Source organism: Citrus sinensis, chromosome 4, assembly GCF_022201045.2.
Source record: "Citrus sinensis cultivar Valencia sweet orange chromosome 4, DVS_A1.0, whole genome shotgun sequence".
In the NCBI taxonomy this organism is placed as follows: Eukaryota; Viridiplantae; Streptophyta; class Magnoliopsida; order Sapindales; family Rutaceae; genus Citrus; species Citrus sinensis.
Genome location: NC_068559.1, coordinates 19,461,767 through 19,605,945, shown reverse-complemented (window position 1 = coordinate 19,605,945; position 144,179 = coordinate 19,461,767). Strand labels below are relative to the sequence as shown.

Sequence of the window (144,179 nt, the reverse complement as noted above, 5' to 3'; positions counted from 1 at the left end):
GCAAAATTCGGCCTTCTTCTTAGATCGTATTTAGCACATGATGTTGTGTTGACTTGTCTTATTGTCTTCTTCATTCGAGTCGTGTAATGAGACTATTTCTTTTCATTTCTATGGAAAATCTATGTGGATCTTGGATTACCAGAATTGAAAGAATTAAAGAATTGTTATTGATCACTTTGCGAAGAGCCTTGAAGATTGTATATCAAGAGGGGTAGCAGTTATTCAAGAGAAATAGAATCAATCTGAGGTTGAGTAAGCTGTATGGTGATAATCTGTAAGTGAGAGTCTTAAATTTGGTAAATCCATAGGTTGTAACATCTTAATTTAATGAATTGCATTTTATCTAGGCTTGACCTTATAGATATAGGATTGATTAATCCAAATAACGTAAAAATCTTCGTATTATTTAATTTCTGCAATTCATTGTTTTTAGCATTAATGTTTTGGATGCGAATGAATAGTAGCATGAACAATATCGTAAACAATGATTGTGAACAGTATCGTAAACAGTAACTGTGAACAGTGTTTTTTGAAAATTATTTTAGTTTAATTAATTTTTTGAAAATTATCTAATTAGGTAATTATATTGAAGTCTTTTTGGGGCTTCACTTTGTTAAGGAATTTGATTAATTAAGTCATTAATTAATTAATTCTAGAGTTTTAAAATTGTCTACCTATATATATATATATATATAAAGTTGGGACTTGAGGAGGTGATGTGGCATTACCATTTCTCATCTTTATATATTCTCTATTATCTAATAAATAGAGAAATTTTCTTTTAGATTTGGCTTTTCATCTTCTCATAATTAATTTGATTGTTATTACACAATAACAATTATGTAAAATTTTTAATGAGGCATACTTTTTGTAATGAACATCCAAGGGGGAGTGTTATGAATTTATAAAAATAAATGTAGATGTTCATAACATATATCTCTTAGTCTCCCCACTATCTCCCATTAACAACTTTTAGCTTCCCTATAACTCCCACTATCTCACAATGAATTATGATCCATAATTTTTTATTAATTTCATGGAGTGATTATGTAACTATAAAAAGGAGAGCTCATCTTTTTGTTTTGTACACACATAATTAGAATGAATAAAATCACTCTATAATATATTCTCTCATTTTATTCTTTATCTTGCATTACTTCTTTATTTTTATTACTGGCTAATAGCTTTTTTTGTTTTTTATAAGGCTGATTCATCTTAAAAAAAAATCAATTCATATTTTTTATTAGTTTCATCAAGTGTAAAGTAAGAAAAAATGATAATACTAAATTCTTTTTTCAAAGCCGCATAAAGCACGGTTCTATTTTCTAGTTTGTTGTAAATTTAAATTCCTTTCAAGAATGATATATGTACTTCCATAGCTTTATCCTCTTCTTCCCGATGTTTATGTAGAGATATGCATAAATTATTAATGCATTTTGAGCTAGGAAAGGTCATAATTAATGAGTTGATGCAAAGATGTGCAAAGTATACATTAAAGTTTCTTTCAAGAGAATTCTTATGAACAGAACTCACTCATTAAATTATGTATTGAATTCGCATAAGAAAATTATTAAAAAAAACTAAAAGAATGATAGAAGGGAGGTAGAATGCACTATAATTAGTTTCTTTATGATTTGTCTTTTACAGTCGAATAATATTTTAGTTAATTCTACACACACATTGATGGGTGTCGAAGCCAACAAAAATAAATTCCTACTCTAAATAAATTGTGTATAGTGATTGAGTAGGGTCGTGTCCACAGAGATCGGTAATTATTTAAATCATTTTGAAACGTAAAACGTAAAATGGGGGAATTGTTGACAATAATAAAAATCAAATTGAAATAACAAGAATGCAAATTAAAGTTGTAATTCAAATTGGAGAAAGCTCTGGTTGAAGAAATTAACTCAGCTTGATTCGACTACTGATCATTGATTCAAATATAGATTATTATTGCTTATGAATAGACCGGTTATAGCTATTGAGACCCTCTAATAGCCAATCTCTCCTTAACTAGTCGATAACCAAGGTACGACCGTTGGTTATTTCCCTAATCAATTGACAACCCTAGATACGATCATAAGATTTAATCAATTGACAGCCTGAAAAACCAGAGAGACCCAAATCCTAATCAACACATATGATGATTCATTTAAATTAGATTGTTTATTCTCACAACACAACTCTCTGCTATGTTATTTGTCACAAACATTAAATTCTTCATACGATGAATCCTTTAATTGACAATAGATTAAGTTGATAATTAAATAGTGGCCAATTACCTAATTAACAAACATAATCATGAAAATAATTCAGAGAATAAACAAATACCCAAAAAGCAATAAAACAATTAAAGCACAAAAAAGATCTCACAGTAGTGATGAATCAAAGCTTCATTATCCTTCAACCAGAAAAATAGGTTTAGTTCTTCATAGAGAGAAGAGAAAAATTAAGATCTAGGGTTTCTTTCTTTTCTCCAATCCAAAATCCCCCCTTTTTCACAATAGATTCCTCCCTTAAATACTCTCTCTCTCTTCTCTTTTAGAATTCTATTTAAAATAAAATACTAATATCTGAAATATTAAATTCGTAATTACAAAAATAACCAAAAATACAAAACACGTTAAACTAAAAACTGCAGGTCCGCAGTTGACAGCACGCGCCCACGCCTTATCAACAAAGTTCTTCTGACGCTCATAATTTCTCCAAGAGAACAATCCTTCTTAAACATCATCTTTTAGCTCAATTTTATCATCAATCAATAGAATTGCACCTACAAAAGTAAAACACAAGTAAAACATTATTATTAAGTGCAAAACATCGATATTAAGGGAAGTAAACAATGCAAAACTAGTGCATAAATTGCACTCTAACAAATTCCCCCACACCAAGATGATGCTTGTCCTCAAGCATATAACTCAAGATTAATTCCAAATCTCCACTCAATTCTCATCTCAACTCATCCAAAAATAATTTTAAGCAAGCATACCTCAAGAAATTAAGTTGATCAACATTCGAGAGACAAGGATTTTAAAGCATAGAATCTCATAAGATAGAATAAGAACATTCAACCACCAAGAAGATCCATTCAAAATTCAAGTGCAACAAGATGTAATAGCCCTCTCAATAACTTCACTCCATGCACTCAAAGTGTTTAGGGTGTCATTTATCCACTCAAATGAAATCAAAGAATGCTATTACCATAAGCTTGCTCATATATCACATCTCAATCCACAAAACATGAATAAAATGCAAAAATCTAAGGGTCTTAAAAGGGTTGTAATGGGGTTAAATGGGTTAAATGAAAAAGAAAGGTTTACGAAAGAAAAAGAGATCAAAATGAGAAGAATGAACTCATTGAATGAACTTATGATATCAAAATGCTTATTTCTACTCAAGTCACCAAGAATGTAAACATTTTTTTTTTCTTTTTTTTCTTTTTCTTTTTCTTTTTTTTTCATTTTTTTTGTTTTTTTTTCGAATCAAACAAAAGAAACGAACCTTGCACAATTTAATTCAAGCATAATGCTTGTTGATCTAATTGAGAAACTTCAATACAAGGTAGAAAAAGCAACAAAATATATCCACACAATGAGTCCAAAAATCTCCTTAAATTGAGGCTCAAAAAGAAGAAAAATGGTTAAGTAGACGGAGAGAATTAGATGGGTAATGGTTAAGACTCAAACAAAGGTAGCAAATAAAGGTCTTCGGGTAGAGAAAAAGGAAAATGCGAGAATAGAAAAATGGTAAATGGTTTGCCCTTATCATTTTAATGCCTAAAATCCCGTAATATGACTTCAACATGCATAACAAAGCAAGTTCTAGAATAAACAAACTAGGATTGATATTCACATAACAAAAATAATTAGAGCAAAGTGGTTGCTCATAGGCTCAAATCCTCACAAAGTTGGTAAATTTGCCATCAAATCATGTACACTCTTCAAATGAATCAACCATCAATAGTGGTGTAGAATAAGAAGAAGGTATGAGTGATATATAAAAGAAAAGGTAAAAATGATAAGAAGTGAGAAAGATGTATGTAGTAATATGAAAAGTGAAAGATAAAATGTGAGTGATGAATGAGTATGGTAAAATAAAAATAGATATGAATAGTTTGAGATAGATGGGAAAAAAGTAGTGAGAAAGAAAAGAAAAGAAAAATAATAATATATGAAGCATACTAACTCCAAAATCATTTAAGGATGAGTAGAGTGAAAATGGATGAGTAGAGTGAAAACAATAATTCCAGGCATCAATAATGCAAAAATTCCTCCCCCACACCAAGAACTTACATTGTCCCCAATGTAAGATAATCAAAGCTCACATAAAAATTAAAGCGTAAGGATAAAAGATTAAGGGCAAAAAGAAACTTCCCTGAATTGTGAGCTTTGATCCACATAACGTCTATGGGCTTGGCGGAAATGGTGGGGTAAATCCCACACTCTCGAAGTATGCAGCCAAATTCTGCTCCATCTTGTTCAGCTTGTGCTCTATTTTCTCTAACTGAATGCTCAAAGGTGGTGCGGATGTAGAAGGAATAGTTGGCGGGGCAGCAGTGTCGTCGTCAAACTCGTCATCAGAGGCAGCACCACTCCTAGCATAAAGCTTCTTCGGAAGTTGAGTGGGTCCTGGTTCAGTAAACTGAAATCTCCTCTCCTTGAATTCGACCACACCTGTTCTTTCAAACACAGACATATCCAAAAATTCCTTTTTGCAAGCAGGATGCAAATCATTATTGTCGGGATCAAGCACACATAGGTTTATAGCTAACAGAGTAATGTATGGACCAAGAAATAAAGTCCTATACCGTTTAAGCACACTTTGAAATTGATCCGCTAACCAAAAACCTAAATTAGGCTTCACATCGTTTAACATGCACCAGATAAAATAAAATTCATTTTTAGAGAAAATTCCTGAGTGATCTTTCTTGCCTAAAAAATTATATGCTAAGAATCGATGCACACATTTCAAAACAGGATCACGTAAGAAAGAACTCTTTGATTTACTCGGGTCATAGGCATTGTGATCAGTAGATAAATTACGCCAAAGACCATAAGGCTCAAAATTTTCTCTAAAGTCACAAGTTGTTCCTAAATATTCATCACTAGTAGAATAATCGTCGTCAATGAATCCTAAAGCTAGGTTAAAATCCGTGATAGAGTGTGAAAAATTTCGTCCCATTAACCTAAACTTAATGACATCCGGGGTATACAAAGTAAAATCATTCGGCATAGTAAATTGAAAAGTAGCATAAAACTCCCTAATCAACTCAACATAACCCAAACAATCAACATCAACAAATTTACGCAACCCAATCTTATCTATCAAAGAATCAAAATTATCCTTAACATTCAATTTTTCAAGAGTCGGGTAATGAATATACTTAGCTGGAAGTATTTTGCGCGTGGAAATATCTTTGTACCTCTCTTTCTCTTGTTGAGTCGCGAACGCGAGGCACCCTCCGAGATTGGATTCCGCAAGTGGCAAAACACTCATGCCTTTTCCATGCTTCGATCTTTGTCTCACGGCTTTGCGTGAATATGAAATTGTGTTCCATGGAGCCGTTGTGGGAGCGGCAATTTTAGATTTCTTTGCGACGGGTTTCTTTTTTGATGACTTGGAAGTAGATGCTTTCCTCTTTGGCATTGTTACAATAATTGCACTCACGGATTTCTATTTACCCGGCTGGAATACAGGGCGTAGGCTGGTTGCGTTGCGTTACTGCTCGACTAGAGCTTGTTGCGCGGCTTGGGGCTGGTTGCGCACTGCTGGTTGCGTGCGGGATGCTGGTGCTGTGCGATAGTGATGGCTGAGGCTTGCTGTGTTGCGCGCGGCTACTTTTGCAGGGCTGTGTTGCGCGCGAGAGCTGGTTCGCGCTGTTGGTTTGCTGCTGCTCGGCTACGTTGCACACTGGTGCTGCTGCTCGGCTAGATTGATTTGCGCTGCGCGCGCGGGCTGGAGCTGAGGATCTGCGTTGCGGGGCGCGCGGCTACTGCTGCTGCGTGGGATGTGTTGCGCGCATGGTTGCTGCTGCTGCTGCGTGGTGGTGATGGCTTCGCGCTGCGCGCGCGGGCTGGGGCTAGTTGCGCACTCGTCTGCTGCTGCTGGTTGCGCGGTGAAGGCTGGAGCTGAGGCGCGCTGTTGGAAAACGATAATCAACAGTAATTTTTGAATTAGGGATTTGTGAACAGTGATTTTTTTTTCGTTTTTTTTTCAAATAAAAAAATATATATATAAAAGAAAGAAAAGAAAGGAAACAAAATTTTTTTTTTCGTTTTTTTTAATTTTCAAATAAATAAATAAATAATTTTTTTTATGATGAACCACTTTGAGACACAAAAAAAAAAATTTCAGAAGTACTTTTCTAATAAGCACGTGGGCACGCCTTAAAACCATTTCACGTTAAAAATCACAGAAGTACTTATTAGTTAAGACGTGGGCGCGCTTTATCAAAAATTTTCTTCTGACCAAAATAAGCAAACACATTTTTTTTAAAAAAAAATCTGAATCAAAATTAAAAGAAGATATAACAAAAACCAAAATAAATAAATCATTTGGGTTGCCTCCCAAAAAGCGCCTTTGTTTTATGTCTTTGGCTAGACACATTTATGCATCAATCTCCATAATTGGGACTCTCAAGAGCCACATCCTCCACAATATTCACCGAAAAACCTTCATAAAAAGGTTTTAAGCGATGACCATTAACCTTAAAAACTTTGTTAGAGGTCGGACTCCGAATCTCAACTGCACCATGAGGAAAAATATTAGTAACAATAAAAGGTCTAACCCAACAAGAACGTAATTTACCCGGAAAAAGTTTAAGCTTAGAATGAAAAAGAAGAATTTTTTGACCAACAGAGAACTCCTTTCTCAAAATCATTGTATCATGAAATATCTTCGTCTTTTCCTTGTAAAAAACTTCCTGCGCTATAGGGTTAATAACATCCACAGAAAATACCGAATGTTCATCACTAGGATATTTCATGGCATCATTCATATTGAATTCTATAACCTCTCCATCAAACTCCATAGTGAGAGTCCCTTTATGTACATCCATTTTAGTCCTAGCAGTCTTAAGAAAAGGTCTTCCTAGCAAAATTGGGACAGAATTAGAAGAGTTATCATCTTCCATATCAAGTACATAAAAATCAGCAGGAAAAACCAACTCATTAACTTATACTAAGACATCTTCTAATACCCCATCAGGATATGCATTAGACCTATTAGCTAGTTGAATTATCACGCAAGTTTCTTTTAATGGACCAATATTCAAAGATGAATAAATGGAACGAGGCATGACATTAATAGAAGCTCCTAGATCTAACAAAGCCTTTTCAATTCTAACACCACCAATTTTACAAGGGACAGTAAATATACCTGGATCCTTGCACTTAGGAGGTAGTTTCTTTTGGAGAACTGCTGAAACATTCTCCCCCATATGAACTTTTTCATCTCCTCTTAATTTTCTCTTGGAGGTGCACAGTTCCTTAAGGACTTTAGCATATCGAGGTATTTGTTTTATAGCATCTAATAAAGGAATATTTACCTCAACCTTGCGAAATGTCTCAAGGATGTCTTTCTCTTGTTCCTCCTTCTTGGATTTTGCAAACCGGCTGGGAAAAGGAGGAGGTATCACAATAAGCAGGGGTTTCGCTCTGGTGGGTTCCGCATCTTGAGATTTAGGCATCAATTCATTCTTCTCAAGCTCATCTTCTACATGCTTTGTCACTTTCTTACTAGGCTCTTGCAACTCCTTCCCACTTCTAAGGATGACAGCACTAACGTTTTGCTTTGGATTCACCTCAGATTGTGAAGGCAATCTCCCTAATACTTGAGACTCCAGACGGCTCACTGTAGTCGCCAATTGACTCATTTGGTTCTCTAAATTCTGAATGCTTGCTGTAGTTGCCTGCTGAAATTGTTGAGTGTTAGTCGCAAGTGATTTAACAATTTCTTCAAGAGATATACCTGACTTGGAGTTTGACTGTGGAGGTGCTGGTTGTCTTGGTGGATACTATTGTGGGAATCCTGACGGCCTAACTCCATAGCTGAAGTTGGGATGATCCTTCCACCCCGGATTGTATGTTTGTGCATAAGGATCATACCTCCTCTGAGGCATGCCTGGAAATCCTCCAACTGCATTGGCTTGTTCAACGAGTTCTTCTTGAAGTGTAGGACACATATCAGTTGAATGACCCATATTGTAACAAATGCCACAAGTCTTCACCTGTTGCACATTACCTACAACAAATTTTTCCACAAGAGAAGTAAGTTTATCTAAACGTTTTTCAACAGAAGAAATATTTATCTCATTCACCGTTCTTGAAGTGGCATCTTGTCTGCTGCCAAATTGTTGTGCATTGGCAGCCATATTTGAGATCAACTCCCTTGCTTGAGTAGGGGTCTTGTTCACCACCACGCCTCCACTAGCAGCATCTATCATACTCCTATCCATCAATAATAGTCCTTCGTAAAAATATTGAATAAGAAGTTAATCAGAAATCTGATGCTGAGGACAGCTAGCACACAATTGTTTGAATCGCTCCTAATACTCATACAAAGTCTCCCCAGAAAGTTGTCTGATCCCACAAATGTCTTTTCTGATGTTAGCAGCTCTTGAAGCAGGAAAGTACTTCTCGAGGAACTGCTTCTTTAAATCATTCCACGTTGTAATCGATCCAGGAGGCAAGTAGTACAACCAATCTTTAGCTAGCCCATCTACAGAGAACGGAAAAGCACGCAGTTTAATATGCTCTTCAGTCACGCCTTGTGGCCTCATACTTGAGCACACAACATGAAACTCCTTGAGATGTTTATGAGGATCTTCATCTGCAAAACCATGAAACTTGGGTAATAAATGAATAAGACCAGACTTTAATTCAAAATTTACCTCCAAGTCTACATCTTGAATGCAGAGTGGTTGTTGATTCAAGTCTGGTTCAGCTAACTCTCTAAGAGTTCTTTCTACAGGTGCAGGTCTATCCATCACTTGTTCTTCTGAATCGCTAGATGATTCGACTAAATCAGGCACTGTATCTGTTTCAAAAAGCAAAGACGACGAGGATCATTGCTTAGCTCGCTTCGTCTGCTGTCTCAGCTGGCGAGCTGTCTTCTCAATTTCAGGATCAAACGAAAGTGTACTTGTACGAGAAGAACGAACCATACACCAAGTAAAATGTAAAAGGATTAAATAAATGACACCAATCCCCGGCAACGGCGCCAAAATTTGATGGGTGTCGAAGCCAACAAAAATAAATTCCTACTCTAAATAAATTGTGTATAGTGATTGAGCAGGGTCGTGTCCACAGAGATCGGTAATTATTTAAATCCTTTTGAAACGTAAAACGTAAAATGGGGGAATTGTTGACAATAATAAAAATTAAATTGAAATAACAAGAATGCAAATTAAAGTTGTAATTCAAATTGGAGAAAGCTCTGGTTGAAGGAATTAACTCAGCTTGATTCGACTACTGATCATTGATTCAAATATAGATTATTATTACTTATGAATAGACCGGTTATAGCTATTGAGACCCTCTAATAGCCAATCTCTCCTTAACTAGTCGATAACCAAGGTACGACCGTTGGTTATTTCCCTAATCAATTGACAACCCTAGATACGATCATAAGATTTAATCAATTGACAGCCTGAAAAACCAGAGAGACCCAAATCCTAATCAACACATATGATGATTCATTTAAATTAGATTGTTTATTCTCACAACACAACTCTCTGCTATGTTATTTGTCACAAACATTAAATTCTTCATACGATGAATCCTTTAATTGACAATAGATTAAGTTGATAATTAAATAGTGGTCAATTACCTAATTAACAAACATAATCATGAAAATAATTCAGAGAATAAACAAATACCCAAAAAGCAATAAAACAATTAAAGCACAAGAAAGATCTCACAGTAGTGATGAATCAAAGCTTCATTATCCTTCAACCAGAAAAATAGGTTTAGTTCTTCATAGAGAGAAGAGAAAAATTAAGATCTAGGGTTTCTTTCTTTTCTCCAATCCAAAATCCTCCCTTTTTCACAATAGATTCCTCCCTTAAATACTCTCTCTCTCTTCTCTTTTAGAATTCTATTTAAAATAAAATACTAATATCTGAAATATTAAATTCGTAATTACAAAAATAACCAAAAATACAAAACACGTTAAACTAAAAACTGTAGGTCCGCAGTTGACAGCACGCGCCCACGCCTTATCAACAAAGTTCTTCTGACGCTCATAATTTCTCCAAGAGAACAATCCTTCTTAAACATCATCTTTTAGCTCAATTTTATCATCAATCAATAGAATTGCACCTACAAAAGTAAAACACAAGTAAAACATTATTATTAAGTACAAAACATCGATATTAAGGGAAGTAAACAATGCAAAATTAGTGCATAAATTGCACTCTAACACACATATATATTATATAATTTTTCTATTTGAAAATAGCATCTTTCATTGGAAAATAGAAACAAAAACGAGGAAACAACGTACTTATTATCCCGTGGTCTGCTCTCTTTTACATGTGAGTGCAAACACATTGGACAAGTAAAGATCACTTATTTGACTTCTCATACGTTTCAAGTATTCTAGACACGTAAAGAATCATTTGACTTTTCATAAACATCAAGTATTTTTTAATATTCTTTCTAGAGAATAATGATTTTGTGGCTGACATTTTATAGTGAGCTATAGTAGCATATAATTTTGTCTAATTAATTTATTACTTAAAATATTATTTTTGTCACAAAATTTTATCATGTATTTATATACTCACTATATAATAGACACTAATACTCACAAAAATCACCGTATAAAACGCACTTACATTCACAAGACATCTTCCTTGTAAAAAAACTAAACAATGCTTTGATGTCTGGCTGCTATCTCTGCACGTCCACACACATGAAATTTCATGCTCGAACACCCGGCTAGCTTGCACTGTTACAAACCGCATGCCATCCTTTCAAGAGAGAAGAATTGACGGATAATTTGAAAAAGACTTTCTGATTCATTTCTACCACTTAAACGCCCCAGAGCACACGTTTCCCCAGAACAACGTTTCATGGGCTCCTCTAACCGCCCCCGAAGACACGTTTTGTGGGCTACGCTAAACGCCCCCGAAGACACGCTTTATGGGCTACGGTAAACGGCCCCTAAGACACGTTTTGTGGGCTCCGCCGCTTAAATTTCCACAAAAATATTTATGACTTATGAACGAGTAGTTTATTCATTGTCTCCTCTTTCATTAACTTCGGCAACCTTCGATGCCCTCAGTTAATATGCGAACAACTCAGGGACCAATAGTCTAATGACTGATATTATTGTAACTTTGCATAATTTGTATGATTAATAAATTAATGATGACTGATCACATGCACGCCACAACACATGTTCAACCAACTAAATATTAACACGCATTCCATCGCGCATTATAAAGTATAAACTACTCGATGGCGCATATGTGATCACAATTCTAAATGATCTCAAATTTTAGATTTTTTTTTTTAATAAGGAAAAAGCAAATATCTTGTGATTCTTATTTAGGATAGACTTTTGGTGACGAGCTAATGGACCGGCTTAAAGCAACGGGTCGCCATAAAATTATTGTACCTTTTAACTTCCTTTTTGATAGCAGCATCTTACAAATCTATTATAAATACTCGGTAGCACTCATGAGTGTTCTTGCATTTCCAACAATCCAAGAACACACTTACAATCTAAAGACTCTAATGGAAAGAATTCCTTCCCTGATCAGCATGATGATCAGACTTCTCTTTATCCATTGTTTAATTCATTCCTTAATTATTGCAGCATCAGCCAACACTAGTATTGACATAGACCAAGATGCGCTTCTTGCCCTGAAAGATCATATAACTTATGATCCAACCAATTTCTTTGCCAAAAATTGGCTCACAAATAGCACTATGGTCTGTAATTGGACGGGCGTCACCTGTGATATCAATCAACGTAGAGTCACAGCTCTGAATATTTCTTACTTAAGTCTTACAGGCAACATTCCTCGTCAACTTGGCAATCTATCTTCTCTGGAAATACTTGATCTTAACTTTAACCGACTTTCGGGTACCATTCACTCCATCTTCAGTATAAGCATTGAATTACTTAAAGAGTTAATTGTGCTTGTGATACTCTTCTTCAGATAATTTTTTTTTATATTTTAAAAATGGTAAGATCTGAGTGATAAAATTAATTGTTTATGTATATGTTTCTTAATTTGCAGGAGAAATTCCATGGGAGTTAGGGAATCTTGCAAAATTGGAGAAGTTATTGCTACATAATAATTTCTTGACTGGAACCATTCCTTTTTCTATCTTCAAACTTTCTTCTCTCCTGGATTTGAAATTGTCAGATAATAACCTAACAGGTAACTTCTCTAACGGGACGTGCATATGTGACATCTTCCTCTTCTTAAAAGATTTTACACCTTTCTACCACTATCCAATATTATCTGCTATTTATGTCGTAAAATCTGTGAGATTATGCAAATTTTTTAAACAATAATGTTAAGATTCCCATATTTAAATCCTAATACTATGTGCAGGGGCGGAGACAGCATAGTGATTCACTGGGGGCTTTAGAAAAAATCATAGTGATACACTGGGGGCTTTAGAAAAAATTATAGGCTTGATTATAAATTAGTGAGGGCTTTAGAAAAAATTATTGAGAATTTTAAGAAAACTAAATTAATTATTAAAAAAAAAAATTTCCAGTAGGGGCTTAAGTCCCCACTGGTCCTAAGGTGAATCCGCCCCTAACTATGTGTCTATCATACATTAGATGATATGTGTCTGTCATACATTAGATGATATATTTTTTAGTTTATAAATTTATTTAATCAGTATCCATTGAATGGATGGTACAGCATATGACCAAAAAAAAAAAAAAAAAATTGAAAACACTTGGAAATTTTGTATGTTATTCCGTAGAAAAGTTAACTAATAAATAATTTCTTAACAGGCACCATTCCTTCTCATAACCTTGGAAATCTATCTTCACTGCAACTACTTGATCTCAGTGATAACCAGCTCTCCGGTTCTATCCCTTCTTTCATCTTCAAGATTTCTTCTTTACAGGCTCTTCATTTCGGCAACAATAGATTATCTGGTGAACTTCCCGCAAATATTTGCGATAATCTTCCATTTCTAAATTTCTTTTCTGTGTACAAGAACATGTTTTATGGCGGAATATCGTCCACTCTTTCAAATTGCAAGCATTTGAGAATCTTAGATTTGTCGTTCAATGATTTATGGGGAGACATACCAAAAGAAATCGGTAACCTGACCAAGCTTAAGGAGTTATTTCTTGACTTTAACATACTCCAAGGTGCGCATGATCTTAGTTTATTATATATTTATATTAATTTTTTATCATCACTTGCATGGTATTTTACCTTAACCAATGACGCCCAATCTTAGAGTAAGGTCAGTAGGAAAATTAGAATTCGTTGAGTCGCTCAAAAATTAAATTAATTATTGTTTAAGGATTTCTATTGAAAAACTTGAAATAAATGTTGAGAATTTGGAATTAATCTCCTTGCTAGTAATTTAGAGGATAAATGTGAAAAATATGTTAAAACAAATTTCTTTAAGGATAACATAGCGTACACTGGAGTTGATAAATAGTTGTTGGGTGTAATTGGAAATAATAGTTGAAAATATGGATGGCAAAACGGGCGAGTTTGGGGTGGGGATCATGATTCTGGCTGTATCCTCAAACTTGTAGTGATCCTCGAACCTGCCTCGTACCCGAAATTTATTATTTTGGGATGAATTGGAGATATTCCTAAAAATCTCCAAAGGGGGCAGGTGATGAAACGAGGGCCTGATCTCTAATCCTGTGAATATGCAAAATACATAAAAAGAAATTATTTTTAAATGCTTTCCCAACATCCAAACATACAACAAATACATTCCAAAAAACACAAAATCCTCACCCCCCCCCCCCCCCCCCCCCCCCCCCCCAAAAAAAACTAGTAACAGAACATACATTTCTAAGATTCACAATAGTCAAAGAATTATCAAAACAGCCAAAGAATCGCCAAAACTCCACTCAATCATATTTGCAGATGTATTTACATAGTGTGTCTTGCAAAGTTTTGATGTTTTCTTCGCTTCAAAACCAAAAGAAAAATGAAAAAAAGGCAACAAACACAAGATCAAAGCTCATATTTTTATCTTCTTTATCCAATACTGAAGCAAAGATCCAAGCTCCCCAGAGAGATGTGAGTGAACCTGGGCTACGGAGAGATCGGAGAAGAGATCGAATAAAGTTATATAACAAAGAGCGCACTAAAAGATTGCATTGTTTTGACAATTTTTTCGTTTGTTCTTTAGTCTTTTTTTCAAAGAGGTGAGATAATGAGAGCAAAAAGTAGAAATTAAGGTTTGTTCTTTTTTTTTTTTTTTTTAGGTTTTAAACTGTCGATATAAAATCGTGGCAGCTCCCGGACCTCAGTAAATCCCCAAGCCCGACCCAATTTTTTTGCGAGCTTTAGACCTAGTTCCCAACTCAAACCTGATTAGCATTTGGGACCTCTTGGGGACCATAACTGTTAAATTGTATACCGTACGGATGATTTTTTTTTTTTTATCAACAATAGTTTGTTTTTATTTGTTATTTACGTTATTTTTGGATTAACGACTTATGAAATGATAATCTCCAAATTACCTCTAAATTATTGTAAATCTCAACTTACTCTCATTACCAATGAGAAAACAAAAAATTTTCATCAAGCGTCTTAATTTTTTGCTTATCTTTTGAATGATAATGAGAGATAAGTTGAGGTTTAAAGTAGTTTGAAAGTATTTTGAAAATAATCCAAAATCAAATTTTTTATTATCTAAAATAAATTTAAATGTATTTCTTTCAAAATGCAGGTGAGATACCGCATACTGTGGGTAATCTCCATAATTTGGAGTATCTATCGCTTGTTAATAATGAATTAGTTGGTACTGTTCCAGCTACAATCTTCAATGTTTCAACACTCAAATTAATTGAGCTTTCAAATAATACTTTTTTCGGAAGTCTTCCATCAAGCACAGATGTCCAACTTCCAAATCTTGAGGAGCTTTATTTGTGGGGTAATAATTTCAGTGGCACATTACCTAGTTTCATCTTTAATGCTTCTAATCTTTCTAAACTAAGCTTGGGAGATAACTCCTTCTCTGGTTTAATTCCCAACACATTTGGCAACTTAAGAAACCTTAAGCGGCTTCGTTTATATAATAATTATTTGACATCACCCGAGTTGAGCTTTCTATCCTCTTTGTCAAATTGCAAGTATTTAGAAATAATTGCATTATCAGGAAATCCACTAAATGGCATTATTCCGATGTCTGCGGGTAATCTTTCTCATTCTTTAGAAGAACTTTTCATGCCTGATTGCAATGTTAGTGGCAGAATTCCCAAAGAGATCGGCAACTTGGCCAACTTGGTTACTCTTGATTTAGGAGGCAATAAGTTTAATGGATCGATTCCGATTGCTCTCGGAAAATTGCAGAAGCTTCAACTTTTGAATTTGGATGATAATAAATTGGAAGGTTCAATCCCAGATGATATTTGTGGATTGGTTGAACTTTATAAGCTTGCTTTGGGTGATAACAAACTTTCTGGACAAATCCCTGCATGCTTTGGTAATCTAGCTTCTTTAAGGGAACTTTGGTTGGGTCCCAATGAGTTAATTTCTTTCATACCGTCCACTTTTTGGAACATTAAGGACATCATGTATGTTAACTTTTCATCAAATTTTTTGACTGGACCTCTCCCATTAGAGATTGAAAATTTGAAGGCTTTGACTACTTTAGATTTTTCAATGAATAATTTGTCAGGTGTGATCCCAACTACAATTGGAGGCCTAAAAGGTCTCCAATATCTCTTCTTAGGACACAATAGATTGCAAGGCTCAATTCCTGATTCAGTTGGTGATTTAATAAGTTTGAAATCCTTGAATTTGTCTAATAATAATCTCTCTGGGCCTATTCCTACATCTTTAGAGAAACTCTCAGATCTCAAGGAACTAAATCTTTCTTTCAACAAGCTAGAAGGAGAGATTCCTAGGGGTGGACCTTTTGTAAACTTCTCAGCTAAGTCATTTATGGGAAATAATTTATTGTGTGGTTCTCCCAATTTACAAGTCCCACCATGCAGAGCTAGCATCGATCATATATCAAAGAAAAATGCTCTTCTCCTAGGGATTATCTTGCCATTTAGTACTATCTTTGTAATAGTGATCATTTTGTTGATCTCTAGATATCAAACAAGAGGGGAAAATGTGCCAAATGAAGTTAACGTGCCACTTGAAGCAACTTGGAGAAGGTTTTCATATTTAGAACTCTTTCAGGCGACAAATGGATTTAGTGAAAACAATCTAATTGGAAGAGGAAGTTTTGGCTCTGTATACATAGCGAGACTTCAGAATGGGATTGAGGTTGCAGTGAAGACTTTTGACCTACAGCATGAAAGAGCATTTAAGAGTTTTGATACTGAGTGTGAAGTGATGAAAAGTATTCGCCATCGAAACCTTACCAAAATCATCAGTTCTTGTTCAAATGAAGATTTTAAGGCCTTAATATTAGAATACATGCGTAATGGAAGTCTGGAGAAGTGTTTGTATTCAGGAAACTACATTTTGGATATTTTTCAAAGATTAAACATAATGATAGATGTTGCATCAGCTTTGGAATATCTGCACTTTGGTTATTCAGCTCCTGTAATTCACTGTGACTTGAAGCCTAGCAATGTGTTGTTGGACGATAACATGGTTGCTCATTTGAGTGATTTTGGCATCGCAAAACTTTTAATTGGAGAAGATCAATCAATGACTCAAACACAAACACTTGCCACACTAGGCTATATGGCACCAGGTTCGTTTCATTTCATTTATATTTTACTTCTTTTAAACTTCTTATGTCATTCATTTCTTGTGAACTTCATTTGAGCGAATTATTATCAATGGTTTATTTAGAAATGTGCTGTTGTGATATAGAGTATGGAAGAGAAGGACGAGTATCAACAAAAGGGGATGTTTACAGCTTTGGGATTCTATTGATGGAAACATTTACAAGAAGGAAACCAACTGATGAAATTTTTTCTGGAGAAATGACCTTGAAGCATTGGGTCAATGATTTTCTACCCATTTCAATGATGAAAATTATTGATGCAAATCTACTAATTACGGAGGATAAGCATTTTGCTGCCAAGGAGCAATGTGCATCATCTGTTTTCAATTTGGCTATGGAGTGTACTGTTGAATCACCGGATGAAAGAATTACAGCAAAAGAAATTGTTAGGAGACTCTTAAAAATTAGAGACTTCTTACTTAGAAATGTTGAAAGCTGATGTATGAGACAATTAAATTTAAATTGATTTTCTTTTCTTTCTCTAATAATGAGCAGTCTGGTTCTAATAACTCCATGAAAAGTTCGGTTGCTGTCTCCATTCAGGGTTGTAAGTGTTTGAATATGGATTGTCCTGGTTTTGTCTAATGAAGCTGCCCACATAATTGACTGAAGCTGGATTCCTAGGACAATTATCAAATAAGTGTCCCTCTCCACAATAAACACAAGAAACCTCGGCAACTAGGCTGACACTTGCTGGAGCACTGGTCATACCTTTCACCATATTTGTTAATGAGGTTATTTGGGCTGACAATGCTGTCAAAACATCTACGTTATGAACTCTTGCTGTTCCTCTTGCTGCAGCTTGTCTAGTTGATGGCCACTAATAATTGTTGTTAGCAATCCTCTTCAAAATTTCATAAGCCTCATTGTAAGACTTAGATAACAAAGTCCCATTTGCTGAAGCGTCCACCATCAATCTAGTGCTTGGGTTGAGACCATTATAGAAAGTTTCCAACTGTATGCAACAAGGAATACCATGATAAGGATATCTTTTGAGTAACTCCTTAAATCTCTCTCATGCATCACACAAGCTCTCATCTTCAAGTTGATGGAAAGATGTGATCTCATTCCTCAACTTTGCATTCTTGGTTGGCGGGAAGTATTTCATTAAAAATTTGTCAGCCAAATCATTCCATGTAGTGATAGAATCTGGTGGTAAAGAATTTAACCATGCTCTTGCTCGGTCTTTCAAAGAAAACGGGAAAAATCTTAGTCTCAATGCTTCCTACGATGCTCCAGCAATCTTAAAAGCATCACTCACTTCCAAAAATAACTTAAGGTGTAAATGAGGATCTTCGGATGGCAAACCATTAAATTGCTCCACTGTTTGAAGCATCTGAAACATCACGGGTTTGAGTTCAAAATTATCAACTTGAACGTCAGGTCTAACTATTCCCGAATGTATGGCTTGAGGAGTCAACACTGCATAGTCTCGAATGGCTCTATCTCTATCGTTCGCCGTGTGAATAATGTTGTTGTTCCTTGGTTGCCTTTGAACACATTGTCCATTCAGACGTTCATATACATTGACTGGTGGTATCTCCTCTCTACGATTCAAGTTTCTCAAATCTTGCAAATCATCAATTACTATAGCAACTTGTAATTCCCGATGCTTTCTTCTCAATCTCCTTGTAGTTTTTTCAATTTATGGATCAAATTGGAATTCAACAGATTTATATTTGCGCATGCAAGGGTTGCTAGATCACATATGTCAACAAAATAAACAAATCAAAATAAAATTAAAACTTAGCATTGTTAAAACTAATTTCACAAATCATAATGAACAATTAATCCCCGGCAACGAAGCCAAAAACTTGTTGGGTATAAATACTAATGCTATTGGTGTCAATGTGCAAGTGTACACAATAAGTAATAAAGTGATGAGTATTCAAGATCGTTTCCACAGAGATTGATGTCATCAGATTTGCTATAACAATCTTAACAATGCAGATTTTGTGCTAAAATAAAATAAAACAATTAATGAAACTAATATACTAATTAAAATAAAAACGTAATAAATAAAATGCAACAAAGTAAATGATCACATCAATCTCAAGGATAAAATCAATGGGAATATAAAGTAGTTGAGTGAATAAACTCGCCTAATGGTCTTGACTATTTTCTAATGGTTGGCTCGGTTGCTGCAGTATCTGCTATAGCAATGGGCAGAATCTTTATGCATACTTAGTCGTCGCATGTCGGATATCTTATATATATATGTAACCTAACAGTGATAAATTGTTATGCCAACATAAGATATAGCATTACACGCTTAGGTTCTATTTACCCTACAAGGTGAATTCCTATGTCTAGTTCATCACTAATTTTAGATTAAGCATGACCCTTTTGGGATAAGTTAAACTCATTCTAGAAAACCCAATCTAAAACCAAGTATTGCTCTGATATGTTCCACTAAGATAGGCCCTTTTGCGGCTCTCTCATAACTTGTATCATTAAATGGGTGATCAACCAAAATAATGAATAAAAATAAATACTATCAAAACAAACTGCTACAGCAAACATGCAGTAACACATATATTCAGTCAATAAACCATCAAGATTATTTATCACTCAACCACAAATAAATTTAGTTCATGGTTTGCAAAAGAAAAATAAAGAACAAAGTTTCAGCCATGAAACACATCTCCATGAATAAATAGAAAACATGAAAACAAGAGAAGGATAAGAAAGATTGAGCTCCCAATTGATCTCTGTAATTTTTCCTCTTGTGTAGCCTTCAATCTCTCTCTTGAATCTTGTTTTTCTTTTGTTTCTTTGTGTTTTTCTCCTTGAGTGGCGGCTCCCTCCTCTTCCTTATGATGTGTGCTTCTTTTATAGTTGAAAATTAGGGTAAACAGAAGTCTAGGGCGCGCATAAGTCAGATTAGGAAATTACATATCACAATTCTGCAAGTATCCCGCCTAGAATTTTCTTTGTCATTGTTCCAGGATTGCTAGAGTAACGGTTACAGCAATTGCACTGTTCTAAATTTGTTTCAATTCTTTTGTAGCTAAGTTCTTCCTCATTTTTGCAAGCCTATTGCATTAACATTCCTTCCATGAATTATAAGCTTATGGAAACCTACAACTATGCATACAATTTAAACTAAAATGAATATTTATGCAAATGTAACAAAAATGCAATAGAATCACATCATGTACTCTCTAAGTAATATTAATTTAAGTCTAAAAGTGCTATAATAACTCTCATTTCATAGAGTTATCACTAACCTTGAACCATTTAGTGAGAACAGTTAAGCCAAATTTGTTTTGCAAGTCTCTGGAACTTAACGGTTAACTGATAGTGACAAACGGTTAGCCATTTATTTGAAATTCAGCCCAACGGTAACTTGGAACAGTCAAAACAGTTAACCGATAATGATTAATGGCGAACCGTTTTTGTGCAGAAAGTCAATAACAGTTAGTTTTCAGCTCTAATTATAAATAAGCTCAATCCAATTCAAACAAAGATAGATCCAAGAGTTATCATTGAGCTTGCTATTGAGCATAAAACTATTATTGAGCTTTGAACTTTTTTTTGTTTCTTTGATTCACACATTGAGCATTCATTTGTAATCAAACACATTGTCTGAGAGAAAATTCATTAGTAATCTTTATCCTTGAGAGGTTGTAAGTGTTGGGATACACTTGGGTTAAAAGATTGGGGATAATCTCTTGTTGTAAAGGTCCATTGACACCTTGGAAGTCAATTGTAAGCGTTTGAAGCCTTGGAAGGCTTGGATAGTGAAATCTTCAAGCTCGGTGTGCTTGGAGGCATGGACGTAGGCGGGGATTGCCAAACCACGTAAAAATCATTGTGTTCGTTTTTTCTTCCCTTACTCTTTTATTATTATGCTTTGATTGATTTATTATTTTTTATTCTTTTAAGGCATTAGATTAAATTGTTGTGTGGTTTGGTTAGCTTAATTTTTAATAACCCAATTCACCCCTCTCTTGGGTTGCTTAGATAGTATTTCATTTGGTATCAGAGCAAGGTGCTCTTGTGTAGACTTAACCATCTAGAGTTAAAGATCCATAGTAACCCAAATTAGCTCAACCTTCATGGAAGGCCAATCAACCATTAGACCTCCATTTTTTTATAGTAATGACTATCCTTATTGGAAAACTAGGATGAGAGTATTTTTAGAAGCCTTACACTATGAAATTTGAGAAATTGTTATTGATGGTACTTTCATGCCTACTACTAAAAGTGAAGAAGGGGAAGAAATTCGAAAACCTTCTAGTCAATGGAGTGGAATAGAAAAGAAAAAGATGTCCTTAAACTCCAAAGCAATGAATGTTTTATTTTGTGCTATAGATAAGAAAGAATTTCATAGAGTTTCTTGTTGTGAAAGTGCTTATGAATTTGAAAGAAACTTAAAGTTGTATATGAATGAACAAATCAAGTCAAGGAGTGTAAAATTAGTAGATTCACTAGGCAATATGAGATATTTCAAATGGAATCATATGAGTGTGTTCATGATATGTACACTAGATTCACCGATATTGTAAATTCTCTTGAAGCACTAGGAAAGACATTTAGTAATTGTGAAAAAATGAAGAAAATTGTTAGATTATTGCCAAAAGAGTGGAGACCAAAGAGAACAACCATAAAAGAAGTAAAAAATCTTAATACTTTATCTCTTAATAATCTTATTAGTTCACTTATTTCATATGAAGAAGATATAGCTAATGAAAGAATTGATGAAGATAAAAAGAAGAAGAGTTTTGCTTTTAAATCTTCTATAGTTGAAAGTGATGATGATGGAAGTGACTTTGAAGATGAAGGCATTGAAATGATTGCTAGAAAGTTTAGACGGATCTTTAAGAAGCAAATCAAGAGAAGAAACTTTAAAGATCTAATGAGAGAAAACCTTAAGGTGGAGAAAGGGAAAAAAGAGGCAATTGTTTGTTTTAAATGCAAAAAGCGTGGCCATATAAGACCGGAGTGTCCACTTCTCAACAAACTTAAGAAGAAAGCCATGGTGGCTATAGCGATGAAGAATCGAGTGATGAAGAAGATTCGCAAGAAGTGTCAAACCTAGCACTTATGGTAATAGGAGATGATGAACTTGATGAGGTAAATGATCTTCCTACTTATGATGAGTTATATGATGTTTTTAAAGAATTGTATGATAAATTGATGAAAGTTGATAAAAAGAATGCATGTCTTAAAAAGAAAACGATAGAGCTCACAAATGAAAATGAATCTCTAAATGCAAAGAGTAGTTGCCTAGAATTAGAAAATAAAACATTGCATGATAGAGTTGCATTATCAAATGAGAAATCTAGCACTTCGTATAAACATCTAGAATCACATGTAGATGACTTGAAAAATGAAAAAGATGCCTTGCAAAAATACAATGTTTCATTAGATGAAAAGATCAGAGAATTGGAATTAGATAATAAAATGTTACATGATAGGATTGTATCATTTACATGTAAACAAAGTACTTCATATGAGCATGAGAAATCACATGTTGATGAATTAATAAAAGAAAATGAAGTGCTTAAGAAAAAGATTAATAAGTTAAATGAGATTGTCTTAAAATTTACAAATGGACAAAAGATGTTGGATAACTTACTTAATTCACAAAAATGTGTATTTCACAAAGGAGGTATTGTCTATAAGCCAAATTTGAAACAAAAGTATTATAAGAATTACTTTGTGAAGAGTACCTCGATTAATGATCAAATTGTATGTCATTATTGCAATCAAAATGGTCATATGAGTTTTAGATGTCCAATTAAGAGAAATGTGTATTATGGAGCAAAATGTATTTGGATTCTAAAAGGAATCATTGCTAACACTCAAGGACCCAATAGTATTTGGGTACCAAAGGGCACAACGTGAATGTTTTCTTTGTAGGTACCACAATCAAGGATTTGCGGAAAATTCTTTGATAAAAGCTTATGAGGATAATCATTTGATCATGATCTAAGAGAAAATGATGAGTAAGATGATTTAATTGCTTTGGTTACAATTCTTGCCATATTGATTTTGTTGAATAGATCATGATGGATGGATAATAGCTTGAATTTGCGAAAGTGTGCTTGTATGTTTACATGATGGAATTATCATTGTGTATAACATTGAGTGATTTATCATGATGCCTTTGTTTGATTTTGATAATTGTATGAACTTTTGATTTAATCTTTTTAATTGTCTATCATCATGTTCCATGTCATTTATTCATCTTCCTTATTTGTTCATCACTTATGTATGTGTGAATTCATATGTTATTTATTGTATTATATCATCATTCATTAAATTGGCCATATATTTAGGGGGAACACACAATATGATTTTGGATAATATGCATTTTGAATTTATTTTTTTTTGTCCAAAGGGGGAGACAAAGTACTATATTATTTCGATGTTGTCAAAAGAAGGAGAATAATATGCACTTTGAGTATTGTTTTGATGATTGATATGTGATTATGGTGATGATTTTGATGAATTTGAGGTATAATGATGATTTGATTACATGGTTGTTTTATATGATGATTTTATGTTATAAGTTGCTAATTTGGTAATTGATAAAATGATGGTTCTGATCTTTTTATGGTTGATGAATTATGTGATGATTTGTGCATGGAGTTAGTTTGTATGATGATTTATGATATTTTGAAAGTGATATTACTAAACTTGTATTTGAGGTGATGCTTGTTGTTAGGGGGAGATTCTATTGAAATTTCTATCCAGACAACATGGGTAACAAATTTGCTACTCTTATTCTTTTCCTTTAAGTTTTTTTTTTTATGAAGGGGGAGAAGAATACATGTTTTTAAATTTATAAAAATTTGCTATTTTTTTTTGCCAATTAAGTTTTCTTTTTGATGATGAAGGGGGAGAAGAATGCATGTATTTAAATTTGTTATTTTAGTTAATTGGCAAATTGTAAGAGAAGCTTACATTTAGGGAGAGTAATTTGTGGAATCATTCTTTAAATATATGTAAGGTTTGTCATCATAAAAAAAAAAGAGATTATTAGCATATATGCATTCATAATGTTGATTTTGATGATAACAAACAATGTTAAGAATGATTAAGGTTTTAAAAGCTCAAATTATTTTTCATACATTTTAAACAAATCATTATTTTGATAATATAAGGTTTTATACTTAAAGGAAAAATGATTTTATAGAATTGGTTAGTTTTCAAGCTCATGGTCAAATTGAAAAAGTTTTAAAACTATGGAAATGGACTGATTTGTAAAGTTTTATGATGATTTGGGGCATATTATAATTATAGACAGTTTTAGGGTAAAAATATAATTTTAGAAAATAATTTCACTGTAGCAGTCACTATAGCAAATGGCTAACCATTTGTGAAAAACGAAAAACGGATAATTAAAGCAACATTGTTCTGCAAAGGATTGTTAAAATGATGATTATGGAAAATAACGGTGAACCAATAATTTTCAGATTGCTAACCTTGAATCGTTTAGTGAGAATGGTTAAGCCAAATTTGTTTTGCAGGTCTCTGGAAATTAACAGTTAACCAATAGTGACAAACAGTGAGTCGTTTATTTGAAATTCAGCCCAACGGTAACTTGGACCAGTCAAAATGGTTAACCGATAACGATTAATGGCGAACTGTTTTCGTACAAAAAGTCAATAACGAATAGTTTTCAGCTCCAACTATAAATAAATTCAATCAAATTCAAACAAAGATAGATCCAAGAGTTATTATTGAGCTTGCTATTGAGTATAAAACTATTATTGAGCTTTGAACTTGTTTTTGTTTCTTTGATTCACACATTGAGCATTCATTTGTAATCAAATACATTGTGAGAGAGAAAATTCATTTGTAATCTTTATTCTTGAGAGGTTGTAAGTGTTGGGATACACTTGGGTTAAGAGATTGGGGATAATCTTTTATTGTAAAGGTCTATTGACACATTGGAAGTTAATTGTTAACGTTTGAAGCATTGGCAGGTTTGGATAGTGAAATCTTCAAGCTCGGTATGCTTTGAGGCGTGGACGTAGGCAGGGATTGCCGAACCACGTAAAAATCCTTGTGTTCATTTTCTCTTCCCTTACTATTTTATTATTATGCTTGATTGAATTTATTGTTTTTTATTCCATTAAGGCATTAGATTAAATTGTTGTGTGGTTTGCTTAACTTAATTTTTAATAACCCAATTTACCCCCCTCTTGGGTTGCTTAAATAGTATTTCACATCGATCACTTTCACTACTGCGTATAACTTTGCTGAAAGTGTTGAAGATGTCATTATCAATAACTGTAAGTGCATAGGATACCACCAGGTCTTTAGTAAGCCATCCGGGTTTCTTTATCACTCTTTTTAGTCTCCTTATTGCTATGGTATCATTTTCATCTTCTACATCTTCAGTTGTTTCTTCCTGTTGTGGGACATCAATAGAAACAACTTCTTTTTCTACTTTTAAGGTCTCCTCCAAAGTTGAAATCTTTTCTGATATAGAACTAACTGGTACATATGGAGTTGTATCAAAGTCCACCCGCTGCAATGAGACTCATTGGTCTTGTTCTCCACCTGCTGAGAACTTGAAGCCTTCAATATAGAAGCTTCATCAAAATTGACATCTCTGCTATTCACAAACTTTTTATCTTCGAGATCCTAAAGTTTGAAACCTTTAACTTTACCTTTGAATCCCACAAAGATAGCTTATCATTTTTTACATGATAATAAGCTAGACACCCAAACACACGAATGGAATCATAGTTTTGTGCATGCTTTTCAGACCACATTTCCATATGAGTTTTACCCCCAATTACAGCAGAAGACAACCGGTTTATCAAGCGACTTGTGTAACTCACAGCCTCAGCCCAAACTTTTTATCTAAATTAGCATTAGATAACATACACCATACCTTCTCTAGCAAAGTACGATTTATACGCTCAGCCACACCGTTCAGTTGAGAAGTATGTCTCACAGTGAAATGCCTTTTTATACCCTCACTCTGGCATACTTGTAAGAATGGATCAGAAGTATATTGACCCCCATTATCAGAACGCAATACTTTGATCTTTCTGCCAGTTTGAGTTTCCACTAGTTTCTTCCACTTCACGAAAATCTCTAGAACCTCGTCATTTCCTAGCATGGTGTATACCCACACACGTCTAGAGAAATCATCAACAAATGTAACAAAATAATGGCTTCCACCAATTGATACATTTTTTGTTGGTCTCTGACATGACTCAAAAGTGTATTACTCCCAAGCATAAGAGTGTCTAGTTATAATATAACCCGGTGAGTCTGGGGTCGAACCACAAGGAATTTTAAAATCTAGTTGTCAATTTGTTAAACAAAGAAAATTAGTTGTAGGGAAAATAAATTATTTGAAAACAATTTAAAAATATGCTAAGGTTATGGAATCCACTCTCAATATTCAAACTATAATTTTAATACTTTCTCATTTATATTTTATCTCACTTTTACTAGTTAATTATTAATACCTAATGTGCCACACTATATTAATATGTCGACATTATGTCAAAATACCATATAGATCTAAAGAAATTTATAAATTAACATGATATAAAAATAACTAGATAAGAATAAAATAAACTTAAAAACTCATTTGAGAAAATAATAAATTTAATAGTTTGAAACATTGAGCTTCACCATTCACCTCAACTTAATAAAATTAGCCATCATATTGAAAGAAAACACAACAATCTTTTTATTTAATAAACTTTTGAAATATGTTACAAAGAAAATTGATACAGACGGAAACAAAAAAAGAAAATAAAATAAAGAAAGAAAGAAATTCTTCAGTCACACCCTTAGCTGTCACTCTCTCTCAGAACTTGGCTCCTTAGCTTCTCAATTTGTCGGCTTTTATAGGCAACAACTGCCTACTCTTCATTCTTTTTATTCTTATTTAATTTATTATTATATTATTATTTTAATTTTTTATAAATTAAATGAATATTGAGAAGTGTGATGGCCAGGAGGCGTGATGGCCTCCTGACCATCACGAGCAACCAAAACATGGTTGCCTTTTGCTCTTTTGTCCTTTTTTTGTTTTTTTTTAATTTTTGTATTATTACATCTCCTCAATTATGCTCCAGTAGTTCTTCTTTATTCCTGCTTTCAATTCCAATTTCATCTTTATTCTTGAAAAATATTTACAAGATAAAAATTAATATTTTATGAATTAATTTAACATAAAAATATATTTGGGGAGTATTACGAAAATTTAGAAATGATGAGTGCATTAATCGACACAATAAATGCAAAATTAATAATTTTATCCTTATTAAATGTACACTTTTTAATGTTAATCACACTCCCCAACTAGCTTATTGCTAGGCCCTAGTAATTTAAATGATAAAAATTTAGAGAAATTTCAAAACCAAATTGAAAATCTTTTTTTTTTTTATAGAAAAATTGTGTTTACTTCTTTAATCAGATTAATGACAACAATCAAATAAAAATATAAGCATTATCTTCAACCTAAAGAAAATGAAACCCGCACAAAACAGTTAAGTAAAATCATGTAAAATGATCAATTATCAGAGTTACATTAATCAAGCCACTTTTAAGAATGATATATCAGACCCCAAAATCTCAAAATTAAGAGTGACTCTCTCAAAAGAAAATATATCCCAAATTAAATTGTCACTCTAAAAATGGTATATTTGAGAAAATAATAAAACAATATCACACGCTCTCACCAAGATGAAAAATAATGCCCACAGCTTAGAAATAAAATGATCTCAAGTCCAAGGAATTACTGGCAAAATTTATTTTTATTTTTATGCATCACCACATCTTTTAGTCCATATTACCAACTTTTACTTCATACTATAGTTCTCAAAAATCGAGAATGACTTTTTTTAGGACGTAACATGGGCTCGGGTCATGGCTAACAAAAAAGATAATAGAGAAAACAAAAATATATGTTTTGAAAAATACGAGAATTTTTGGAGGTATCGAGGTGGTTTTTTTTTTTTTTTTAGGCTCAAAGGGGTTAACTATGGATATTCTATAATAGGATTGGCTAGAAAGGCTCAAACAAATCAAAGATGACACTCTGTCATTTTTTTAGGGCTCTAAATAATCTTTCATATCCACTAGTTTAATGAACGTTTAAATGCGATTGCACAAACTTTCTCTTTTTTTTTTTTTACTTTAAAGAAAATATAGAGATCTTATACAATAAATTGTGAAGCTGTATAGGCAAACATGATTACTCTCCAAGGATAATAGGCTTAAAAACTCGCTTGGACTTTTCATAACATGTACATTCCTCCAAATGGCTTAATCAATTTCACTCATCAAATTTCTTAATTCACATTTCAACATGCAAAGGGGAAAACATAGTGTAACGTTACTCAAGGCTAAAGATAATACAAATACCAAAATTTAAAAATCATCATGTTATCCAATGTTAAAAGATCACACCGAAAAAGAATTTTTTTTTTTTTAAGAAACACTAAAAAAATTGAGACTGATTACAGAACTTAAGGGAGATGATTAAGAGAAAAAGAGAAAAAGAAAGAAAACAAAAAGTTAGAAGACATTTTTTTTTTGGGAAACAAAACACTAAACTTAAGAAGATGTGTTTTTAGAGACACTACATTCTCTATTCTGCCATCTTCGACTCAAAGTTTTATCCAAAGTTAGTCTTTATAACAAAAATTAGCAAAAACATCGCTAAGACTGAGATATTCCACAATTATCAACTATTCCCCCCCAACCTGAAGGAGACATTGACCTCAATGTCTAAAGAAAGGAGTAGAGTTTAGAAGATATCACATGGCCACTGCTGAAAATATTTACAAACCGAGAGTTAAATATAATTCACACTTTTTACGAGAGTTACTGCCATCATCATCGGTTGGCCAATCCAACGCCAAAGTCATGGGATCTGGCTCTTGTTTGTAAGCTTGCAAAAGATCAAGTAAGTCATTAGTAGTAGGAGCACAAATGAAGAGTTTTATTGCTGAGGATGGAATGAAATAATTTTTTATTTCATGATTAAGAAATCTTATTAAACTATCATAAAAATTAATATTTAACAAACCGATAGGTTTTTTTATGGATATTCAAATAGGCCCAAGAAGCAAATGTAATTAGCGCCTCTAAAGTTGCAAGGTCTCCTGACAAGAAAATAAAAGCATTAGCATGATTTAACATTTTAGATATTCTTTCTTACATACCTGAGACAAGTAACTCTTCTCTAGTTGGTGGGTCTGGTAGACATCCTAAAGGTTTTAAGGCTTTTAGAATGATACCTAGCACTTGGTGACGGACATAATGATATACATCTGTAAATGGGTGGTGTGTTTGTCAAATGACGTATGAAACTTTTACCTTAATAATTCAAAGGCAAACAATGAAAAGAAAAAGCAAACAGTGATTAGATATAAAAAAAAAGACATACAATAATAATCATAATGCAAAAGATAAAAGAACAGTAAAATAAAAGGATATTTACTGGTAGCTGTGATTGTGGCTCACATCTTCCTCTGGTTTTACGTCCAGTAACGACTTGAACGTGCTCTATGGGTCGAGGATAGGCTTCCTATCCAATTTTCTTATAAACTGGCAAACATGGTCTTTTAGAGTTAGATTCCCAAGACTAAACTATGCACTTTCCTTTTGGAACAGCTTCCATAAATTTTGAATTTCATGTTGAACATATTCGATCGGATGCGTCTCAAGAGATCGTAAAATATCATCTAACGTTTCTTTACTCATGCGACTCAACGAATTTGATTTTATCTTCATGATTTACAGAAACTATTTCTAAAGTTTTACAATGTGGCTTTTTGCAAGCTAGTCTTATACAGTGAGAACATTAAGAGCCAAGTCTCTTAGCTCTTCTTTTCTTAGCAAATGTACTTTTACCAAAACTAGGCATGTAGGAAATGAATGGATCAGAAAGCTCACCTGCCAATCAGACCTTTGCTTCAATTAACCAACGAATGTCAGCAAGAATCCCATTGATCATTAACAAACACAGTCGTTCACAATAAGATTTGTAAATCTTCTTAAGAGCATTTTGAGGGAGAAAAGGAAAACGTTGATGCAATTTTCATTGTATTTCTTCCATGCTTGACATTGAGGTTTCAATTATTGTGGGAAACTGAGAATACCAATTTAAAAAGTCACGGAGTACCGTTATCCACCATTTATATGGGAGAGTGAATAAAAACAAAACGAATCAAATCTGCAAAATCAAATCAAAAGTGAAGAAGAACAACGAAATAAAACAAAAACACACAAGGAATATAACTCACCTTCGTCCTTTTATTGAATTTACCTCCAGTTCCAATTGCAGATTATAAATATCATCCTCTATTTCCTTGAGTTGTCTTTCTAGATCTTTAACGTGGGATACTAACTCTGGTGGTTGTAGATCCTAAATAGGATGTGATTTACAAAACCGGAGCAATTTCCTCAGATGAAATTTTACATGTAAAAGTTCTTTAAGATGATCGAAAAGGAAACTTCTCATGGAGGTACTTATGGCAAGTATAAAAATTTGGTGAGCTAAAGCACAATTGTCGAACAACACGCAATTAAAAACAATACAATGCACTTCATTCAAGACATAAGGAAAAGGAAAAAGAAAAAAAATCAAACAATTCAAACGATAAAGTAACAGTAAATCAAATTCACAAAAAGTTAAAATGAAAAGGCTTAATTAAATTTGGTGGGTCACTCAAATTGATTTCGGTATCTGCTTCACATGGTTGGTATTCCATATATGGTTTCAATTTTTGACCATTAACTTTAAATGTGACATCATCCTTTGGATTCTTAATTTCTACGGCTCCATATTGATACACCTTTTTTTACAACAAATGGACCATTCCACTTTGACTTTAACTTCCCTGAAAATAAATGAAGACGAGAATTATAAATCAACACGTTTTGATCAATTTCAAATATTTTCCAAAAAATTCTTTTGTCATGAAAAAATTTGGTTCTTGCCATAATAATTCTGAAATTCTCATATGCATCATTCCTTAATTCCTCAAGTTCATTTATTTACAATTTACACACATTACCAGCATCATCAAGATTTGAATTAAAAGCTTTAATGGCCCAAAATGATTTATGTTCAAATTCAACTGGTAAGTGGCTAGATTTTCCATAAACAAGCCGATATGGTGACATTCCTAAAGATGTTTTAAAAGCAGTACAATATGCCCAAAGTGCATCTGTTAGTCGAAGAGACCAATCTTAACGGTTTGGATTAACTGTCTCTTCTAAAATTTATTTTATCTCCCTATTTGCTAATTCAACTTAACCACTTGTTTGAAGGTGATAAGGGGTATGAACTTTATGTATAATTTCAATTTTCTTCATTAAGGACTCAAATGGCTTATTACAATGCTTACCTCTATCATTAATAATGGCTCGAGATATTCCAAATCTGCTCAAAAGATTTTCTTTTAAAAAGCGGATCACAATCTTGTGATCATTGTGCCGACAAGGAATTACCTTGAGCCATTTTGAAACACAATCAACAGCAACCAAAATGTATACAAATCCAAATGATGATGGAAAAGGGCCCATAAAATCAATTCCCCAATAATTAAATATTTCAATGACAAGGATGAGGTTTAAAGGCATCATGTTTCGCTTTGAAATAAACCCTACCATTTGACAATTCTTACACATTTTACAGAATACATGTGAATATTTAAATAATATAGGCCAATAAAATCCACACTGCAATATTTTTGCAAATGTTTTTTTTGAAGAAAAATGGCCACCACATGCTTCAGAATGATAAAATTGAATGACCTTACTTATCTTGTCGTCTGGTATGCATCTTCAAAAAATTTGATCAGAGCAGTACTTGAACATGTATGGATCATCCCAGTAAAAGCTTCTCACTTCTGTTAAGAATTTCTTCTTGTTCTGGGAACTCCAGTCACATGGCATTTCACCTGTTGCAAGATAATTAACAATATTAGCATACTAAGCCATTTTGTTTATAGAAAATAAAAATTTGTCAGGGAAAGAATCATTGATGGGTGTTGTTTCAATTGAAGACTCATTCGTAAGTCTTGAAAGATGATCTGCAACAACATTTTCAGCGCCCTTTTTGTCCTTGATTGTCAAGTTAAATTCTTGATTGTCCAGTTCAATTCTTGAAGTAGCAAAATCCATCATATCAACCTTGGTTTGGCATCCTATTTTGACATTAAATATCTCACAGCAGTATGATCAGAAAAAATAATAATGGATCAACCAATTAAATACGAACAAAATTTATCCAACACAAATATTACAAGAAGTAGTTCTTTCTCAATTGTAGTGTAATTCATTTTAGCACTATTTAAAGTTCTACTTCCATAATAGATGACAAAGGACTTACCTTCCTTTCTTTGACCTAGAACAGTGCCAACGACATAATCACTAGCATCACATATTAGCTCAAAAGGTAAAGACCAATTAGGGGGTTGCATTATTGGTGTTGATGTCAAAAGAGTAGTTATTTTGTCAAAAGCTTGTTGATAATCTTTATTCCATTCAAAAGTTGTGTCTTTTATTAAAAGGTTACAAAGTGGTCTAGATATGACACTAAAATCTTTTATAAACCTCCGATAAAATCCTGAGTGTCCTAAAAAGGAACGAACTTCTCTAATTGTCTTTGGTGAGGATAATTTTGAAATGACTTCAAATTTGGCTTTGTCAACTTCAATTCCTTTTGAAGATACAACATGGCCCAAGACAATTCCAGAAGTGGTTATGAAATGACATTTTTCTCAGTTTAAAACTAGTCCTTTTTCTTTGCACCTTTCCAAAACTTTTTCTAGATTATCAAGACATGTATCAAAAGAATTACAAAATACAGTTAAATCATCCATAAAAACTTCTAGACAATTTTCAACCATGTCACTAAAAATGCTTAGCATGCACCTTTGAAATGTTGTAGGAGCATTATAAAGTCCAAAATGCAATCTCCTAAATGCAAATGTTCCAAATAGGCATGTGAATGTTGTCTTTTCCTGGTCTTCTAAGGCTATAGGGATTTGATAATAGCCAGAGTAGCCATCAAGAAAGTAGTAGTAGGGATGTCCAACTACTCTTTCGAGAATTTGGTCTAGAAATGGAATGGGAAAATGATCTTTTCTAGTGGCATTATTTAATTTTCTATAATCAATGCACATGCGCCAACTAGATGGAATTCGTGTTGGGATTGGTTCACCTTTTTCATTTTTTACAATGGTTATTCCAGATTTCTTTGGTACTACTTGTATTTGCTTTACTCATTTACTATCAGAGATATGATAAATAATTCCTATATCTAGTAGTTTAAGGACCTCATTCTTTACCATTTATTTCATATGAGGGTTTAGTCTTCTTTGTGGTTGACGGGTTGTTTTGGTATTTTCCTCTAAGTGTATTCGTTGTGTGCAAATTAAAGGATTAATGCCTTTTATGTCTTTTAAGGTCCAACCAAATGCAGTTTTATGCATTTTTAGTATAGATAACAACTTACCTTCTTGATCGTGTGTGAGTTGGGAAGAAATTACCACCGAAAAAGTTTGTTGTTCCCCAAGATAGACATACTCCAATTCTTCCAGTAAGGGCTTTAATTCAAGTTCTGGTGCTTCCTCTTCATTTGGTTCTTCAGGTTGTACTGTATCTTGAAAGTTTGATTGGTCATTGTCACCTGTAAGTACCTGTATAGAATTAAGTGTAGAACATATGTTAGCAATATCACAATCTAATTCCTTACTTGATTGAAAAAAACCAGCAAAATAAATTTCTATAGAGTTTATAAAATTCTCATCCTTAATGTGTTCCTCAATGATTGGATCGATGAGATCAATCTCCTCATTCTCATTATCATCATCTTCTTGGTGGTGGGGTTGTTTACACATGTTGAACACATTGAGTTCTAATGTCATGTTGCCGAAAGATAAATTCATTAATTCATTCATGCAATTAATCAAAGCATTAACAGTAGCTAAAAATGGTCGACCCAATATAACTAGAATTTGTTTGCATTCATTAGCAATTGGTTCCGTTTCCAAAATAATAAAATCTACAGGATATATGAATTTATCGACTCGGACTAATACATCTTCAATTATTACTTTTGGAACCTTAATCGATCTATCAGCAAGTAAAAGAGTGGTAGAAGTTGGTTTTAACTCACCGAGGTTGAGTTGTTGGTACACTGAGTAAGGAAGCAAATTAACATTAGCACCAAGATCAAGTAAAGCATGTCCAATTTTACGATCCCCAATAATGTAAGAAATAGTTGGACAACCAGGATCCCTGTATTTCAAAGCACTATTGGTTGAGAGAATGGAACTTACCTGTTCTGCCAGAAAAGATTTCTTTTGCACTTTATGTTTCCTTTTCACTGTGCACAAATCTTTAAAAAAATTTGCACTAGAAGGCACTTGTTTAATAAGATCCAGTAGAGGAATGTTGACCTTTACTTGTTTAAAAACTTCATAAATTTCTGGACTGTGGTTTGATTTCTTTGGCTTGATTGGTGCTTAAGGAAATGAGGGTACATGAGGAGAGTTGGTTATTTCTTCATGGGTTAAAGGATCAATAGACTCTTCCCTATTTTATGAAATTGAATATTTACTAGTTTCACGAGAGTTCACAATGTGTTTTTCGACCACTTTACCACCACGAAGAGTTATAACCGATTTGACTTGACTCATATTTTGGTTTCCTGAATTTCCCATTTAAGGATGTTGTTGACTCTTGGGGTTTGGTTCAGGTTGAGCAGGAAACTTTTCTTTTTCATGCATGGTCAGAGCAGATGTAAGTTTGGAGATAGTTTCTGTCAAATTGGTTAAGGTTTGCATCATTTGGTTATTGATCGACTCTTGTTTTTCAATAAACGAATGCAATGTGTCTTCTAAATTTTTTCTTGGTGGTGAGACATATGGTTGGTAACTCTGGGGGTTTTGGAAATTTTGACGTGGAGGAATTGGTTGTGAAGGTTGTGCATGACTGTCATTTCTCAAACTGAAATTTGAGTGGTTTCTCCAACCAGAGTTGTAAGTTTGGGAGTATGGATTTGGATTTGGCCTTTTGAAATTGTCAACGACATTTACTTGTTCGTGCAAACTTTCCCTCAAAGCTAGTAAGGTTGGACAGTCCTGCGTAAAATGGTTAGTAAAATCGCAAACATAACATGAAATATTTTGAACAGACTTTACATGATCATTCTTTTTCGACTCTAATGTTTCGAATTTTCTAGCTAAAGATGCAAATTTGGCTTGAAAATCATGGTCTTCCCTAAGGTTATGCATGCCTCTACAAGATGGAGATGGTTGGGGTTTACTTGATGACTCATAAGAACCAACTGTATCCCAATGTTGTGCATTCTCTGCTATATAGTCAAGATAGTCTAATGCATCTTTAAGACTTTTATCCCTAAACTCACCATTACACATCATTTCAACGACTTATCTACCTTAGAATGTTAATCACTCGTAGAAATAAGACATTAATCTTCATGTTTCGAAACTGTGGTGTGGGAAAATGTTAAATAGTTCTTTAAACCTATCTCAACATTGGTAGAGGGTTTCTGTTGTGCAAATTTTATTGAACTCCCAAGTGCACGAATCTATTGTAGAATAAACTAATGGTGACGAGTGTCGATCCCACGAGGAAGTGGATTTTAATTGTGTGTAGAATTAATTTTGTAAATGGGTGGTTGGATTTGTGGTGAAAATGATTACGATTATCCTAAAATTGGAATTGAAATGGCGTGAATAAATTCTAAAATTGGAATTGAAATGACGAGAATAAATTGAAGAGAAATCTATTGAGATGACGTACTTGGGTATCTGGATCCGTATCAACATGCATCATGGGTTAAATATTCATTATTAATGCCAATTAAATCATGAGGGGGGAATCCACACCTCATGAACTACGCTCTAATCAATATGGTGCTAAGTGCTTATCGTGCCAAATAATAATAACCTTGTACTAGGGGGCCGGTGAAACCAAGGCGGTACTAGACAAGATAAGTATTATTTGTCGACGAGAAGTCAAAACATCCACAAATATTAGAGGGGAAGAGAAAGTAAATTTACCAAATAAAGCTCATGACACATGTTGAGACTTCACCTTCAACCCAAACTTGAAAGAAAATTAGCCACTCATAATTAAACTAGGGGCAAAATGGGAATTTATTAAAATACATAAAAAATACAAGATGGAGAAGGAATTACAGAAAATGGATCCAAAAATGGATTCAGAGCTATCAAATTAGGGGGGAGAGGCCCCATTTTTATAGATACATGGAGTAAATCATGGCTATCGGATTAAAAACAGTTTAGACGCTCAGGATTGCGCCACATCATCAGTCAACAGTACGCGGTTTGACCACGCGGATGAACAGTAACACGGTTTGACCCGGGTTGAACAGTGACGCAATTTGGTTGAAAATAATCCTGTGTGATGCATGTACCGTACGCGAGATTTTTCGACCATTGATATGCTGCCACGTTACCATCAACAGTACATAAGAATTTTAGCCCAACAGGATCGTGACACCTCATCAGTCAATGCCACATAATTGGTCAATGCCACGTCATCGATCCGTCTATATGAACAGTGTCATGAACAGTAACGTAGACAGTACCGTACACGTGAATAGTACCGTGCATGTGAATAGTGCTATTTTTCCTTTTATGCTCCTCCTAAGGTTTTCGAACGTCCTGAGTTCAAAAGTGATGTCCGTTTTGCCGTCTGATCTCTCGTTTATTGTGAAATGACCATGATGCCCCTAAAATACATAAAATACTTAATTAAAATCAAACACACATAATTAAATTGCAAGAAGCTTAAATACATAAAAGTAAAGGTTGTTAGTAAAACTTGAAATGTAAAAGATGATTTTCTCCTTTATAAATATATATTTTCTAACACTCAACACACCCCCAACCAGCTTATTGCTAGTCCCTAGCAAATAAAGCGAAAACGAAATTCAAATCCAAAATGATTTTTTTTTTAGGAACACTGGTGTTTATTCAATCAGATTAATGATAGCAATCAAATAAAAGTATAAGCATTATCTCCAGTCTAAAGAAACATCACACCCACATCAACCATCCACATGAATCAACCAAGTAGATTGTCATAGCTACTTTCAAGAATGACATGTCAAACCCCAAAATCTCACTGGAAGTAGTGACACTCTCACAAAGAAATTAAACCCAATAAAAATAGTCACTCCAATGAATGGTAATTGAGAGAGAAAATAATAAAGAAGTGATATCACATGCTCTCACCAAGATAAAAGAAATATGCACTCAGCTTAGAAATAATATAATCTCAAGTCAAACAAAAATGATAGTCAACCCACTTTATTTATCTTTATTTTTCTTTTATTTATTTATTTATTTATTTTTATTATGCACCACTACATCTTTTTAGCCCATATAACTAGCTTCTACTTCACACTATAGTTCCCTAAAATCAAGAAGGACTTTTATTAGGACGTAACGTAGGCTAAGGACATGGCTAACAAAGAAAGGAAATAAGAAAACAAAGTGTATATTTGAGAAAAAAATGAAGAGAATTTTTTTTTTTTGAAGTTGCAAGGTGTATTTCACCTTTTATTGTTATTTTTTTCTTTTTTTTTGAAACAACATTTTTTTTTCTTTTGTTTGGCATATCTTCACTGAACAAAATAATTATTTACATTTTTCTCAAACGTAAATAGGTGATGGAACTTATAAGACATCGGGTAATACTCCAAATCGGAGTGGGTCAAGATGATAAGTTGACAAAGAAAATGTTTTTTTTTTTTAAAGGCTCAAAAGGGTTAACTATGGATATTTAATAAAAGGGATGGCTAGAAAGGCTCAAACGGATCAAAGATGGCCTTTCCATCGTCTTTTAGGGCTCTAAATAATCATCCATATCTATTAGTTAGATGGGTCTCCCAATGTAGTAACACACATTTTTTTTCTTTTTTTTTATTTTACATTTTTTTTAGGGTTAACTCAAAAGAAATCTAGAGATCGTGTATAAAATAATAAACTGCTAAGCTGTATAGAGAATGGGCAAAAGGGTTACTCTCCAAGAAAATAATAGGCTCAACAACTCACTTGGCACTTATTTATGACATGTTCATTCCTTCAAACAACTCATATTTGTCTCCGACATCAACTTGTAGAGTAGCAAACATAGTGTAACATCACTTAGGACCAAAGATAATACAAATGCTAAAATTTGAAATTAATCATGTCATCCAATATTAAAACAAATCACACAATTTTTTTTTTTAAACAACATTCTACCCCCCAACCTATTCTAAGCATGAAAGGAAAATATGCATGCAAAAATGTGAAAATGATGTAGAAAAATTAATTAGAAAAAGAAATGTTTTTTTTAACTAAGACGATGCGTTTCTAGAGGCACTACACTCTATATTCAGCCATCTTCGACTAAAAAAATGTATATTTATAGAGGAGAAATTAAAAAAGAAGAAGAAAAATGAACATCAAAACTTAATAAAGAAAAAGAAAATGTCTAAATATTTTTTTGAATTATTATTTTTTTGAATTTTTTTTGTTTTTTTTTTCAAACGATGAAGATGCATTTCTAGAGTAACTACACTCCATATTCAGCCATTTTCAACACAAAAAGTTAGCAACAGTTAGTTTCTAGAGCAAAAAATCAGTAAAAACTTAACCAAGATTCCACAATTGTTGACTATTCCCTCCCCCCAACCAGAACGAAACATTGTCCTCAATGTTTGAAAGGAAAGAAGTAGAGTTTAGAAGACATCACCTGGGTGGTGCAACACAGAAAAAAATATTTACAGGCGAAGAGTTAAATCTAATTTATACTTCTTACTGCTGCTACCGTTACCATCATTATTTGGATGCTCCAACACAAAGGTCCAGGGGTCTGGCTCCGGTCTATAAGCTTGTAACATATCAAGTAGCTCATTAACAGTGTGAGCACAAATAAAGAGTTTTTTCGTATTAGAGGGAATGAAATAGTTTTTTATTGCATGGTTAAGAAATGCGATAAAGTCATCATAAAAGTTATTGACATTTAACAAACCGATGGGTTTCTGGTGGATATGCAGATGGGCCCAAGATGCTAGTGTGATAAATGTCTCTAGGGTTGCAAGATCTCCTGGAAGGAAAATAAAAGCATCAGCATGATTAAGCATTTCAATTATTCTTTTTTGCATACCTGAGATGACTAACTCTTCTCCAGTCGATGAGTCAGACAAACTGCCCAAGGGTTTTAGGACTCTTGGGATGATGCCTAACACTTGACTTCCTCTGATAAAAGCTGCTTCTGAGACCATTTTTGATAACCCTCGATTACCTCCTCCATACACCAAGTGTAATTTTCTTGCTGCTATGCTTCGACCAAGATCTATGGCTGCCTCAACGAACTCTTTATGTTTGCCATAGTTAAATCCAGAAAGCACACAAATGTTCTTGAATTCTCTATTTGGAGTAGCTGCCATTGGGATACTTCTCAAAAAACAATTTGTGAGTGCTTAACAAAAAAAAATCACATTTAAGGGTCTTGGTGACAGTGGGTCACAGATGTGTATGAGGTAACATGTCAGTGTCAAATAACGCGTAAAGCACGTGGCTCGCGAGTCAAAAAGAAAACAGTAAAAAGGAAAAAGCAAACAGTAATAAGGAAAAGTAAACAGTAATAAAATTATTAAATACAGTAATGCACACAATAAAACAATAGTGAAATAAAATAACAGTAAAGTGAAAGGATATTTACAGGTAGTTGCGACTGTGGCTCACATCTTCCTCTGGTTTTACATCCAGAAACGGCTTGAACACCCTCTATGGGTCGAAGATAGGCTTCCCATCCAGTTTTCTTATAAACTGGCAAACATGGTCATTTATAGTCAGATTCCCGAGACTATATCGTGCATGCTCTTTCTAGAATAATGGCCATAACTGGAGAATCGCTCCTTGCACATATCCACTGGGATGCGTTTCAAGAGACAAAAGGATATCATCCAATGACTCCTTATTCAAGCCATCCCTAATGAATTGAATTTTATCTTCCCTGTTATCAGACACCATTCCTAAAGAACATGGGTTTTTATTACAACTCATTCTGGCACACTTATGACAAGCAACAGAAATTCTTCGAGCTCGTCGTTTTCTTGCATAATTTCCTTTACCACAACCAGGCATGTATGCAATAAATTTTGGAGGTAACTCACCTGCTGATCGTACTTTAGCCTCGATTAACCAACGGATGTCAGCAGGTATGTTATTCCTCATGAGTAATCGCATGCGTTCGGACCGAGATTTATAGATCGTAAGGAGGGCATTCTGAGGAAGTGAAGGGAATTGCTTGTGAAGCTTCGCTAGAATGTCAATTATTATGGGAAACTGAAGTAACCGACTTGATTGTCACGGAGTACCGTTATCCGCCACTTCACCGGGGTAACAAACTAAAGCACACAAACAGAAAAACAAATTAAAACACACAAAGAAAATTAAAATCGTCCTCTTATTGAATTTACCTCAAGCTCCAACTGGATGTCGTAAACACTTCTCTTAATGTCTTTGAGTTGGCTTTCCAAACCCTCAACATAGGCTACTAACTCTGGTGGCTGTATAGCCCAAATGCGATGTGTTTTACAAAATTGAATCTGTCTTTTGAGATGAGTTTTGACACGTTGAAGTGGTTTAAGAATGTTCAGGAGGAACGGTCTAAGTAAGGTACTCATGATTAAAAATTATAAGAGAAAACTTAATAGTTAAACAAACACACTTATGCAAAAATAATTTCAATTAGCAAAAGAATAATATAAAGAAAGAAAGAAAGAAAAAATCAAATCACTGAAGAGGAAAAAAAAATCAATTCAAATTTGGTGGTCACTCAAATTTATTTCGGTGTCTTCTCCATGTGGTTGGTACTCTAGATATGGCTTTAATCTTTGACTATTAACTTTAAACGTGACACCGTTCTTTGGATCCTTAATTTCAATTGCCCCATGTGTAAAAACAGTATGTACAATAAATGGGCCAGACTAACGAGAGCGTAACTTACCTGGGAATAGGTGCAAGCGAGAATTGAATAAAAGCACTTTCTGACCTGGAGTAAAAGATTTTCTCATAATTTGCTTGTCATGGAAGACTTTCATTCGTTGCTTGTAAATCTTGGCATTTTCGTATGCATCATTGCGAATTTCTTCAAGCTCTGCCAGTTGTAATCTTCTTTTTGCGCTGGCTTGCTGCATGTCAAAGTTGAATTTCTTGATAGCCCAATACGCACGATGCTCAAGTTCCACAGGTAGGTGGCAAGCTTTTCCATACACTAGCCTGTAGGGTGACATCCCAATCGGGGTCTTGAAAGCCGTTCTATATGCCCATAATGCATCATCAAGTCTTAATGACCAATCTTTTCTGTCTGGCCTCACAGTCTTTTCTAATATGTGCTTTATTTCTCGATTAGAGATCTTAACTTGGCCACTGGTTTGTGGATGATATGGGGTCACCACTTTATGAGTGATTGAATACTTTGTCAAAAGAGTTTTCAATGCTTTGTTACAAAAGTGGGCACCATCATCGCTGATTATCGCTCGAGGGAATCCAAAACGTGAAACAATGTTGCTTTTCAAAAATCCTATCACCACCTTGTGATCATTGGTTCTACATGGAATTGCTTATACCCATTTTGATACGTAGTCAACAGTAACTAATATGTATTGATGGCCAAAAGAAGGGGAAAATGGTCCCATGAAGTCGATACCCCATACATTAAAAATCTCAACCACTAAAATTGGATTTCGTGGCATCATGTTCCTTCGTGTAATGCTCCCCATTCGTTGACACCTATCACATGAAGAACTGAAAGTGTAAGCGTCTCGAAATATAGATGGCCAATAGAAATCACATTGTAAAACTTTAGTCGTTGTTTTCTTAGCACTGAAATGGCCTCCACAAGCTTGTTCACGGCAGAATGAAAGAATATTCTGAATTTCATTTTCTGGGACACATCTCTAACAATTTGGTCTGCACAATACTTGAACAAATACGGGTCATCCCAAAAGAAATTCTTTATCTCTACAAAGAATTTAGCCTTGTCTTGCTTGGTCCAATGCTCTGGAAGTTTACCTGTAACAAGATAATTAACTATATCAGCATACCAAGGTAATACTTCCACATTCATTAATTGTTCATCTAGAAATGACTCATTCAATATTAATGGCTCTGTAATTGTGTCAAAATGGAGACGAGAGAGGTGGTCCGCCACAACATTTTCTGTCCCTTTCTTATCTTTGAATTCCAAGTCAAATTTCTACAAAAGTAACACCCAACGAATTAGTCTAACTTTTGCATCTTTCTTTGTGAGAAGATATTTAAGAGCAGCATGATCTGTGAATATAATTATTTTACAACCAATGAGATAAGATCGAAATTTCTCTAATGCAAACACTACTACTAGCATTTCTTTTTCAGTAGTTGAATAGTTCAACTGTGCATCATTCAATGTCATACTAGTATAGTAAATAACGTAGGGAATTCGATCAACTCTTTGTCCTAATACTGCTCCTACTGCATAATCAGATGCATCACACATGAGCTCAAATGGTAAGCTCCAGTTTGGGGGCTGAATGATGGGTGATGATGTCAACAACTGCTTTAGTTTTTCAAATGCCATAAGACATGAATCATCAAAGATAAAAGGTACATCCTTAGCAAGTAAATTGCATAAGGGTCTAGAAACTTTGCTAAAATCTTTAATGAAACGTCTATAAAAACCAGCATGCCCAAGGAAAGATCTTACTTCTCTAACTGTTTTGGGTGGAGGAAGATTAGAAATGAGATCCACCTTGGCTTTGTCAACCTCAATACCTTTGCTCGAAATGATGTGACCGAGAGCAATACCTGTTTTACCATAAAATGGCATTTCTCCCAATTTAAGACCAAGTTCTTCTCGATACATCTCTGCAGAATTAGTGTTAGATGATGTAAACATTGATCAAACATCCATAAAGACTACAAGAAATCGTTCAACCATATCAGAAAAAATGCTTAGCATGCATCGTTGAAATGTAGCAGGTGCATTACATAATCTAAATGGCATTCTCCTATATGCAAATGTGCCAAAAGGGCAAGTGAAAGTGGTTTTCTCTTGATCTTTTGGTGCTATGAGAATCTGATTATATCCTGTGTAGCCATCTAGAAAGTAATAAAATTCATGGCCTGCTAATCTATCAAGCATTTGATCAATAAATGGTAAAGGAGAATGGTCTTTACGTGTGACAGAATTCAATTTTCTATAATCAATGCATACACGCCATCCTGTAGTTACTCTAGTTGGTATCAATTCATTATCAGCATTGGTAACTACTGTGACTCCTGACTTTTTGGGGACAACTTGTACAGGACTGACTCATGAACTATCAGAAATTGGGTAAATGATACCTGCATCTAATAGTTTAAGGACTTCAGTTCTAACAACTTCTTTCATATTAGGATTTAACCGACGTTGCATTTCCCTAATAGATTTAGCATTTTCATCAAGGTGAATGTAATGCATGCAGTCTACTGGGTTTATACTTTTTATGTCCGCTGTTGTGCAAATTTTAATGTACTCGCAAGCGCACGAATCTATTGTAGTGTAGATCAATGGTGACGAGTGTCGATCCCACGAGGAGGTGGATTTTAATTATATATAGAATTAATTTTGTAAATGGGTGGTTGGAATTATGGTGGAAATGATTTGGAATATGCTAAAACTTAAATTAAAATGGCGAGAATAAATTCTAAAACTGGAATTAAAATGGCGAGAATGAATTGAAGAGGATTCTATTGAAATGACGTACTTGGGTATCTGGATCCGTATCAACATGCATCATGGGCTAAATATTCCTTATTAATACCAATTAAATCATGAGGGGGGAATCCACACCGCATGAACCACGCTCTAATCAATATGGTGCTAAGGGCTTATCGTGCCAAATAATAATAACCTTATACTAGAGAGCCGGTGTAACCAAGGCGGTATCTAGACAAGATTATTATTATTTGTCGACGAGAAGTCAAAACATCCACAAAAACTAGAGGGGAAGAGAAAATAAATTTACCAAATTAAGCCCATGACACATGTTGAGACTTCACCTTCAACCCAAGCTTGAAAGAAAATTAGCCACTCATAGTTGAACTAGGGGCAAAATGGGAATTTATTAAAATACGAAGAAAATACAAGATGGAGAAGGAATTACAGAAAACAGAGTCCAAAAATGGATTCAGAGATATCAAATTAGGGGGGGGAGGCCCCCTTTTTATAGATACATGGAGTAAATCATGGCCATCGGATTAAAAACAGTTTGGACGCTCAGGATTGCGCCACGTCATCAGTCAACAGTCCACGGTTTGACCACGCGGATGAACAGTAACACGGTTTGACCCGACTTTGAACAAAAACGCGGTTTGACCCGAATAAACAGTAACGCGGTTTGGTTGAAACTAATCCTGTGTGATGCATGCACCGTACGCGAGATTTTTCGTCCACTGATATACTGCCACGTCACCATCAACAGTACATAAGAATTTTAGTCCAACAGGATCGTAACACCTCATCAATCAATGCCACGTCATCAATCCGTCTATGTGAACAGTGCCGTGAACAGTAACGTATACAGTACTGTGTACGTGAATAGTACCGTACATGTGAATAGTGTCATTTTTCCTTTTATGGTCCTCCTAAGGTTTTCGACCGTCCTGAGTTCAAAAGTGATGTCCGTTTTGCCGTCTGATCTCTCCTTTATTGTGAAATGACTATAATGCCCATAGAATACATAAATTACTTAATTAAAATAAAACACACGTAATTAAATCATAAGAATGTTAAATACATAAAAGTAAGGGTTGTTAGTAAGACTTGAAATGTAAAATGACAGTTTTCTCCTTTATAAATATGCATTTTCTAACACTCAACACACCCCCCAACCAGCTTATTGCTAGTCCCTAGCAAATAAAGCGAAAACAAAATTCAAATTCGAAATGATTTTTTTTTTTTTTTTTTAGAAACACTCGTGTTTATTCAATCAGATTAATGATAGCAATCAAATAAAAGTATAAGCATTATCTCTAGTCTAAAGCAACATCACACCCACATCAACCATCCACATGAATTAGCCCAGTAGACTTTGTTATAGCTACTTTCAAGAATGACATGTCAAACCCCAAAATCTCACTGGAAGTAGTGACACTCTCACAAAGAAATTAAAACCCAATAAACATAGTCACTCCAATCAATGGTAATTGAGAGAGAAAATAATAAAGAAATGATATCACATGCTCTCACCAAGATGAAATAAATATGCCCTCAGCTTAGAAATAATATGATCTCAAGTCAAATAAAATGTTAGTTAACCCACTTTATTTATGTCTTTTTTTTTTTTTTTAAGCATCACTACATCTTTTTAGCCCATATAACTAGCTTCTACTTCAAACTATAGTTCCCTAAAATCAAGAAGGACTTTTATTAGGACGTAACGTAGGCTAGGGATATGGCTAACAAAGAAAGGAAATAAGGAAAACAAAGTATATGTTTGAGAAAAATGCAGAGAATTTTTTTTTTTTTTTGAAGTTGCAAGGTGTATTTCACCTATTGTTGTTATTTTTATTCTTTTGAAACAACAACTTTTTTTTTTTTTAGCTTTTATTTGTCATAACTTCACTGAACAACATAATTATTTACATTTTCTCAAACATAAATAGGTGATGGAACTTATAAGACATCGGGTAATACTCCAAATCGGAGTGGGTTAAGATGATAAGTTGACAAAGAAAAGGTTTTTTTTTTTTTTTAAAGGTTCAAAAAGGGTAACTATGGATATTTAATAAAAGGGATGGCTAGAAAGGCTCAAACGGATCAAAGATGGCCTTTCCATCGTCTTTTAGGGCTCTAAATAATTATCCATATCTACTAGTTAGATGGGCCTCCCAATGTAGCAACACACATTTTTTTTCTTTTTTTTCTTTTTTTTTACCATTTTTTTTAAAGGGTTAACTCAAAAGAAATGTAGAGATCGTGTATAAAATAATAAACTGCTAAGCTGTATAGAGAATGGGCAAAAGGGTTACTCTCCAAGAAAATGATAGGCTCAACAACTCACTTGGCACTTATTTATGACATGTTCATTCCTTCAAGCAACTCATATTTGTCTCCGACATCAACATGTAAAGTAGCAAACATAGCGTAACATCACTTAAGACCAAAGATAATACAAATAATAAAATTTGAAATTAATCATGTCATCCAATGTTAAAACAAATAACACAAATTTTTTTTTTTAACAACATTCTACCCCCCAACCTATTCTAAACATGAAAGAAAAATATGCATGCAGAAATGTGAAAATGATGTAGAAAAATTTATTAGAAAAAGAAATTTTTTTTTTTAACTAAGAAGATGCGTTTCTAGAGGCACGACACTCCATATTCAGCCATCTTCGACTCAAAAATTGGAAAATATATATTTATAAAGGAGAAAGAGGAAGAAAACAATTTTTTTTTTTAAAACGATGAAGATGCGTTTCTAGAGTAACTACACTCCATATTCAGCCATCTTCAACACAAAACGTTAGCAACAGTTAGTTTCTACAACAAAAAAAAAAATAGTAAAAACTTAACCAAGATTCCACAATTGTCGACTATTCCCTCCCCCCAACCAGAACGAAACATTGTCCTCAATGTTTTAAAGGAAAGAAGTAGAGTTTAGAAGACATCACCTGGGTGGTGCAACACAGAAGAAAATATTTACAGGCGGAGAGTTAAATCTAATTTGTACTTCTTACTGCGGCTACTGTTACCATCATTATTTGGTCGCTCCAACACAAAGGTCCAGGGGTCTGGCTCCGGTTTATAAGCTTGTAACATATCAAGTAGCTCATTAGCAGTGTGAGCACAAATAAAAAGTTTTTTCACATTAGAAGGAATGAAGTAGTTTTTTATTGCATGGTTAAGAAATGTGATAAAGTCATCATAAAAGTTATTGACATTTAACAAACCGATGGGTTTCTGGTGGATGTGCAGATGGGCCCAAGATGCTAGTGTCATAAGTGCCTCTAGTGTTGCAAGATCTCCTGGAAGGAAAACAAAAGCATCAGCATAATTAAGCATTTCAGTTATTCTTTCTTGCATGCCTGAGACGACTAACTCTTCTCCAGTTGATGAGTCAGACGAACTGCCCAATGGTTTTAGGACTCTTGGGATGATGCCTAACACTTGACTTCCTCTGATAAAAGCTGCTTCGGAGACCATTTTTGATAACCCTCGGTTACCTCCTCCATACACCAAATGTAAATTTCTCGCTGCTATGCTTCGACCAAGATCTATGGCTGCCTCAACGAACTCTTTATGTTTGCCATAGGTAAATCCAGAAAGCACACAAATGTTCTTGAATTGTCTATTGGGAGTAGCTGCCATTGGAATATTTCTCAAAAATAATTTGTGAGTGTTTGACAAAAGAAATCACATTTAAGAGTCTTGGTGATAGTGGGTCACAGCTGTGAATGAGGTAACATGTTAGTGTCAAATAACGCATGAAGCACATGGCTCGCGAGTCAAAAAGAAAACAGTAAAAAGGAAAAAGCAAACAGTAATAAAATTATTAAAGACAATAATGCAAACAATAAAACAACAGTGAAATGAAATAAAATAACAGTAAAGTAAAAGGATATTTACACGTAGTTGCGACTGTGGCTCACATCTTCCTCTGGTTTTACGTCCAGAAACGGCTTGAACGCCCTCTATGGGTCGAGGATAGGCTTCCCATCCAGTTTTCTTATAAACAGGCAAACAGGGTCGTTTATAGTCAGATTCCCGAGACTATATCGTGCATGCTCTTTCTGGAATAATGGCCATAACTGGAGAATTGCTCCTTGCACATATCCACTGGGATGCGTTTCAAGAGATAAAAGGATATCATCCAATGACTCCTTATTCAAGCCATCCCTAATGAATTGAATCTTATCTTCTCTGTTATCAGACATCATTCCTAAAGAACATGGGTTTCTATCGCAAATCATTCTGGCACACTTGTGACAAGCAACAGAAATTCTTTGAGCTCGTCGTTTTCTTGCATAATTTCCTTTACCACAACCAGGCATGTATGCAATAAATTTAGGAGGTAACTCACCTGCTAATCGTACTTTAGCCTCGATTAACCAACGGATGTCTGCAGGTATGTTATTCCTCATGAGCAATCGCATGCGTTCAGATCGGGCTTTATAGATCGTAAGGAGGGCATTCTGAGGGAGTGAAGGGAATCGCTTGTGAAGCTTCGCTAGAATCTCGTTTCTGTCCATACCTTCGCCTCAGAATATCAGTTATTATGGGAAACTGAAGTAACCGACTTGATTGTCACGGAGTACCGTTATCCGCCACTTCACCGGGGTAACAAACTAAAGCACACAAACAGAAAAACAAATTAAAACACACAAAGAAAATCAAAATCGTCCTCGTATTGAATTTACCTCAAGCTCCAACTGGATGTCGTAAACACTTCTCTCAATATCTCTGAGTTGGCTTTCTAAACCCTCAACATAAGCTACTAACTTTGGTGGTTGTAGAGCCCAAATGCGATGTGTTTTACAAAATTGAATCTGCCTTTTGAGATGAGTTTTGACACGTTGAAGTGGTTTAAGAATGTTCAGGAGGAACGGTCTAAGTATGGTACTCATGATTAACAATGATAAAAAAACTTAATGGAAAAACAAACACACTTATGCAAAAATAATTTCAATTAACAAATAAAAAGAAAGAAAGAAAAATCGAATCAACGAAAAGAAAAAAAATCAATTCAAATCTGGTGGGTCACTTAAATTTATTTCGGTGTCTTCTCCATGTGCTTGGTACTCTAAATATGGCTTTAATCTTTGACCATTGACTTTAAACGTGACACCGTTCTTTGGGTCTTTAATTTCAATTGTCCCATGTGGAAAAACAGTATGAACAATAAATGGACCAGACCAACGGGAGCGTAACTTACCTGGAAATAGGTGCAAGCGAGAATTGAACAAAATCACTTTCTGACCTGGAGTGAAAGATTTTCTCATAATGTGCTTGTCATGAAAGACTTTCATTCGTTGCTTGTAAATCTTGGCATTTTCGTATGCATCATTGCGAATTTCTTTAAGTTCTGCCAGTTGTAATCTTCTTTCTGAGCTGCCATGCTGCATATCAAAGTTGAACTTCTTGATGGCCCAATATGCACGATGTTCGAGTTCCACAGGTAGGTGGCAAGCTTTTCCATACACTAGCCTGTAGGGTGACATCCCAATCGGGGTCTTGAAAGCCGTTCTATATGCCCATAATGCATCATCAAGTCTTAATGACCAATCTTTTCTGTCTGGCCTCACCGTCTTTTCTAATATGTGCTTTATTTCTCGATTGGATATCTCAACTTGGCCACTGGTTTGCGGATGATACGGGGTTGCCACTTTGTGTGTGATTGAATACTTTGTCAAAAGTGCTTTGAATGCTTTGTTACAAAAGTGGGCACCACCATCACTGATTATTGCTCGAGGGAATCCAAAGCGTGAGACAATGTTGTTTTTCAAAAATCCTATCACCACCTTGTGATCATTGGTTCTACATGGAATTGCTTCTACCCATTTTGAGACGTAGTCAACACCAACCAATATGTATTGATGGCCAAAAGAAGGGGGAAAGGGTCCCATGAAGTCGATACCCCATACGTCAAAAATCTCAACCACTAAAATTGGATTTAGTGGCATCATGTTCCTTCGTGTAATGCTCCCCATTCGTTGACACCTATCACATGAAGAACAAAAAGTGTAAGCGTCTCGAAATAGTGTTAGCCAATAGAAACCACATTGTAAAACTTTAGTCGCTGTTTTCTTAGCACTGAAATGGCCTCCACAAGCTTGTTCATGGCAGAATGAAAGGATATTCTGAATTTCATTTTCTGGGACACATCGTCTAACAATTTAGTCTGCACAATACTTGAACAAATACGGGTCATCCCAAAAGAAATTCTTTATTTCCGCAAAGAATTTGATCTTGTCTTGCTTGGTTCAATGCTCTGGAAGTTTACCTGTAACAAGATAATTAACTATATCAGCATACCAAGGTAATACTTCCACACTCATTAATTGTTCATCTGGAAATGACTCATTTAATATTAATGGCTCTGTAATTGTGTCAAAGTGAAGACGAGAGAGATGGTCCGCCACAACATTTTCTGACCCTTTCTTATCTTTGAATTCCAAGTCAAATTCCTGCAAAAGTAACACCCAACGAATTAGTCTAGCTTTTGCATCTTTCTTTGTGAGAAGATATTTAAGAGCAGCATGATCTGTGAACACAATTATTTTACAACCAATGAGATAAGATCGAAATTTTTCCAATGCAAACACTACTGCTAGCATTTCTTTTTCAGTAGTTGAATAGTTCAACTGTGCATCATTCAATGTCATACTAGCATAGTAAATAACATGAGGAATTCGATCAACTCTTTGTCCTAAAACTGCTCCTACTGCATAATCAGATGCATCACACATGAGCTCAAATGGTAAGCTCCAGTTTGGGGCCTGAATGATGGGTGATGATGTCAACAATTGTTTTAATTTTTCAAACGCCATGAGACATGAATCATTAAAGATAAAAGGTACATCCTTAGCAAGTAAATTGCATAAGGGTCTAGAAACTTTGCTAAAATCTTTAATGAAACGTCTATAGAAACCAGCATGCCCAAGGAAAGATCTTACTTCTCTGACTGTTTTGGGTGAAGGAAGATTAGAAATGAGATCCACCTTGGCTTTGTCCACCTCAATACCTTTGCTCGAAATGATGTGACCGAGGACAATACCTTGTTTTACCATAAAATGGCACTTCTCCCAATTTAAGACCAAATTCTTCTCGATACATCTCTGCAGAACTAGCGTTAGATGATGTAAACATTGATCAAACGAGTCACCAAAAACAGAAAAGTCATCTATAAAGACTTCAAGGAATCGTTCAACCATATCAGAAAAAATGCTCAACATGCATCGTTGAAATGTAGCAGGTGCATTACATAATCCAAATGGCATTCTCCTATATGCAAATGTGCCAAAAGGGCAAGTGAAAGTAGTTTTCTCTTGATCTTTTGGTGCTATGGGAATCTGATTATATCCTGAGTAACCATCTAGAAAGCAATAAAATTCGTGGCCTGCTAATCTATCAAGCATTTGATCGATAAATGGTAAAGGAAAATGATCTTTACGTGTGACAGAATTCAATTTTCTATAATCAATGCATACACGCCATCCTGTAGTTACTCTAGTTGGTATCAATTCATTATCGGCATTCGTAACTACTGTGACTCCTGACTTTTTGGGGACAACTTCTACAGGACTGACCCATGAACTATCAGAAATGGGGTAAATGATACCTGCATCTAATAGCTTAAGGACTTCAGTTCTAACCACTTCTTTCATATTAGGATTTAACCGACGTTGCATTTCCCTAGTAGATTTAGCATTTTCATCAAGGTGAATGTAATGCATGCAGTCTACTGGATTTATACCTTTGATGTCTGCTATGGTCCATCCTAATGCTCCTTTGTGCTCTTTTAAAACATCCAACAACTTACCTTTTTGTTCATCATTAAGGGATGATGAGATGATTACCGGCAGAGAACTTTCTTCTCCCAAAAATGCATATTCCAAAGTGTTGGGTAATGGTTTGAGCTCGAGTTTCGGTGGTGATTCTGATGATGGGATGAGTTTCTTCTCTGATGGTGCTAGTTGTTTAACTCTTGACTTCCATTTATTAGTGTCCATAGATGGTGCTGAGTCAAGTAGGGCATTGACCTCTTCGACCGATCTGTCAATATCAAAATCAAAACCAAAGTGAGTTAAGCATGTCTGTAAAGGATCATCACTAAGGTTTGAAACAAAAGTGTCATCAACTAATGCTTCTATTAAATCCACATCAACAATTCCATCATCTGCATTGTGAGGTTGTTTGGCAATGTTGAAGATGTTCAACTCCATAGTCATGTTGCCGAAGGACAATTGCATATTTCCGGTCCTACATTGAATGTGAGCATCCGCAGTTGCCAAGAAAGGTCGGCCTAGAATAATGGGGATGTGCTTCCTTGAATCCTGTATTGGTTGAGTGTCAATTACAATGAAATCAACAGGAAAATAAAACTTGTCTACCTGGATAAGCACGTCCTCCACAATACCACGAGGTATTTTCGTGGACCGATCTGCAAGTTGTAACACCACTGGAGTTGGGTGTAATTCTCCCAGTCCAAGTTTCACAAACACAGAGTAAGGCAATAAATTTACACTAGCTCCTAAATCCAACAAAGCATTCTCAATTGTGTGGTTCCCTATACTACATGAGATAGTGGGGGAGCCTGGGTCTTTGCATTTTAAAGGAATTTTATGTTGGAGTATAGAACTAACGTTTTCTGTTAAAAATGCCTTCTTTTGAACATGCATGTTTCTCTTTTTAGTACACAAATCTTTAAGAAACTTGGCATAAGATGGAACTTGCTTTATAGCATCAAGTAAAGGGATGTTAACACTTACCTGTTTGAAGATTTCGAGAATCTCACCTGTAGATTTTCCCTTTTTTCCTTTCGCTAACCTCTGAGGAAATGGAGCTTTGGGAAAGTATTCTCGTGGGTTGGCTTCTTCTCTCTCCTCCGGTGGTGAGTCCTCAACGTTCACAGGTACAATTTGATTTTCCTTTGTCACCGGCATCTCCACTTTGTTGTCGATTTCTTTTCCTTTTCGCAAGGTCATTATTGCTTTGACCTCTCCATGCTGCTGTGGTGAACTGGTACTCGCTTCCTGCACTCCTTTAGGATTAGGCACTGGTTGACTTGGAAATTTTCCTTTCTCAACAGTCATTGCCAAGGTCTGAACTGAAGAAGCGAGTTGTCCCACCATCTTCTCCAGGCTTGAAACTGATTGAGCTTGTGAGTTGAAGCCTGCTCTCAACTCATTTCGTAGTCCATCAATGGTGCGGTTCTGTTGCTCAATCGTGGAGTGAGTAAGATTCTTGAGATTCTGGAATGAATCCTCCCATGGTCTGGGTTGAGAGTAATTCTGGTTTTGATTGTATGGTCTAAATGGGGGCTGAGAGGCTTGAGAATTTTGAGCAATTTGTTGCATTGGTGGAGCTGGAGCTGCTGGTCCATTCTGTTGGAATCCTTGAGACCATGAAAAATTGGGGTGGTCTCTCCATCCAGGGTTATATGTGTTGGAGTATGGGTTGTAATTCGATGGTTTTCTCATTACACCTATGGCATTGGCTTGATCTGAGTATGAGTCATGGTCATGTGCCTCTGTTGATTTAGCAGTCGATAACGATGCTATTTGTCGAGAGAGACCTTCAATTATCGCTTTGACTTCTTTGATTTCTGAATTTGATTCGCCAATTTGAACCTCATTCACTCCTTTAATTCTTCTAGTATTCCTGAGTGATCGACTCCGTTGTTGGGAATTATCCGCTTGTCGCTGGAAAAATTCCCAAATCTCTGATGCACTTTTTGACATTAGCTCTCCTCCACTTGTTGCCATTAGTCATTCTTGCACATTTGGTAGTAATCCCTCCAAAAAGTATTGGCATTGGTGCCATTTCTCGTACCCATGATGTGGACACTTCAAGAGTAGCCCATTGAATCGCTCCCATGTTTCGAAAAACTGCTCGTCCTCTCTTTGGGTAAACTCCGAGATTTCCCTGCGAATAGCATTGGTTTTATGCACTGGGAAATATTTATTCAAAAATTTTGTTACCATTTGTTCCCATGATGAAATGCTATTAGCAGGCAATGTATTAAGCCATGAACGAGCTCTATCCTTTAAAGAAAATGGGAATAATCTGAGTTTAACATCATCGTCTGAAAAATTCTCATATTTAAATGTTTGACAAATAGCATGAAAATCATTCAAATGATTATATGGGTCCTCATTTTCTAAGCCATAGAATGTGGGGAGACAATTTAGCACACTAGGTTTTAGTTCAAAGCTCCTAGCAGCTACATTTGGGTATCTTATGCATGATGTGCTCAAATTAGCTAAGGGACTAAAATAGTCCTTAAATGGCCTCTCCTGTGGTGCTTGTAAATCCATTTTATTTTTAACGTGTTTGTGTGTGCGAAGTGTTTTTTCTAATTCAAGGTCTATAGGTTCAAGATTAGGTAATAATGACCTACGACCATGCATGCAAAATAAATAAAATAAAAATAAAGATGCAAACAAAACAAAAAATAAAGATGGGAACAAAACAAATAAAAATAAAGAAGAGGGAGAAATTACGATACTAACCTGATTGCGCTATTACAACCTTTCTATAAAAACACACAAAAATAAATACGTGAAATGAATTAACTAAAAATTAAATTAATAAAATAAAGGAAAATTACAAAGAAAAAAAAATAAATTGAAAATTAAATTACAGAATTTTAAAGAAGAGAAAAAGAAAAGAAATACTAACCTTTAGATTCACTTTTTTTTTTCTTTTTTTAATAATAATAAAAAAAATACAAGAAAACAAATAAAAGAAATTATTCACAAAAATTAGTTCTATGAATTAAAATTACTTACCTCCCCGGCAACGGCGCCAAAAACTTGTTGTGCAAATTTTAATGTACTCGCAAGCGCACGAATCTATTGTAGTGTAGATCAATGGTGACGAGTGTCGATCCCACGAGGAGGTGGATTTTAATTATATATAGAATTAATTTTGTAAATGGGTGGTTGGAATTATGGTGGAAATGATTTGGAATATGCTAAAACTTAAATTAAAATGGCGAGAATAAATTCTAAAACTGGAATTAAAATGGCGAGAATGAATTGAAGAGGATTCTATTGAAATGACGTACTTGGGTATCTGGATCCGTATCAACATGCATCATGGGCTAAATATTCCTTATTAATACCAATTAAATCATGAGGGGGGAATCCACACCGCATGAACCACGCTCTAATCAATATGGTGCTAAGGGCTTATCGTGCCAAATAATAATAACCTTATACTAGAGAGCCGGTGTAACCAAGGCGGTATCTAGACAAGATTATTATTATTTGTCGACGAGAAGTCAAAACATCCACAAAAACTAGAGGGGAAGAGAAAATAAATTTACCAAATTAAGCCCATGACACATGTTGAGACTTCACCTTCAACCCAAGCTTGAAAGAAAATTAGCCACTCATAGTTGAACTAGGGGCAAAATGGGAATTTATTAAAATACGAAGAAAATACAAGATGGAGAAGAAATTACAGAAAACAGAGTCCAAAAATGGATTCAGAGATATCAAATTAGGGGGGGGAGGCCCCCTTTTTATAGATACATGGAGTAAATCATGGCCATCGGATTAAAAACAGTTTGGACGCTCAGGATTGCGCCACGTCATCAGTCAACAGTCCATGGTTTGACCACGCGGATGAACAGTAACACGGTTTGACCCGACTTTGAACAGTAACGCGGTTTGACCCGACTTTGAACAGTAACGCGGTTTGACCCGAATGAACAGTAACGCGGTTTGGTTGAAACTAATCCTGTGTGATGCATGCACCGTACGCGAGATTTTTCGTCCACTGATATACTGCCACGTCACCATCAACAGTACATAAGAATTTTAGCCCAACAGGATCGTGACACCTCATCAGTCAATGCCACGTCATCAATCCGTCTATGTGAACAATGCCGTGAACAGTAACGTATACAGTACTGTGTACGTGAATAGTACCGTACATGTGAATAGTGTCATTTTTCCTTTTATGGTCCTCCTAAGGTTTTCGACCGTCCTGAGTTCAAAAGTGATGTCCGTTTTGCCGTCTGATCTCTCCTTTATTGTGAAATGACTATAATGCCCCTAGAATACATAAATTACTTAATTAAAATAAAACACACGTAATTAAATCATAAGAATGTTAAATACATAAAAGTAAGGGTTGTTAGTAAGACTTGAAATGTAAAATGACGGTTTTCTCCTTTATAAATATGCATTTTCTAACACTCAACATCCGCTATGGTCCATCCTAATGCTTCTTTGTACTCTTTTAAAACATCCAACAACTTACCTTTTTGTTCGTCATTTAGGGATGATGAGATGATTACCGGTAGAGTACTTTCTTCTTCAAAAAATGCATATTCCAAAGTGTTGGGTAATGGTTTGAGCTCGAGTTTCGGTGGTGATTCTGATGATGGGATGAGTCTCTTCTCTGATAGTGCTACTTGTTCAACTCTTGACTTCCATTTATTAGTGTCCATAGATGGTGCTGAGTCAAGCAGGGCATTAACCTCATCGACTGATCTGTCAATATCAAAATCCAAACCAAAGTGAGTTAAACATATTTGTAAAGGATCATCACTAAGGTTTGAAAGAAAAGTATTATCAACTATTATTTCTATTAAATCCACATCAACAATTTCATCATCTGCACTGTGAGGTTGTTTGTCAATGTTGAAAATGTTTAGCTCCATAGTCATGTTGCCGAAGGACAACTGTATATTTCTAGTCCTGCATTGAATGTGAGCATCCGCAGTTGCCAAGAAAGGTCGGCCTAGAATAATAGGGATGTGCTTCCTTGAATCCTGTATTGGTTGAGTGTCAATTACAATGAAATCAACAGGAAAATAAAACTTGTCTACTTGGATAAGCACGTCCTCCACAATGCCACGAGGTATTTTTGTGGACCGATCTGCAAGCTGTAACACCACTGGAGTTGGGTGTAATTCTTCAAGTCCAAGTTTCAAAAATACTGAGTAAGGCAACAGATTTACACTATCTCCTAAATCCAATAAAGCATTCTCAATTGTGTGGTTCTCTATGCTACATGAGATAGTGGGGGAGCCTGGGTCTTTGCATTTTAAAGGAATTTTATGTCGGAGTATAGAACTAACGTTTTCTGTTAAAAATGCCTTCTTTTGAACATGCATATTTCTCTTTTTAGTACAAAGGTCTTTAAGAAACTTGGTATAAAATGAAACTTGTTTAATAACATCAAGTAAAGGGATGTTAACACTTACCTATTTGAAGATTTCGAAAATCTCACCTGTGGATTTTTCCTTTTTTCCTTTAGCTAACCTTTGAGGAAATGGAGCTTTCAGAACATATTCTCGTAGGTTGGTTTCTTTTTTCTCCTCCGATGGTGAGTCCTCAACACTCACAGGAACAATTTGATTTTCTTTTGTCACCGGCATCTCCACTTTGTTGTCGACTTCTTTTCCTTTTCGCAAGGTCATGATTGCTTTGACTTCTCCATGCTACTGTGGTGAACTAGTACTTGCTTCATGCACTCCTTTAGGATTAGGCACTGGTTGACTTGGAAACTTGCCTTTCTCAACAGTCATTGCCAAGGTCTGAACTGAAGAAGCAAGTTGTCCCACCATCTTCTTGAGGCTTGAAACTGATTGGGCTTGTGAGTTTAAGCATGCTCTCAACTCATTTCGTAGTCCATCAATAGTGCGGTTCTGTTGCTCAATCGTGGAGTGAGCAACATTCTTGAAATTCTAGAATGCATCCTCCCATGGTCTGGGTTGAGAGTAGTTCTGGTTTTGATTGTATGGTCTAAATGGTGGCTGAGAGGCTTGAGGATTTTGAGGAATTGGTTGCATTGGTGGAGCGGGAGCCGCTGGTCCATTCTGTTGGAATCCTTGAGACTATGAAAAATTGGGGTGGTCTCTCCATCCAGGGTTATATGTGTTGGAGTATGGGTTGTAATTTGATGGCTTTCTCATTACACCTATGGCATTGGCTTGATCTGAGTATGAGTCATGGTCATGTGGTTTTGTTGATTTAGCGGTCGATAACGATGCTATTTGTTGAGCAAGACCTTCAACCATCTTCTTGACTTCTTTGATTCCCGAAGTTGACTCGCCAATTTGAACCTCATTTACTCCCTTAATTCTTCAGTATTCCTGAGTGATCGACTCTGTTGTTGGGAATTATCCGCTTGTCGTTGGAAGAATTCCCAAATCTTTGATGCACTTTTTGATATTAGTTCTCCTCCACTTGTTGCCATTAGCCATTCTTACACATTCGGCAATAATCCCTCCAAAAAGTATTGGCATTGGTGTCATTTCTCGTACCCATGATGTGGACACTTCAAGAGTAGCCCATTGAATCGCTCTCGTGTTTTGAAAAACTGCTCGTCCTCTCTCTGGGTAAACTCCGAGATTTCCTTGCGAATAGCGTTGGTTTTATGCACTGGGAAATATTTATTCAAAAATTTTGTTACCATTTGTTCCCATGATGAAATGCTATTAGCAGGTAATGTATTAAGCCATGAACGAGCTCTATCTTTTAAAGAAAATAGGAATAATATGAGTTTAACATCATCGTTTGAAAAATTTTCGTATTTAAAAGTTTGACAAATAGCATGAAAATCATTCAGATGATTATATGGATCCTCATTTTCTAGGCCATAAAATGTGGGGAGACAATTTAGCACACTAGGTTTTAATTCAAAACTCCTAGCAGCTACATTTGGGTATCTTATGCATAATGTGCTCAAATTAGCTAAGGGGCTAAAATAGTCCTTAAATGGCCTCTCCTGTGGTGCTTGTAAATCCATTCCAAATTTATTTTTAATGTGCATGTGTGTGCGAAGTGGTTTTTCTAGTTCAAGGTCTATAGATTCAAGATTAGGAAATAATAACCTACGACCATGCATGCAAAACAAATAAAATAAAAATAATGATGGGAAAAAATAAATAAAAATAAAGAAGATGGAGAAATTACGATACTAACCTTATTGCGCGATTACAACCTTACTGTAAAAATACACAAAAATAAATACGTGAAATAAATTAACTAAAAATTAAATTAATAAAATAAACAAAAATTACAAAGAAAAAAAATAAATTGAAAATTAAATTACCGAATTTTAAAGAAGAGAAAAAGAAAAGAAATACTAACATTTATATGTAGATTCACTTTTTTTTCTTAATAATTAAAAAAATACAAGAAAACAAATAAAAGAAATTATTCATAAAAATCAATTCTATGAATTAAAATTACTTACCTCCCCGGCAACGGCGCCAAAAACTTGTGTAAATTTTATTGAACTCGCAAGTGCACGAATCTATTGTAGAATAGACTAATGGTGACGAGTGTCGATCCCACGAGGAGGTGGATTTTAATTGTGTGTAGAATTAATTTTGTAAATGGGTGGTGGATTTGTGGTGAAAATGATTTGGATTATCCTAAAATTGGAATTGAAATGGCGAGAATAAATTCTAAAATTGGAATTGAAATGGCGAGAATAAATTGAAGAGAAATCTATTGAGATGACGTACTTGGGTATCTGGATCCGTATCAACATACATCATGGGCTAAATATTCATTATTAATGTCAATTAAATCATGAGGGGGGAATCCACACCTCATGAACCACGCTCTAATCAATATGGTGCTAAGGGCTTAGCGTGCCAAATAATAATAATCTTGTACTAGGGGCCGGTGAAACCAAGGCGGTACTAGACAAGATTAGTATTATTTGTCGACGAGAAGTCAAAACATCCACAAAAATTAGAGGGGAAGAGAAAGTAAATTTACCCAATAAAGCCCATGACACATGTTGAGACTTCACCTTCAACCCAAGCTTGAAAGAAAATTAGCCACTCATAATTGAACTAGGGGCAAAATGAAGATTTATTAAAATACATAGAAAATACAAGATGGAGAAGGAATTATAGAAAATGGATCCCAAAAATGGATTTAGAGCTATCAAATTAGGGGGGAGAGGCCCCATTTTTATAGACACATGGAGTAAATCATGGCCATCGAATTAAAAACAGTTTGGACGCTCAGGATTGCACCACATCATCAGTCAACAGTACGCGGTTTGACCACGCGGATGAACAGTAACACAGTTTGACCCGGGTTGAACAGTGACGCGGTTTGGTTGAAAATAATCCTATGTGATACCGTACGCGAAATTTTTCGTCCACTGATATGCTACCACGTCACCATCAACAGTACATAAGAATTTTAGCCCAACAAGATCGTGACACCTCATCAGTCAATGCCACATCATCGGTCAATGCCACGTCATTGATCCGTCTATGTGAACAGTGTCATGAACAGTAACGTAGACAGTACCGTACATGTGAATAGTGCTATTTTTCCTTTTATGCTCCTCCTAAGGTTTTCGACCGTCCTGAGTTCAAAAGTGATGTCCGTTTTGCCATCTGATCTCTTGTTTATTGTGAAATGACCATGATGCCCCTAAAATACATAAAATACTTAATTAAAATCAAACACACATAATTAAATTGCAAGAAACTTAAATACATAAAAGTAAGGGTTGTTAGTAAAACTTGAAATGTAAAATGATGATTTTCTCCTTTATAAATGTACATTTTCTAACACTCAACAGTTTCTCCTAGTTTTTGAGTGAAAGTAGTGATTTGTCTTTTGAATGAATTTGTTCTGTGGGGTGGGAAGAATTTTTTCAAAAATTGTGCTTGCATTTCATGCCAAGTTCTGATGGATCTTGACCTAAGATTTTGTAACCAAGTTTTAGCTTTATCCTTTAGTGAGAAAGGAAAAAACTTAGGCCTGATTATATTCATGCTACAATTTTGATCAGAACATGATTTCTTCAAATTCCCCTTAAATGTAAATATGGATTTTCAGACTCAAAACCATGAAAAGTAGGAAGAAATTGAATGATACCAGGTTTTAAATTAAAACGTGATGCATCAGGAGCGAAAACTATGCATGATGGTGACCCTGTTCTAGTAGGATGCATAAAGTCTCTAAGAGTCCTAGGCTGTTCATGAAGATTTTGTAAGGCTTAGTCATTTTTCGTGCTCCGAAAAATTTTAAGCTCCTATGTCAATCATATTTAAGGGTGGTAAAGGTGATCTTCTAATTATATGCAATACTAATGATATGTGTTAAACCAATTATGCATAAAATGCTAAATAAAATTGCAGAAATAAAAATAAACTGGAAATCAAATAAGTAAAAAATACGAAATAAAAATAAACAAACTGAAATTAAATAAATAAATAAATTAGGCGGTGAAACCAGCCATAAACAAATAAATTAAAAGAAACAGTTTAGACAGTATTTTAAAACCAGCCATATAATAAAACATAAAATTAAATAAATTAATGTACAAGAATAAATAAACTGAAATTAAAATGTTAGGTGGTAGAACTGACCATATAAACAAAAATATATAAATTAACAAAATTTAAATAACAGTCAAGCAGTAGAACCGACCATTTAAAATAAATGCGGAAAGTAAATTGTAGAAATTTAAAGAAATAAATTTGATTTTGGGACCGATTTGCAAAGGTTGCTATGCTAAAATGAAGTTTCTCACAAATTTTATGGATAATGTTAAATTTTGAAAAGAGGAGGGGTGCTAACTGAAGTTTTGCAAAAAGAGAATAAAATAGAATCACGAAAAGATAGTAACGACAAAAAAATTAAAATAAAATAAAAATAAAGTAAAGACAAACTAACAATAAATTTAGAAAACTCCCCGGTAACGGCGCCAAAAACTTGACACGACTCAAAAGTGTATTACTCTCAAGTATAAGAGTGTCTAGTTATAATATAACCGGGTGAATCCGGGATCGAACCACAAGAAATTTTAAAATCTAGTTGTCAATTTGTTAAACATTGCATCTCTTTCATGCTAATTTTCTTGCATTTGGTTTGTTTTGTTTTGTGTGTACTTGTGAGGACATAGCACCTCTCAAGTTTTGGGGGGCTATTTTAGTATTAGTGCATGTGTTTGTATTGTGCATTATGTGTTTTGTGTGATGTGCAGCTCTGTTATCTAATTGCGTATGAGATTAATAAAAACTCAATAAAGATAAAGTGAGTGTCAGTCAATATTTATGAGAATGCCAAGTAGGGATAGTGTTAGTGCATAAACACTAATGCTATTGGTGTCAATGTGCAAGAGTACACAACAAGTAATAAAGTGATAAGTATTCAAGATCGTCTCCACAGGGATTGATGTTATTAGACTTGCTACAGCAATCTTAACAGTGTAGATTTTGTCTAAATTAAGATAAACAATTGATGAAACTAATTTACTAATTAAAATAAAAACACAATAAATAAAATGCAATAAAGTAAATTATCACATCAAACTTAAGGATAAAACTAATGGGAATATAAAGTAGTTGAGTGAATAAACTCTCTTAATGGTATTGACTATTTTCTAATGGTTGAGCTCGGTTGCTGCAGTATTTGCTACAGCACTGGGCAGAATCCTTATGTATCCTCAGCCGTCACATGTTGGATATCTTATATCTATATGCAACCTAACAATGATCAGTTGCTATGCCAACATAAGATATAGCATTACACGCTTAGGTTCTATTTACCCTACAAGGTGAATCCTTATGTCTAGTTCATCACTAATCTTAAATCAAGCATGGCCCTTTTGGGACTCAAGTAAAACTCAATCCGGGAAACTCAATTTAAGATCAAGTATTGTTCTGATATGTTCCACTAAGATAGGTCATTTTGCGGCTCTCTCCTAACTTGTATCATTAAATGGGTGATCAATCGAAATAATGAATAAAAATAAATACTATCAAAATAAACTGCTACAGCAAACATGCAGCAACACATATATTCAGTCAATAAACCATCAAGATTGTTTATCATTCAACTATAAATAAATTTAGTTCATGGTTTGTAAAAGAAAAATAAAGAACAAAGTTTTAGCCATGAAACACATCCCCATGAGTAAATAGAAAATGAGAAAGCAAGAGGAGAATAAGAATGATTGAGCTCTCAATTGATTTCTGCAATTTTTCCTCTTGTGCAGCTCTTAATCTCTCTCTTGAATCTTGTTTTTCTTTTGTTTCTTTGTGTTTTTCTCTTTGGGTGACGGCCTTCTTTATTCCTTATGATATGTGCTTTTTTTATAACTGAAAATTAGGGTAAACGGAAGCCTAGGGCACGCATAAGTCAGATTAGGAAACTGCAGATCGTAATTCTGCAAGTACCCCGCGCGGAATTTTCTCTGTCGTTGTTCTAGGATTACTACAGCAATGGTTGCTACAACAACATCTACAGCAACTGCACTGTTTCAGATTTGTTTCAACTCTTTTGTAGCCATGTTCTTTCTTTATTTTTGCAGTCATGTTCTTTCTTTATTTTTGCAACCCTATTGCATAGCATTCCTTCCATGAATTATAAGCTTCTAGAAACCTACAATTATGCACACAATTTGAGCACAAATTACTTTAAATCAAGCAAAACTTATTAAGATTGACTAAAATGATTATTTATGCAAAATGTAACAAAAATGCAATAGAAACACATAATTTACTCTCTAAGTAGTATTGATTTAAGCCTAAAAGTGCTATGATAACTCTCATTTCATAGAGTTATCACACCCCCAAACTTAAACCATTATTTGTCCTCAAGTAATGATAGCAACATTCACATTTCAATCACACAATCATGCAACAAATAACTCAACTCTATCATCAAATTTGCAAGGATTATTCCACCCTTAAATCACACTCTTAATCATACAAAATAGCCATAGCAGTTCAGTTCTAGACTTAGGTCTCATTCTGTCCAAAGTGTGTGTGTGCCACTTTGATCAAATTCTAGAGGTGCTACAACATTACACAGACATCTATAATTCAAAAGTAGAACACAAATATATTCACATATAGGGGAGCAGAACTTACAATTATATTCAATCTGTGCTACAATTTTTTTTTTCAGTTAAACCCTTCAATGCAACATTGAGCTTTCATGTGAATACCTATCACTTGTAATGATGACACCCAATTACTCACTCAAAGTACATGTCAGCGTTGCTGCAACAACACATCCAGGATGTTATATCTAGGCCATACCTTTGGACACCTTTGACTCAAGGTTGAACACAGGGCTCATGAACAGACCAGGTTACTCAGTATCCTAGGCAACAGACCTCTTGATCACCATTTTTTTTTTGCTTTTCTTTTTCTTTTAATAATTGCTGCAGCACTACTCGTAGCTCGTGTTGCCTTTGGACTCAAGTTTACATACGGGGTGCATACTCAACCTTGGTTACTCAACAACTTAAACCATTGGAGCAGAATTTATTTCATAACAGGCATAGTCTAACAAAAATTTTCCCCCAAACTTGAGATATTTTCTACTCTTTTCAACTAAAGTCTAAGTGTCAGGACAGAAGTTCAACCTCCATCTATAACTATCTCTATTTGGCTTTCTCATAAATAGTGAATAACACTCAATTTATCTTCATTATGTTTTCAAATCCATACACAAATATTAGATAACAGAGCTTCATACAACACAAGCATAAACACAACCCCCCCAAACTTGAGTGGTGTTGTGTCCTCATAAGCACACAAAACAAAACTACATAAACCAGACATGCATACACTAAATAAAAGGACATGCAGAATGAATTAGAAAATTAAAACTAAATGAAAGAAAAATTTTGTAGCAAGAAGTAAAATAAACTAGCGGTTAAGGGTACTGCCCTGTTACTGGAAGCACTGCTGCAGCACAGGCTGTAAACGGTCACTTCTTCTTTGATCCACTTCTCAAACACTTCTTATCATAAAATTTGATCAATCCATTTTTTACTGGAAAAGCAAGAAATGCCTCTGTTGTTTGAGAATCTTCTGTTATATGTCATGCTGTAAGTGATGTTGCAGCAATTCCTTCATGCTCTTTTTGCCCACAATTTTTTTACTTACTGTAATTTAACACAAAAACATATAAAAAATTAGATGCTCACTTAAAATAACAAAAAGACAAATTAAATAATTTAAAAGCTAAATTCAATGCCTTAAAAATTGGAAACAACTTCCCTTATTGGGTTGCCTCCCAATTAGCACTTGATTTTAGGTCCTTCAGCCTGACCTTTCTTGTTTCCTCAACCTGGATCTTTCAAGAACCGATCCCTCTTTAGGCTATTCACATAAGCTCCTAGATAGTGCTTCACTCTCTGTCCGTTAACTTTGAATTCTTGTTGGTCTGGAGTGAGTTCCCTTTGTTGGATTTGCTCGTCAATTCTAAAGGGTTACTTCTCTCCTGACCATGCTATGTTAACTGCTCCATGATCTTCACCATCAAGTTCTTCCAATGTTACAACATTGATTTCTTCTTTACTGCAGCAACTGTGTAATTTCTCTGCTACAACAAAGTCCATGACACTGATAAAATTACAATCTTCAATCTCATCAGGACTCTTCATGGCATCCAGCACATTGAATGTAACTTGCTGGTCATTCACCCTCATGGTTAATTCTCTTTTTTTAACATCAATTAAAGTCTTTCCCGTGGCTAAGAAAGGTCTCCCTAGAATGATTGACACTTCTTTGTCTGCCTCAAAGTCTAGCACAATGAAATCTACCGGAAAAATAAATTTATCCACCTTCACCAACACATCTTCAATTTTTCCTTCTGGATATGCATGAGATCTGTCAGCAAGTTGTAAAGTCACTGTTGTTGGTCTACATTCACCAACTCCCAATTGCTTAAACACTGATAAAGGCATGAGATTAATGTTAGCCCCTAAATCACAAAGTGCTTTGCCACTGTATTTAGTGCTTATAGAGCAAGGTATTGTAAAGCTTCCTAGATCCTTCATCTTCTGTGGTATCTTACTCTGAAGCATTCGGCTGCTCTCTTGTGTTAAAGCAACTGTTTCGAACTCTCCCAGTCTTCTTTTCTTTGTCAAAATATCCTTCAAAATTTTTGTATAGTTTGGCATTTGCTCTGGAACTTTCACAAAAGGGATATTGATATGCAGCTGTTTCAGCACTCACAAGATTTTACTGAACTGCTTATCTTATTGTTGCTTCTAAAATCATTGAGGGAAGAGTGGGGGGTGTCTAAACTGCTGTGCTGCAGCAGGTTGTGCAGACTACTTTTCTTTTGCTTTACTTAGGTCTGTTGCTGTTGGTGCTGTAGCTTCGTCACCACCAGGTGCTGGATCATAACTTTCTGCAGATGCTGTAGCAGAACTGTATTGATTTGCATTCTGAAAAGTGGAAGACTGTGACTTCTTCTCTACTTGAGTGTCTTCTTGACCTTGTGTGGACTCAATTCTTCTTTTTGGTACACCAATGGGACTATAAACATCATTTCCAGATCTCAAGTTAATCACTTTGCAGTGCTCTTTCCCTTCTCTTCTTGGATCCTCTGTATTACTAGGTAAACTACCTTGAAGTCTGTTGCTCAATGTTGTAGCAAGCTGTCCAATTTGATTTTCTAAGTTTCTCAAAGATACAGTATAACTTTGGATAACTGCTTCATTCTTCATAATATAATCCTTAATCAAACCTTCAAGGGAGCTGAGTTGATCATTGTTAATGCTTCTTTGCTCTTGATTTTGCTGATAAAACCCAGGTGGTTGAGCATGTCTCTAGTTCTGATAACTCCATGAAAAGTTTGGGTGTTGTCTCCATCCAAGGTTGTGAGTGTTTGAATATGGATTGTCCTGGTTCTGTTTATTGAAGCTGCCCATATGGTTAACCGAAGCTGGATTACCAGGACAATTGTCAAATAAATGCCCTTCTCTACAATAAACGCAAGACATATCAGATATTTGGTTAACAGTTGCTGGAGCAATAGTCATGCCCTTTACCATTTTTGTTAATGAAGTTACTTGGGCTGACAATGCTGTCAAGGCATCTACGTTATGAACTTCTGTTGTTCCTCTTGCTGCAGCTTGTCTGGTTGATGGCCACTGATAGTTATTGTTGGCTATCCTCTCCAAAATTTCATAAGCCTCATTGTAAGACTTAGATAACAATGCCCTATTTGTTGAAGCATCCACCATCATTCTAGTGCTTGGGTTGAGACCATTATAAAAAGTTTACAACTGTATGCAGCAAGGAATACCATGATGAGGACATTTTCTGAGTAACTCCTTAAATCTCTCCCATGCGTCACACAAGCTCTCATCTTCAAATTGATGGAAAGATGTGATCTCATTCATCAACTTTGCATTCTTGGTTGGCGGGAAGTATTTCAACAAAAAATTTTCAACCAAGTCACTCCATGTAGTGATAGAATTTGGTGGTAGAGAATTCAACCATTCTCTTGCTCGATCTCTCAAAGAAAACGGAAAAAGTCTGAGTCTCAATGCTTCCTGCGATGCTCCAGCAATCTTAAAAGATTCACTCACTTCCAAAAATAGCTTAAGATGTAGATGAGGATCTTCTGATGGCAGTCCATTAAATTGCCCTACTGTTTGTAGCATCTGAAACATCACTGGTTTGAGCTCAAAATTTTCAGCTTGAACGTCGGGTCTAACTATTCCTGGATGTATGGCTTGAGGAGTTAACATTGCGTAGTCTCGAATGGCTCTATCTCTATCGTTCGCCATGTGAATAATGTTGTTGTTCCCTGGTTGCCTTTGAACACATTGTCCATTAAGACCTTCATGTACATTGACTGGTTGTATCCCCTCTCTACGGTTCAAGTTTCTCAAATCTTGTAAATCATCCATTGCTACAACAGCTTGTAATTCCCGATGCTCTCTTCTCAATCTCCTTACAGTTCTTTCAATTTCTGGATCAAACTGGAAGTCAACAGATTTATACTTGCGCATGCAAGGGTTGCTAGATCACCTATGTCAACAAAATAAACAAATTAAAATAAAATAAAAATTAGCACCGTTAAAACTAATTTCACAAATCACAATGAACAATCAATCCCCAGCAACGGCGCTAAAAACTTATTGGTGTATAAATACTAATGCTATTGGTGTCAATGTGTAAGTGTACACAATAAATAATAAAGTAATAAGTATTCAAGATCGTCTCCACAGGTATTGATGTTATTAGACTTGCTACAACAATCTTAACAGTGCAGATTTTGTGTCTAAATTAAGATAAACAATTGATGAAACTAATTTACTAATTAAAATAAAAACACAATAAATAAAATGCAATAAAGTAAATTATCACGTCAAACTCAAGGATAAACCTAATGGGAATATAAAGTAGTTGAGTGAATAAACTCTCTTAATGGTCTTAACTATTTTCTAATGGTTGGTTCGGTTGCTGCAGTATTTGCTACAGCACTGGGTAGAATCCTTATGTATCCTCAGCCGTCGCATGTTGGATATCTTATATCTATATGCAACCTAACAGTGACAAGTTGCTATGCCAACATAAGATATAGCATTACACGCTTAGGTTCTATTTACCCTACAAGGTGAATCCTTATGTCTAGTTCATCATTAATCTTAAATCAAGCATGGCCCTTTTGGGACTCAAGTAAAACTCAATTCAGGAAACTCAATTTAAGATCAAGTATTGTTTTGATATGTTCCACTAAGATAGGCCCTTTTGCGGCTCTCTCCTAACTTGTATCATTAAATGGGTGATCAACCGAAATAATGAATAAAAATAAATACTATCAAAATAAAATGCTACAACAAACATGTAGCAATACATATATTCAGTCAATAAACCATCAAGATTATTTATCACTCAACTACAAATAAATTTAGTTCATGGTTTGTAAAAGAAAAATAAAGAACAAAGTTTTAGCCATGAAACACATCCCCATGAGTAAATAGAAAACGCGAAAGCAAGAGAAAAATAAGAAGGATTGAGCTCCCAATTGATTTCTGTAATTTTTCCTCTTATGTAGCCCTTAATCCCTCTCTTGAATCTTGTTTTTCTTTTGTTTCTTTGTGTTTTTCTCTTTGGGTGACGACCCTCTTTATTCCTTATGATTGTGCTTCTTTTATAACTGAAAATTAGGGTAAACAGAAGCCTAGGGCACGAGTAAGACAGATTAGAAAACTGCAGATCATAATTCTGCAAGTATTCCGCGCAAAATTTTCTCTGTCGTTGTTCTAGGATTGCTACAGCAATGGTTCTACAACAATATCTACAGCAACTGCACTGTTTCAGATTTATTTCAACTCTTTTATAGCCGTGTTCTTTCCTTATTTTTGCAACCCTATTGCATAGCTTTCCTTCCATGAATTATAAGATTCTGGAAACCTACAATTATGCACACAATTTGAGCACAAATTACTTTAAATTGAGCAAAACTTATTAAGATTGACTAAAATGATTATTTATGCAAAATGTAACAAAAATGCAATAGAAACATATAATTTGCTCTCTAAGTAGTATTGATTTAAGCCTAAAAGTGCCATGATAACTCTCATTTCATAGACTTATCAGATATTTATATATGGACATTGAAATTCTGTCCAGACACTTAGACTTTGGTTGAGTTTTATGAGCATGCTATAGCAAAGCCAAGAAAACAAAAAAAATGGTAGAAAATATCTCAAGTATGGGGGAAAATGTTTGTTGAACTGTGCTTATTATGAAACAAATTATGCTCCAATGGTTTAAGTTGCTGAGTAACTAGGGCTGAGTATGCACTCCATATACCTAGGATACTGAGTAACTAGGTTTGTTCATGAACCTTATGTTCAACCTTGAGTCAAAGGCGTCCAAAAGTAAAACCTGGATATAGCATTCTGGATGTGTTTTCTGTAGCAACTCTAACATGTATTTTTAGTGAGTAATTAGATGTTATCATTACAAGTGATAGGGATTCACATGAAAGCTCAATGTTGCATTGAAGGGTTTGAGTCATTATAAAAAAAAAACTGAGGATGATTTTTGTAGCACAATTTGAATCTGTTTTAAGATCTTTATCTCCCCTACAAGATGGATTTGGTTATATTGTTTTATATTTGTAAAATGCATCTGATGCTTAAGTAATGTTGCAGTATCTCTGAGACTTGATCAAAGAACACACACACATAATTGGGATATAATGATGCTTAAGTCTATAACTGAACTGCTACAATTTTGTGTGATTAAGAGTGTGATCTGAGGGTTGACGAATTCATGCAAACTTGGTGGCAGAGCTATGTTATTATTGAGTGATTGTGTGATTGAGTTGTTATTACTTGAGGACAAGTAATGATTTAAGTTTGGGGGTGTGATAACTCTATGAAATAAGAGTTATTATGATACTTTTAGGCTCAAATCAAGATTACTTAGAGAGTAATTTAGTGCATTTTAATGATAGCTTGCATTAACATCCATTTAAGTTTAAGTTTAATAAAAGTTTGTTTGATTTCGAATAGTCGTGTGCTTAAAACATATGTATAATTGTAGGTAATCGGAAGTTCTAGTCGTGTGCTTAAAACAACAATAGATGCTACAACAACAGCTACAACATCTACTGTAGAAGAACTATTTCATTCCTATTGATTTTATCCTTGTGTGTGTGATGTTAAAGTTTGCTTTTCTGCATATTTATTTATTACATTTTATTACGTAGTTTATTAGTTTAATTGTTAATTTATTTTCATTTAAGGCAAGTTGTGCTGCTAAGATTGTTATAGCAATTTCAATAACAGCAATCCCTGCGGAGACAATCTTGAATACCTATCATTATATTATTTGTTGTGTACACTTGCACAATAACACCAATAGCATTTGAATTTATACCAACATCAGGGGAAGAATATATGTGAACATGTGTACAAAATGTCACTAGAACATTCTTTCCTAAATGCTAAATGGAAAGTTAGCCTTGCAGAAATTATACACTTGTCGCTACCATTCGTATGCCAAAGAGGTCAATTAAGTGATTTCTGGGGAGCCTTATTCAAGCGTTTACCATTTTTCTTGTAAGGAGGACTAGCCGGACACAATAAAACCGGTAAAGAAGAAAATGAAAGGCAATAGTACAAGTGATAAGATATTTGTTACACTGCCTCCTAATCATTTTGGACTAACTTTGGCTGAAAATGACCTAGAGCATACATATGAACCAAGTTGTGCGTGTTAATGAATCGTGGGTGTTAACATGTATATGTTCATAATATTGATTTTGATGATAACAAACTTTAAATATTTTTTATTAAAATGTTGGAGCTATTCATTAATAAACGAAAGCCTTATAATCATTCCAATTATATTCAAAAAAGTTGGATAAGTGTTATATTTCAAAATTGGAAAATGATTCTCTACAATATCTAGCTAAAAAGAATTATGGAAATAAACGGTAAATTATTTTCCTTTTAAATGGTTAATCGATTAAAACCAGAGAGTAACAAATTGCTTAAGCTCTAACCGGTTCAGAAAAATGGAAAACACAAAATGCTGAGAAGGCTACTGGAATTAAACCGTGAACCATTTATTGAAACGACTAACCGATAAAATCCAGAATGGAAGATTGTACTCATCTTGTTACTGGAAACAAATGGCAAAAGTTTAACTGAAAGGGATAAGGCTAATTTGTTTTGCAGGTTACTGAAAACAAACGGCGAACCGTTAATTACAAACGGTTAACCGATAAATTCCAGAGAGGTTATTTCGTACAAATCTTTAACCGTTTAGTGTAAACAGATTACTGAAGTTTATCTTGCAGGTTTCTGGAATTTAACAGTGAAAGGGTAATCCTAAACGGCAAACAGTTTATTTGAAATTTAGCCCAACGGTAACTTTTGACCAGCCTAAACGGTTAATCGTTAACGGTAAATGGCGAACCGTTTTCGAGCAGATAGTCTGTAACGGCTAGTTTTTCAACTCCAACTATAAATAAGCTCATTTAAATTCAAACAAGATTGATCACAACACGACCATTGAGCTTATACTCGAGAATACAATCTTCATAGAGTTTTAAACACATTCTTGCTTCATCTATTCACACATTGGGCATTGATTTGTAATCTTAAATATTGTGTGAGAGAAAAACAATTTTTAATCTTTTATTTTGAGTGATTATAAGTGTTGTGATACACTTGGGTTAAGAGCTTGGGGATAACCTCTTGTTGTAAAGGTTCATTGACACATTGGAAGTCAAGTGTAAGCATTTGAAGCCTTGGAGGCTTGCTTAGTGAAATGCTCAAGCCCGGAAAGATTGGAGGCGTGGACGTAGGCGAGGTTGGCCGAACCACATAAAACTCTTTGTGCTTGAATCTCTCTTCCCTTATCTTTTTATATTGTGATTGATCTAATTGTTATTGCTTTAAATTTATTTTAGATTTGCATGATAATTTGTTTTAGAATTAAATAATTTTTAAAATCCCAATTTACCCCCCCCCCCCCTCTTGGGTTGCATAACTAGAATTTCATTTGGTATCCGAGCTTGGTTCTCTTGTTAAGACTTAACCGTCTAGAGTAAAAGATCCATGGCAACCCAAAATGACTCAACCTTTAGGGAATGACAGTCCACAACTAGACTACCACTCTTTAATAGAAATGATTACCCATATTGGAAAACTAGGATGAGAATTTATTTACAAGCACTAGATTATGAAATTTGGGAAGTTGTATGTGATAGTTCGTTTATGCCTTTAACTAAAAATAAAGTCGGGGAAGATATTCCAAAACCTTCATGGGAATGGAATGACTTGGAAAAGAGAAAAGCTTCTCTAAATTCCAAAGGTATGAATGCCTTGTTTTGTGCACTTAATAAGAAAGAATTTCATAGAGTATCTAGTTGTGAGAATGCCAATGAAATTTGGCACAAACTTGAAGTTGTCTATAAAGGCACAAATCAAGTGAAAGAGTAAAAAATTAGTAGGTACACTCGACAATATGAGTTGTTTCAAATGTAACAAAATGAGAGTATGTACTCTATGTATACTAGATTTACGGACATAGTAAACACCCTAGGAGCCCTAAGAAAGACATTCTCTAATAGCGAGAAAATTAAGAAAATCATTAGGTCACTTCCAAAAGAATGAAGACCTAAAAGAACTGTTATTGAAGAGGCCAACATTTAAATACTTTACCCCTTGATGATTTAATTGGTTCTCTCATTTCATATGAAGAAGAATTGGCAGCAGAGAAAGGGCATGAGGAGAAAAAGAAAAGCATTGGTCTCAAAGCCTCAAAATATGAGAGTGATGAGGAGAGTGAACCGGAGGGATATTAAAGCAACATATAAGTCTTTGTCTGACTTTGGGTTTTAAAGTCGATTTTTTTTTTTTTTTTTTTGTGAACAGCTAGTGCTTTAAGTTTTTTTTTACAAAATCTCTTTTGATCCAAACACCTCTTTCACCATTGACACATTATTATCATATGAAACTTTCATTGATAATAAATTATTACTGCTAGCAAATAAACTTATTCTAGTGCATTGTTTAAGGTCCTTGAACTTACAGTAGGCGGTGCACTATCTTTTAATACTGGATCAGTAGTTAATAATGGCTCATCCAAACAATCGGTAGCAATAATAAATTCATTAACGGGTTTGTGTTTATCGTTAGGTCATTTTCCAGGCATAAATTGAATTGGTGATTCATCTCCAACAGTAAAATTGTTTAGATTGACACTATTAGGATTCGAAAATGATGAAGGCACATAGCTTGAGTAAGCATGATTCTCTTCCTATGAAGGACGAAGTGAAAGTTGTCTATCCGTAAGAATTGTTGAACTTGTTTTGCATTCAAAAAGTAACACAAAGTAGGTTCCTAAACTCTATTTCACCAGTTATTTTCTCTAAGAAAAACTCCACATCAACATTGATTCTAATTATAACTGGCAGCATAGAACTAGACATCTTAAGCTTGAACATTATTTTGATTTCAAATTCTAAAGTATCTATATTAATTACTTGAGATACTTTCTCTACCAATTTTATATATGTTGTTGATCGTGGTATCATTATTCATTTATCCTCAGAACCTTTGAATCTATACTCAACATCTTATTCAATTCATACAAAATTAAAGAGAATTGTCACATATGCTAAAACCATATCTTTTGATACAATAAAAACAACAATATCAAATTTCATATATAGATAATTACATGATCTACATGACCTACATGGTCATTATTGATGCAGAAATCTAGTCGAGTTGTATAGCGACTAGATACCCACACCAGCACTTAAATTTATAATTGGGTAGACGACTTTGACTTGCAACTTCCCACTTGAGCAAATACAAGTGACCTCAAGCACCTCCAAACAGAGCACTTGCTCTTACAAAAATGATTAAGCAGACGCCAAAGTTTTATACAGCGTTAGCTCAAGTCAGTTATCTGGGTTTATAAGAAAATTATGTATACCAAGCTTTTATGTGGCTTGATTACAATTGCTCAAAATAAAAAGGGTTTAGAAAGAATTAAGTAAAAAACCAAGAATAAATTGAGTCTCTATGCTTCTTCAAGAGGGGGAGAAAAATAAAGAGATTCCAATGATAAAGAAAGAAGAGATAAATCACCTGGTTTGAATTTTCAATGATTTTTATAAAGGTCTGAGACCCACTTGCAGGCATGTTCAAGCTTAGTTCCGAGCATTGTCTTACAAGTGAGAAAAAGAAGCAAGAGATGAGAAGAGTTCCTAATACTTTAGCAATTGGCAGTTTGGTGTATAATACGGTTTGTACAAGACCAGATATTACTAATTTAGTTGGTATAGTCAGTGGGTTTTTGTCCAATCCGAGTAAAGAAAACTGGACAATAGTGAAGTGGATTCTCAAATATCTCAAAAGCACTTTTAAAGCATGTTTATGTTTCGGTGGTGACAAACCTATGTTAAAAGTCTACATAGATGCATATATTGTAGAAAATGTTGATTCTAGAAAATTTCTATCAGGATACTTGCTTATCTTTGTAGAGACAACAGTCTCATGGTAATCCAAACTTTAGTTGTGTGTTGCTTCATTTACCACTGAAACATAATATATTGTAATCATTGAAGGTTACAAAAAAAAATCTCGTGGATAAAGAATTTCCTACAAGAGTTAAGTGTGAAATAAGACAACTATATTATGTTTTGTGACAATCAGAGTGCCATTAACTTGGCAAATAGTTCAACATATCATTCGAAAATCAAGCATATTGACGTGAGAAATCATTAGATATGAAACGTGCTTGAGAAGAAAAAATTGCAGCTTAAGAAAATTCATACAACAAAAGAATGAGTCAAACATGATGACAAAGTCATTACCCATGAAGCAGCTAAAAAGCTATAAGCAGAGAGCGGGCATGGTGATGCCCCCACATGATCAGGAATGAGGAGATTTATTGGGTCCATCTCATTTAGGTGGCCAAGCCCAAAGCTTGCATTAGTTTAAGTAATAAAAAGAAACACGTTAGGGCTAACAGAAAATTGCCATTAAATTGACTTTAAAAATCAGGTGGCTATATTTAAAGAGAAAAAGGAAAACGGCACCAATATGTGCATGAAGAAAAATCATGAGAGAAGAGAAGAAGATAGTGGTCGATTATTGAATTTAGGGACAAGGGTTCCAATCTTTTGATTGGACAATCGAAAGATGAATTTAACTCTATTTTCTCCTATATTTGGAGGATAAGTTCCTGTCATGGCCTTTTACATTGCTATTAGTCCTAATTTTTGTTTTATTCTCTCATTGGTTGTTATTTGAGATACTCACTTATCAGAGAGATAGTATTAGGCTATTATTGTAAATTAAGATTCTTGAGATTCTTGATGTTGTTAGCTTCTAGTGTTATTTAAAGAAGAATTTGTGTTATAATCACATTATTAATATAGTGGAAGGTTGTACCAGACAACGATCCCGTAATTTTTTCCCTTTTGGGTTTTTCACATAAAAATAAGTGTCTTTTGTGATTGATTTATTGATTTGGATTCTATTGGTTTAATTCTTGCTTATTTATTTGTGGTGTACATCTCGTCTTAATAAGACAAAGTGGGAAAGAGTTAGTTTCTGATTAATTTGCAACTGCTTGTGTAGGTTCCTTTCCCAACAGAGTTAAAGATGTAAATAAATAGTTGTATTTATGTTCGAGATTTTTTAGAAAATTTAATAGGCTTTGGGATAATTTTAAAGGCTTATTTGAGTGTAAAAAGCAAGTGAGAATGAGTAGATTTAATGTATTTATTAAGGATATTTTATTATTTACATACATTTCTTAGGATATGCATCAAAATAAGGACCAGTATTTAAATACCTTTTGAACTATTAAATGTTATTTAATTAAAAACCCATTGTCTTTCTTCTTTTATATTATTTTTGATACTTTTCTTTTATTTATCATTAGGATTGCTCTATAATATTGTATGAGTTTTTATAATAATGGGATTGTTGTGGATTCTAAAATTTTAATGTTTTAATCTCTAACATTTATTTGATATAGTGAATAAAAATTAATTATTTAAATAATAATAGAAAACCTTCAGGTTGTAAGTAAATATAGATTTTTTTAATTAATTGATAAAAGAAAATTTCTGCTATGTTGGGATAAAAATCTCATAATCAATTATGGGATCATTAGATTTAATATTAGAATCTTTATCTTTAATTTAATTTTAATGGATAGGTAATTATGTAACAAGTAATTTGCAAGTTTTAATTTTTTTCATACTTTAAATTATATGTACTATCTATCGCTTTACAAATTTACATTTTTTTTAGTTTTACATTTAGTATTAAAAAAATATATAATAGCATTAAAACAAATGTAATTATCAAGTAATGTTATTTCAATAATACTTTATATAAAGACATCTCAAAAGCTCTTATAATTATTTATATTGTATGAATTTAATTACGAAACCATTAATACTTAAACAATAATGATAATAGAAGGCATTGTAATAAAACATTTTATACATGTTTTATTAATGATGTTATATGAGTCACAACAAATGAGAAATATTTTATTGGACAATTATTATTGAAAAATATATATGTCTATAAAATTGTACAATGAGAAATATTTTGATTTAAATAACATTGTAAAATATTGCTTTGACATTCAATATCAACCATTAGACTGTGAGAGATTAATGGCTTAAATTTTATGTCAAAATTTTAAGTTAAAAATCTCAAGCCATATTTTTATAATGAAAATAGAAAAACATATAATGATTTTTTTTTCTCATTTTGTCCATTATATATTATTGAACGTAATATTTTATTTATTTCCACCATTAATTATTATAATAAAAGTAATGATTCTTAGTAACATTTATGAAATTAAAAAAGTGATATTCGAAAATAAAATGGAAAAAGGCTTGTGAAAACTTAAATTTTATAAGATTTGGATAATTTCCTACCCTATAAATAAAAATATAAAAACATATAAAGAATTCCTTTCTCAATCTTTCCCATGTAAACATTATTGGAGGTAATATTTTATTTATTGTTACTATTAACTACAATAATAAAAATAATGTACTCTTAGTAAAATAAAATTTTATAATTACAATTAAAGGATATCAATAAAATAATTTTTCATGATTTATAAATAGAGTTGTCAAAAAACTCCGAGTCCGACCTGGATCCACAAAGATTCAGAAAATTCGAATTCAAAAAAATCTAGATCCTCACATTAAAAAATGTGAATCCAAATGTTAAAGCTGAAGATCTATGCGGATCTAAATCCGAATGCAAATGCATTTGAAAAACTAGATATGTAGATCCGCATTATTTTTTAGTAAATTTATTTATTAAATTAAAATTAAATTAAAAAATATAAGTTAAATGAAAAAAATCAAACTTATGTGAATTTGTGGTGGTGTCTTTTTTTACGATGGTTTTAAATGGAATTTATGTGGATTTATGGTGTTTTTATTTTTGGATTTATAGTGGTGTTGTATGTTATTCTAGGTGTTGAATTATTGATTGTTAAATTATGATTGTATTTTATTTGATTATTGTAGGTAAATTTATTGTATTTTAAATTATATTTGAATTTATTATGTGGATTTAGATATCCAGAAAATATGCCCGCAATCTACACGAATATCACCCGCATCCGAATCCACATACCTTTTCGCAGATCCAAATATGGATGTGAATCTTAAAATATCAATTCGGATCCGAATGCACCTACATTTGAATCCGGACCTAGATTTTGCCCTCTTTATTTATAAACTAAAGCTAATTAGGATAGAGATGGCAATGACAAGGGGAGGGAAAGGGACCAACATTCTCGTACCCATCCCCGATGTTCTGCATATATCTCTGTCCACTCCCCACCCTTGTTAGAATTACTTAAGGAGATCCTTGTCCCCTTTCCGAATAATAACAGGGGATCTCTGAGGGTCTCCGATCCCCGAATGGCAGATATCTTTTTATTTTCGAACTTAATTTAATTATACTAACCAAGAAATATATAAAATAAAATGAGAATGATCATAAATGAGTCTTATTTTATTTTACTCCATCAAACTTTTGGTATATATAATATTCAAATAATGATTTTCAAAGGAAAATTCAAATAATGTGATTTTTATACAATATTGATGTGAGTGCTGTTTATGAGAAATGATACCTCTTTACTACCGACTATGGTGTGCGGGGCTACTAGCTGACAACGTGATGAACTAGGCTGCTCGACCACCGACATCACGACGTGCTATCGGGCTATGATGAGTAAGTTTGTGAGAGAGTGATTTAAAATTTGATTTGTGAATTGGAATTGTGGGATTTGGGTTGTAGTTAAGTCTACATTACACTAAACTTTTTATAATAACTAATATTTATATTATTTGTATAAATATTTTGATTTTTTTATTTATACCAATATTTAATGTTTTATAATTTAAAATTTAAAATTTATTATTTATTCACTAATAATTCTAGAAAAAAAACTTAAAAAATAAAATTTAGAAATGGGGAAATGGGAAGGAGATGGAGATTCCACTTGATCCATATCTCTTTCCCAAATAAGAAATTGGGTAAAAAATCATCTTAGTCCCTTCCCCGAATAAAAAATTAGATATAAAATCATCTATGTACCATCCCCGAATAGGGAGAATCCGTAAGGGCCCCCATCCATGTGGAGACTTTTGTCATCCCTAAATTATGAATATATATTAGATTCAACTTTTATGAAATTAACAAGGTAATATTTGAAAATAAAATGAAAACATATATGATTGTAAAACTTAAATTTACTAGCATTTAAGAATATTAATTGTAATATAAAAAATAAATTCATGGAATAGATGTGCTAAATAGGTGTAAAAAATAATATATAATTCATGATCAACTATATAATAGTCCTTAATAATATATAAATAACGAATATTTTAATATATGATATTAAATTTTATTAAAACACGGTGACCAACGTAAGTATCTTTTAGGTTACAAGTCATCTCACCTATGATTTTATTGATGTGACATTTGATTAAATATATGTACTTAGTTATATTATCTATTGGTGTTATATTATATATAAATTTTACAATTGCCATCATTTATTTGATTTGTGTTAGATAACTACTAGATATTATGTCTTATACTTAATAGTAATAGATTTTGAAACATTTATTTAAAAACATTATCACATTATAAATTTAAAAGAGAGATAAAAAATAATTTTTAAATAAAATATGTTATTCAAGTGAAATTATTTCAAACTCTAAAAGCGGTCACATTTGTTTTACAAAGCTTCTCCACCCCTTTAAATGTTAACAAACCGAATATAATTATTTTTAAATTATTTATTTTTTAATATAAATATAAGGTACTATTAATTAAATCTAATAGTACATAATTAAATCATTAACAGCATCACGGAGGAACCCACTGTTATTATTGTCTTCCATCATTGGAAATCTGCACCCGGGCACCGGCCTGGACTCACGTCACGGCTTTATAGCAGTAATCTATTGCCAATTTACCATGTAGTCCATGTTGTGGCAAGATATTGATCTTCTAATTCAAAATTCGAGTGGCTGGTCAATTGTTGACGTGCCCAAATTCATACGGCTTACCCTTTTTTTTTATTATTTTGAGAAGGAAAGTGACAATTTCATTAACTCAAATTTGAGAATACAGATTAAATTTTAGCTGGCAGCGGTTCCAGCCATACAACAGTTTTATTACTCCTCAATGCTAATTTAGTTAAGGAATAGGCATAAGCGTTACAAGATTTAAGGGTGTAATGGAAACTAACATTCTGGAAGTCCTTGCTTTGCTTTTGGGTTTCTGAAATCACCCACATAGTCTCTGTTTTGCTACCCTCTTTGTTGTTTACCAACTTCACCATATCTTAACAATCGGACTCCACCATTAGATAGTGAAGGGATGCGCTCTTTGCCACAACTAAGCCCCATTCTACAGCTTCCGCTTCTACAATATTTACATCTCCTGTGAATTGCGTGGATTTGACAGCAGCCACTATAACTTTGCTATTGGAGTCTCTGATCACTGCCCCCAATCCTGCTAATTGTTTTCCAAAGTTAACAGCAGCATCAACATTGTGCTTTGCCCCTGGTCCTTGCCCCTTCTGTTTCACTCTTTTGTAAGCCTCCACCACAGCCTCTGCTCTTGTCTCAGTTAGAAACGGATCCAACTTTTTCCCTCAAAAGCTGGTTATTCCTACTATACCAGATAGCCCAGCAAAAAGCCACAAAGATTTCAATATCTGACTTGTTCAACTTCTTAGCCATTGCCTGCATAATATCCAACATGTCAAGGTTAATAGCATCTGGAAAACATGTTTCAAAAGGGGCATGAATCCATATCTTTTTGGCAGCTTTACAGTATACCAAAGCATGAGATGTGCTTTCCATTCCTTGTTTGCAAATTTGGCAGACAGGCTCAGACCGTATCTTGCTTTTCCATTCATACGGCTTACCTGCTTCCTCGATGTTGAGTTTGGGTTGTAAAGCCCACTGTGTCTATAAAAGGGTCCAGGAGTAGAACAATAGGTAATTTTTAGGGACTACCCAGTGACAAATCCCTCAAAATGCAGGGGTCTGTGAAGTTGGGTTAAACCCGCCGGAAACGCCAACGACATAAAACACCTATGGCATAAGCTTACAAAGCTGAAAAGTTGCGTAGCCACATAACCATGTTCCGATTTGCCTCTTGCCTCGCCTCCAAAGTCTGGTATGCGCTTTCTGAATTTTACTCTGCTGATAGTTTCCAAAAGTCCCATTTTTTCTTTTTTCTTTTTAACTTTTTTTGACTTATTTGGCTATTTTATTTCTTTCATGTCAATTTAATTAGTTTGGCAAAGAACAGTTTCCTGACGGTGAGATGTAGAATCTCTCTATTTTTGTTTTGCCTTTTAATTTGATATTTTGTTGACCGATTTAATGGAAAGTTTTGTATCTTTTTTCCTTAAATCAGAATGGCAGTAGATTGAGTTGGAGCAGAAGCTACGCTGCCAAAGATGACATTGAATTAGGAAAAGTTCTCAATTGCAGAACTGTTTTAGTTACTCTTTAATTTTTCTCGTAGAATCTGAGCATAATTATTCATATGAATTTCTATATATCTGTCTGCAGGCATCAAATATAAATCGGTCCTGGCCAGAGCAATTTATAATGGACACAAGGCCTTGGCTGCAGGAGCGGATGCCAAGGAGCAGGGGCGGACCCAGGACTTAATATTACCTCAGACTAAATTTTAATATTTATATTTTAAAGCGAACATAAAAATTTATATATAAAAATAAGTATATTAAATAAGGAGGAATACCAAAAATTTTATTTTTCTAAATATGAACTATAAACAAAAATAATTATAGAAAAAGAGTAAAAAACAAAGGGCAACTCGAATATGAAAACACTATTTTTCAATTATAGAATCTGACATTGCAGCCTATAATAATATGTAATTATATAAGGATTAAAAAATCAATTAAGAATTTCAAATTAAAATAGATCAAGACATGTAATTACAATCAATTAAAATTACAAGTAAAACTTTTATGTTTGAAGTGAAGTACTAAATTATCAAACTTAATAAATTAAACAATTAAAATTTATTCATCCTTTCAAATTGTAAAGGTATTATTAGTCAAAAGTTTCAATAATAAACTAAACTCAATTCAGCAAAAATGTATTTGGGTGCAGTTGTTTCTTTGTCAGGCGCTCTAGCTCTCTTTGAAAAACTAGATGTTGATAATCCTTTTATCAAAAGCTCCTTAAATATACTCAAATTTTATTTTCTAACTTGCCCTCTTAGTTTATATAACTAATAAATAAAATCTGAAAATTCACATAAAAATTTTATAAAATATTAATAATTGTTATTGCATGTTGTTTCGATAAGTACTTTTAATACTAGTGACAATGTTATATTACATTGACATATTTTTTTTCAATTAGAAGTTTTTTAAAATAAATTAAAGTAGTAATAAAATTTTAGCTCCCTAATGTTTTCAATCTATTCAACAAATATATGATTTAATCATTTTATAAAATAATTCACTAATTTCAATTGAAAATAATATAATTGAACAAGGGACATATTTGTAAATAAAATAAAAACTCTATTGTTATATAAAATTAATGAAAACATAAGGGTAATTGGGTTAGGGACATATTTGAATATAAAATAAAAACTCTATTGTTATACTAAATTGATAAAAATATAAGGGTAATTGAGTTAGAGACATATATGAAAATACAATTAAAACTCTACTATTTTACTAAATTGATGAAAAATTAAGGGGTATAAACGATTTTGTCTGGACTAGACCGGGCTACAGGCCGGTCTAGCCCACGTGTAGGTCCGCCACTGCCAAGGAGTTGAGAGCAGGGATTGAGATGACAACTAGGTTGGTGTCAGAAAACTTAAGAAGCAGAGCACGGATGGTTGGAACAAATGAAGAAATTGCACAGGTTCACCGTCTGAGTTTTGCTTAATTTATAATTTTAGAGGATTACAGTAAAGATAGACAAGTGATTAATTTGACGTGTTTGTGAGGTATAATCTTGTTTTCCATAAAGGTTGGAACTATAGCAGCAAATGGGGACAAAGAGATTGGTGATCTCATAGCCAAGGCCATAAAGGAGGTTGGAAAAGATGGTCCTATTATGATCTTTGTAAGTTGATTGTTTTGTTATCCCTCCTTCATTTCTGTCCGGCTCTTTATCATTGTTGGTATTTCTTGTCTTCGTAATATTTTTTATTCTTATGTTTAAATAATAAATTATGCAGGATGTAGCTTTTCCTAAAGGCTTTATTCACTATTTTTTTTTTTTTTTGGGTTAGCCCCTCAGGTTTTTCTTTTGGTTCCATTATATTTCAACTCTGTTTCTATTATGATCACGAATTTTAATTCGCATAAAATTTATTGTCTCATTCAGGTATCTAGTAATGTTTGATCTTTTTCTTCCTCAAAACTCTTACAGGATGGTAAAACACCATGTGTTGAATTGGAGTTTTTCTCAGGAATGAAGCTAAATCGGGCCTATATGTCTTCCTACTTCATCACAAATACGAAGAAACAAATATGTGTAAGAAAAACAATATGTGTGTTTGTTTGAATATATCAATGAATTATTGGGTGTTTATTTTTGTCTTTTGGTGGTTCTTTATTAGGTACACGGGTAATGAGTTAATTATAAATGCAAAAGTTTGCCTCGAAGATATAGTGCTTGATTATCATTGACGTTACTGAACTAGTTTAATTTTTTCCAGGTTTTAGAAAATCCCTTGATTTTACTCCATGAAAAAAAACTATCGGACTTTAATATTCTCATGAATCTATTGGCGGTGGCTACAAAGGTAAGAGGTTCGCATGCTGAAAAATTATTATTTTCTAAAAAGATTACTTTAAATACTTACATTTGTTGAATTTCCTTAGGGACGAAAACCTGTACTAATTGTAGCTGATGGTGTTGAAGATGATGTCCTATCAACTCTATTCGCACGCAAATTGTCCGACGGAATGAAGGTAATCTTGTCCACACTGCAATGAGTTGTGAGTACTTTACAGTTTTTAGGTATGCAAAGAAGGTAAGGTTATTATGATTTGACATAATATCAAATGATTACAAGAATTATTGTTGTATCATTTTACTACTATATATTTATAAAACCTTTCGTTTTACTACATTTTTGTTAACACTGTTAATTGACTGGTTAATTGTCTCCTAAAATACCAATTTTTCACTTGAAAGAAAATTACATAGATAGAGGTGTATCATATATTGTTGTATCATTTTACTATTATATATTTATAAAACCTTTCGTTTTACTACATTTTTGTTAACACTGTTAATTGACTGGTTAATTGTCTCCTAAAATACCAATTTTTCCCTAAAAAGAAAATTACATAGATAGAGGTGTCAAATATTAAATCCATAGGCTTTTAGGGATTATTTTGAGCTAGATTATATTTTATGAATTTCCAATATTGTATTGCTTTGTATTTTTTTTTTTTTTGGTGACAAAAGATTTTCATTAAAGGGTGAAATTGATATTTTACTATTTAACCAACTGGTCAACAAAGGTTGCTAACAAAAGTGTAATAAAATGATAGATGACATAAAGATATTATAGTAAAATGGTAGACATCAATACTTCTTAGAGGCATTTGATATTTTGCAATTCTTGAAGTAATTAAAAGACAATAACCTATTTCATGTGTCATTCAATTATTAGTTTATTTTGAATTGTGCTCTCTCATATGTCATTTATAGTTGGTGGGTTTCCAACTTATTTACAGGTTTGTGCCATCAAAGCTCCGAATTTGGAGAAAGTAGGAATGCTTACATGCAGGAATTAGCCTTTCGCACGACTGGCAAAGTAGGTTGATTTGGCAAATTCCGCTAATAGCTTTGCATTATGATGTGATGACAAATCAATATGCCTATGTTTCGATTTTTTAGGTCGTAACTGAGAAGGATTATCTAAAGATTAAACATCCATCAATAATCTTCCACCCCAATCATCCATTTCAATCTGTGCTTGGCCATTGCTACAAGGTGAGATAAATCAGTGATTTATGATATAGATATACATGATTGTCTAGGGATAGCCAAAAACCCTACAACCCATAACTAGAGGCGGCAATTTTTTTAATTGTGTCATACTTGTGTTCAGTCAAATTTAAGCAAACACGGATACGGCCAATATAATAATCATGTTAAAATCCTTGAACACAAATGCGATCCATTTTGTAAATGGATCAACATGACACAATTACCTGATTCACACGGCAGCGCAACAACACGATTAATAGAATATGACTTGATTAACAGGATATGACATGATTATGATACGACAAATTAATAAACAGATCATAAAATAGATAAAGCGGGGGCACAACACAATTATACAATTATATAAATTGGTAAAAATGTTGAGGTAGTCCACATGTATATGGCACTATTAGTAAGTGAGTTGACACGACATGACATGACACGATTATTAATCATGTCAATTTTTGTCAATCTAAATATGTAAAATTCTTGTCGTATCTCCCATGACCCATATATCTTAACCCCTCCCAAACTCAAACCAGAATAGGTAGCCTGGATTGAAAATTGTTTTGGGTGGGGTCCAACCAATTTAACCAGTCATCTCCGCTGGTTTTTTCCTTTAAAAAAAAAAAATTGCTCATTGAAGGTAGCATGCACTAGTAGCAATTTGCTGGGTTTTTTTTTATTTAAAAATAGTTTTAAAATGTATTCGTTATCTAAAATGTAACTCAGAATTTATTTAAATTATGTTATATGATGGGTGAGTTTGCCAAAGTCATTTAAACCCAATCTCAAACCAACCAAACTTTTTTGGTTTGATTAGGGTTGGGTTTAAGGTCAATCTAAACCGACCCATGCCCACCCTTTGGTGTAAAATCCCAGACTTTGACCTAGAGCACATCATGAGCAGGTTTTGTTCAAACAAATGTATCTTAGCCCTCTCTTTCGTTGTAGGTTATAGTCTCAAAGAACGAAACCATTGTCCTTGGACGTCGTCTTTCCATGCAAGAAATTGAAGAAGAAAGATCTGGACAGGTTTTTATCACATGATTTTGCAGCAAGTGATTACATTTTGGATTTTGTTTATAAGGATGTGCATGCTATGTTCAGTTTATATGCTCTGTATATGTTTTTTGTTTTTTCTTTACATCAGTTTCTTCTCTATAGTATTTTTACAACACGTTCATCCTTTTGTTAATTTGTTTCATTAATGCCCGTCTCTTTTGTTTCTTTTTCTTCTCAATACAATAAAATGTAACTAAAATGGGCATGCGCATGACTGATGTTACAGTTGAGAAGCACATTTCAGTGCATTCCAGACAAAGATTGGTTATTTGCTGTTTTAAAGGTTTGGTTATTTGGAATTGCAATTTAGTTTTGCAGTTGTATTTTTCGTCATTTTTTAGCCATGTATACGGTCCATCCTTTGAATAAAATCATGTATTGATGGCGTTTTTTCTATTGCAAGGTTGGAGGATCTAGTAAAGCAGATGTGCGTAGAAAGAAGAAAATAGTTACGAATGCCCTAAATGCTGCCAAGGCAGCAATGGACGAAGGAATTTTACCTGGTAAGCCTTGTATATTAGAATCTGTTTTGGGTCCATCTTGTTTGGATTGATGACTCACATTTTTCTTTTTTGTCTGGATGTATTTACAGGCGGTGGTGGTATTTCGCTGCTACATGCCTCAAAGGAGCTAGATAAATTGGAAATTACTAACTCCAGTCAAAAGATTGGTGTTCAGATTATCCTAAATGCTCTTAAGGTGTTTGTTCCTTGTCAATGCAATCTTTGAATTTAGAAGTACTAGTTGTGGTTAATTTCACCGACTCTTTCCATCTATTGACAATTTTAACTGCACCCCAATTTATATTCTTTAAGCCCTTATGCTGTTTTCACTGCATCCCAAATTGTTCTCTAAGCCCTTGTGCCGCTGCTCTTTCCCTGGTATATTTTACTATTATCTGGGTCTGCAAACACAATTACCTTAACTTGAAAGTATTTAAAAAAAAAAAGACAATTATTTAGATGTTACTTTTTTGGACTTCAGTATTGGCTGGTGCTTTTGCAATAAAAGAAATATATATACATATATATAAGTCTCTCTATCCGTCCGTTTTTTTTTTTTACACGATACTTTTTGTTCTATTTGGTATTTTTTTTATGAGTTATGATTTGACCTAAAGTTCACCACTAGCAGTTGGGAATGCATAATACTATCCATCCCAAGTGTTTGTCTAAGTTTTCATATCATGTACCGTGCATTCTCCAAATTGGTTGGTGGCATAACAAGCTATCTTTGAAGTTGAAAAAGGTTATCGTCAGATGAATGTCACATTACTAGTGATGGAAAAATTGGGATGCATTTTGTTTTTTTCAACATGATGAAAGACCTCATTACTAATGGTTTTATATAATCTTAATTTGGTAGGCATTTTCTTTTCTTATGTGCTCAAATTATAATCACTATCAATTGAGAATTCATATCTGGCTTAGTTGTAGACTAGCTGCATTACTTTAGTTATGAGGCATTAGCCTTATCTATGCTTTCTTAGAATTGTTGATGCAATCCACTTAGAATGTATATATCCGTATGTGTGTACGTATATGAACATACTGATGCAATGAGTTTTTGGTTTAGGTTGTATACATCATAATCACAAGCCTTCCAGCTACTAATCTGGTCTGCATTTGCAGATGCCTGTGCACGCTATTGCTTCAAGTGCTGGAGTTGCGGGCTCATTTGTCGGCAAGCTACTAGCGCAGGAGAATCATGACCGTGCATGTGATGCTACTACTGAAGTTTTTTTTTTTTTCCCCCCCCCCCCCCCCCCCCCCCAAAAAAAAAAAAACATGTTCCTACAGAAATATAAAAACTAAGAGTAACTTTTAGTGTAGTTTCTGTTGTTGAATTGAGTTTTAAGGGAATGCATCGAGTATCAGGTGAATATGTGGATATGATTAATTCTGGAATTGTGGAACCATTGAAAGTCATATCAACAGCATTTCTGGAGGCAGCAAGGTAACTGGTTGAACTATTTAAAATCTTATCTCTACGAGGATAATTTTAATTCATTCTTTAATTTATGTTTATTGTGTAGCCTGGTTTTAAAGGAGTTGCGCATCAGTGACCGAGCTTGAGGGGAGTTCCAGCCGTGGAAGGAAAAGCAGCACAGGAAAAATGATTTTGTAAATTTCTGGAGCCATGCATTGGGGATGTGGTACTAATAGTGATTTTGTAATCCAAACTTGTTCGCACAACATTTTTATGTAGTAAACCTTTCAACGAAGGGCATGGTGGCCTGACGTTTGTTTTGTATTTTAAGCATTTTTCAGTAATTCTGTCAACTAGAAATTGACTCGATATGAATAGTTGAATACTACACGGTGACCGATTTTGTCAAGTCACTCATCAGGATTTTATTTTATTTTTTAGTTTTGACCACGAGGTATCTTGGGAAGAGCCCTAACTTTGGGAGGCACCTTTAAGCCCGTACCACAACTCAGACTAGAAATTCTCGCTCGAACCGAGAGGCACAAGTTCTCCTAATAAATGCGACTTCCCTGCGACTCGAACTGGGGAGCAAACCCAGTCAAGCCCCTTAATGGAACTAACACTTTGTTGGTTACTCAACAGGATTTTATTTTAATAATTCTTCGTAGTCTTTGTCTTAATAGATCGGTTAGCGTGGAAAAAAATAAAAATCTATTAACTCAACCCACGCTCAAACCAAATTGGATGAGATTAGTTATACTCGGGTTGGGTCAACTCGTTTCGGCTGCACAATGCTATTAGTACCCCTCAGAAACTCTTGAAATTCATTTTCTTAATTAACTCCATTAAAACATAAAATAAATTATAACCATTTTGATAACACCCCACCTCATCTTAATAGAAAGCCTAAATCAATTTTCATGCATAAAATGCTATCGTTGAACCCCGGTATAAGCTTAAAAAATCTCTAGTGTTTGTCAACGGTGTTTTGATTATTAATTAATTATTTTTAATTTTATAAGTATGCATCTTAAATTTTTTAGAAAATATATGCATTTTATTTATTGTGAACTTAAAATTTTGTATTATAAATCATCGAATTATACATTTGTAAAAATTAATTAAATAATTACATCAAAAAAAATTTATTTTATAACTATTGAAATAACATACTATTTAAAAAATAATAATTCAATTTACAAAACATTTTTACTTTATCATTCGACAACCAAATATGAAATTCTCAAATCATTATACATTTGTCATATTCATAATCACTCCATTTGGGGAATAGAAATTGAACCCAGCAAGAAATAAGCTTGAGATGAGACAAAAGGGGGAAAAAAATGTCAAATCCCACCATTTGACCCTCGAGAATTAACATAAGGTTAAAGCTTTCGCATTTAATTAAGGAAGATGATGCAGATCTAATAACAGGGAATGCCAAATAACTAGGATTAATTAAGATATTTAAGAGATGAAACAATTACCTCAGAAGATATTCTAATTCAAGGTTTGTAAATTTCAATGGATCAACAATTCCAGATGCTATCATGTCAACATATTCACCTGGTGTAAACAAAAGATGATAACATTCATGTCCAACTAATTACAAAAAATCAAGCATATATATGTATACGTATTGCCTTTCTTTATTTCAGAAACCAACCTTTAGTTGGATCGTATCCGAGATCAGGATTCTCCTGCTTCAGAAACTTTTCGACAACAACTGAACCGTCAAATCCAGCAACAGACGCAATTGTAAAGACTGGCATCTACAAGCTCACGCTCAAATTACTAGTCAAAACATTAAATGAGAAAATAAATTGTCCATTTATTCATAGACAAACTAATAGTAAGAACACTTATCAAAACACCGAAACATATACAACCTATTACAAAAAAAACACATATATGACCTATTACAAAAAGTTATTGCACTTTAAAAAAGGGTAATTTTTAAAACCTGAGGTTTGAGGCTGTTGCAAGTAGATGGCTAAAATCTTTTTATTTGTAAAAGACCCCCTACGTTTTTGTTCCATTTGGTTGCCGTTTGGCTAGTTAGGGGCGTTATTGACATTTTGCAATGTCATCAGAGACTTGTCGTTTTATTGCCTTTAGCACAGTAACTTATCATTTTGAATGGGTCAAGTTCCTTTTTTATCTCGTTTTATTTCTTCTCTCTCCTAAGTTCAAGTTCTTTCCCTTTGTCTAGACCCCCAAACTCTCTCAATGGCTGGTGTTCTGAACTACACTAGTGAAAATGGTTGCTCCTGCTACCTCGACCAACTTCATGGGGATGAAGCCGCAATTGCTTGTGGAAGCATCGAAGGCTACTGTCTCTGTTCAGTTCTACGAGACAACGTTTGGTGCTGGGGAGATCAGCCGCAACATGGAAACTAAACGAAAGGCTGAACAGGAGCTCAACTCGAGATTGCCGGCTCCACATTTCATGTCTCTGCCTTTTCCGATGATTTTGCTACAGCTAAGAATATGGGAATCAGATGCGTCCTCTGCTTGGAGATTGAAATGTTAATATGCCAGGTACTTGATTTTCTTCGAAGTTATAGTCATTCTGTTTCTGACCCACTAGCTCTTGTTACTTTTGTTCATGTGACGCTAACTCATTATCTGTTTGCGAAGGCTGTTGTTGCTGCTTGCATTGGTGCTAAATTTGGAATTGATGGGAATCCTGGGGAGCTGCCGAAGTGGTATGCAATTGTTGTAGTGCTTTTCATCTGCATATACGTTGCTCAGTTGCTGGATTTGCCTGGTCTTGGGGTCCTCTTGGATGGTTGGTGCCTAGTGAAATCTTCCCTCTCGAAATAAGATCAACGGCACAAAGTGTGAATGTTTCTGTCAACATGTTGTTCACATTCTTGGTTGCGCAAGTGTTCTTGAACATGTTGTGCCACCTCAAGTTTGGCTTGTTCCTTTTCTTCGCGTTCTTCGTGCTGGTGATGGCATTCTTCATCTAATTCTTCTTGCCGGAGACCAAGGGAATTCCGATTGAAGAAATGGGTAGAGTGTGGAAGACTCATTGGTTCTGGTCTCGTTATGTCGGTGAAGATGATTTTATCCCCGGTGGAAACGTGGAAATGCACAAAGGAAGCAATGCTACCAAGAATGTGTGATCAACAACAACTCTGGAATTTATTTTCCGTTTTTCATTTTTCCACTTGTGCATTTCTTGTTTTCAATTGGCTCTTATTCATTGATTGTAATATTGAATTAACGAGTATCTGTTGACATCTTTATCAATTGATCAGATTCAGAATCGCGGAAGTGATCAGCTGCGTGCCACTTCTTTCAGATATAGCACATTTTCATTATTTAGATTTTGACACGTTTGTAGTCGCGCTTCGCTTCTTTCAGAGTCGCTGCTTCTAAATCTCCACTTACTTCCTTCTTTTTTCGTAACATTTTAGTCTGTTTAGTTGGTTTTATTAATAATCTATTTTTAATAATACAAAAATAAAAAAGAATCGTAAAACAACTTCTATTCTTTGATTCTTAAAACAATAAGCGCAATACTAATTAATCGCAGTCCATAGGAATAAGGAACCAGTTGAAGAAGATGCGGATATTACTTTTATCCGCTACTTGAAAATGGTCAACGATTGCAGCGAGTCCGTCGGACCACTTCCTCTGTGTTTTGCAAAATGTCAATAACGCCCCTGACTAGCCAAACGGCAACCAAACGGAACAAAAATATAGGGAGTCTTTTACAAATAAAACGATTTTGGCCATCTATTTGTAAAAGTCTCGAACCTCAGGGGAGGTTTTTAAAAATTACCCCTTTAAAAAATATTGGCAAGCTCATAACCTCGTAACTCGAGCCATGCACTTGGACTGTCCCCAGTGACATATTCAAATGCCTGAATTTTCTTGTCTTCAATTTTTTATTGTTTTTGGATCGTTTTTCAAAATCCAAACTGACACAGATTGTTTTAAAACTTTTGACACTGAATTTCAAGCCAAACTGTTTTGGTTTGGTTTCGGCCCAATTCAATGAGTTTGGTTTGATTTGGTTCGGGCTATGAATAAAGAACAAAAATTACATCCCATGAAAATAGATAAAACCATTAGAAAGAAGTTTATCATGGCATTAACAAGTTTTCATTACACAATGTCAGAGTCTAATAAATAAAATAATAAAATAAATAAATTTTAATAAAATATTATTAAAATAATAATAATGATTTATTATTAAAAATAATAATAATAATTAAGTATATTTTAATTAAATAATAATAATAATAACAACAACAACATTATTGACAATACTAATAATAAATAATAATAATTAATAAATTTTAAATAATATTAATATTAATGTCCTTAATGACCGTAATAATAACAATTGAAATAATAAAATTAATAAAATTTAATAATAATAATAATTATTATTATTTAATTTCATTATTATTATATTAATTTTATTTAAAATAATTATCTTTATTATTATTATTATTAATTTCATTATTACTATTATTATTAAAAATAATAAAGGACCTATTTGCAAATAATATAAACTTTTTGGTATTTTCATAAATTTTGTAGGGACCAAAATGTAAAAATGACAAGAGTTGATTGAGGGCAATTTGGGGATAATAAAAATTTTTATGTAATAGAATCAACGTGAATTTAGCTTGTTCCTTATTCCAGTATTTGCTTGAATCAACGGAACATTTCAAACTTTAAACTTTTGTGCATCAACTTAAAAGAATTCCGCAAATTTAAGAGTTAAGACTTATTGATTTTGTAAAATACTGAGAATTAACTAACTCAAATACTCACGTGGAGATTTAAAAATAAAAAATATTATTGAAATCAAATCTGTGAGCTATTTATAGTAGTAGTAATTACCCTAAATCATTAAGTAAAAGAAAAATAAAGTTCTAAATTGGGAAGGAAATTAAAAGTCCTAAACCTTAGTTAATAAACAAATTAATCTTAGTATAATATAGATTCTTAATTTGCATCAGTTTTGTTTGTTATACAATCTATATGTGTTGAAGAAAGCCAAAAATGGGATCACACAAATAAATAATTGCAAAGCACGTAAGCAGGAGATTAAAGATTTTCGGTAAGGAAATAAAATGGAAGTGGAGAATGGGCATGGGTTTCAATTTCAACCATGTGGGGTTCACTTTTACAGGCGACTTTTTGTGGTTGATGGAATGACAAAAATGAAGAGATTTCAAAGATTTCGAATAAAGAGCACGGGATTGGAAACTGGATATTGGCAAGTCTATAATGTCAGGTTGATAATATTGTAGGTTTTAAAATAATTATTATTAGTTGTGTTGTAAAAATAATCAGTTATAAATAGAATTATTTAAACGTATTATATATTTTAAAAATAATTTTATGTACTTAATAATTATTATTATTAAATTATTGTATGAATATAAATAATTAAAGTTGAGATTGTTTTTAAAATTATTTTCTAAGTCTCTCAAAAACAATTTCAAACAGCATAAACCTTGTAAACATCATCTTATGCTTCCGACTATTTTGTACTGGGTACCACTGTCTTATTTTGGTTTGAAAGAACCCACATAGACAGACCAAAAGAAAACAAGAGACTAGTACAAACAATGATAAATAAAGCTCAATATATTTGTTGCAACGGAGTCTAATATTTATCAAGACCTATCATGAAATATGGAAGTTGAAATTCAACCTAAAAATATGAAACCAAATAAAATAAACTCTGACACCAAAAAAAGACTTGAACCCTCGAAAATGTTAACTAAATCAACTAAAGAATTATTTTACATGCATTTTTAAGCTAAATCTTTCATTCACCAAATTGTTAACTTCCATTAAAAAAATGATGATGTCACAAGCATAATTTAAACATTTAAGTTACATCTATTTTTAATCAAAATAACTTTTAAGTAATTCTAGGGCCATAAACTGTTATTTATCACTTTCTAGGAAAAAGCCTATTTCTCTTCAATTGCATCTTCCGTGAACTTATGTCATAATTATGTATTTTTCAAGCCTTTTTCTCTTAAGAATCTAAAATTTTATTAAATGGTTTGATTTCTTGTAAAGATTGATTGTAGAAACAAATGACTTGTCTCATAGGTTTCATTTACGCAGTCAATAACATCAAATCAAAATTTGCAAATCAGTTAGTTCATCAAAAAGTGGAGAAATGTCATCGCTATAGGTTCATCAAAAAGTGGAGAAATTTTAGCATAAAATATTCATCCCAAACACCCAAAAAAAAAAAAAAATTAACGGCAAGAGAGTAATGAGATATGAAATAACATCAAGGACAAATAATTAAAGACAATTTTTTAACGAAGCAGGCGGCAATCTCCCATTTATTTATTAACATGAGAAATAAAGAAAGAAAAAGATAAATTAGTAAAGAAACAAATAATTAAATAAATAACTAACAACAAAGAGAACCTAGAGATAGAAGTCTCGAAGATAGAATAATCATTAATCAGTCATAACCTAACGTTGCAAGTGCATTTGGCTCATTCACAGTACTCCAATTTGAAACCCTATCTCAGGGCTCTCTTGAAGCATACATGATCTTAAGCTGTGAAGTCTTTCCTCCATTTGAAGAGAGATAATTCAGACAAAGTCATCAACCCTTTTATTGTAATTGCATAATTGTTGTTTGGTTGATAAAAGCCACAATGTGTGTAATTGCTTAACTTCAAAATAAATAAATAAATAATATTGCAGCCAACATCACATTAAATTTTCATTCCCTAATTAAACTGTGCAAATAGTTTTAAACCTAGATAAACACCAATGATAAAAACTAATGGATACAACCTTTTATTAACAACAGATCCAAGAAATGAAACACAATGTCCAACACCAGGTCGATGCATAGGAAATCAGTCCAGACGAATCCAAAAAAAGAAGTCAAAAGAGGATCAGCAAGAACAAGGCTTCAACTTTCCAATATCACAAAGGAAATAAGGTGATATCAATCTAATCGCAAATAAAGGTAAGAACGTTGACTTTATTACATACAACAAAAGAAAAGTGCATGTCTATTCAAGGGAAAACAAAGAAACCAGGTGACTTTGAACAAATAAGCGACAAAACAACGGCAGCTCCACATGGTTTACTCTTGAAATTCAAATGATTATTGATTAAATTCTGGCTACGCATGATGATTATCAATGACATCTTCACCCTTGGCCTTTCTTGCAGCTGCCCTTATTTTACGCTGCTCCTCCTTGTAAATTCGATTTCTCCGCTGGAACTGCAGCAAGCATGCAGAATAACCACAAAATGAGTCAATCCAACATGAATAATGGAAACCAAGATGCCAAGGGATTGTATACGGATAGATATGAACCACATCACTAACTATTTGTAAGTGAAACAGTCCTGCTATTTGAGAGAATCCACAGGCCAAAAAACTTAAATCATCTAGACACAGCCATGAGTGAAGTGCAATAATGACATGCATTTTGAATAGGCCTGTTGGATTTAATTTTATTTCTGAATGATACAGGTGCAGGAAATTACATCAATTTCCCAAACATGTCAAACACATAATAATGTTCATGTAGAACTCAAAAGAGTTGATAACAAGCCTTTTCAGAAAGGCAATTTATTTTAAACCAACCATTGCATCTGATGATCTTGAAGATTAAGAAGAAGCCATGGAAACATGTACAGTTTTTAATTTTGACTTAGAACTCCAGGATTTCACAAACCTTTCCTAAAGACACCCCTAAGCTACATTGGATCTTTCATACTGAATTTCGATCAAACGGTCATTTCATATAATGTTCATGGCTAATAGTCATTAAAGTGTACTGTGCAGCATACAGTTACCAAGGAATTGATCCAATCATCAAACCAACTACCCTTAAAGTGATTCATATAGTCATAGAAGCTACACAGCCAGACTAAAACAAGGAAAGAACTTGCTCAATCTCAATTTCTGATATTTGCAGATTGGTAGAAGCTAACGAGAGTAATGTTAATGATATCAAAAAGGAAGGAGAAGAGAAAAGACGATAAACAGACTTGAGATTAAAGGGTCATCACTAGAAGATTGGGCGTGCACACTTAATGCAAAAGAACGTCAGGCCAACTAGCATGATTGCATCTAAAATAGCCCCCCTAGAAGCTTGTTATAGCAGGAGGTCCGACACTGAGTAATGACCCTATTCTATGCTAGCTGGAGGAGTACCAATAACAGTTGACAAGCTAATGATGCAGCAACAATGACAACTCTAATTTGCATCAGGGTTGGCAGTTATCACCATGGTTGAGTAGTTTAACTGGCATCTAAGTACAAAAAGATAGGGGTATGAACATGTATTTCAGTTCCTGGTATGGTACAACTGTTCACCAATTTCGGATGGTCAAACATAATTTGCACTCTCAGCAGCATAAGCAACGGACCGGGGGAAGAACCAATGTATTGTTCTCTTTCACCTTCAATATGAAAATATGGATAATTTCCAGCCCCACAAACACTAGCCATTTTCACAGAAAGAACCCACAAAGATACATGACAATAAAAAAATTCAAATTTTTTATCTAATCATCACATAGCGTACAAAAAAAGTGCTATCAATCCAAATTCAACTGCGTAACAATGAGTAAAACTAAAATGTAAAAAGAGATTTAGGGTTTTGAAGCACAATAAGTGGCAACATACATACATACAGCATTCGGCAATCTTTTGAATCAAATATGAAACTTTTATAATAATAAATTATGTAAATCGGCTAATACAGAGAAAGAAAGAGAGAGAGAGAGGGAGGGAGGGAGGGACCTCTTTGGAGTGGTGGAGGCACTCGAGGTAATCCTCACGAAGGAGAGAGCAGTCCTTGGGCTCTCTGCAGCGCGACATGCATTCGCTGAAGTCAATCCAGAAATCGTAACACCTCCCCTTGTTGCCGTTGATTCCCCATCCCGATGCCATTTACTTTCTTCGATCTCTGCCGATGATCGACTGATGCTTTCGACTGAACGATCCTCTTTCAGAATGTTTAGACTCAGCCGCAGCCTCAGCCTAGTGGCAAACACTCTGCCAAAAGAAAGAAATGGGCTTTGGCCCATCAAATATTTTTAGCCTGGCCCATAGTTGGGGACTGGATTCAGCCCATGCTTATTTGTCTTATAAATAAAATCGGAAAATTTACAAAAATAGTCTAAAAGTTTTGAGTATTTTCACAAATAGTCATCTTAGGTTTTTCTATCATATCTAGCCATATATGTAATTTATAGACCTAAATATCCTCAGACCTATTAACAAAAAGCCTAATAAATCTCATCAAAACCAATTTCACAAAAAATCACCACTCTCTCCTCACCCAAACTAACTATTCTCTACTCATCAAATCATCAATTGTAAAGTAAGAAGTTAAAGTTAGTATTTATTTTTACATAATAAGTATTTTTATATTTGGATTATTTGAAATTTATGCATGTATTTTGAGTAAAAATGAGTTAGGGACGAACCCAGAAAACGTACGACAGGCACTTGTTGCACATTGAGGTGTCTGTCGCACAAAAAAGCATGCCGCACGTGGGACAAGCGCCTATCCCACATGGGGCAGGTGCCTATCCCACGCCCGTCCCACGTGCTTTGGCTTTTTTTCCCTTAAGTATTGATATTTTTGTTTATCTTTCCTTAATTATTCAAGCTTAATGGAAGTTAGTTGTTCTTCAAATGTGTTTTGATGGATTATGGGAGGAATTGACAAATGGTCGTTTTGAGTATAAAAACAAAAGAAATAGAGCTTTTTTGGTTCCGAAAAACTGTCTGTTTGCTGTATTTCTTGCAAGAGTATATAAATTTTTGCAAATAAATTCGAATGATTATAGCATCACATTAAAGACAACTTTACAGTCAAGATGTTCTACCTAACATGTATGCGCACTATCTATGGATGTACAAGATGACGAAATAATAAGAGTTCTGTTACATATGAGCTCTAATTCGGTGAATGAGGGGTGCATCCCTATTTTTGTTACCAAATCTCCTAAAATAACAAATTAAGAACATGTTGAAGAAGAGAACGACGTTACACTAGCGGTTGTTGAAGAAGAGGTGCTCCTGCTAATGACATTACCGCAACAAAGTTACTCTTCTTTTCAATACAATAATAATCTCATTGATGACACAAATAATACATTAGCAGACAACATTAATGTTGAATCATACCATAGCCTGATTGATGATGAGGACAATGATCTTTTCAATGCTTGTGTTGATAATGGTAATGATGGTCATCTAGATAATACTTATGATGATGAGAACGGTGTGCATGATAAAGGTCTAGTCGACGATAGGGAAGAGTTGCCCGACTTTCAGAATGAGCAACAACTACCCTGAAGTTGTCTTGTCATTCCAAGGCCCCATTCGAATGGTGTAACAGTTGACCCCCTTATAAGTATGCACCAATTTTGCCTTTAAACTTGATTACTCTAAATTTTATTAGAAATATTGGGTCCAATGATATTTGTGTGGGCAAATTGTTTGATTCCAAATATAATTTGATATTGGAATTGCGCAAAGTTTCCTTTAGGGATAAGTTTGATTTCAAGGTTGCAAGGTCCACTTCGACACGTTTTGAGGCGCATTGTACTTCAATGTCATATAAATTACAACTTCAAGCAAAAAAAGCATCAAATCAAGAAAATGTACGTTGGATAGTGATGAGATGTGACGACACACACACTCGTCGTAATGAGCCTAAAGGGCATCGTTAGGCAAGAAGTCGGGTTATCGGCCATATCATTGCAGACAAATTTATTTAGGAGAAGCAGATATACACTCCAAATGACATTATAGTAGACATACAACAATAGTACAATATTCGCTTATCATATCAACAAGCATATCAGGCTAGAGAATTTGCTCTTGAGGTGATACAAGGAAGTCCATCAGAGTTGTATAGTTTACTCCCCAAGTACTTTCATGTATTGAAAAAGGAAAATGAGGGTACAGTAACTTATCTAAAGTCGGATGGAAATAATAATTTTTTGTATTATTTTGTGGCTATTGGATCTTGTATTAATGGTTTTCTACAATATTTGTGGGTTATATCGAGGAACAATATTTGTGGCAACATGCTTGGATGTAAATAATCAGTTGTATTTGCTAGCTATTGGGATTGGGGATTCCAAAAACAATTACTCATGGGAATGGTTTATGAAGAATTTGCATGAAGCAATTGGTGACGTACCAGATTTAGTAATTATCTCCGATCGATACACTTTCATTCAGAGAGTTGTTATAAAAACATTTCATAGTGTCATCTATGGCATTTGTTTTTACCATGTCAAGGTAACGTGAAGTTGAAATTTAGGATGTCATAAACTCTTTGGGATAAGTTTGAGCTGGCATTTGTGAACGCATCAAAAGCGTATAGATGCGAAGAGTTTAGAACATAACTTGAGGGGTTCTGGGGAATGCATTCAAGAGCAGCTGATTACTTAGAGAACAACGTGGGCACGTGTAGTTGGGCACGATCTCAATTCGATGGTGGGAGGCAGAGCATTCTAACCACCAACATTGCAAAGAGCATGAATTCTTTTATGAGAGAACCGCGAAAATTTCTCATAACTCATTTAGTTTACCACTTCAGAAAAATATTACAACAATGGTTTTATGATAGGAAAAATGTGGCAGAATCGATAAGCACCCCTTTGATAACGTGGGCAGATAGAATAGTATCTGAAAGAAAAGATCAAGCTGAAAGAATGAATGTTCGTCTAGTGTCTGAGCATAAATTCCAAGTTTGGGGTAGCGGTGTGAAGAAGTGGTTAGTTGACATACGGTGTAGGACTTGTAGTTGTAGAATATTTCAACTTGATCAACTTGTTTGAACTCATGCAATAGCAGTGTGTCTACATGCTCAAGTGGATTACATAAATCTCTATTCTTACTTTTACCCCAAGGAATCATTATTGAAGGCATATGCAGTACCAATCAATCTGGTTGGCAACATTGGTTCTTTGGAAGTTCCACCTCACATCCAACGATTCAAGGTCAACCCACCAATTGAAAAACCACCTCCTGGTCGTTGTTTGGAGCTGAGAATATCATCGGCTGGAGAGGATGTATCACAGAGAACTGTGATGTGTTCTCGATGCAAAGAACGTGGTCATAATAAAAAACAAATGTAAGAATCTTATTGCGTCGAATCCAAATTAGCGGCTAATTAATGTTTTGAACTTTTATATTTATGTATTCCATAATTCAAATTAACGACAAGCTAATTTTTGAACTCTTATATTTTTACATTCAACAATTCAAATTAGTTGTCATAACAAGTGTTTGAGAATTGTGAAGCCCAACATAAGAGGAGTTAATTCATTTAGTAACTGTTTAAATATGTCATTTACAGCCTAATGTCCCCATTAAATATGTCAACGATAATCTTCCTCCTAAAATATTGGCCATGAGTACTATTAAAATCTTGGCCATGAGTACTATTAAAATCAAATCGTAACTTGAACATTAAATACATCGTAAACATTAAAATAAACATCCCACAGTCACCACCTCCAGGCTCTTATTGTGGCACATCCTTAACTAATATAAGTTTCCAATGCTTTACACTCTGCAAGTTCGGTTGGATGTTGTAAAATCCAACATCTTGTAGCCATCAAGGAAAGATAACTTGAAGTGGCTTGAATAGCTGAATATAAGTTTTGTTGTTGTGAAGTTCCCTCATTGAGTCATAGATAGCGATCTGTTTATGACGAAAGTGTACTCGGGCTACAACCCAATGATTGTTTTGTAAGTTAATTGAAATGAAAACCTGGATATGGTAAAAAGTGAAATTATCCAACATTATTATATCTATAATCTTTAAATATAAAATACACTACATTGAATAGTGTAGTAATACACACTATAGCAAAGTCTTGTAATTAAGAACCACTCACTGATCGATAATCACGCTAATTGGCCACTAAATTCAAACTACAACTGATCATCATCACTTTTATCATGCGCTACTTGCCTCAGCAGCGCGTTGTGCATGATCACGCCACTAAGCACATACGTATCCATCTTTACGAAATGTCCAAATACATCATCCTTGAATAATTTTAATTGTCGTCTTGTTAACTTCGTTTTGATAACTTCTATTACATTTCCAAACTTTGAAAAATTCGTAATACGCTCAAGGAAATGCTCGGATACAGAAATTTTCATTGTACCTAGTTCCCTCTTTGGACCGGGCGGATTACGCTTTGCCTGTGGCTTCTTGGCCATTTTATCTGCACGAAAATTCTAATTTTATTTGTTATAACATTCGGTAGTCGCAAGGAAAACAAACACTTGTTGCACAAAATTATAAACATGTAGTTGCTAGATAATAGAGTGCTTGTCGCCCAAAATTCTAGCAACAACGTTTCTTCTCACCCGTCGCCCAAAGTTCGAACAACAAATCAAGCAATCTTGTTTGGGCAACGGGCACTTATCACCTGGGTGACAGGCTAATTCTAGCAACTTGAGCCTTGCACGGTAACGCACCAAGTGTTTTCGGAAACAATTGCAATGCAACAATTCCCCAAAGCCACCATCAACCCATAATACCTTAATCTATAAAAAATGAGATAAATAAAGTCTAAAAGGCATTTTACCAAACACCTAACGTGCTATTAGTAATAGAAAAACTTAACACAAAACAATATTCCTCAAATGCTCATTTATCATGAAATATACACAAATATACACCAAACTAGGGGTGGGCACGGGTCGGGTTGATAGCCAACCCGACCCAACCCGCATATAGAACGGGTTGAAAAAATTCAACCCAACCCAACCCATTACATTTTTCAACCCAACCCGACCCAACCCGCAACTCTGCGGGTTGGGTCGGGTTGGGTTGATTGGGTTGGGCTTTTGAAAAAACCCATTTTTATTGTCTAAGTAAAAATAAAAAAATAATTAAAAAAAATTAAAAGAAACACAAATACTAAAATTCTTACAACAAATCCAATATTTCAAAATTTAGCAATCAAATTATTAGTACATAACTAATGAAAAAAAAGTACATAAATTTAAAATCTTGTTTAATACAAAACATTAAAGTCCAAAGAGTGAAATTATAAGTCTTCCATACATAGGAAGAGAGTTTTCCCGAAACCATTGCTACACCAACCAATAGGAGTGTAATGAAGATCAGTCCAATGACATCAAAATCCAGATCAATCCAAATTAATGACATCAAAATCTGATGCCAATCTTGAATCTATATAACAATAAAAATAAAAATATTAGGCATATATGATATAACAAATAAATACAAGGAAAATATAAATAGAATAAAAATAAAAATCATAATATAAATATTTACCTGATGTAATTGATTCATAAAATGCCATATCTTCAACCGAAGATGTATCCTCTTCTACGGCAATACGAGAAGAACAAAGCCAATTTTGCCCACATATTAAGCTCTCTACCATTTTAGGACTCAAAGAAGCTCGAAATGGATCAAGAATGCGTCCTCCTGTACTGAATGCAGACTCAGAAGCAACTGTAGATATTGGGATTGAAAGAATGTCTTTGGCTATATTAGACAAAACTTTATACTTCCCACCATTTACCTTCCACCAGTTCAACAAATCAAATGAATCATCAAAGCAATTTTCACAATCATCTAATAAATATTTGTCCACTTCATTTTTCAACTCTACACCATCCTCTTCCAGCTGCTTCTTTTTCCATTTTGAAAGTTTTGCTACCTTGGCTAGTCTAGAATCAATAATATCACTTTTTTTCTCTAACTCGGATGGACAAATGACAGCATTAACAGATTGGTTTTGGCTACCACTATCACATCTAGAGTTATTATTTGTGTAAAAATCATACAAAGAAGATAATAAGCCCTTAATCACTTTTATGAGCTCACACAACATTTTCATCATACAACTCCTCAAAACAAAATTTCACAAAACTCAATTTATAACGCGGATCAAGCACAACAGCAACAATTAACAACTTATTTAGAGTGTTGAGGGAACCCCAATATTTGTCATACTTCTCTTTCATCTTCTTGGCCATTGCACTGAAATAAGAATCATCACTTACTATCAATCCTTTTAAATTTGACTCTATAGAATGCATCTCATGAAAATACAAATGTGATGTAACAGACAAAGAAGCACTAAATTTTTTTGTAATTTCATAGAAATTCTCCAAAAAATTATTCAACACACTTGCATTCACCCAATCTATATGTTCCGGTGGCCCAATCCTTTTTTTTCCACCCTCTTTCTCTTCAAAATAGGATCTATAAATCCATCATCATCCTTCAATCGTTCAAAAGCTTTTTGATATACAAGAGCACTCTCTAACATCAAATAGGTGGAATTCCACCTAGTAGGAACATCCATCACAACAATACGTTTAGAATCAAGTTTTTCATGCTCAACACATTTTCTAAACCTTACTAATCTAGCCGGTGATGATCTTACATATTTCACAGCATTGCGAATGCTAGAAACATAATTATTCATCTCTTTCAACCCCTCAGTCACAATCAAATTTATAATATGTGCACAACATCTAACATGAAGGTAATCACCATTCAACACAAGCCCACCCCAATTATTTAGCTTCTTTTTTAAATAAGAAATGACCAAATCATTCGAACTTGCATTATCAACAGTAATTGTAAACACTCTATCAATACCCCATTCAAGCAAGCAAAACTCAATCAATTTTCCAATTGTATCTCCTTTATGATCATCGATCTGGCAAAAGTTTAATATCCTTTTATGAAGTTGCCACTCATCATCAATAAAATGGGCTGTAATAACCATGTAATTCAAATTTTGTATTGAAGTCCAACAATCAGTTGTTATACAAACCCTATACTTATTACGAGCAAACACTTTTTTCAAATTATTCTTCTCATTTAAGTACAACTGATACACATCTCTAGCAACAGTTCTCCTAGAAAAACGATCAAGTTTTGGACAAGCTTTGCTCATAAATTTCCGAAACCCTTCTTTTTCAACAAAACTAAAGGGCAATTCATCAATAATTATCATCTCAATGCATGCTTTTCTAATGTCCTCTTTGCTACAAGATATTGCCACAAGATTACTGCCACCACCAGTTGTGTTATCCTCAAACACCAAGGTTTTTTGTTTTAAATCAACTTTCCTATCAGCATAGGCTGTGCATGCTGCCAAGTGATTCCATAAAGTACGGGTCCCAATAAATCTAGAATGATACGCATACACTTTAGAACAGTAGTTACACTTACATTTTGTATCATTCTCTAATTTTGTGTAATGTTCCCATACTTTTGACGCTTTTCCACCTTTTCCATTGCCTGCATTTGTATTAATAGCACTATCAGTTGTACTTTGAGTTGTTGAAGGTGTAGAGATATTAACTCCTGGATTACTGGATGAATTTGCTTCCATCTACAAGGAAAAAATTCCAGGCCAAGAATATTGTTATTATCCTATTAATAATTAACAAATAATCAAAAAAATAACAAATAGTGGTCACAGCAAGCTTAAAGCTCTTTTATTAATACATTTAACCATGTTTGGATACTACAATAAATAAATATGATTAAAATAATTTTATGAAAAAAAAATCCATCGGAGATAGAATACATATGTGAATTTGAGAGCATGACTAGTTAATAGTAATACTGAATATATTTCTGCAGAACAATGCCCAGGAGATGTTTGTCGAAAAGCTTTTTCCCTAAGATTGTAATAATAACAATTATTTTATTTATGTTAATCCGATTGTTGATTAAGCTTGACACCATCATAACAACCAAAATTTGACCAACTTTTATCAATAAAAAAATATTATAAAGCACCAAATCATGAAATCAAATGACCAACTTGTTTCAAAATAATAATAAATTAGTAAAATAGAAAGAAGAAAGAACCTAAGCATGTGACGATGTGTAGTTTGAGCAATTTGAGCAGCTTTTCAAGAAACGTTGAGTTGTGATGTTGTTGTGTTCTATGCGCGAGCAGATGAGCAGCTGCAGCTGTTCTTTAAACAAGAAAATTTGAGTTTAGGGTTCAGAGAAGTTGCTAAATATATATTCATATATACGGGTTGACGGGTCGGGTTGGGTTAAAAATTTACAACCCGACCCAACCCGCAAACAGTGCGGGTTGAAAATTTAACAACCCAACCCGACCCGTAAATTTTATCAACCCAACCCAACCCGCAAAAATTCATACGGGTTGGGTCGGGTTCACGGGTTGGGCGGGTTGGTGCCCACCCCTACACCAAACTACATCCAATTGATGATTTAATGTTATGGAAAAGAAAAAAAATACCTTGTTTTGATTTCAAAATCTTGAGATGTAGCCGTCAAAAGCATGTCTTGTCGAAATAACGTTTAATGTTATGGAAAATCACAGTCCAATCGCTGGAAATATACTCACGTCTCACCGAAATTGATGCTACCATCAAAAGCCCATCGATTCGCCGTCGATCTTGCTGGAAAAGTGCTGACAGTGGAGGATGATCAAGCCGCCAACGGTTTTGAGAGAAAAGAGAGAGTGAGTTGCTACTTTCAAAGGTGAGGGTTGTTTGGTTCAAAAAAAATTTAATTGGCTACTAATGATAGAAAAACCTAAGGTGGCTATTTGTGAAAATACCTAAAAATTTTAGGCTATTTTTATAAATTTCTCAATAAAATTTGATTTGTTTGTTAGATTTAATTTTATTTTCATTTTATAAAGATTTAAGAGTTTCATGAAACCGATATAAGATGACGTAACACCCCTCGTTACCTTCAAAAAGTCCCGCTAAAGTCATAGCCACAGGCATAGCTGACCAAAGGATCAGCATTCAGCAAGAAAAGAATAATTATTTGATTCCATAAGCAAAGCGTGACCTCAAGCTGCTAAGTGCGCTACAGCAGAGCGCCTGAGCATGAGCCAACTCGCAAACTCAAAAAATAAATACAATTTTGATGTAATAAAAAGATTAGAATACGACCGTTGCAACTCAGACATGCAAAATCTCGGAGAATAAAGTCAAATAGAAAAAAAATAATACTGCAACAACACTGAATTATACTGCGACAACTCTGAACTTCCCAAATATATATATATGATCATTCAAACTTAGCGGCCAACATAACATGTCCTTTACCGGGATTCCAGGCCCGGCCCTGCCCTGCCTCACATAACAACGAAAATTGATGCCATAGGATCGGAGCATTGTGCTTGTGGTCCACACTTGAACCACTTCAAACCCTCCCATTTATGAATGGGGGGGATTTTAATTCATTTTACCACATTATTTCTCTTCTGCCTGGCTCTATGTAATTAAAACCCTAGTAGCTCTTAGTCTTTTAGATGGGAGACCATCGCCATCCATATTAAGTTTTCTCATAGTTAGATGTCATAAAGAAAGAAAAATTTGTAATGATATTTTTTTTATAAATTTGGAGAAGAATGAGTTTGAAACTAAAGTCTAGCTCCACTGGTAAGTATTGAACTTCAATGATGATGCGTGAGTTAATAATTAAAAATTAAAATTAAAAAAAAAAGTGGGAGGCAAAAGGTAGGAGAAAGAAAATATGAAACTAAATAAAAGTTTCAAGAACAGGAATAATCAAGTTTAAACACCAAAATTGGAAATAATAAAATAATAATTATGCATGGAAGGTACAACAGCCATCCCTCCTCAAGACAGATCTGTACAACAACAAACTCTCTCCCTCTCTTCCTTCACCTTCCTCAGTTCTCATATATTAGGCACCTCTTGTTCATCCTGCATTGCCATGTGCAAAAGAAGACAACAGTGATAGGGCTTCAGTGTTCCCAAATGGGGCTACTGTTAATTCAATTCCGTTCGTGCTCGTAGGAGATCCTCCAGGAAACAAAATTCCAGAATGTTTTGTATTATGGTTATCAAAAGCTTTAAAGGTAATAAATCACCCAGGAAGGTCATTTGCTTGTCAGTCCTATCCATGAGTTTTCTCGGATATACGGCCCTCTGAATCTTCTACTTTGCTTTCAATTTCCGTTGATTCCTTTAAGGATTCAATTTCCATACTTGTTGTGCGGCTCTTCCTGTTCCTTCGATCCTGGAAATAGATTTGACAAGTATCATAACCATTTGCTTTACAACAGAAATTTTAAGTATGATAGGCATGGTACCAGACAGAATTATGATATCCTTCATCAAACGATTGAATCAATTTTCATAATTATAGGAAGCACCTCAACTATTTTGATTGAAAATTAAAACATTCAAAGGCATAGCCATGCAAGCCAAAGTTAAACAGGATTTCAATTTCAACCCATAATAATTTAGGAATTTCATGGTTCGGGTGGTGTTCAACACCATAAATCCGAAATTTATCATGTCAGATATGTTGTGGTTACTATTTATGCACACAATACACAGAGAGTTCTCTTCGAGAGTGGAGTCAGACCATACCAACCATGATCTAACAGTCTGGTTATGAACACTTCATACTTCAGCGTCAATAGCTGCCACATGAACCTTCCACTTGAAAAATAATGCCGTATCAAAGTTATTAGATATTTAGGTTTTATATGTGATTCTCAAGCAAACCAAATTATAATCTTATCAATGTTCAGCTTATGTGTCAAAATGCAGATCACCAAAAAGAAGATCCATGAACTCAATCAAACTTGCAGAGGAATTCAAGGAAAAAATGCAGATGGAGGTTTGGACAAGTAAACACTTATGATCAATTCTGGGAAATACAAAACTCATACCTCACGGAATGGGTAGTCATCAGCTTCAAGCATCCGTACAACTTGACTCATTTTGGGTCTCTTCTCTGAATCAGGATCCACACACCTGAGTGCAACTAGAAGTGAACGTTTTAATGCTCGCGTTGCAGGTTTGACTTCAAGATTTGGATCCACAACTTCCTCAGCTCTCCTTGTCCCCACCATCATCTTCAGCCACTCAACAAGATTGACCTGCCATGAGCATATGGAGTGCTTAATAGACATTCTTACTAAAAAAATGTCCAGTTACAAACTTCATAAGGAAAGCACTCCATATTGTAGAAAAAGAGAAAGAAACTACGAACAAAAATGTGATTTTAGTATCTTTAGTCAACAAACCGGAGATTTTCTCACCTCATTAGCAGGTCGGCCATAGTCCACGGGGTCCCTTCCAGTAACTACTTCGAGAAGTAGGACTCCAAAGCTGTAAATGTCACTCTTTTCATTTAACATGCCAGTATTAGCATATTCAGGTGCCACATAACTGAGAGTTAAGAGAAATTTCCAATCAGCAAATACTTAGCAATTAAAGGATTATTAATTAATTAGGAGAATAGGAAACAACTCTTACCCAAATGTTCCCATGACTCTGGTCGTGATGTGACTCTCTCCTGAATCCAAGAGCTTTGCCAAGCCAAAATCAGATACCTTGGCATTAAACTCATCATCTATCAAGATGTTGCTTGATTTTATGTCCCGGTGAACTACTTTTGGCTCTATTGCTTCATGCAAATAAGCAAGACTGCAACCCAAGATCATTTATGCAACCCAAGATCATTTAATTTTCTTTGGTTTTTTCAGACTCCAACAAAAAACATAATAAAACTAGCCCAAACTAAAATTAAACATAAAATGTAGTATCAAAAATTAAGTTGGGACTTTGAATTATCATATGAAACTGCTTTGAGCCGGAAAATGAACTTACGCCTTGGCAGTACCAATAATAACCTTCATTCGGGCCTCCCAAGTGAGGTTACCTTGGTTACGCATAGCCCCATGTAACCATTGTTCTAAATTGCCATTGTTCACATATTCATACACCAGCATCCTGCATCATTAAATGCAAATGTGATCATCCTTTTTGTTCTCAAGGCTACAACTCAAGCAATTAAAGACAGTTCAATGAGCAATAGAAATTAATTTTGCAATATTAACATAGCAACATGCTAACATACTCATGGGACAGAACAAATAAGTAATCAATAAACAGCAGCTGAATCACACCTGTGAACTCCTTCTATGCAATAGCCCAAAAGTCGCACCAGATTCTTATGTCGAACGTGACCAATGGCTTCCACTTCAACCCTGAATTCTTTCTCTGCTTGTCCCCTAAATCCCAATTCAGTACACTATTACCAATGACATCAAATAAAGCATAAGAAAAGCCAGATAAGGTGCTTTTAAAGTATCCTTACAGGTTATTAAGAAGCTTCTTCACTGCTACCTCGGATCCATTGATCAATCTACCCTTGTAAACAACTCCATATCCACCCTCCCCAAGCACATTCTCTGCTGAGAAACGATTTGTTGCAATTTCAAGATCCCTAAGAGTAAACCAGTGGCCCCAACCAAGATGTGAAATTTCTGGCAAACCAATTAAGGGAGAGGCTGTCACCAATCCTCCATAAGACAGTGAAGAATGCTTATGACCGGCGCCAGAGCTTCCTTCTTCCCCTGATTGTGAACTACATGCTCTTTCGTGATGATGAACAGAGCTGCATTGACTGATATTGTCAGGATCACTCGATTTACTCATCCCCAAATGAACGTGCATTTTTTCTGAATTCTTGTCACTTGATTTATCGTGGACTGAGAGAAACACACTTTCAGGGTGATCATTGAAATTCTGGCCCACAATTCTGTCAACCTTGATGTCTTTAGAGACATTTGGAATTTGGGTTAGGGAGAACTTATCCAATGATTTTCTAGATTTCCTCCTAAATGAGACCCATACAGATAAGATACAAAGAATCAAAACTATAAAAGCACCAACTGATATACCAATCAAAACCCATAGTTTAAGACCCAAAAATGACGTCTTCTTCGATAATTCCGTATTCAAAGAACCCTCAGAGGACATCTCTGATTTTTCAGATATTAGTACTCAAAATATATGCGAGCCCTCTTTTGGCACCAACAAATTAGCACATTCCCTCCTGAATATAAGAAATATGTCATGAAACCTTATACAGAGTAAACACGTCACAAAATTGTAAGATGAAATTTCAACTTTGAAGAAATCCGATTCAGAATAAGCACAAGTATAAACAACAAGAAGTAACACAACGCATTTAAAGCATCCTTATCCTAATCCAACACTCAAATCTCATGTAGGAAAAGAGTAAGGGAAATACATTAATTCAATCTGAATGAATTGAACAAGATTCTTGGCTTTACATTGCACCTATTAAATAGAACGAAAAAGAGAAAAAGAAAAGAAAAGAAAAGAAAAAGAGAATCTGATACCAAATATAATGTGGCTCAGTTACATTTTTTTTATTGTTTCATTAGTAAACAGTGATTCAAGAAGCAAATCCAAATGCTATTGGAGGCTTTTGACTAATCCTAAATGAAATATAATTATAAAAACAACGATAATGATAATAACTCTATAAATTCAAACCATTCGATTGATTGCCAACACAAGCAAAAAAAAAAAAAAAAAAGAGCAAAATGAATATATTTATGAGAAAGCATCACTTATGATCCAAGCAATTGCCAGCAAAAGAGAAATGTAAATGCTCAGAAAAAGGTAAAAGAAGAAGAAGAAGAAGAAAGCATTTTCACTCAAGTGGGGTATTGATCTAAAAAAAAAAAAAGAAGAAAAACTAACCCCCTTGATCTTCTGCCTTGAGCAAACACAGAAGCAATGAAAGAGCTGCTTCCTTTGTAACCAGCAAAGACACAATAAGCATAGATAGATAGCCAATGTAGAGATCAAATAACACAATCCCAACAAAACCCCAGAACAAAAAAGGCAGTCTTTGCGAATTTTCAGATGAGTAGTTTACAAGTAGAGGAGGCTTTGCTTAATTGCTTTGCTTGTGGCCTCAAGTGGGCCACCCAAAAAAAGAAACTCAGAGAATGATAAAAAGAAAATGGGAAGCAAAGTGAAGACCAGACCCCCAAAAAAAAAAAAAAAATTGAAGAGGAAAATGTGAAATATTTAGAAGTGGGTGAAATGGTTGGTGGGTCTTTGAGAGTTGAGGGAAGAGAGAGAGAGAGAGGGACCTCAAATCAAAGAGAGAAAGCTGGAAAGGGAAGCTTGGTTTGCAATGGAGGAAACCGCAGAAAGAGAAACAGTAAAGGAAAAGCAAAAAAAAAATGAAGAGAATTGAGAGGTGGCATTTATAGCCAACCAAGAAAAATAATGAAAAACACAACTCTCTCTTTAAAGTTGAACAAAGGAAATGATTGTGAATTGAGATTATTTTTAGTCAACTTAAAGAGAAGAAAGTGCAAATCTTAATTTTGCCCTTAAAGTTATTTATCGTATTAATGCCTCAAAAGATTTAGGGGCTAAAAATTTAATTTATATTTGATTCGGTTCGATTCGGTTCTAATTTGAATATTAATTCAGTATTAACTTTTTATTAAATAAATTATTTTAAAAATATTAAAAATAAATTTAATTATGAGAAATGAGTAAAAATTGAAGATTATCCATCATTATCTAACAAAACATGATTTGTCTCACTTGTCCATACAGCTTTAATGTATTTATAATTACATTTTGTATTTGGTATGCACAACTTTCACCTATGCCTTATTATCAAATATCAAAATACCAACAATTTTTGTGAAATCAAATACTTTATTTGCTTCTATTATTTAAGTTCATGCTTATTTTCATTCTTTTGTGTTATATATATATACTTTCTTTGATGGCAATTTAATCGTATTATGCTTTGACAAGCAATGGACAGTGTTATTTTGGGTTACATTGTGTGACTTGTGATTGAGAGTTTTATCATTCACAAAGACATAGAGCCACAAATGAAGCCTTAATCAATGCTCCTTTTTGGAAAAAATAATAGTAAATTGTATTTGGTATTTTTTGTTAATAAAAAAGTGACCATTAATGTAGGAAAAACGAGATACACCTGCCATATATTATAATGTCCATCAAATTGAAAACGGTAGATAAAAAAAAAAAAATTCAATTATAGTTATGTTTAAAATGAGTGAAAAACAAATTAAACCCCGGGATCCCTCTCTTATAACTAAAACGTTATAATTATATAGAGAACCATTATACATCTCTTAGGGAGATTTAATTTATCAGCTTAAATTCTTTAATACTTCTTTTACATATGTTTTAAGAATTGATAAATGGAGAAGTTCACTTAAAATATTCAACAAAATAACAAATAATTAATCATTATTTTACATTATGGTGTTCTCTCTCTCTAGGTGTTCTCCATACATGGTAATTTAAAAAATCTTTATGGTAATCAAGTGGCATGCATGTTGATAATTTTTTTAATTAGTTTAATTAACCCTAGCCACCAATGATAAACATAATAATGTGTTAATGTAAATTATGCTGTTATACTTGCGTACTCTTTTAATTGATAAATAACCAAAATGCTTTGACCAAGCCAACAAAATTTTAAATTTAACGCCAACGGTTGTTAAGACTAATTATGTCATTGTATTTGATGTATTTGACTAAGCCTAATGTTTAAATACTCAAAATAGAATTAAAAAAAAAGGATTTTTAAATTAAAAAAAAAAGGCCTTTTGTTGAATATCATCATTGATTGGGAGCAAATAAAGTATGCATCGAATTGAAGGCTTTGATTAGAAGCATACCTTTTTTATTAAAGTATGACTCAAATTATTTGTTTTTTCTTTTTTTAGCTTTTTCCCAGATTTACATTAAATTGTAAAAATAAAAAATAAAATAAAATAAAGTTCGAAACAAAGATGTGCTGTTTCGTTTGAAACGCGGCAGTGGGGGTCCCGCTCTGGGTCCCACGATCTTTGACTTAAAAGGGCCAATAGTGAATTGTCACCTTCTGATCATAATAAACCATGTGATCTTACGGGGGTATATAATAGATCACGGTCAGCAGCTTTTACAGGACCCAAAACTTGCACGTGCATCACGTGCATGTCGCGTGTAAGGCTGCTTCTCTACCTTTTTTTTTTTCTCTCTCTCTCTATTATTTTCTAGATAATCAATCAATTAATTAATTAATTACGAAAATTAAAAAAAAATCAAAAGATGATGTTTCATTACACAATATGGAGAGGGAATGTCTCAATGTGTAATTTTTTTTTCCTTGAAATTATGAAATATGAATAAAAATATAATAAATGTACAACTAACACAAACATCAAAAACATCTTGAATTGCTAAACTGCCGAGCTAGATTGAAGAGAAAGCTCTGATGCCAAGAAGAAGGGGATTATCTGTTTCTTAATTATTGGGAATATTTTTCTCCAACCCTAAAAAGGAAAAATGACAATATTCATTTCTTCAAAGAGGTAAAAGGGCAAAAAAAAAAAAAAAAAAGATGCTAAATGATTTTACCATCACTAAAAGGGTTAACGTATTTTTATAATATTCATAATTACACAACGTTTTCAAGTTTTGTGTTAGAATTTTTTTTAAATCTTATTTGAGTATTTAAATTAGAGTGTTTAATTTATTTTTTTTAGCGTTAGAGGAAAATTTATCTCTATTTAAATATTTTATAAAAACAAGAAAGAACTGCTATTCGAACTCAAACAGATTTCCTCAACAAGTTACTATAAAATCTTAAAAATATTAAATCCAAATTAAAACAACTTTTGAGATTGGAATTTGATATAATCATTGTTAATGAATTTTTAGTGTATTTTAATTCGATCTTTTTTACTTGTCTATTACAGAGAGCATATGCACTTATCGGTTGTATCAATATTCTAATTAAATCTAGAGTGTCACAAGTCAATAACTAACAAAACTTAGCTTTAAATGTATTTAAGGTAAGAGATCCTAACTTTTTTTTTGGTATATTAAACTATCTGGTATATAAAGACCATATTAAACATCGACTAATCTAGATTTGAGTCCTGTAGGATCACTAGGGCGGTAAAGCTCTCCCAACAAATATTTGATGCAGTTGCATTCCCAAACTTTGAACCGAGAACCTTGGTTAAGTTAGAACAACCTCATACCAGCTGATATACGAGCTTGTTGTTGGAGCCTAACTTTCTGCTTCTTCTTTTTTTCTGTTTTAATAAAATACACATTTATATTATTAAAAAAATACACAACCATTATTATAATGCAAGCAGAATTTAGACCTTATATCATTTGCAATATCTCAAAAAATTTATTATTATTTTTTTTTACTGTTTTAATCAGCTAATGATCTCTGCTAAAACATCAACTATAATTGAGAAACTACATCTTTGACTCATGCTTTGCTTCCTAGTGAAAATTTCAAGGGACACAAAGTAATTACTACTCATTCATTCGTTTTTATTTTTGTATTTTATCATTGCTTCTCAATTTTACATAATAAATAACGAATAAATAAAGAATAAACGGCTTTAAATTAGGCAGACACAAAATCTCTTTTTGGTAATACTTGGTGGTCTATAATCATGACAGTGATTCATTAGATTTGTGGTGGGGGAGGTATAGTTTTAATTAAAAGATCAAGTTGTATATGCTAGGTGACACACACACATTTATATTTTATTAAATTATACGCATAGTGTGGAATGTTCAATTATGTCCTGTCTCCACCTTGCACTTCACACTCCCATTATTAACAAACAAATCTAAAGAGTATTATTTTTTTGCCCCCAAGTGTCTTCACAAAAATTTGAAGTGTTTTCAAGTTTCTTCAGTCAAATGTCACAAATATAAATTTGCTTTTTTTTTATTTTAAAGTGTTTTGGTTCAAACACAGCCTCATTATTATTATTTTTTAAAGTGGACAAATTTTCATACCATATCTGCATTGCTTATTAATTAGCTCTATAATGCTAGCTATGGATGAGTTTTCAGTTGCTACTTGCTAGTTTTTATATACTTTTCTTACATTCCCAATTAAAAGCATCATATGAATAAACCCAAATTGATGGAAACATGGACAACTTGTAGTCGCAAGCAATTCTGTTGGTTTCTTTGTGTCTCCATAACAGTCCAATGAGATGCTTCCTTTATTTTATTGGGTGTTTAGAGAATCATCATTATTATAATATCAGTTTGTTTTAGTACTTTTCCTGCCACAACCATGCCATTACCTTGCACAATCAATAATTATCTGGATAATAATAATAATAATATTAACGACCAACATAATCATCTCTATTATTGTTATGCTTAATTATGATGACGTTCTATGCAAACTATTGTCAAAAAAACCATAGCATCGGAAAAATATTTGGGAAATTAGATTTTCTAGGACAAGTAGAAGTTCTATTCTATTAAATCTATATAGTTAAAATTACTGTAATCCCATTAAAGGGCTACGATTGTTGCACATAATTGAATTGCTTTATATGATCGTTTTTGTTCTGAAAAAGCGAAAATTAGACAAGAAATTAAAAGTGCTAAAAAAAAAAAAAAAATCTTTGCGGTGAACGTGGATCGAACACGTGACCTTCAGATCTTCAGTCTGACGCTCTCCCAACTGAGCTATCCCCGCGATGTTCTTTAGGTGAAACAATAATTATTTTACCGTTTACTCATTTGCTTCAAATGACGTCCCAAAAAGAAAGTTTAGGAGCACAATAAATCCCATAATCCATTATCTTTTCAATTTAGTTTTAGTGTTCAATAAATTTTTTTAAAAATTAATTTTGGCAATGGTACTCCATCTTACAATAGCTTTTAAAAAATAAGAAAAGAATAATTTTTTAAAAATTTGATTTTAAGAATCAATTTTATATTTAATACAATTGTGTGTGTGTACATATATATATAATTAAAGAAATAAAATTATTAACTTTAAATAAATTATTATTATTACTAATCAGGGTTTTGATTTGGGGTATGTTATTCGGAAAACATGGTTGGCACGTGCTGAAACTGTTGGGTTTGAACATTAAACTGGCTTTTACTACGGGCATGTGCAAGTTGATAAATTGAAAATGTTGGCAAATGGTGAAATGATTTAATTCACTGCTGCTTTTTGGTGGTAACGTGCTTTGCATTCTTCTTTCTTGGCAGTTTGGTGGGTTTTCTGGGGCAAATGATCTGCAGAATATCCTGTTATACTTTCTTCCTCATATGCTGTCTCTTGTGTTTCGCCTGCTGGAAAACTTTTCCTACTTTAAAAGCTTTTGCAATTAATCATTTTTCCGACATTTTTTTCTTTTTGAATGGCATTTTTCTGACTTTGAATAAGTATGTGATTAACCAACTGATGGATTTTCAATTTTATGAGTCTGTATATCACGTTAATCCTTGAATTTTCTGATTCATGTGATGGGATAAAACTTTTCTGATATTTGCTTCATCAGCTTCTTTGTTACGGCTGCTGGCTTGCCGAGTTTGTGGAGCCTTTCCCTGGCAGTTGTAGATATTTATACCCTTTCGGTGATGCGATCCTTGCAGAACTACAGAATTGTCAGCTTGTTCACTGTTGGCACCACCAATTCTCAAAACAATTGTTTCCTTGCATTTATCTGACTGACGCAGTTAGCATTTACGTCTGCCGTATGGGACCTTCCTGGGTTAAATTTGGCACCCAATAGATGGACATATTTTGAGCTGCTTGATTTTAGTCATGATGCTTTTCAGAGAGATTTGTTCCTTTTTTTTTTTCCTTTCAAAATGAAAAATGTAAGTTAAAAGTTATCCTTTTCATTTTTCCTTCCATTTACTAAGTTTGTTTAAGAACTGAAGGTGCAGTTTTAAATCACAGAATCTTGTTATAGACAATGAATTGAATGCTGCCTGGCGACGTGCTGCATTTTACACCAGCTGAAGACATCTGTTCTGACTTGTGAGCTTATTGATTACGACAACTTCGGTTTCAACTTTATGGCTAACTGATGATGTGTCTCTTCTTGCAGATATATAACACCACTCTTACATTTGCTGCAGCATGTGCTTCAGCTGGCATCAAAGTTCTGGTTGACAATGATCTTCAAAGATGTTCCCAGAATCACTTTGGCATTATTTGAATATCAGCAAAGCCTTATATTGATGCTGTGTGATCTCTCTCTTGCCATTTTTGTTCCAAGATGCCCAAAAATTGAACTTTGATTTTGTTGTTGTGTGTATAGATTTGAAATCAGGCTGCAGAATGAATACTTGGAGTGGTGATTATGGATGGGTGAATATCATTTTGACTGGGATATTCAATTGATTGAATTTTAATTCTTAGTGTAATTAAAAGCGATCCTATGGAATTTGAACATGACATTTTAATTCATTCATCCATCGCGTGTTTGTGCTACTCAGATCACAACAAATTATCATCTAATAACTAGTAATCGCATCCTTGTAAAAAAAAAAAAACATAAAACTCATATATGCATTGAATCCAAATCTGTCTAGAAAACTCCATAAAAAAAAAAAATTATGTCTAGAAAACGAAAGGGTCCAGCTATGTTGCAACAGTGGTACCGTACTACTGTTGCTTTCAACCATTAGATCTAGTTAATACAATTGTACAACTATAGATTCAATAACTGATTGCAACAGTGGTACGGTACATACTGTGCTCTAACTAGATAAAAACAAAAATTACAAATTATAAAATACGAACACTGTACATATTTACAGATATTTTGTACACACAAACAAACATATGCACTTCTTCTATACAGGCTAGACATTCATTATTCGGTGAAGAATAAGACCGGGCGGGGGAGAAAAAAAAAAACGGAAGGCAGCAACAAATGCTACTGCCAAATGTAGTAGAATGAATATGACAATTTTAATCTGGCGATCGTAGTCTACGGTCCAGAACACTGCATCTTTTTGCCAGTCTCGTGCTTTTCCGTGTAAGTGCTTATCCCTGGTTTCAGAATTATTATATGAAAAATAAGATAACAATGAGAAATCTAAAAAGACTTGCAGCTGAAGGTTTAACATTAATAAAGAAAGGAGAGGATTGGACTCGAATTGATTTTTTTTTTCATTTTATTTTCTATCTTCCTCAAAATCCAAACTGAGATGGTTGATGAAATCATTATTTTAATAAATATAAGGATCAAATTAAAAGATAAAAATAATATTGTCTTGAAAAATGTTTTTTTTTCTTATCTTTTAATTAGGCTCTCTAACTTTAATAAAATGATTTCTTTCCATTAGAAGATAGACTATATACGCACACAACGCATTATCGTCAAAAGAAAATTAAAATGCCATTATGAAGATATGATATGGATATTAAAATGAATTATATGTTTTTTTTTTAAATGTCAGTATGTGAATGTGAAAATTCGGGAAGAAAAATAAAAAGAAAAGTGTTGAAATAATGCGGGGGCTACTGCACAGGGGCAAATGCAAATGAGAGGACTGACCAGAGATAGGAAAGGCGGCCATTGATTCTTCTGAATGTATACATCCGTACCCTGCAGCATTCGTTGAGCCTCTTCCCCAAAAGTCGATGGCATATTCGTTAATACGAAATCTTTCAAAGTAGCGGCCAGGTTTCGTAGTCCTTCAGGTGGCTTGAGTTTGTTACAGCTTCTGATTTCTAATTCTCTGAGGCGAGGCATTGCCGCTTCCTGCACTGTCCACTCTTCCAAACTAGACAAATTCCAGAGTTTCAAGACACGCAGTTGTGGAAATCCTCCGGCTTGGCATGTCATTTTTTTACCTTCGTAGGCTTCCCCGATGATCCTGAGTATGTTCAGGTGACAGAGTTTCTCCAGCGCTTCCATTGGATCCCAATATAGTCTTGACATTGACAGAGTCACTATTTTTAAGTTACGAGGGAAAGAGCTGGTTTTAGCAGAAAACATACGCAGAGCTCCTCGCAGATACAGTTCCTGCAGGTTGGCTTGTGCCTTGAACGGTATGTCGCTGTAGTCGTCCCTCCATGCATATACCAACTTTAAGGATTGAAGCCTGGTCGATCTAGAAACCAATTCTGCGATGGAATCTATTACTCGCTGTGAATAGCATTTCACACCCAGCTTTCTGAGGCTAGCCAATTTTGTAAAGTCAAATGTTTGATTGAAAAGAGAATCATCTCCCATGGAGAGACCCCACAAAGTTTGCAAATTGTTTAGCGAAGAGAAGTTTAGCCAGCTTATGGCAGAATGAATCCAGTTCAAATAGAGATGTTGCAGCTTCTTTGCTTTCCATATGGAATCAGGCAAATAACGCAGTTTGGTGTGCTTCACATCCAAAGTCTCCAAATATCGCAGATTGCCCACAGAATTTGGAAGAGAATCTATGAAAGTTGATCTTAAGCCTAGATAGCTCAAGTGCAACAGTTTTCCTATTACATGATCAGATAACTTAGGCTTATATACGCCCTCAAGATCAAGCACCGTAAGCAACACTAACCCTCTGTTAGAGATAATCTTATCAAGAAACATAGATATTTCGATAGCAGGTGAGCAATAAATACGATTGTCGAAAGCAACGTAAGTACGCAGGTGCCAGCTCCGGTCAAGAAATGAAGAGCGAATAAGCTTGGTGTTGACGCCGCCGGACAAGTAGGCTGCCAGACGACGTACTGCAAACGGAGATTGTTGTTGCTCTGTGAACTGATGGTGAAAAAATCCTGCCTTCTCTGCCTCTTCAGAGAAGACGCTGTAGACAGCACTGGGCATACGACACATTTTCGGGGTTCCATCTAGTCTCCATTTTGTTACTTGGATCAGGTTTCTAATGACTAATTCTTCAAAATACATTTCAGCCAGATCAGTGTCAATGGGTGCCGCAAATCCCTCTGCGCACCATAGATGAATCAATCTCCTCACAGGGATCTCAAATCCTCTAGGAAAAATCCCCACGTAGAGAAAAAATGGCTTTAACTGGGAAGGTAGCTCTTTATAACTTAAAGCTAAGAGACTTACCCCACTTCCGGTGCCGCTTCCACTTCTGCTGTTATCAGCATGCTCAATCACTTTTGACCAATATTTTGCTCCTTTGGTAGATAGCAAACCTCCAAGCAAGCTTATATGTAAAGGTAAACCGCCACATATTTCTAGGATTCGCTCCTTGAATGTGTTGATCGACTCTGAATTATTATTCAAGTCATCATCAGATTCAGCTGCTGTTGCTACTGGCACCTTTTTTAACAACAGTTTCCAGCTCTCCTCTTTGTTTAATCGGCTTAAATGTAGAGTTGGACCAGCAGCTTCAGCCTCCGGTGGTATATTATTTGCATTGCTAGTAGTTAAAATTATTTTGCTATCCTTGGATGAGGCGTACAGAGCGTCTCGTAGAACTTGCCAAACTTGTGGTGTCTCAACATCTTCCACTACAATAAGATAGCTGATCTCTTTTAGAAGTGTGGTGAGACTTGACGCCAATTCTGCTTCTGGAGATGATGCTTCCACCAATGTCTCATCGTCAATCTGTTGTAAAATATCAATCAGAACATCCCTAAATTTGGCGTCACCACGAACACGAATCCAGGCTCGTTTTGCAAAATGCCGCTTCACATCAACTCTATCATATACAGTTCTTGCCAGAGTTGTTTTCCCGGAGCCCCTTTCACCAAGAATTGCAATGATTTGATGAGTAGAGTGACAACGGTCACGATCATGATCGTCATTGGGATTGTGATTCTGTTCCGGGATTAGTATAGATACCAGCTCCTTCATTTGGTCTGCAAGACCAACGATGCTCATTTCTTCTTTAAAATAAAGATCAGAAATTCTTTGCCATCGCCGCCGCTGCTGCTCCTCCTGCTGCTGCGGTTGATGTTCTTCGGATGGATGGTGAAATAGTCTTGCATTTTCTGCCTCTCGAGAGACGGCATCATATACAGCACCAGGCATACGACACGTTTTCGGGGTTCCATCTCGCCTCCATTTTGTTACATAGATCAGGTTTCTAATGACTAATTCTTCAAAGTAGATTTCAGCCAGATCAGTATCAATCGTGGCCATAGCGCACCATAGACAAATCAAACCCCTTACAGGGATCGAAAATGCTCTAGGAAAAAGTCGGATGCAGCGAAACAATTGCTGTAACTGTGAAGGTAGTTCTTGATAGCTTAAATCTACAAGATTCCTTGTCCCGCTTCCGCTGTTATCTTCTACATTTTCTACACTTTCAATCACTTTTGACCACTTTTGGTAGTTTGCTTCTTTGGTAGACAGCAAACCTCCTAGCAAGCCTATTCGTAAAGGTAAACCGCCACATATTTTCAGGATTCGCTCCTTAAGTGTGTTGATAGACTCTGAACTATTATTCAAGCCATCATCAGATTCAGCTACTCTTGGTAATGGTACCTTTTTCAACAATAGTTTCCAGCTCTCCTCTTTGTTTAATCGGCTTAAATGTAGAGTTGCGCCCGCGGCCTCAGCCTCCGGTGGTATATTCTCTGCATTGCGAGTAGTTAAAATTATTTTGCCAGATGAGGAATTGCAATACAGAGCATCTCGGAGACCTTTCCATACTTGAGGTGTCTCGACATCTTCCACGACAATTAGATAGCTGGTCTCTTCTAAGAGTGTGGACAGACTTGACGCCAATTCTCCTTCCGGAGCTGATGCATCCGCCACCGTCTCATCGTCAACCTGTTGTAAAATGTCAATCAGGACATCCCTTACTTTGGCCTCACCACGAACACAAACCCAGGCTCGTTTTGCAAAATGCCGCTTCACATCAACTCTATCGTACACAGTTCTTGCTAGAATTGTTTTTCCGGAGCCTTCTTCACCAACGATTGCAATGACTTGATGAGCAGAATGATGACGGTCAAGATCAGGATCTTGCAGAAGGAACTCCGTAATGATGGCTTGATTATTAGGCTGATCATTATCATCATTCTCATCGTGATTGTATGCCGGGAATAGTCGAGATACCAGCTCCTTTATTTGTTCTTCAAGATTGTTTTCTGGGATTATCAGAGATGCCAGCTCCTTTATTCGTTCTTCATTACCAACCATGATGTTCATTTCTTCTTCAAAATGAAGACCGGAAATTCTTTGCCATCGTTGCTGCTGCTGCTTATTGTGAAAGCTCATTGTCATCGTCTCCTTGGCAATGCCACCAACAACATCATCAAGATTCAAGATAGTCGTCGCTGCTTCGTTCTTGTTTACCGAGTGATCAGTGGACAAGTCCCTGATCTGATTCATGAATTTCGTCATCTCATCGGTTAAATAATCAATCTGGATACTTGAAGAAGAAGGCGTGAAGCACATTAAAGGGGAACAAAATTTCTTGAACAGATTTTCTCTTATTTTGATATCCGGAAATTCTTTTCGGATAAGTAGAGTGTCAGTAACATCCTCTACTGAGTAAACTGCTTCCAGGAGGCGGGCAGATGCTAAGCCTAAGTCAACATAGTCTTGATCTTCATCTTTCAGAGATTCTTTCAACGATTTGATATCCTGCACTTGTTTTTCAAATTTGGGGTTGCTACTTTTTGCTTCGTCAAAGACCGGATTTTCTAATTTCCGAATCAAATGGTCGACAATATTTTTTGCACCCATGGAAAGGGAATGGGCAAGTTACGCTTGAAAGGGACAGAGCAATTAAGAAGATAGAGTTTAATTTGAGATAGGACAACCCAACTGATGGAATCTCAATTATATTTTCGTCTCTCAGATCGTATGCCAAGGGTGTAATCTCATGTTCTTGAATGTGTATTTGTTCACGCGAGGAATTGGATAATTATCAACTCAACTGTTTACTTACAGCACGAGGGAAATGGGATTATCTCCCTTAAGGTTGTTTGGAACGGGTAAAAGACTATTCCATAGTGGAAGAACTTATTTTTATTTATAAATTCAATTAGCTTCTTTTCACTCATTGATGTAGGATACAACTCAACAAAAGTAAAACTGAGAATTTTAAAAATTTCATTAAAACATTCGCAAAATTTGTAAATTCTTTGAATCTCTAATATTATTTTCACAGCTCAATATGCATTATTATACTATTATTTAAAACTCTTATATGTCACAAATTGATGTGAATCATTGTAGGATTATTGCATGGACATGCCAATGTTATTTATTTTTATTAAGATAAGTGATATTTTGTTACTTCAACGACCAATGGAGACACAAACTAGATCTCTTTATATGAAAAACACATAATTTTCATTGTGTCTGTTTCCATTTTATCCTCATAGTGTCCAAATACCATTTCTCCTTCATTAATACATTTATTTTTGTGTTTTCACTTAATCAATACTTTCATTCAAAGTAGGTCCAACTGTAAAAGAGTAAACCTTTTTCTTTTTTTGGTTAGCCGAAAAGAATGAATGCACATTCCAAACGTACAAGTAGAAGCAAGTATAGCCTAAGTAATTAAGATGCCCCTATATTAGTAGAGTACAACCTAAGAAAAATACCTCTAATATGTTCTAGATTTTCAAGCCCGATGAACATTCCAAAGCGCATTCCATACTTGCTAATAAAGGAGCATATTAATTACTTAAGCTACACTTAATTCTAGTAGCAAGATTGGAATGTGCATTGATACTTTTCATAAATAAAATAATCAACACTTGTTCAGCCTTAACAGAAAATGTACAGCTACATCCATTAATGTAGCTTTCAAGACTGCTTAAATGCACACTGAACAATGCATCTCCTCAAAATTCAAAACCCTGGACCCAAAACTTTCGAACTTTTAAATATTCATACATCAATAATGAAACAATCCCAGAGGAGCCAGGACTATTGGCTGATTTCTGAGCTCATAAACAATGCAGCAGCATTGTAACAATGCCGAATTTTTGAGGCCTCCGCCTCAACAATTTCAAATTCACACACGTACCGTAAAAATGTCCATAAGCAAGCTACGGTGGCCATACTAATGCATTAAATACTTAACATATTAGCTTGATAAGGAAGTGGTTTTGCAAAGCAGCAAAATAATAATGAGCCCGTGATGCTAAATCTTGTCTGGAAGTGATAACTAAGACTAGTTAAATAAGGTATCAGTTTCAACTTTCAACTTTCTAAATCCCAAGTAGAAAAAGGAACTAAATTACAAAAAGAAAGTACGGAGCAGTTACATATCCTAAAATAAAATGATTTATCTGAACTAAATTACATATGATGTACCCAAAAAATGATTTATCCGAACTAAATTGCATAACAACAAAATATAAAAATTAAAATTGTGCTGCTATTAAAATGATTTATTTGGAAGCAAGGAAATCAGCATCACAATTTGCTTCCTATAGTTTAACTACTCCTTTAGGCTTGCATGCTCTTCATTCTCCTCCTCCTGTTATTGTTGGCTTACTTTGTAATGATGCTTATGGGATTGCACACTCCCGATTAGTGTTGCCTTAACTCTTCGTGAGCTCTTTTATACTAATGATAAAAAATATATATATAAATTAAAATTTATGTGTTTATAATTTTATAGAAGTTATTTAAATAGATTTAGTGAAGACCAAATTAAATAATAGTAAAATCACCATAAGAGTTCCTATGAATTTTTTTTTTAATTAAAGTTTGGACTTTTATAATTCTCAAAATTAAAGTATAAACTTTATGAGTATTTGAATTTTATGGTTTTACGAGTTTATATGATTATTTTTATAATTTTAATGGCAACTACTTTAAAAAATTTAATGGGAGCTAATTATTAACTTAAATAATTTTCTCTTTATTTTTTTTAAATTATTTTCTCTAATGGAGCTTGAGATCCACCAAGGCCAACTAAACAACAATTCAATTAAATTAATATAATGTAAACCTCAGACTGGGATTTAATAGCACAAAACTTTTTTTAACTTTTTTGCATTTTCATATTTATATTGGGAAAATGACATACAAATAAATTAAAATGTTCACACAAAAGACTAGATGATGAAAGAGAAAACAAGACAGTGGATAGTGTTCTCTCCGGGAGGAAGAACTTTGCATGCAACGGCTTGATAGAGTTCTTATGTAATGAGGACATCCTTACTTCGTTTTATATATATATATAGATAGATAGATGGATAAATAGATAGATAGATAGGATACTGAATCAGATGAGCACTCATATATATATATACATAATCATTATTTAATGAGTTCCCACATTTAAAGCGCAGAGAAAATTGTTAAGCCATATAGTATAATAGTGTATTGGAATATTTCTAATATATATATATATATATATATTGCACACCTTAATATTACTGGAGAATTTTCAGAAACACTTTTATACACGATATACCGTTAATTTGACAACACAATATAGCATCTGAATGCTGCCAAAGATTTTTCAACACAGAGTCACCACTAACAGAATCAGATCTCAACAATTCTGCCCCTAAACTATAACAGCAGAAGATGAAAAAGGAAGGAAATATTAGCAACTCGCACAAGAATGCTAGTTGAGGGGTTTCATTAACCCACCAAGAACGTTATTCACTTGACAGCTTATCAATTCGGCTTTGATAGAAGATGTTCACTTGAAAACTAGACACTAGTATGACTGTTGGAACATATTTCACTTGAAAGTATCTTGTTACGGCCTGACAGAAAATAGCTTGACCATGTCTAAATCAAGATTATGAATGCAATATTGAACTCTTTTCTAGTGGCGGAAATTGAGCTTGTCCAGACTATAGCAGTCAATTACAAGCATCTAATTCGTAAAAATATTTATCATGAAATAGTAAAAAAAAAAAAAAATTCAGTACATGCCTATAGCTCTGACAGATTCAGTGAGCTAGTGTAACCACTTCCGGAGAGCCTGGTGAAAGCTTTAGTCCCAAAGTTGGGGTCAATCCTGATGGACAGATGGCCATGGCAACCCGTTGAACAGATGAAGTTCCACCTATGGACATACCAATGAGCCATGGTTGCTACATTATCTTGTAGATTGCTCTCAAAAGGAAACTGGAAAGCGATGGTCCCTACTGATCATGTGTTACGGCATGATGAAGAATCTCCTGCAACAGGGTTTGTTGCTGGCCCAACTTCAAGACTGGATGTCAGATCTAGGGTTCTATGAGTAGTCAACATATCCTGTGAATCAGGCTGTATAATAACAGCATTACCATGTTGAAGTAGATGACAACAGTATGAAATCAAGCAAGACAGTCTACAACCATAAATTTTTATCCAGGTGTTAACCAATTTCATTTATTAAACTAATGTTTACGAGTCAAATGAGAAAATCTCTTTCTGCCACAACTCCTCAAACTGATGTAAATGCACATTAGCAATTCTAACAAAATGAAGTTCACTAGGGTAAACCAAGGAAGCCAAAAGTTTAACTAAAGCAGATAGTTTTCATTCTTCAGGAATATGCCAAGCTTATTAATACTTACACCAATACTGCAAAAAGATATGAAAGGTTAAGTGAAGTGAAGTTAAACCATACTGTTTTTGAATCCAATGGGATAATGCAGAAACCAAAAGGTAGCAATGGACCATCATCTGGAAACATATTATCAATTGGAGCAAAGACAAATTCTGAACATGCTCCCAAAGCATTTTCATCAACCCCCGCATACCTGGCCAAAATAAAAAGCAATTACAGAATAGTAAATGAATTAGGGCCTTTCTACCTCATTTTATTTTATTTTTTTCAAAAAGAGCAACAGAGAAATTGACAGAAACATAACAAGACAAAAATCACCTGCAGTAGATGAACGTCTCTTGGTTCAAAAGCATCTTCTTGTTCAAGAGAATGCCCTTCAAGTCGAATAACTTCAAGCAACTGAAAACATCCGAAATAGAAGTAATAGAACAGCTTAGAATAATTATGCTGTAAAATACACATTTGATATGAACAGCATGCAACTGTCAAATTTTCGTCATTATAATAATACTTAAAGAGGGAAGGGCAGAAGACTATTCAATGACAGACCCCTTCATGCCCAATTGTGTGGCCAAACAGCATGATAATTTGAATCCCAGCAAAGCTGGTAGGCCTCATTCCTGGATAAGCATAAGAACCAGCTTTCAATGATGCGGCAGAATAGGCATCAACATTGAAATCAGCCCACTCTGAGTGGTGGTCTCGTATGAAGCGGACAGGCCCTGAAGGAGAAACATTCTGGCAGGAGGAAGGACATACACACAATTCTGTCATTTTCACAGCCGAAGACATGATAAAGAACATCAACTTAAAGAGACAAGCCTGACGGAAACCTAGGTTCACAATTAACAGTTCATCAAATATCCCAATGTGATTGGAGAATCACGTGTTCAATTCGGCACATCAGCATTAACGTAAAATACAACACATTGTCCATTAACTACTACGCAAAACATATTATTTTTAAGGTTGATAATCCACAAGAGGGAAGATGAAAAAAATAATAAATGCCCTGCTAAATTTCTAAAGCCTATACATCTATTTGGCCTTTATGAAAAGGATTGGGTTCCCTTGACTTCAATCTTACTTAAAATCACGATTTAATTTTCCATCCATTGGATCTAGTCAATCTAATGATGCGAAGTTAAAGTTAAAAATTAGCATTTATATCCACACCCATCTACCATTGAATTGAATAGATCCAATGCATTAAAAATTAAGTCAAGGGAACCCAATCCTTTTAATATAAAGGCTAAAATAGATATAGGCTTAGAAATTTTCTTGCAGTATAACATATCCCAATCATGCTGAAATGTCCATGAAGTAGGCAATAAGAACACATTACAACATAAATAAGAATTAGAAGATCGTATTGAACTTGTAAATAAAGATTTAAAACTTACTTGGAGCAGCATGGAGACCTTTGAGCAGAGAATACCTCCAAGAAATGCGAGGGAATTATAAGGATTAGATGCAGTGCTCAAACTCTTAGTTGAATTAACTGCAATTATCACATCTTCATCACCATAAGAGGTTGTCAACAATCAACCATCATTATTAAACCTGTTGATGCGAGATTCTGGTTACCCTCCTTACACGACCAGGATCTCTGCTCGATCAACTCTACTACGATCAGGACCTCTCCTCGTAAGACTTCTTCTCTAGAAGTTCCTGCGTACATAGAAGTAGGTCAGAGTACGCCGGTTGTTTCCCCTGCGTAAACCCTCCGACGCTCAAGTCAGATATGAAGGTTTTTTTTTGCGCTCTTGGGAACACTAGCCACTAATCTCATGGCTTTTCTCTAGGACCCGTTCTTCAGACCTTTCTCTTCTTAGTTATAATATCAAAAATTCTAACCATTTTACCTTCGTTGGCTATCTTTTTATAGGCCACTTCTGAACTCAGGCCTTTCCTCCCTCTGCGCTCGTCATCCTCCCACCTCTCGAAAGTGGATGCTCCATTTCCATAGTCGTGGGTGGTTGCGTGGCCTTCGTGCCTTGATTCTGGGACTGGAGAGCACGTCTCGCCAACTGTCGTTGACCGGGTCTCCTCGACTCAACCTTTAGCAGGAATATAGCAGGAATGGCTTTACACTTCCAACAGGAGACTGGCCTCGTGGATGACGTACTCGTGGACGAGCAGGACATTCCTGCTTCTGCTTCCCCGGCTACCAGACTCTTACAAGATATACCTGTTCGAGGAACCCTGCTACCAGATGTCTGCTCATCACTGCTGGTCTTCGTCGAAGCATATCCCACAAACACCGGTCCCCCAGTTTTTGGTGTTGGGCAACGTAGTGAGCTGACAATAGAAACTCAACAGTTCTTGCTCGCGCGGGATAGGAAAAGGCTGCCAAGAGTCGTGTCGCATTTAATTGCGGACGAGGTGATGTGGCAGAAATCTCCCCCTCTGTTTGAATATCAAACCGACGGCTACGTGACTCTTGGGATTTGTGCCGTTAAATGCTGGCAGCCCAAGAGTTTGTACTTCATTAGAAAACCAGAGATCCTTTCAAAAGAGAAATTCGTCATTTACTCCATCTCTGTCTCTGTCTCTCTGGTAAAGAAGCTCCGGAACAAAAGCCTCTATCCTTGTCTCTCCCCGACTAAGTCATTTCTTCAGGTATTACTTTTATCTCCTCGGTCTCGGATAGTTATAGATAATATCATTTCTTTCTGTTTTGCTTGGGTAGTATTTGGTGGTGTTGCTCTCGTTATAGCTTAGAGAATGTCAAAGGGTAAAGAGAAAATCGTTGAGGTTGATGACGATAAGTTAGACTTCCTGCCTAGTCTGCTCACCGATCCTGCCTTTAACCCTGGGATCCCCTTAGAACCCATTAGATCTAGTGTTGGTACTAGCGCTAGGAGGATGTCCCCTCAAATAACCTCCTCGAGCGGAAATAGCGGTGAGCAGGGATCTTCCGGGTCGGAAAACACCCTGAGTGAGGATGGAGGAGGTGATTCTGGTGAGGTATCCCCATCAAGAACATCACGACCAGAAGAGCGGAGTACAGTAGGAGGTAGAGCCCTATCACGGGATTATGCCATTGATTACATGACGTGCACGACCATGTTTGACGAGCTCGATGACCTCCGGCTTAGGTATAGTATTCCTAGTGAAATACTTCTAAAAGTCCTAGAAAAGAAGGATACTCCTAGCCGACCTCCTAGAGGATATGTTACCCTATTCCTGTAGAGTTTTAAGAATGGGCTGAGGTGCCCTTTGCAACCCTACTTTGCCCGGATACTTAACGGGCTAAATCTCTCTCTTGGTCAGCTAAACCCCAATGGGTGGAGAGTGCTCTCTGGTCTGTTCATATTGTGGGACAGATGTTGCCAAAGCGAGCCCACGGTTGACGAGGTGAAGCACCTGTACCAGCTGAAAAGCAGCCCCAAAGATACCGACTGGTATTACTTCCAATCAAGTACTAAGACCAGGAAACCCATAACCGACCTTCCTACTGGTGGTGGTGGGAATTGGAAGAAGAAGTTCTTTTTCGCTGGGGGTCCCTGGGGTCAAGTTGCACAGGTTGATGGGAAGATTTTCGCGTCCCACCCTGTTTTGTGGTCCCAGGTTACCTGCTCGTTTCAGATGTCTTGTCTCTCTAGTTGTTCTCACTTTACTGGTTTGTCTCTAACCAAATGTCTGTTTGTATTGTAGGTTCTTGGGGTGTTCACTTCCCACTCAAACCTAACCAGCTCAAACGGGTCGAGGCTGTACTGGCCAACTTCTGCTGGAGTCGAGAGCTAATAACTACTTATAACCTGCTCGAGTCTTGTTTGGTGCCCCCCGGCCATAAGATGGAGGATGCTGTGATTGGGGCTTTGACTCGGAAACGTCCTCGACCTCAAACTGCAAAGAGGGACCAGAACAAGGACGCTCCCACTGCGAAGCGGGTGAACATTGTGCATGAGGTTCCTCCCTTGAAGACTCTACCTCCTCTTCCTGCTAAAGTCAGAGAAACTAGTGGAGCAGCCATTGATCCCGCTTCCTCTTTTCCTCCGGTCGGGTCTCGATCTCGTTTATCTAACAACCGAGCAGAGCACTTGGTCACTTATCTCAACGAGCTATCTAAACTCGTGAGCAAGAAGGACCTGGAGGATTTTGATGGCTGCACCTTGGGCAAGCTGGTGGGGGCCATGCAGTATAGCGCTTTCCACCTCAGCTGCATGACCACTTACTATAAGGCCAAGGTTGGCCGTTACGACCGGAAGATGAAGGAGGACATTCAATCGGCGATGACCAAAGCCGATGCTGCCGAGAAGAAAGCAGGAGACTTGAATCTCGAGAATTTAAAGCTGATAGAGCAAGAATCTCTTGCTCAAGCGAAGGCCATTACTCTCGAGGAGGAGCTGCAAAGGCAGAAGGTTATGTACGAGGCTCAGCTTGAATCTCTTCGCGATTCCCACCGAGTTCAGGTCGAGAACTTAGAGAAGAAAGCCGACAACCAGTACGACCAGGGACTTCGGCATTCCTATCGTTGCATCATGGCCGTTCTTGGGAAACAGCATCCTGATCTGAAGATGGATGACCTTGCAGCTGGTGTTGCTCAACACATGGACGAGGATGCGGCAAAGGAAGATGTCGAATGGGTGGAGCCAATCGTGGTTGAGGAGGAAAACTCTCCTCCTCGTGCAATTCCTGCTGATGTTGGTGAGGCGAGCACCCCCTCGGACGCAACTGGTGATACCCCCTGTACCTGAGGTGATCCAGACAACTGATGCTACTCGGCTTACTGACCCGCCGTCTTCTTGAACATGTTTCTTTTATTGTAATGAACAATGTGTGTGAAGATTACCAGCTTTGTTAGTTATTAACAAATTAACAAAAATGTTTTTAATTACTTTCTTGTGTTGTATTTACGAGTTATTTTTTCGTTTGAGAGTCTGCTCGCCTTCGCTTGGTCGAGCAGGCTCTGGCTTGGCATGTGGTCTTGCCACATGACTGGCTTTCAGACTTAGTTTTTTGCATGTCTTGGGATTCTACTCGCCTTCGCTCGGTCGAGCAGATCCTGGCATGCTTGACTTCTAGTCTCGCCATAAGCAGGCTTTGAGATTTGGTGAGCCTTTACATGCCTTAGAAAACATTTCGATGCTTGGGGATTCTGCTCGCCTTCACATGGTCGAGCAGATCCTGGCATGCTTGGCTTATGGTCTCGCCATAGACAGGCTTTGAGACTTGGTGGACCTTTGCGTGCCTTAGAAAATATTTCGATGCTTGGGGATTCTGCTCGCCTTCGCGTGGTCGAGCAGATCCTGGCACGCTTGGCTTCTGGTCTCGCCATAAACAGGCTTTGAGACTTGGTGAGCCTTTGCGTGCCTTAGAAAATATTTCGATGCTTGGGGATTCTGCTCGCCTTCGCGTGGTCGAGCAGATCCTGGCACGCTTGGCTTCTGGTCTCGCCATAGACATGCTTTGAGACTTGGTGAGTCTTTGCGTGCCTTAGAAAATATTTCGATGCTTGGGGATTCTGCTCGCCTTCACGTGGTCGAGCAGATCCTGGCACGCTCGGCTTCTGGTCTTGCCATAGACAGGCTTTGAGACTTGGTGAGCCTTTTTGTGCCTTAGAAAACATTTCGATGCTTGGGGATTCTGCTCGCCTTCGCGTGGTCGTGCAGATCCTGGCACGCTTGGCTTCTGGTCTCGCCATAGACATGCTTTGAGACTTGGTGAGTCTTTGCGTGCCTTAGAAAATATTTCGATGCTTGGGGATTCTGCTCGCCTTCGCGTGGTTGAGCAGATCCTGGCACGCTTGACTTCTAGTCTCGCCATAGACAGGTTTTGAGACTTGGTGAGCCTTTTCGTGCCTTAAAAAACATTTCGATGCTTGGGGATTCTGCTCGCCTTCGCGTGGTCGAGCAGATCCTGGCACGCTTGGCTTCTGGTCTCACCATAGACATGCTTTGAGACTTGGTGAGTCTTTGCGTGCCTTAGAAAATATTTCGATGCTTGGGGATTCTGCTCGCCTTCACGTGGTCGAGCAGATCCTGGCATGCTTGACTTCTGGTCTCGCCATAGACAGGCTTTGAGACTTGGTGAGCCTTTTCGTGCCTTAGAAAACATTTCGATGCTTGGGGATTCTGCTCGCCTTCACATGGTCGAGCAGATCCTTGCACGCTTGGCTTCTGGTCTCGCCATAGACAGACTTTGAGACTTAGTGAGTCTTTGCATGCCTTCAAAATTTTTTCAACAGTACAGTTGACTGAAATTCCTCATTAATTCATTTGTTGCTTAATTCGGCTTACATGAGATTACTTTGACATAAAAAATAAAAGACAACGAGCACGAACAGAAATAACTTTAAAACATGAACAAGTCTTACTGGAAATATTTCCTGAGGCGTGCTGCGTTCCATGGGCGTTTCACCTCGTGGCCGTCCGTGCGAACCAGCTTGTACGCTCCGGGTCCCACCATCTACTTGACTCTATATAGCCCCTCCCAATTTGGTCCAAGCGCTCCTTGGGTCGGGTCTTTGGTGTTCTGATTCACTCTCCTCAGCACCCAATCTCCGACCCTGAACTACCGTACATTTACCTTCTGGTTATAATACCGAGCTACCCTCTGCTGGTAAATGGTTGATCGCTTCGATGCCTGGTCCCTCTTCTCGGTTAGCAAATCCAGATTCAGGCACATCTGCTCGTTGTTCTCCTGCTCATCGAAATGATCTGTCCGGTGCGTGGTCGTTCCTATCTCGGCTGGTACGACCGCTTCATGTCCGAAGGCCAAGGCGAATGGTGTTTCTCCAGTTGTTGTTTTGTGGGTTGTCCTGTATGCCCATAAAACACCTGATAGCTCTTCAACCCATGCACCATTTTTTGCTCCAAGCCTGGTTTTCAGAAGCCTCTTGATCGTCTTGTTGGCTGCTTCTACTTGTCCATTAGATTGAGGGTGAGCAGGCGAGCAATACTTCAACTCTATCCCGTGGTTCTGGCAGAAATTCTTGAAGCTGTGATTATTGAACTGCCTGCCATTATCTGTTACCAAGGCATAAGGGATCCCGTACCGACAGACTAGGTTTCTCCACACAAAGTTTGTTGTTTTCTTCTCTGTTATTCTGCTAAGGGCTTCTACCTCTATCCACTTCGTGAAGTAATCTATCGCAACTATTGCATGTGTTGCTGCTCCTCGTCCCTTTGGCAACGGGCCGATCAGATCAATTTTCCATTGAGCAAATGGCCAAGGGGAGGCCATAGAGGTGAGCTTCTCTGGTGGTTGGTTGGAGAAACTCGCAAAACTCTGGCAACTTACAAAACTCCTGGTCTTCTCCTGCGCATCCTGGTGCATTGTCGGCCAGAAATATCCATGCCTTCGAACCTTGTGGGCTAGTGACCTCCCACCAGAATGGTTTCCGCAAATTCCTTCATGTACTTCTCTCAGTACGTAGTCCGCGTCGTCCTCTTCCAAACACCGAAGGAACGGTAGCGTATACCCTCGCCGATATAGTACTCCATCAATCATGGTGTACCTCGAGGCTTAGGCTCTGATCTTCTGAGCTCGTAGCTTATCTGGTGGTAATACCCCGTCTCTAAGGTATGAAATTATCGGATCCATCCATGAGCATTTTTGTTCTATACGCAGCACCTCCAGATTTTGCTCGATACTCGGGCTGGACTTCACCTCCAGAGGGATCGACTTTGGCATTTTTGGGTCTGCTACCGCTGCCATTCTGACCAAAATATCTGCTTGACTATTCTGCTCCCTGGGGATTTGTATCACCTCTACCGCTTCAAATTTCCCCATCATCTACCTGACTATCTTCAGGTACTGCTCCATCTTCTCCTCTCTCGGTTGAAATCTTTCACTGAAGTGATTCGCAACCAGCTGGGAATCAGTTCTGATCTTCACTCTATCTGCTTTCACGGCCTTAGCCAATTCCAGACCTGCTATCAAGGCTTCGTACTCTGCCTGGTTATTTGTGGCTGCGAATTCTAACTTTACAGCATAAGAGATCTCATCCCCCTCTGGGTCTTCCAAGACAATTCCTGCTCCTGATCCCTGCTCCCCTGATGACCCATCTACAGACATCTGCCATACTCAGGCTTCGTTACTGTCTGTGGCAATATCCAGCTGGTCCAAACATATTTCAGGCTCTGCGAACTCTGCTACGAAATCGGCCATTGCTTGCGCCTTTATCGCTACTCGGGGTTTGTAATCAATGTCGAACTCGCTCAGCTCTATAGCCCACTTGACGAGTCGACCAGAAGCATCTGGCTTGTGTAAAGTTTGACGCAATGGCTGGTTTGTTATTACCGAGACTAGGAATGCTTGAAAGTATGGCCTCAGCTTCTGAGCAGCAACCACAAGGGCAAGTGCCCATTTCTCCAACGGTGGGTATCTGGTCTCAGCGTCGAGCAGGGCCTTGCTAGTGTAGTATATCGGGTACTGAACTACTTCTTCCTCTCTCACTAGAACAGAACTTGTGGCCCGATCTGATGTCGCCAAATACAAAAATAACTTGTCCCCATCCCTCGGTGTGGACAGCAGAGGTGCTTGTTGCAAGTACTGCTTCAAGTTTTGGAAGGCTTCTTCACATTCTGGGGTTCATTCTGTTTTCTTTCCCCTCCTTATCACTTGAAAAAATGGCTGACACTTATCTGTAGCCTTGGATATGAATCAGCTCAATGCCGCCAACCTCCCCGTAAGGCTCTACATCTCCTTCAGGCTACGAGGAGACCTCATCTGCACGATTGCCTGGATTTTCTCGGGATTTACTTCGATCCCCCTATGACTCACCATGAATCCAAGGAATTTCCCTGACTCGACCCCAAAAGCACACTTTTCCGGGTTGAGCTTCATCTTATACTTCCTCAAAAGCCTGAATGTCTCCTCGAGGTGTCCGACATGTTCCTTCGGGATTTTCGACTTGGTTATCATGTCGTCCACGTACACCTCCATGGTTCTCCCAATCAATGGCTTAAAGACTTTATTCACCAGCCTCTAGTACGTGGCCCCAGCATTTTTAAGACCAAATGACATTACCCTGTAACAGAACAAACCCTGGTTAGTAATAAAAGTCGTGCTTTCCTCATCCTGCTCGTACATGGGGATTTGGTTGTATCCCGAAAACGCGTCCATGAAGTTAAGCAGGCCGTGTCCAGCTATTGAATCTACTAGCTGGTCGATCTTTGGTAAAGGAAAGCTGTCTTTTGGGCACGCCTTGTTGAGATTTGTGAAATCTACACACATCCTCCACTTGCCATTTGCTTTCTTCACCAACACCACATTCGATATCCACTCAGGATAATTGACTTCCCGAATGAACCATGCTCTCAAGAGCTTTTCCACCTCGCCATTTATAGCCTCATACCTCTCCTGGTTGAAGCACCTCCTTTTCTGCCTTACTGCCCGAGCACCTTTCTTTATTGCCAGCTTATGACATGTTACCTCAGGATCAATCCCTGGCATGTCTTCATGTGCCCAAGCAAACACATCTGTATGAGCCTGTAAGCATTGCACCAACTCCTGCTTCTGCTCTTCCTTAAGTCTCGACCCGATTCTGATCGTTTTTCCCGGATTCTCTGGTCCCATGCTTACTGTCTCCAGCTCCTCTACAGGTACTTGATCTGAAGACTGATCTTCCAAAGTGATTAGTAATGTTGTATCACCGCAGAACCAACTGTGAAATGTAGATACTTAGACAACAAGCACCAAAGAATCAACACAATACCACAAAACATGTAAACGACGGGTTAGAGAGAGAAGAGCATACACTTACCGTACGCAATTGCTGCTTCATGTACCCATTTTCACAGACCAGCTGTGATACATGTTTCTGCAACCGATCATTCTCTTCCACCAACAGCTTAGCCTGTTTTCTCTGCTTCTCATGACACCTGCACAGCCAAATACAAACCTTTGAATCCGAAAAAGGACCAAACCCAGTACAAATCTATTCACATACTAATCAAAACAACAGCTAAAACTTATTCCAAACCCAATTCAAAAAATCCAACCTTTTACCCACATTCACAATTTTGGCAACAAAAATTCACACATTGATGCACTTCTAACGCAATTCATATGATACAAATCTGAAATCTCAACTAAATAAAAGCAAAATAAATTGAAAGCTAAGAAAAAATGAAAACTCCTCCGATTTTGAAATCAGACTTTGATCTGTTCAGGATCTATATTGGAAAGAATGGGGCACTCACAGATCAGTTGCTGCCTACGCAAAGAACAAGGCTTGGGGCACTCCACATAGACAAAATTTAAGCCATGAATAGACAAAAACTACCATCTCCTATGCTACATATTCCGATCCCGCATTTTACACCAGCTGATATGTTCTGACTTGTGAGCTTAGTGATCATGAAAACTTTTGTTTCAAATTTATGGCTAACGGATGATGTGTCTTTTCTTGCAGATAACATCCACTCTTACATTGGCTGCAGCAAGTGCTTCAGCTGGCATCACAGTTCTTATTGTCCGTGATCTTCAAAGTTGTTCCCAGATTCATTATGTACAGTTTGAAACTGCTACAGTCATGGCCTTCATTAGCTCGTTTACTTGCACTGCTTTACCATCTTCTCTAATAAATTTTTGGTCATTGGCAACCCCGGCTGCATTATCGGAATATCAGCAAAAGCTTACATTGATGCTCCGTGTGTAAAACAATTTAAGATTCTACCTTCGGTAACAGTTGATCAAGTTTTAAGTGCTGTACATGCACACACGCACACAAATATATGAGGGTAAGAATTCCACTGATATTTAAAATTATAAATTTATCAAAATTATCTTTCATAATTTTATACAACACAGTCTGAATTTCTATCCTCACATACTATTAAAAAAATTTATTTTTTTATCTTAAATTATGGGAAGATAATTTTACCCCCACTCAATTTCATTGATATAAAATATCTTCTAAGGAATTGCATTAGTAAGTATATATTTTAACTAAATTAGAGATCCTTTTTATAATTAGCCTTTAACATATTATTTAAAACTCACTTTCTTCTTTTCATCAAAGAGGTAAAAAAATTATTTACTTTAATTTATGCCATAATAACACTATCCCACAAAATGGATGATAACTAATAATTATAAGTTATCTATTTTATTTAATTAATTAATTAATATGATGTGGATCATATTTGCTGGAAGTTATTTATATAAAAAAATTGTATGAAAGCCTTTTATGGCAAATATGTAAAACAGGCCTCAAACCTGAACATTTATTGCGTCATATTGAGACAACAGAGGGAAATTATATAATGACCCATTTTGTGGAAGTAATTAGAAGAACCAGAGTAAGCAATAAGACATGACGACATACACTCAAATTAATGTTACATATATACTCATTTTCTAATTATATATATACACACACGTCCCTTTATTTTTTTCGTGAGAATACGCTAATAAATTATGTAGTTTAATAGACAAAAAAAAGTGAAAATGAGCCAAACATTATGTTCCTTCATTTTTTACCGCTTAATAATATATCCGCATTAAAAAAAATCCGTATTTAAAAAATGATTATAAATATATATGGAAGTTTTTTTATTAATTGGGATTATGACATCGGGAAGTGATCGGTTAAACCAAAATGAGCCATGAGAAGCCAAACATGAGTGAGCAATTCACCACCACGTCGCAGTTGTTGACCATGCTGGTTTCCTTTGCTCTTGCGTGCTGCAAATGCTAGAATTTTCAACCAAGTACCCCCCAATTCATTCCATTTCTCAGCTAGAGCTAGACCCTGTCCCTGAGCCTGTGCCTATCGATCATAATCAATAGAATCAAATAATTATTCGTTGTTAATTGAAAGTACCTCTGATAAATAAGCAGGATTATGGTTTTAATTAATTTCAACCTGTTCTCCGAGGTTCTTCCTCAGACTAGCAGCTGCACGCGATGCATCGTATAGAAGTCTGTCCGAGCTGCGAAACTTACTATAGTACACTTCTTTAACCAGATCTCGACACGCCGCGTACTTGCTATGATAGTTAGGAACTACTTCTTGTATTTCATCCCTAAAACGATGAACCGTATATTCAAAGCTACTCAGGTCCAGTACCCCAATTGAGAACATGGAAGGATGCACCAATAACAGATAGAACATATATCTTGAGATTTGTTTGATTGACTCACAGTGTTTAGCAATGTCTGCTTCAAAGATCTGCTCATCTAAGCAATAGAAAACTTCCGTAATAATGTGCCAGAAGAGAATGCTTTTCCCAAGGTCATCTTCAAAGTTTGGAGCAGCCTCAGTAATCAGTTTGTCATCATCATCTACATTTCCTTGGGCACGAGGCACCATGATAAAGGAAGATTTGCTATTGCTTTCCCATGGCTTCGTTTCTCTAGCTTTCTCCTCGAAGAACCGGAAGATCACTTCTTTAAGATCTTCAGGCACTTCTTCATAAGCTACCCACCATTGCTTTTCTAGCTTTTTCTCAATGCCTAAGAGCTTAAGGATTTTGCGGCAAGGCAGGGGTTTGGGTTCATGTTCAACTACGATGAAGCTTAGCAAACTGAGCTGACACATTTTACGTGACCACCTAGGGCTCTTAGGTATAAATTTCCAAGCATTAACAACTTTACTATTGATACACCTCCTAGTTAACCAAATAAGAAATTGATCTGAAGGGATCAACATAAACACTGCCGAATATATCTCTAGGATAATTGCAACAATTAGCAATGAGAATGTCACGAAAAGATCAACTTTTGAGTACTTTTGTTTTTGGCTTCGCTGAAGAAAAGTGAAGAGCACCAACGCACAACCGGTGACAAAGAAAGTAAGCAGGCGAAAGGGCAGCCCCCAGAGAGTATACAGTAGGGGTGCCTTGGTGTAAAGCAAATCATATACCATTCCGAGCTCCATTTCAATAACTTTGAATGCATCCTCGAAAGAAAGATTTCTGAAAACAGATTTGCTACTGTCTCTGTCTCTGGAGCGGAGTGCAGCATCCAAGAAAAGGCCCTTAGTTAGTCGCAGACACCCGTGCGCTCTCAGCAATTTTTCCGTGCGAAGCTGGACCTCGGAAACCAGTGTTGGTCTTGTAACATACCCATGAGTAATCTTTAAATAATATTCTTTGGTGAAAAATTCAATGTCATCATAAGGATGAGGACGAGTGCTACTGAACAAGGACTGTCTAAGCTTCTCGTAGCTTGCTGACCAGAGCACCCACGTTCGTTCTCCATACTTGATAAGCCCAACAAGAAACATTGGAATGGACAGCATTGAAAGGCGGGAACCACCTGTCCAAGCCATGAGAAAGACATAAAAAGCAATTATTGTCTGGACAATAAGTTTAAGAAAGTGCCTCAACCAGAGCTCATTATCTTCGAAGGCATAAGCGGTTGTAGTATCCGGACCACCCAGGTGCAAAAGCAGAAATGGAGCCCAGAATGCTTCTAATTCCGTGTTTGCGCCGAGAGCTTTGGCGTGTTCATCAAACAAATCGGTGAGGTTGCCTGAAAGAATACCAAGAGCAAAAGTCGCCACAGAGTCTGCAGCCAAGTATGCGGACCACGCAACAATTCTGATCCAAAGCCTGGAATCAAACCTTCTGCGACGACCCAAAACGATGAGTATTATTTGGAGGGCTAGGCTGAGTAGAACCATCACTCTCAGATCCCATTCCTTCCACAGTTTCCGAAACCCCGGAGGGATTACCTTCATTTCTTTCCCAATCATCAACCTGCTGCTCATGACTTATTTTAATTGTCACACAATAGAAACAGAATTGATGCCCAAAATTTAGACCAGGTAACTGAAACATGCACTACTTTTAAGAAAATGTTCGTCCAGCACATTGTAAACAATTTAAATTACATTTACAACATTGTAAAAGGATGCGCCTGCAAGACCATATATATGTATATATAAATATTTGTGTGTGTGTATATAACTGCCATTATTTTATCAGTTGGAGCTGATTTAGTACATATTTCACAGCTTTGATAATCGATTTTGAAAGCTGCCCATCAACATATAACAATGCAACATATATAATTAATTTATTACCGTAAATGGTTGAAATGAAGAAGCGATAGAAAAATAAATTGCATATTAAGAAGTAAATACATACTTGGGAGAATCATAGTCGTTGCTGCTTGCGGAAATTAAGAGACTGGAGAGTAGGAAGAGGAAGAGGATGTTTTTAAAAATAAAATGAATAGACAAACGGAAGGGGGGAAAAAATGGCACCATTTGCCTTGTAGAGGAGGTTAAACCATTTTTTTGCTTTTAAATCCCTCTCTTTTCCCCTTTTCTTTTTGCAGATGTTAGAATCTGAAATTAAATAATTGTGATATAAACCATATATACAAAAAATGATATATTAAAAAAAAAAAGAACCGATTTTTCTTTTTTAAGCCAAAATCATAACATATTGCACATTCCAAACTTGCTTGTCGAATCAAGTATGGCTTAAAAAGTTATATCTCTGATACGGAGCATCCTAGTTAACTTGACTAAAAATAATTTTTTATAGTGTATGCGCATGAGAATGATACTTTACTTCTCTTCTTCTTCTTTTCTTTCTTCTTTTTTTTTAATAATTATTTTTTATATTATAAGCATAGCAAATACTGATAATTAAATTAAGTTTCTCCCCACCACGTGTGCCATCATCAGTTTTCTACTTTATCAATAGGTGGACAATTTTGCTGTTGAATATAGTATTCATTGATAGGGAATTTTTCCGAACAACTAGTTCCTGTAGTTTGGCCACATAAGACCAGCCTCCGTCGAGACCGTCTCAGAAAGCTTGACCAGCTTAGAGAGTTAGACTAATTAAGGCAGTAAAACGACTCTAGCATAGTCAAAGTCAAGGGAAGACTCAATCCCTACAAATTAGGACTTGCTCAGATGATGCTTCCAAGTTAAACCCAAATGATGATAAGACACATACCATCCACTTTCTGTTTTATATACAGCAACTACTAAAGCCACAAGCAGACCCGCCATCGACGTAATAGGGGAATACAATCTAAAATCTAGAGGGAATTAACATGTCATAGGAAGTGGCTAATATCCATCACCTCACATATGGACCACTGAGAGTAGATGTGGGCAAATCCAATTCAATCTAATTTATCTGATCCAATCTAATATCATTATTGTGGGTTAATTGGGTTAATTTTTTCTAACCCAAATAATAATTGGGTTGGGTTAAATTGATTATTATGAACCCATCTAACGTAACTCAACCCACATGAATAATAATAATAATAATAATAATGATATATTAATCCTTAATTGTAAAATTATCAAGACCTAAACGTCTAACCCAATTTTTAATCCTTTTTTTCTAATAGAAGGTATCATTTCATTCTCACATCTACTACTGTAAACTATATAATTCCAAAATTAAAATCACTCTCTCATATTACTGAATTTATTATCTTATAAGTTTAATTTTGAAAGCAAGTTGGTTTCAATTTCTCTTTATTTTTTTAGTAAACACTTAGTTGTACATAATTATATATCACTTTCATTTTATTATTATACATGATGCTAGCTAATTATCTAAAAGTTCTAAATGTGAAATTCAGAAAAAAGATGGGAGAAGTTAGGAATAAAGTCTACAAGGTCATAGTTGAAACTTTCTTAATTTTAAGATAGTTGATTGTTTAGCTTTCTTTATCAAACACTAGAAAGTGAATAAAATTTTTATGTCATAATAAATTTATATAGTTATATTTGACTTTTATTTCAAGTTCCATATTTTTTTTAATATTTAATTTTGATTTGACCTTCAACCCGATCAACCCAATACAACTCAATAATTAAAGAATTGAGTTGGATTGGATTAAACATATTTATTTAATTAGGTTATGTTAATTTTATCTTAATCCATTCAATAATAGGTTGAATCTATTCAACCCAACCAATACCGATCTCTAACTAAGAGGCCCCGTAGAACATAATTCCATGTCTCCATAAAGTAGCTCCCAAGCATCTAAATTGTAATGCCCACTTTTATTTATTTATTTTTTCCTCTTTTACCCTTATTAAATTGAATATGATAGTTATCATTGAGTGTTTGTGTGTGAGTAAAATTTATCAAATTGGTTTAAATAAGTTACGTAAGTTATTAGTTTTTTTTAAAAAATATTATTAATTACCAAGTATTTAAGAGGAAGCCATCTTTTTAAGAAGCCGTCTTTTATTTTCTACACCGTTACAAACCCTAGAAAGAAAAGAAAGAAACATAAGTTTTTGGAGAAGGAAAAGAAAGTGTTATCACTTCTTTTCTTAGTGTTTGCCTTAAGGTATTAAGTATTTCTTAGACTTATATGATTTATTTTTATAAATTGTCTACCTTTAATTACTTGTAGTATGATTTAAGTAATATATGTGTGTTTGTAATGTTGTGATGATATGAACACTCTCTATTCCTTGCTTGAAAATCGTTTTCTTTATTTAGAATCACGTATATGCTTACATATCATGCAACTAGACATCCTAAGCTTTCCATTGATAGGTTTTGTGTTGGAATCGTCTGAGTATGCAAATTGCTATGGGTTTTCGAAGTTGGGTTACTGGTGCTGGAAAATTCCGATTTTCAGCAGCGATTCTCAATTCTGGAAATTTTTCTATAAGGTTACACATCCTTAAAAATTATGACGATTTTTTTGTCAACAGATCTATGTCTCCTATGCTTGCATGTTTAATTTCGTAGTTTTATTCTTTATGGTTGAATTATTAAAAATCGTAACATATGGCTGCTGCAAATCTAGAAACTGTTTTCCAGAATTGCAGAAGCTGAACGTGTAACAGTTGGGCTAGTTTATGAATATTACATGCCATGTTAGGATTTTATAATGAAATTTAAATATTTCCTCTGTCTTTAAAAACTGGAATCACGATTTTTGGGCATGTAAAATAAAAGATACGAATTTTTGAAATTCTGTTTTCAAATCTGGAATTTTCTGGACGGGTTAGATGTTCTCGGAAATAAAACGTTTTAAAATAGTTTATGGAGTCCAAAAATTATGAATTTTAATTATATGCTTTTTGAATGTGTCTTCTGTAATTAGAAAAAATAAGCATATTATTTCGAGTACCAAAGAATATTTTATGAATTTTCTAAGTGGAAAAGGTCTGTTTTGGTCAGTGCTGGACAGTTTTATTACTTCGGTGAAAGGTCAATATTCTGACTCAAGTTTGATTTGTGCTGATTTTTGTAAAATATTGTATGGAATGCTATGCATGTTCACAGTGGCTCTGTAAATTTTCATGGTTTTCCGACATGTGTATAGGTTATTAAAAATCAGCATGTGCAGGATACTCATAAGTATAGGATATGTTTAGAATATGTATAAGTATTAAGCTAGTATTAGTGTCTATGATTTAAGGATGATTAGGACTATGTTTAAGGTTAGAGATGATATTGATAAGAATTTTTTTATGATGATTATAGGACGTGGGTGAGCTCGTTGGTTGTTCTTGAGGTATTGAATTGATTGCTACAAATCGAGGTAAGTAGATTCATGCATGATGTGCTTTATAATAAATGCAATTTATGTTATAAGAATTATGTTTAAATTAAATTTTTTACAAAACTGACTTCTAAAATATTTAAATGAATTTTTCAAAGTAAAAACTTTTTAAAATGAATTTATATAAATGTATTTTAAAATGAATTTTTCTTAAGAAACTAGTTTTTTTAAACAAAATATTTTCTTAAAGAATTTTCTAAAGGAATTAAATGATCAAAGAAAGGTTCTTAAATGTTTTAGAAGAGTTAAAATGCTATTTATGAAAGGATGTAAGGTGGATTAAAAAATGTTTTGGTTCATCGTCTGTAGTAATGTATATGATGCTAATGTTGTGATGTTATGTAATGTTATGGCCAGCTTGCTGGTATGATGATGACCTTGTGCACAAGGATGTTATGAATAATGTAGGGTATAGTACCCTGAATGAGGAATAATGCGGGGTATAACACCCTAAATGATGAATGATGATGACTACGAGGCATGAGCTACCAATGGTTACGCTTTAATGTTTTTATAAATGTTTTAATGTTTTTATATGAATCCACCCCTTATGCTAAATGAAGATGTTGTTATAAAATGTTTAAAGGTATATGACAAAGGTTTTCAAATATTATGCATGGATTTGCTTACCGAGTTGACGGCTCACCCCTCTTCTCCAATATTTTGCAGATTGATTAGAGATATGGCGTGGGTTCTTAGATGGAGAATTTTTCTTAGTGGATCTTTGGAGTTGTTTTAAAGATTAAATTTGGCTAGACTTCTTATTTTGGATTAGAGATTTTTCTTTGGAGACTTTATTTCATATGTTTTATGTAAGGATTCAATTGGAGTATGAATCATGATTGTCTATCTTGAGATTTATTAATAAGAATAAATGATGTGAGGTTTCATTTTAATTTTACTCTTATGTTTTCATGGGTAATTTTTGGGGTGTTACATAAATTCTCTATAAAAGAAGAAAACATTCTGAAATGGGTGAGCTCACTTATGCCATAGAGCTACTAAGCCAATTTCAAATTATTTCTCTTATCTCCAAATACTCTAATAGTTAATTAAGCATCGAAATAGGCACGTCGGACCTGCTGTTGGTGCCCATTTCACTTTTTATTTT

At 35.0% G+C, this 144,179-nt stretch overlaps 6 protein-coding genes, 2 long non-coding RNA genes, 3 other non-coding genes and 3 pseudogenes across 13 annotated transcripts; 6 read left to right on the top strand and 8 right to left on the bottom strand.

Moving 5' to 3' along the window:
• The first annotated feature begins 11,548 nt into the window (after positions 1-11,548).
• Positions 11,549-18,555, top strand: LOC102609220 (putative leucine-rich repeat receptor-like serine/threonine-protein kinase At2g24130). The gene is made up of 5 exons (XM_006484808.4): positions 11,549-12,093; positions 12,251-12,394; positions 12,988-13,353; positions 14,907-16,892; positions 17,015-18,555. The coding sequence occupies exons 1-5, from the start codon at positions 11,580-11,582 to the stop codon at positions 17,365-17,367; spliced, it is 3,363 nt and encodes a 1,120-aa protein (XP_006484871.2). The 5' UTR covers positions 11,549-11,579; the 3' UTR covers positions 17,368-18,555.
• On the top strand, positions 17,900-18,006 carry LOC112499126 (small nucleolar RNA R71). The gene has a single exon (XR_003066649.1). It is a non-coding gene; the product is annotated as a small nucleolar RNA R71 (small nucleolar RNA).
• LOC127901873 (uncharacterized) lies at positions 18,154-65,593 on the bottom strand (annotated as a pseudogene).
• A 1,129-nt stretch (positions 65,594-66,722) lies between these two features.
• On the top strand, positions 66,723-66,829 carry LOC112499123 (small nucleolar RNA R71). The gene has a single exon (XR_003066646.1). It is a non-coding gene; the product is annotated as a small nucleolar RNA R71 (small nucleolar RNA).
• Positions 66,830-82,332: 15,503 nt separating this feature from the next.
• Positions 82,333-87,299, top strand: LOC102623186 (chaperonin CPN60-1, mitochondrial-like; annotated as a pseudogene).
• A 2,453-nt stretch (positions 87,300-89,752) lies between these two features.
• LOC107177771 (sugar carrier protein C-like) lies at positions 89,753-90,645 on the top strand (annotated as a pseudogene).
• A 3,631-nt stretch (positions 90,646-94,276) lies between these two features.
• LOC102609506 (NADH dehydrogenase [ubiquinone] iron-sulfur protein 5-B) lies at positions 94,277-96,498 on the bottom strand. Its single transcript, XM_006484809.4, has 2 exons — positions 96,269-96,498; positions 94,277-94,735 (listed from the first exon to the last, which is right to left on the bottom strand). The coding sequence occupies exons 1-2, from the start codon at positions 96,416-96,418 to the stop codon at positions 94,634-94,636; spliced, it is 252 nt and encodes an 83-aa protein (XP_006484872.1). The 5' UTR covers positions 96,419-96,498; the 3' UTR covers positions 94,277-94,633.
• A 3,777-nt stretch (positions 96,499-100,275) lies between these two features.
• Positions 100,276-105,236, bottom strand: LOC127901812 (uncharacterized). The gene is made up of 2 exons (XR_008054154.1): positions 104,785-105,236; positions 100,276-100,731 (listed from the first exon to the last, which is right to left on the bottom strand). It is a non-coding gene; the product is annotated as an uncharacterized LOC127901812 (long non-coding RNA).
• Positions 105,237-106,022: 786 nt separating this feature from the next.
• LOC102609781 (probable receptor-like protein kinase At2g42960) lies at positions 106,023-110,631 on the bottom strand. The gene is made up of 8 exons (XM_006484810.4): positions 110,060-110,631; positions 108,642-109,382; positions 108,451-108,555; positions 108,152-108,274; positions 107,798-107,968; positions 107,581-107,710; positions 107,209-107,418; positions 106,023-106,547 (listed from the first exon to the last, which is right to left on the bottom strand). Exons 2-8 carry the CDS (start codon positions 109,304-109,306, stop codon positions 106,425-106,427), a joined length of 1,527 nt encoding a protein of 508 aa, XP_006484873.1. The 5' UTR covers positions 109,307-109,382; positions 110,060-110,631; the 3' UTR covers positions 106,023-106,424.
• A 4,174-nt stretch (positions 110,632-114,805) lies between these two features.
• On the bottom strand, positions 114,806-114,878 carry TRNAF-GAA (transfer RNA phenylalanine (anticodon GAA)). Its single transcript has one exon. It is a non-coding gene; the product is annotated as a tRNA-Phe (tRNA).
• A 472-nt stretch (positions 114,879-115,350) lies between these two features.
• On the bottom strand, positions 115,351-121,976 carry LOC112499030 (probable disease resistance protein At1g59620). The gene is made up of 2 exons (XM_025101644.2): positions 117,709-121,976; positions 115,351-117,200 (listed from the first exon to the last, which is right to left on the bottom strand). Exons 1-2 carry the CDS (start codon positions 121,810-121,812, stop codon positions 117,195-117,197), a joined length of 4,110 nt encoding a protein of 1,369 aa, XP_024957412.2. The 5' UTR covers positions 121,813-121,976; the 3' UTR covers positions 115,351-117,194.
• A 2,856-nt stretch (positions 121,977-124,832) lies between these two features.
• Positions 124,833-127,160, bottom strand: LOC102624338 (homeobox-leucine zipper protein REVOLUTA-like). Of its 3 annotated transcripts, none has more exons than XM_015532184.2 (5): positions 127,006-127,160; positions 126,152-126,340; positions 125,921-126,001; positions 125,663-125,795; positions 124,833-125,380 (listed from the first exon to the last, which is right to left on the bottom strand). In XM_015532184.2, exons 2-5 carry the CDS (start codon positions 126,157-126,159, stop codon positions 125,333-125,335), a joined length of 270 nt encoding a protein of 89 aa, XP_015387670.1. In that variant the 5' UTR covers positions 126,160-126,340; positions 127,006-127,160; the 3' UTR covers positions 124,833-125,332. The 3 variants fall into 3 exon arrangements, with proteins under 3 accessions (XP_015387670.1, XP_052296268.1, XP_024957413.1); XM_052440308.1 differs by having other exon boundaries at positions 124,833-125,316; XM_025101645.2 differs by having other exon boundaries at positions 124,833-125,795; positions 126,152-126,435.
• Positions 127,161-137,088: 9,928 nt separating this feature from the next.
• On the bottom strand, positions 137,089-139,257 carry LOC102624625 (uncharacterized). The gene is made up of 2 exons (XM_025100731.2): positions 137,424-139,257; positions 137,089-137,327 (listed from the first exon to the last, which is right to left on the bottom strand). Exons 1-2 carry the CDS (start codon positions 139,254-139,256, stop codon positions 137,124-137,126), a joined length of 2,037 nt encoding a protein of 678 aa, XP_024956499.2. The 5' UTR covers position 139,257; the 3' UTR covers positions 137,089-137,123.
• A 2,487-nt stretch (positions 139,258-141,744) lies between these two features.
• On the top strand, positions 141,745-143,946 carry LOC127901951 (uncharacterized). The gene is made up of 3 exons (XR_008054347.1): positions 141,745-141,838; positions 142,990-143,047; positions 143,738-143,946. It is a non-coding gene; the product is annotated as an uncharacterized LOC127901951 (long non-coding RNA).
• The last annotated feature ends 233 nt before the right edge of the window (positions 143,947-144,179 follow it).

What these genes read in the sequence shown, in the direction of transcription:
- LOC102609220 (XM_006484808.4), top strand. Translation starts at nt 11,580, where the DNA reads ATGGACCGGCTTAAAGCAACGGGTCGCCATAAAATTATTGTACCTTTT. An exon ending in TGACTTTAACATACTCCAAG is followed by an intron (nt 13,354 to 14,906) that starts GTGCGCATGATC and finishes TTCAAAATGCAG; the next exon opens with GTGAGATACCGCATACTGTG. An exon ending in ACTAGGCTATATGGCACCAG is followed by an intron (nt 16,893 to 17,014) that starts GTTCGTTTCATT and finishes GTTGTGATATAG; the next exon opens with AGTATGGAAGAGAAGGACGA.
- LOC102609506 (XM_006484809.4), bottom strand. Translation starts at nt 96,418, where the DNA reads ATGGCATCGGGATGGGGAATCAACGGCAACAAGGGGAGGTGTTACGAT. An exon ending in GCCTCCACCACTCCAAAGAG is followed by an intron (nt 94,736 to 96,268) that starts GTCCCTCCCTCC and finishes TGCTTGCTGCAG; the next exon opens with TTCCAGCGGAGAAATCGAAT.
- LOC102609781 (XM_006484810.4), bottom strand. Translation starts at nt 109,306, where the DNA reads ATGTCCTCTGAGGGTTCTTTGAATACGGAATTATCGAAGAAGACGTCA. An exon ending in AGAGTCATGGGAACATTTGG is followed by an intron (nt 107,711 to 107,797) that starts GTAAGAGTTGTT and finishes CTTAACTCTCAG; the next exon opens with TTATGTGGCACCTGAATATG. An exon ending in ATGGCCGACCTGCTAATGAG is followed by an intron (nt 107,419 to 107,580) that starts GTGAGAAAATCT and finishes TGCTCATGGCAG; the next exon opens with GTCAATCTTGTTGAGTGGCT.
- LOC112499030 (XM_025101644.2), bottom strand. Translation starts at nt 121,812, where the DNA reads ATGGGTGCAAAAAATATTGTCGACCATTTGATTCGGAAATTAGAAAAT.
- LOC102624338 (XM_025101645.2), bottom strand. Translation starts at nt 126,406, where the DNA reads ATGTTCTTTATCATGTCTTCGGCTGTGAAAATGACAGAATTGTGTGTA. An exon ending in ACACAATTGGGCATGAAGGG is followed by an intron (nt 126,002 to 126,151) that starts GTCTGTCATTGA and finishes GGATGTTTTCAG; the next exon opens with TTGCTTGAAGTTATTCGACT.
- LOC102624625 (XM_025100731.2), bottom strand. Translation starts at nt 139,256, where the DNA reads ATGATTGGGAAAGAAATGAAGGTAATCCCTCCGGGGTTTCGGAAACTG. An exon ending in GGAAGAACCTCGGAGAACAG is followed by an intron (nt 137,328 to 137,423) that starts GTTGAAATTAAT and finishes TATGATCGATAG; the next exon opens with GCACAGGCTCAGGGACAGGG.